Source organism: Ascaphus truei, chromosome 11 (assembly GCF_040206685.1).
Source record: "Ascaphus truei isolate aAscTru1 chromosome 11, aAscTru1.hap1, whole genome shotgun sequence".
Classification (NCBI taxonomy): domain Eukaryota; kingdom Metazoa; phylum Chordata; class Amphibia; order Anura; family Ascaphidae; genus Ascaphus; species Ascaphus truei.
In genome coordinates this window covers 12187524-12292262 of record NC_134493.1, presented here as the reverse complement: position 1 = coordinate 12292262, position 104739 = coordinate 12187524, and the positions used below count along the sequence as shown (strand labels likewise).

Here is a 104739-nt window from a genome sequence, read left to right as displayed (position 1 = left end):
CTCTCTCTCCCACTCCCCCACCTTCTCTCTCCCCCACCTTCTCTCTCTCCCCCACCCTCTCTCTCCCCCACCCTCTCTCTCTCTCCCATCCTCTCTCTCTCTCCCACCCTCTCTCTCTATCTCCCACCCTCTCTCTCTCCCTCTCCCCCACCTTCTCTCTCTCTCTCTCCCCCACCCTCTCTCTCTCTCCCACTCTCTCTCCCACCCTCTCTCCCACCCTCTCTCTCTCTCTCTCCCACCCTCTCTCTCTCCCACCCTCTCTCTCTCTCTCTCCCATCCTCTCTCTCTCTCTCTCTCTCTCCCACCCTCTCTCTCCCACCCTCTCTCTCTCTCCCACCCTCTCTCTCTCTCCCACCCTCTCATTCTCTCCCACCCTCTCTCTCCCACCCTCTGTTTGTCACCCTCACCCACTCTCTCTGTTTTATCTTAGCTGCACTATACCTACACCGAAATAACCTATTCTGCTTTCTTCCAGATCTGACTCAAGTTTCACACGGGAGACATCGGAAGACAGGTAGAGAACACCTCCCCTCCAGTATAGTACCTTGAGGGACTGCAGATCAGGTAAGATCCAGGTGGGATTGCTGCTTTGGAAATTGTTAAGAGGGGGCATCCTGACACTGGTTAATGTGTTCAGAAATCATTCATGTCTGGCTTTTTTTTTTGGTTCGGTTAGTGAGGTCAACACACACACACACACACACACACACACACACACACAGTACTTTTCTAAATAAACCTACGTTTTTATGAAAATGTAAGTTTTTTTTTGCGGCCCACCTAGACTTAAACCTTGTTTATTTGGCCCTTGTTAGCATATTTCGGGAATCCAGAGCCTAACAGCAAACCTCTCCCAATACGTTGATTATTTTCTCCAACCCTATGTGGCTAAACTCCCCTCCCATCTTAGGGACTCCACTTCTGTGTTAAATCTATTAGAAGGGTTGGAGTGGAGAAATTCGTATAGGTGGGTTACCTGTGATGTACAGGCCCTCTATACAAATATACCTCATATGGAGGGTTTGGCAGCTGTTGATTTCTTTTTAACAGGCGATCTGGATTTACATCCCCTGAACAGGAAATTTATTTTGGATTCCATTAAATACATATTAAAGCACAACTATTTTATGTTTTTGGATGAGTTCTTCCTACAGGTTTGCGGAACTGCGATGGGTACAAGATTTGCCCCCAGTTTCGCAAACCTGTACATGGGAGGATGGGAAAATGAATTCATTTATAATGATAAAAATCCTTTTAGAAACAATATTATTATATGGCGTTGCTTTATAGACGACATCTTATGTATATGGGATGGGGATCAATGTTCTGTGGGCCACTTCCTACAATATATAAATAATAATAATAAAAACCTAACTTTTACTATTGAGAATAATGTAAGGGAAATAAGCTTCCTGGACTTGAAGCTGATGGCTTCAGAAGAAGGGAAACTTATAACAAAAACTCATTTTAAGGATGTGGATTCCAATAACCTGTTACTAGCCACGAGTAACCACAAGAAAACGTGGATCAGGAATATACCTAGTGGCCAGTTTTACAGGTTAAGGAAAAATTGTAGTTTGGATAGGGACTTTGAAGAACAGGCCAAACAATTAACCTCCAGATTCCTAGAAAGGGGTTATCCTCTGGAAAAACTTAAGAATGATCTTGATAAAGTGAGGTAACTATGCTAATACCGAAGGTAAAAGAAAAAGAACATAGACAAAAAGAAGATGGTAAATGTAATGTGTCTTTCATCACCAACTTTAACTCAATGACAGTACAGATAGAAGATATTGTGAAAAAACATTGGTCCATTCTCTCTAATGACCCGATACTAGGCACCCACATTTCTAAATTTCCCAAATTCATTTACAGGAGAGCAAAAAATCTAAAAAATATGTTATCACCCAGTGATATAAAAATTAAGGAAAACCTGACTGGGGAGAAACGATGGTTGCATACTAAACCTGTAGGGAATTTTAAGTGTGGAAAGTGCTCGGTATGTAAACACATGCACTCTGTCAAGAAAATAGTTAAGTGTAATTCGACTGGAGAAGAACATGAGATTACAGATTTTATTTTATGCAGTTCTGACCATATTGTTTATGTAATTGAATGCCCATGTGCATTGCAATATGTGGGGCGCACAAAACGTCCACTAAAAGTGAGGATCCAAGAACATCTGCGAAACATCAAAATTGGATATATGCAACATAGTTTGTCTAAACATTATGCAATACACCACAATAAGGATCCCTCCACTTTATTGATTAAAGGCATTAAACATATACAGAAAAACAGAAGGGGAGGGGATCGGGTTAAAGATTTGTCAGCACAAGAAACCTTCTGGATACATAAATTAAATACATTGCATCCAGGGGGTTTAAATGAAGATGTCGATATCTGGTCCCTCTACTGAATAAATATTTAGTTCTAAATTGGTCACCTTTTACTCACTATATTCTCTTGACCTTAATAAATAAATTAAACATTTCTTATGAAAATAATAGTAAAATATTTTAATTTAGTGTTTTTATACACACTCTTTTAAGCTAGTTATTTAATGTAATTTCCTAATGTATCCTATGTGGTAAAATTATTAATATTTATATATATATATATTTATATATTTTTTAATTTTTAAATAAATTAGTTTTTAAACAATTTTTTACTGGATCTAAGGAAGGGAAGGTTCCTGAAAAATATGTTCCCTTGCCTAGGTATGTTTTAATTTCGTGCTTCCTCCGATTTTATATATATAATTTTATATATATATTTGATCTAACTTCATGCCACCCTGATTCTGGTTGTGCTAATTTGCACTTACTCATGGATGTTTTTATTTAGATTAATTCTAATATTAAGTTGATGCACTAATACCTTTTTCTCTTTTGTTTTAGAATCGTGCCTCTATTTAAATGTATTCTTTGTGTACTTGATTAATAAAGTTGTTGTTGAAACCATTTTTTATGTAAGCACTGACCTCCCCTTGCTGCTATCCCATTGGCTAAGACGTCCGTTCAGAGGACCAATGGGCTACCAGCATGGGGTATTTCAATGTAGGCAGCTAGACCATTCTTCATTCCCTGATGAAGAAACCTTGACGGTTTCGAAACGCGTTGGAAGGACGAGAGTTCTAAGACTTAGTATACCCCGTTTATGCGGTTGTTCTGTGCCACCGGAGAGAGACTATCACGCGAGCAGCGCTGCATCAGAGTGATGACGTCATAACCCGGAAGTGCCGCGACGGAGTACAGAGAAAGCATCGTGTGTAACAGTGAGACAGATCCGGTTTTCTCCATTGTGAGCTGCGGACGCTGGACAATATCTAAACCACTGTATATACTGCTTATCCAAGGAGACCCTCCCATCCGACCAGTTTGGAACCTGGAGTCACGAAACAGCTTCCCATCCTGCTGATGACATCTGATCCGGTCAACTGAGTTGGTGTATGGGTAACTTACCCCTCACATGCCTATTTTAAAATACATTGATGTATGCACAATACTTACCCTATTGATTTAATGTTATAATATCATTTTTAATGCACTATGAGCGTTGTGCGCTGTGTTTCTTTCTTCTTATTACTGAAACATGATGGGATGAAACTCATGACTGGACAGTTAATTTAGAGGGTTATTCTCTTTTTCGGAAGGATCGAACAAATAGAAGGGGAGGTGGAGAAAGTTTATATGTTAAACCGGATCTAAAACCTATTATAAGGGATGATGTCTATGAAGGGAATTATGAAAATGTAGAGACTTTGTGGATGGAAATTAGCAGTGCAGATAAAAGTATAAAGAAAATGTTTGTGGGAATATGCTATAAACCACCAAATATCTGTGAGACTGAGGAAGCTAAAATACTTTTGCAAATGGAGAAGGCATCAAAACTGGGTCATGTTTGCATAATGGGGGATTTTAATTATCCAGACATAGGCTGGGGCAATGAGATTAGCGTTACAACAAAAGGAAACAGGTTTTTGGGGGTGCTTAAAGACAATTATATGACCCAAATTATTGAGGAACCAACCAGAAGACGGGCAGTTCTGGATTTGGTCATATCAAACAATGTAGAAGTAATAACAAATATTCAAGTCCTGGAACATTTGGGTAACAGTGATCTTAACATGGTCTCATTTGAAATAAATCATCAAAAAACAGATTACTTGGGATCAACAAAGACCTTAAACTTTAGAAAGGCAGATTTTAATAAACTGAGGTCTAATCTAGTAGTAATACAATGGGATGATGTTTTTGCAGGGAAAAATGTAGAAGATAAATGGGCAGTCTTTAAAACATTGTTAGAAAAGCACACTTACCAGAGTATACCCTTGGGTAATAAGTATAAAAGAAATAAGTCAAAACCAATGTGGCTAAATAAACAGGTAGGGGAGGAAATGGACAAGAAGAGGAAGGTGTTTAGATTCTTTAAGTCAGAAGGGACAGAGATATCGTATCAGAATTATAAGGAATGTAACAAAAATTGCAAAAGGCCAATCAAATTAGCAAAAACGGATAATGAAAAAAGGATTGCAATAGAAAGTAAGCAACCCTAAAAAGTTCTTTAAGTACCTTATTAACAAAAAAATGAGAAAAAAATATATAGGACCCTTTCAGGCTGAGATGGGTAGGCAGATTATTGGAGATAAGGAAAAAGCTGAGGTATTAAACAAATTCTTTGCCTCTGTGTTTACCAGGGAAGAATCAAGTTCAATAGTAGTGCCACAGGAGGAAGCCACAAACTCCATAAGAAAGAACAATTGGTTAACTGAGGAAGAAGTTCATAAGCGACTTGAAAAAATTAAAGTAAATAAGGCACCTGGCCCCGATGGCATACATCCAAGAGTTCTCAAGGAGTTAAGCTCAGTAATAGCAAAACCATTATATTTAATATTCAAGGACTCCCTTTCCACAGGCTCAGTACCACAAGATTGGCATAAAGCAGATGTGGTGCCTATATTTAAAAAGGGAGCTAGATCAGAAACGGGAAATTACAGACCTGTAAGCCTGACTTCAATAGTAGGGAAACTACTTGAAGGTTCAATACGTGATAATATTCAGGAATACCTAATGTAAAACATAATTATTAGTAATAGTCAGCATGGATTTATGAAAGATAGATCTTGCCAAACTAACCTTATTTGTTTCTTTGAGGACGTAAGTAGGCATTTAGACCAGGGTAATGCAGTTGATGTGGTCTACTTAGATTTTGCAAAGGCTTTTGATACGGTTTCACACAAGAGGTTGGTGTACAAAATAAAGAAAATTGGACTCAGTAATAATATATGCACCTGGATTGAAAACTGGTTAAAGGACAGACAACAGAGGGTTGTTATAAATGGAACTTTTTCAAGTTGGGCTAAAGTTGTGAGTGGAGTACCTCAGGGATCGGTACTGGGACCCCTGCTTTTTAACTTGTTTATTAATGACCTTGAGGTTGGGATCGAGAGCAAAGTCTACATCTTTGCTGATGATACTAAATTGTGTAAGGTAATAGAATCAGAGCAGGATGTAATTTCTCTTCAAGAGGACTTGGAGAGACTGGAAACGTGGGCAGGTAAATGGCAGATGAGGTTTAATACAGATAAATGTAAGGTTATGCATTTGGGATGCAAGAATAAAAAGGCGACTTACAAATTAAATGGAGATATATTGGGGGAATCCTTGATGGAGAAGGATTTAGGAGTGCTTGTAGACAGCAGGCTTAGCAATAGTGCCCAATGTCATGCAGTAGCTGCAAAGGCAAACAAGATCTTATCTTGCATCAAACGAGCAATGGATGGAAGGGAAGTAAACATAATTATGCCCCTTTACAAAGCATTAGTAAGACCACACCTTGAATATGGAGTACAATTTTGGGCACCAATCCTAAGAAAAGACATTATGGAACTAGAGAGAGTGCAGAGAAGAGCCACCAAATTAATAAAGGGGATGGACATTCTAACTTATGAGGAGAGGCTGGCTAAATTATATTTATTTACATTAGAAAAGAGGCATCTAAGAGGGGATATGATAACTACAGTATACACAAATATATTCAGGAACAATACAAGGAGCTTTCAAAAGAACTATTCATCCCACGGGCAGTACAGAGGACTCGGGGCCAGCAACAAAGGAAAGGGTTCTTTACAGTAAGGGCAGTTAAAATGTGGAATTCATGACCCATGGAGACTGTGATGACAGATACAATAGATTTGTTAAAAAAAAGGTTGGACATCTTTTTAGATGGGAAAGGTATACAGGGATATACCAAATAAGTATACATGGGAAGGATGTTGATCCAGGGATTAATCCGATTGCCAATTCTTGGAGTCAGGAAGGAATTCATTTTTCCCCTTAATGGGGTTTTTTGTTTGCCTTCCTCTGGATCAACAAGTAAGTATAGATATAGGATAAATACTCTGTTGTCTAAATTTAGCATAGGTTGAACTTGATGGACCTACGTCTTTTTTCAACCTCATCTACTACAGTATGTAACTATGTAACTATGTAATGGTTTTGTTTTAGGAAATGAATAGTTATTTGTGTTATTGATTTTGATTGGATAGTAATTGATTTGTGATTAGATTAATTGATTTATGGTAAATATGTTTATGCTTACTTGCTTAGTTTTTGTATCTTGTTGGTAATTGTTTATTTTATTTTTTACATTGATTTGGAATAGTGTTACATGATGCACAGATTAATTGCATCATGTACACACTAAAATGCAATTGTTGGATTTAAATTTGGTATGAATTTGTGTAGGTGCTGTTTTTTGATGGTACATGAGAGATTATTTCTTTTGCAATGAGCTGCTGATTTCAGTTTGGATTTCAATGTGCTGGTTTGGAGATTGAGATGTAATGTTTTAATTTCAGCATTTTTCTGTAATCCTTAACCATTTATTTGTATATTGGTGTGTACATATTGTGACATAGTTCAAAGATGTTAGGCAGCTTTCTGCCCCGTTTTAGGTCAGAAAGTGCAGGAATAGTTAAAACTGATCCATTCCACAGCTTCACATTAACTCAGGCTGGTGGATGGAAAATCCAGACCACAGATTATCATGTGTCTAGTTCTCCCTCACCTGTGTTATGGATTACAGGTATTTTCTGGCATATAACGCATAATGAATACAGGTCACAGGTACATATATACGTAGTATCATAGTAAGGCCTAGTATAGCTTAGAGTATATTGTTAAATTCCTGGTTTTCTTGTCTTAGAAATAATAGCTTGTTTTGCTCAGAAGTGGCAGGATATTGGGACAGGTTACAAAGACATTAAAGGGGAACTTATAACGGTAAACACGCCGTGGTTTGAACAGTAACTTATGAAATATCCTAGGTTACTAAATGCAAGTCCTAAGATCGTAAACATCATACGTCACAAACCACAGAGTATGGACACATGACACGTGACACACGTACGCAGTAACTAATACACTCTATATTAGGTTGGCCCGACTCCATGTTAGATCAGAGAGAGAGAAAGAGAACCGAACTTAAGTGTGAAGTCACACAGATGAGACTGGGACTGGCTGACCTGACATAATATCTTTTGGTTTGTGAGTATTGACAATGCATATCTAGTTATAATCTCTGCATAGTTAGGAATGGATTGGTAACATACTGTAACTGTTAGCCATTGGCTTATAAGAAGCTTGTTCTGATATTTCTGATATTTCTGAATATTGTTGTAATACAATAAATGATAAACCTTTTCTTATACAAACTCTGAGTACCCTTTCTTTATAAATAATAATCTCACAATACCCTCCATATATCATAATATGTGAGGGTGTGGCCGAGACTTTTTCAAGTGCAACATTTTGGTTTGTGTTCTCTGCTTAGAGCAGGATATAACTCACCATAAGGCGACACTTGATAAAGGAAGGTAGGATTGAACCCAGATTATGGCGCTCCAACGTGGTTAATTACTCATGAGTTGTATAATAAATCTTACGTTACCCATTTAATCTTGAAAGTACACGTGTATGCTATATTTCCTCTTTATAAAAGAGAAGGTACAATTTTCATTATATATATATATATATAGTATATCATGGCTGTTACGGATTTTGCACGAGTTGCAGATCTGAATGTTTTAATGAGGAATCAGTATCAGAGAAATCTGATTGACGGTGAAACTCTGGCATTTGAAATTCAATTTGGCCCGTGGGGACCTGGGGCAAGATACTGCTATCTAACAATAGACACCACAGCTGATCCAAACACATATCAGTACGTACAACAGGCATATGATCCGTTAATACACACGATCATTAATTTGACACAATGCAGCGACTGTCATTTTGGGACAACAGCCTGTGATTGCTACAGGCGTGGACAGACATGGTCCTATTAATTCTGGTGCGAAATATGGGGAGAATCGCACACACTTATTTACACCAGTTACATTACCTGAGTTAACACCAGCAGCACGCGACGTTCTGACAGAGCGCGGAAATGCAACTGCAGAAATCACGCTGTTAAGAGAAATTGTTAATGCCCTCTTCGCAATTAGAGGAGCTGCTCCAGCGTTAATTGATGTACCAGCTCGGGTACAAGTTTGTATTCCCATGGCGAACATTAAGGCTACTATTGGAAAGTTGCCAACTAATCCAAAAGACATTGCATTGTGGCTTAATGAGAGAACGCATTGTTTAGATGGGGTGTATCCTACACCGACCGCAAATCAAAAACTTGCTTTGGTAAATTCCCTGCTACCAGCGGGTTTGTCAATCACATTAGCTGAAGCACGAGACTGGGATTCAGTCATCAGCAATGTGTATGAGAAAACCCATGGAAAAGTTACTATCTCATCACTGGCAGATACGCTAGGACAAGTTAATAAGACTAGTGGGATTGTAGCAGCTTATATTCTAGGGTTACGCTTTACACAAGGCAACCATGAGATTGTGTGGGGTTGTCTGAAGGCTTTGATTAAGGGACAGGGTTTGCTGTTAGACCTTGAAAGACAAATTCAAGGTGTACCAGTGGAACAAAAACCAGTTATGGTTCCTGAGATTTTGAAAAATACTTACACTCTTGTTGGCAGATCACTCACTGGGCATCCGATTGGATTAACTAAGCCACAAGCCAGTGACAGGAAACCTGAGAGATCGAACGCAGAAAAGAGGGGAAATTTTCTTGTCCAAGAGAGAAAGTGGAGACCTCCGTTCACCCAGTATCAGACTCCAGTTTATCCTAGAGACGAGCAGTGGGACAGAAGAGGTAATTTTCAAAGAGATAATAGAAGTTTTCAGACTCCTACACAGAGACAAAACACTCCTACACCACAGACTACACAACAAAATACACGCTTTGAACAGCAAGCTCGTAATGAGGGTGCAGTGTCCAGATATAATCTGAGACAATACATTAAAACTCCTGACAGATATGGGCAAGGCAAGGCTAGCGAAATTAAATTTCGTGACAAGCGTACAGGTTTTGCTACACAGACTTCAGGATTAACGAACAGCCAACGTGAGGTTAAACAGGCTGCAGCAGCGACGACACCGGCGAGCACAGAGAAATTTGTTGGGAAGATAACTCACTTCCCTACAGACCTCCTCTTTGAGGAATGACAAACTTAACGTTACAAATTCACTACAAGGGAAAAAATTATACTGGCCTATTAGACACACAAGCCGACATATCCTTTGTAAGAACTGATATTTTAATAGATGAAAATTATGTACACGACATCACGATACAAACAATTGAAGGAAATGGCACTTATCCTTCATATTATTTAGACTTAAAAATTAATGACAGGCGAGTTTCTATTGAATTAGTTGAACATGACAGATTAGGTTGTGACTTTCTTATAGCATACAAAGATGTGGCTTCCTTCTTTACAATAAAAGAGGAAGTTACAGAAAACCGCAAGCAGACGGAATTGACTGTGAAATTTGACTTGGAAAAAATTATCACAGATCAATGCAATGAAAGTGCTTTTAATGATAAAACAAAATTGTATAATTGGTTAATGACACACAAATATATTTTTCAACAATGGGAAAATCAGGTCGGATTTAGAAACAAATAGTACACAATATTAATACATGTTCTACACTTCCAAAGAAACAGGCACAATATAAAATTAATCATGCCGCCTTACCAAGCATACAAATTGTAATCAATGATTTGCTTAAACAAGGAGTACTGCTTGAACAGTATAGCCAAATGAATACTGCAGTATATCCAGTGCCTAAAAAAGATGGTTCATGGCGAATGGTGTTAGATTATAGGGAAGTGAACAGAGTCACACCTTCAGTGGCAGCACAGAACACACATTCACCTTCAATCTTAAGCGGATTACAGCGTAAACGCTTTAAAACTACATATGATCTAAGCAACGGGTATTTTTCCCATCCAATCACGCCTGAGAGTTATTGGCTAACCGCATTTACCTGGCAAGGTAAACAATTGGTTTTTACACGCTTACCACAAGGTTTTGTAAATAGTCCAGCTTTATTCACTGCAGACGTAGTCTCACTATTGTCTAAATTTGACAACACAGAAATTTATGTTGATGACGTTTATCTATCACATGACACAGAAGAAGAGCATTTTAAAGCTATGACAGAAGTGTTAATTACATTGACAGAAGCAGGTTACCTTGTTTCCCTAAAGAAATCTCAGCTTGCAAGAGAAACTGTGACATTTTTAGGCTTTGAAATAGCTGAAAATGGCAGAGGCCTCTCTAGTAATTACAGAGAAAAAGTTTCCAACATCAGTGTTCCTAAATCACTAAAACAGTTAAGAAGCATTATTGGGTTACTGAATTTTTCAATGACGTTTATCCCAGATTTTAATGTACTGATTGAACCATTACATCACGCAACATCACGCGAGATTAAGTCAGAGCAGACTAGACCGAAAACACCTTTTAAATAGTTAACAGTTGAGGAAGAGGCATTGCGAAAGTTATTAGCAGCAGTAAATGATGCTTCCTACTTAGCGCAGCGCGACCCAACAAAACCATTGTCAGCATATGTCAACATTTCACCACTAGCTGCATACATTAGAATTTACAATGCTATGGAAACAGTACCAATTACATTATTATCTTATGTATTTACAAATACAGAGAAGAGATATTTGCCGCTTGGAAAACTATTATCAGCGATTACACTCACAGTGCTGAAATCACGTGATTTGGCACAGGGACAGGATATCTATATATACACTTCAGTAGCTTCACTAGCAACATTGCAGAAACAGACCATTCCGGATAGGAAGGCGTTAAGAAGCCGCTGGTTAAAATGGTATACAATTATAGAAGATCCCCAAATACATTTTGTGCATGATAAAACTTTAACTACATTAGATGACCTCCCGTCACCTTTTGAAGGGGTGACATGGGAAAATCAAACACACCCAAATGACTTTTACACATGCATTTTCTACACAGATGGTTCAGCTGTAGACTCCAGCAAAGAAGGAGTGAATAAATCTGCAGGTTCAGGAATTGCAAAATATGACGCACATATGAATTTGTTGCATAGTTGGCAATTACCTGTTGGAGACCACTCTGCACAGTTTGCAGAGATTCATGCATTAGCTTTTGCTATGAAAGAAGCACTTACAGTTAAGGGACATGTACTTATAGTTACAGATTCCGCTTATTTAGCACGTTCAGCATTGCAGGACCTACCAATTTGGAGATCAAATGGATTTTTAAATGCCAAAAGGAAACCACTAACACATATAGCTAAGTGGAAGGCCATTGCGGCCTATCTTGATCAAAAGACTGATATTGAAATTGTACACGAGCCAGCGCACAGAACGCTTGGTTCATCGGTTCATACTATGGGTAACCAGTTTGCAGATAGTCTCGCGCAAACTGTAAGTCAGAAATTTGCCGTTAACAAAGTGTTAACAAGGGCACAGTCAAAGTCAGCCAGTCTCGATGCAGAGTTGTATGCTTGTCTGGATGCTACCAGGCCTAATCCACCTGGGTATCCTAAGAAATACTCATTTAAACAAGTCAACAATAATTGCATGGTTGTAATTGATGCTAATGAATTCATTGTTCCCCCTGTAGCAAGCAGGATGCAGATTGCTACGCAAGCACACGACAGTGTGGGACACCCTCACCTAGGGAGAGAAAATGTTTTGTTGACACTGAAACACAAATACTGGTGGCCGAACATGAGGAAAACAGTTAAGACAGTTCTAAGCAACTGTAAACCATGTCGGTTGGTAAACGCTCCTAATCATCAGACCCCACCATTTATTATTAATGCAATACCGAACAAACCGTTTGATTTAATATATTTAGACCATATTGGACCTTTGCCAGCATCACATTCCTACAAACATGTTTTGGTTTGTGTTGATGCTTGTACAAGGTTTACGTGGTTATACCCCGTTCGTAGTACGACATCTAGCTCTACGCTTAATTGTCTCAACACCTTAGTAAGTGTGGCTAAGCCCAAGGCCTTTCATTCCGATGGTGGACCTGCTTTCACAGCAGCAGAAACCAAGGAATGGGCCGCAACATTAGGTGTTGATTGGGCCTTCAGCTCACCGTGGCATCCGGAAAGCACTGGAATCGCTGAGCGTAGAAATTACGAGGTAAAACGACTTTTAACCAAAATGCTATCTAATCGTCCTACACAGTGGTATCCACTCTTAGTTACGGTTCAAATTGGCCTAAATAATATTCCTAACTCAGTAACTGGTAAAACACCCCATGAACTGTTATATGGTACTCCTATGAATACACAATTTACTAATGATTCTATTTCTGTCCCAGGGAGACTTGAACAAATATTAATTTTACAGGAATTGAGGGATTCTTTTTCCCATACAGCCCACACACCACGTAATCCTGCAGCTTGGACGCCACAGATTGGACATTCGGTCCAGGAGAGGGTTGCTAAGGTAAAGCCGTTGCGGCCTAAATGGAAGAAACCTACCACGATACTGAAAAAGATAAATGAAAGAACCTTTATCATCCAAAATACAAAAGGAAGAGAAAGAAAAGTGAGTATCGATAATCTTAAGCCTACAGCACATTGCAGTAATGTCACTGTTCAAGATGGAGGAGACACCGTATCTGCGACAGACTTCGATCGAGCTGCAGCCTCTCGAAGCACAGATTGCAAGACAACAGGATGTGGAAAATAATCATGCAGGTGAGGTCCTACAAGCTGAAGCTGACTTCCCTGACAGTGACCAAAGACATATATATGTGTTACCTGCCATACCGGATCAACGCAATATTTACCAGAAGGCCTATCAAACAGTGGCTAAGGTGATCACAAAGAAAAGACTGTTAAAGACTATTTTGTGTCTCTCAATCTGTTTTGCTTTTCTAGCAATATCGGCCAGCGTTATTTTCAGGTTACAATGGCATTTTGTGACTCAGCAAGAAGGAGAGATCATCGACTGGAAACGTACAGCAGCACACGGTATTACCACACCAGACTCCGGCATCGTGAAACGAGGACTACATTATGATTTGAAACCGGTGGACATACAGTCAGTGGGTATACCTCAAGGTGTGTATTGGAAGCCGTTTCCTAAACCTATCATCCAGAAACGAAAGACTTTGGGGATTTCACAGGTTGTGCTGTTTGATTCTACTGTGCTAGCTAAAGAAGCTGGTATAACTACGCCAGAAGGAAGGAAGCTGGTGACACAACATCTGAATGCACAGATGCAACAGCTGCAATCTACAAGCCTGAAATATGATTTACCCCTTCATGACCATTGGAAACAGCAAAGCTACCGTGAACAACGTTGTCATGCTGAATTTGGACATTGTTATTTCATTGACTTTCAAGGAACACGTAAATGGCCAACGAAGGAGCTGAAAGCTGATCATTGCCCTCGGCCTGGTGTGACCATGGACAATATAAGGTATAAGCAATACCCTATTTTCTATCTGAATACAGGTCAAATTACTCAGAACGGATTCGTTCCCAATGGACAGACTGATCCAAGAGTGGCATTCTGGGAAGGTGCTGAAGAAGAAGAGTACAGAATACCTGGGGGGGTAAGACCTTATACATCTGCTGTTTTTTGTACTGACAGTATTTACTCAGGATGGTGGAACTCATCAATAACCGCTGAGGACCTGTTACACAAACTTCAAGATGTGATGGAAGATGCTAAAACTGGACAGCTAAAGACAGCAGCACTTCCGAAAGAATGGAATACAAAAGGTGATGGTATGTTGTTTCGTGAACCTACAGCATGGGACACTTGCACTCAACCACGCTTTGCTACATTTACCAATACGACATACTACAGCCATTCATGTAAAGGTTTCAAGAATGCGTGTGGTATCACATTGGAGAAATTGATTAATGAAGGAATCTGTGATAAGGACAATACAGTATTCAAATACGGTTGTAAACCGTGTTCCTTTCATTACAATCTCACGCAAGGCTATTTTAACTGGCAACCGAAAATGATTGATCAAGGATTTTTACATTTTTCTGGGTTACGAGGTTTTTGGTGTGTGGAGCGAATAGTGATTATGAAACCTAATTACAAAGTCTACTCCCTGTTCCAGAAATGTCTCAATGATAGTTTGCATATGAATGTTGACACGGTAATCAGGGCGATGAGCGATTTGATGAATGTTCAAATAGCTCCAGATGATAAACCCTGTGAGTATGACACGTGCACCACACGTAATATTGTTAACATGCCCTACTCAGAGGCAATGTGGGGTACGAATGCAACGATTAATGCCATAGTGTATTATGAAAATGACACAGAGTTCATGAATGAATGTAAAGTTTCAAGTAAAACATCTGCAAGAAAATTGCTTACTAACGATGATATTCTTATAACCACAGGACACCTGCTGAGTGATTCTGTTTCTGTTATAAGTCAAATCTCTGACTCAAATGATGAAGAATTAAGGAGAGGTATTTTGGTGTTAAGAGATCACATGATAAAATTTGCTTCCTACACAATTTCAGATATAACAGTGTTATCTGAAGAAATTAAAGCTTTGGTTATTCTTAATCACATTACTTCTATCAGGTTAACATTGCAAAGTAAAAAGGTTGACATATCACTTTTAAATCTCACTTTGATCACACAGACTCTCAATTTAAGTCCGAAAGAATCTGAAATCCTGGCATATGTTTCACAAACCACAGTTTATGACATACGAGAAAGAAACCACAGACGGGTTCATAACTCTGATGACTCATTATGGGAAGTTTTTATATACTATGAATTATTTATTCCAGGAGACGTGTATGCAACAAATTGGGAACTGCTTAATTTTGGACACATAACACACACAGGTTCTTATTTCGCAAGGGTACAGGTTGCGCAACCATTTCAATACATGTCTGTGAAATGTGATCGTAAATTTTTCATCAGCACTATAAGATGTGTTGATAGAGGTTACTTGATTTGTGATGACATTATACAGCACATGCCTTGCAATGATCAAATGCAAGGTAGCAACTGCCCGATAACTGTAATGCCTATTCAAACCCCTTTTACATTAATTCACAGCCTAGATAATGGGAGTTACATAGTGTTATCTACAGAAAAGGATTGCGATATTCCTCCTTTTCAGGCATCACTTGTCACGGTTAATGGGAGTATACAGTGTTATGGTACTACACTTATTCCACCTCTGTTACATCAGAAATTCACATCTGGAGTATATTTCCAGGTACCAGCTATCACACTGATCCTTCCTCACATGACGGCCTATTTGGCACATTTAAAGAAAATGAAGGTTACTATAGGGTTCACACATGATATAGTACATACCCTTTTACAGAGAGTTCACAGTGAATTACTACGTGTTGATTTGCACCCAGGTGATTTTCCCCAGTGGTTAACTACACTAGGTGAGTCATTGAAAACTTTTTGGCCAATGACAGGTAATTTTTTGACAAAGATAGGCACTAGCCTACAATCTACTGGTAAAAGTATCTTTAGTGGACTGGGAAATGCGTTTGGAATCCTAGGTTATTTAAAACCAATATTGTTTTTTATTTTAGGGATAATAATCCTTGTTATTTTGCTTCGTATTTTCTCATTTCTTCCGAAGATGAAGATGAAGAGGCGTTCAGCTTAATCACATTTTGCTTTATAGCATATATTCTTATATTTTTACCTAGATACTAATATACTGTTTTAAGCACACAGGTCAAATCTAACCTGCTGCAGTATGCTTTGTTGCAAGGACACAGACGAAAAGAAAGATACTTCACAAATCTTGCGTCTACCACGTTCCTATCAAACCTCCATGAGGATGTACTTAGATGAACTGGTTTTGCCACATCGGAAACCCCGCAAAGTGCATGCAGTTCACGATACGATGAGAGACTTTATGTGTCAGGACTCTCTTGCTTCCTCTGGACCGTTTTCTGTTTTAACACCTAATGGGACATTGCTACCGCGTAGCTTGCTAATGTTATGTAATTTTTGGCAAGTGAAATCTTTGCTATCTCTTGGTGATCAACCCAACTTCAAGTGTAGAGACATTCACCGTCAAATATTTCAAATGTCTTTTTATACAATTGAAGAAGGTCATATTAGCATTGTCAGCCACGGGTCATATAATTGTACCACTTTGTTTGCATGTTCAGGTAATAAACATCAACATTGTTTTGGTGCCCGTTGGAATACTACGCTCTTGAGTGTGTATGAAAGCCAACATCAACCCGCTTTACAATTGGGTGATTTTTACAAATTGATACCTTCCCATCGTGGAATAACTTGTGCACATATGCGCAGTTGTGGGTGTTTTGGCGATCAATCACATACTCCTGTGAGTTCAAGCTCATCAACATCAGAGAGCTGTGACACTGTCTTCCAATAGTACACATAATGAATATTTTCTGCTTTGATAGTTTTTTCCTGCATTTGCAAAAATATAATAATTATGTGTAGGAGAGGGTGTTATGGATTACAGGTATTTTCTGGCATATAACGCATAATGAATACAGGTCACAGGTACATATATACGTAGTATCATAGTAAGGCCTAATATAGCTTAGAGTATATTGTTAAATTCCTGGTTTTCTTGTCTTAGAAATAATAGCTTGTTTTGCTCAGAAGTGGCAGGATATTGGGACAGGTTACAAAGACATAAAAGGGGAACTTATAACGGTAAACACGCCGTGGTTTGAACAGTAACTTATGAAATATCCTAGGTTACTAAATGCAAGTCCTAAGATCGTAAACATCATACGTCACAAACCACAGAGTATGGACACATGACACGTGACACACGTACGCAGTAACTAATACACTCTATATTAGGTTGGCCCGACTCCATGTTAGATCAGAGAGAGAGAAAGAGAACCGAACTTAAGTGTGAAGTCACACAGATGAGACTGGGACTGGCTGACCTGACATAATATCTTTTGGTTTGTGAGTATTGACAATGCATATCTAGTTATAATCTCTGCATAGTTAGGAATGGATTGGTAACATACTGTAACTGTTAGCCATTGGCTTATAAGAAGCTTGTTCTGATATTTCTGATATTTCTGAATATTGTTGTAATACAATAAATGATAAACCTTTTCTTATACAAACTCTGAGTACTGCACCGACACACTTTATTCGAGCAAATACCCGGTATGTACCTGGCAGATACCTGGAATAAGCCACTACTAACCTCTGACAAGCCCCGTTGCATTTGCCTTCCCAGCCTGGGTTCATGCCTGGCTGATGGGCGGCTGATCTGTTAAATGATAATGATTAGGATTTAATAGGCTGCAATGCTTCGCGTGTCTACCAGATGGCATAAATTCATGAATTGTAATGCAGTTTATATATATATACTGTGCAGTATTGCAGCCAGCGGGAATAAAATGCTTCAATCCCTGCTTGGAAAATAACTCAATGTACTCGGGCAGAAAACAGTCACAAACCTCAATACACCCGGGTATACCCGAATTCGTGGGACTAGCCAAGCTCGAATAAAGTGTGTCGCCAGTGTACCCTTTCTTTATAAATAATAATCTCACAATACCCTCCATATATCATAATATGTGAGGGTGTGGCCGAGACTTTTTCAAGTGCAACATTTTGGTTTGTGTTCTCTGCTTAGAGCAGGATATAACTCACCATAAGGCGTCACTTGATAAAGGAAGGTAGGATTGAACCCAGATTACCTGCTCTCCTAATCACTAGCACAGGTATTTAGAGCAGAGAGGTTTGCGTTTCGGTCTCTCTTTTTGGAGCCTGGAGACTGGGGCTTTCGCTGCTCCCCTGCATCCATTTCGGGGTGGACGGCCCCTTCAAGTAACACAGAACCAGAGGATTTGCCTGGACACTTGGGACCGAGTTCCCACCACGAACAGATAAGACAAACAAATCTTTATTGCTGTATCTAAAAGACTATATGCTTTATCTAGTGACCCTAAATGAGAGGGCATTCTTTTAAACTGGGGAACCAGGTTAGTTGGCCCAGCAGCAGTTAGAGAGGCTGATGCTGCTGTGTAGTTAGATCCCTGAATGGGTTAGGATTTTGTTTATTTGATTTGGTTTGGTTCTGAAAAATGACACTGTGTGAAATGCTATAACACTGATATGAGTAACCCGCTGAAGGTTAATGTCTGAGTTCCTCCTGCCTACACATGTTAAAGCTGCAGTCCCTTATTTGGATGAAAATAAAGCAGGCAGAAGCCTGAGTTAAGCAACGTAATACTTTGCATGATCCTGTTTGTTGTATAATTAACCCTAGAAGACTGTGTCGGGAAGAACCCAGACAGACGTCAGCGCTACAAAAGAGGGGCGTTTGTCACATATGGTGGAGAATGCGGGTTGACACTAAAAGGTCTGTGGTTTGCAAATAAATGCGGGGGTTTAAAATGGCCGCCCAGCCAAAGTAAAAGTACAGATGCTATGAGTGAAGTCTGTCCTACTGTGTATAACCAGTTGTGCTTCCAGAAATATGGAGATACAGCTGAAAACTACATTTACAGCTACCATCCGTGTGAGAACATTCCCATATTGGACAATCTTTTTCCACCATTGGACTATAGTGGCGCCGGTCTGTATTGTATATTTCTTGTATATATAGAGCCAAAGAAGTTCCAGTTCCAGTTTAGCAGAGCCCAGCTGTATTCACCGTTGGGGAGCTGTTGTACTGCTGTTTCCACGGAGGCAGAGCTGCGGACCGGCGTCCCTCCTACTCCCCGTTCTACTCGCGCCTACCGGAAGTCGTCACCGCCAGGCCAGGAAGTGACGACAGACGCCAACCATCCGGCACCGGACGAGGGGGCACCCTCGTGGAGGACAAGTGAGCGGAGTGGAGTGAGGGATTTGTTTTCCATCTGCCGAGCCGATATCCAACTGCCTAAAGATACCTTGATGTGAATGTGCTCATTGAATATATTGTGAGTACATGTCCTGCAAGTCTCTATGATAAAACTTTGTGTTATCTGGTAAAGCACTATTGTTTCCATTATCTCTGTATGATTGCATATGACTGATTGGGAGCTGCTGCCAGAGTAAATACACCATCCTGCCTGACACCAACCCTATTGATGTATGCTGCTGTATGCCGTGGTCCAAAGCTGAGGTGTCCAAAGATCCATCACTAATACAAACCTGCTATTTTGAATCTTACATTTTGTAAGTAGGTCACCATAAGAGCCAAGTCTCAGAGTTTGACATATATGTATTTTTCATACCACACTATGATTATTTTTGTATTTTTTTCTGGGTGTTCCTGAGGATACTGCTCCCTTCCTGCCCTGGATCCTAAACTGTTGTAAGGGAATCAGTGCATATTCCCTGGAAGGTTGAGAGAATTCATCAGTTTCACACATTTTTATTTTTTTTGATCACTTTTATAGCTGTTAAGCGCCTTTTCCAAGTCACTGGGTTTCATATCTGTAGTTTGGACCTGATTGACTTTATTTTTCTTATTCCAGGTTCTCTGGCAACCTGTATCGTAATCGGTCTTGTCTCTAAAATGGTCTGTGGCAGTGCTGTAAGTAAGACTCCGGTTTTTACCAACCGGATCCAACGCCTGCGATTTTATTGTGTTTAATAAATCTATTCTTAGTATCAGCCAGCCTTATATGTTTTATGTTATGTGTTTTGTGTAATGTTAGTCTTGTTTGGTGTATATCATATCATTGCATATCTGCACTATGATGTGTTTTTCTTGTTTCTCTTCTCTCTGCATATGTTGATGGAGTTCACACAGTGAAGATACAGCTGAAAACTACATTTACAGCTACCCTCCGTGTGAGAACATTCCCTTATTGGACAATCTTTTTCCACCATTGGACTATAGTGGCGCCGGTCTGTATTGTATATTTGTGTTTTGTATTGCTAACTAGGTCTTGGAGTCAGTGTCACCTGGCAGCCTAATATCATTATTTATATTTATATTATCACTTATTATTACACATATAATTCTTTTAGCGCTATATACACCCATTTTTTTCTTGTCCAGTTGTGCTTCCAGCATACACAGAGAATGTGCGAAGTGTGGAGGCAATAGCACCCTGAACCCAAACAGAAAACCAAAATGTTTTGCTGAAGAAAGTAAAAATTGCAGCTAGCAAGTTGTCCCTGTCGGGTTTCTAAAATGGCCGACGTCAAATGTTTGTTTTGTAACATACATAACCATGAAAAACAGTGTACCTTCAGGCCATACGATGAGGTTGATGACGACTCGTATATGGCCCCTGGAAGAGAGCCGTACCCACAGATGAATTTAGTATATTGGGTCTGTCATGAAGTAGGTCACATGGAAGATGTGTGCCCCCAAATTTTCAAAGACAAACAGCTGCAAAAGCAAGCAACGCCCTGTGAGTGCAAGCAAGCTGTGGAAGCTGATACCAGTGAGTGTGTGCCCAGTACCACTGATATCTCTGGAACTAATAAAGCAAAAAGAAAGAAGAAAAAGAAAACTGTTCCTCAAGTCACAGGGGAAGTGACCGAGCCACTTGAACCTGCGCTGTCAGGACATGCGTTAGAAAGGCGCCGAGATGTGCAGCAGACCGGAATGACCGGCAGAATTGTCACGGGAACAGTGGAAAAGGAAAAGGAGGAGCAAAGGGAAGCTGAATCCTTGATCCAGGATAAAGAGGCTTGGGTTTCTGCACTCCAAACTGCCCGCCATGATAATGAAGTCCTGTGGCAGGGATTGGTGAAGGAGCGAGAATGTTGGAAGAAGGAGCGAGAATCTAACAATAAGGAGCGAGAAGAGAGCGCCGAGTTACAGAGGTGTATACTTCCAGCTTTACAAGAGTACGAGGCTTTGAAGAAAACAGAGTCTCTCTTACGGAGTGAGCTGGAAGAGGTGACGACTAGGCAGGAAAAGGCCGACACCGTAATTGCCACCATGGATGAAAAACAGATTAAGTCTGACAAATTGATTGCTATCCTAAAACAGAAATACGGGAAGGCTCTACAAAAGGTTCACGTGCTCAGCACAGAGGTGCAACACTTACGCCTGGAGGGCCACGGGCTGAACACAGAGCTGGGAATATTGAAGGAAACCTGTGAGAATGCCCTGAGTAATTTAGAGACTGTAAAGAGAGAGAATGTAATTCTGACACAGAAAAATTCAGACTTGACTGACCAGATCAGTGAAGGTGATAAGAAGCTTCACCAAGCAGGAAAAGTGGAGAAGCAATTGATCCAGGAAAAGTTAGAAATGCAGGAAGAGCTGCAGAAGCAGATGGCTGAGTGCGAGATACAGTGCGCCGAAAGCGAGGAGGTGTCCGTCCGTCAGGTGGTCTGCCTGACATTGCGCTATGAAAGCGAGATGGCCGATATCCACAAGCAGCTGGACCACACGGCAAATGAGGGGGCCCGGCTGCTGCTGGAGCTGGACAAGACCCGGGAGGAGAACCTGCAGCTGCAGGTCAAGATTAGAAAAAATGAAACAGAGTTAAACCTTGCTCTGAAACAGATGACAGACATGGAGTCGCAACTCAACTCCAAAGAAGTTGAATTAGCAGCCGCACTGAGTGGAAAAAGAAATAAAGAAGGACAGCAACAAAGACGCTACCAGGACATGGGAGAAGCTGCTAAAGTGGTTCAGTCGGGCTTTCAATCTTACCTCCTAACCAAGCAAGCTGTACGTTCCTATACACGTAAAGTCAATGCCCTCACTGATGACAAAGAGAAAGGAGAAAGAATTGACTTTGATTGTGCTACTGTTATTCCAGAAACAGATAGGCACCCTCCTGAGAATATACTCCCTGATCTGGGATTCAAAAATCCAGATCCTCAATTTCAATTACGTTGTCCAGAAGATTATCAAACTAGTGAACACACCCAGGCCAACACAGGAGATGTTCTAGCCAAGTGGGTGGCAGTTCCTGAAAACACAAACTTGTTGACAGATCCTGATGACGTTGTTAATATGGACTACGTTTGTACAGAGGCAACTAGGTCTCCAAATCCCAAAACTGGTAATGGCCCCAAAAGGGAAATCAAAGATTGAAAAGAAAAAGCAACGAAGGTCAACACGGCACCTGAATAGTTCCAGATCTCGCCACTCTGGACCACACTGTGGAGCCAAGGAGAATCCGGTCCGAGTGTCTCAGCAGTGGCTGAAGAAACAGTCCAGTCATTTGCAGGATGCAGCGGGCTATGAAATAAAGTCAGAGGATGTAATGGACTGGAAGTAAAAAAACGTTTGGGGAACTGACCGATTTTTTTTTTTTACACGTGTGGACTATGTCACGGACACTTAACTATGCAAATAAGCTAGTGTAGTTATGCTATATTAGGCCTCTAGAATAAGCATTTTGTCAAAATTGCAATATTATATTGGTTCTCTGTGTTGAAAAAGTAGCTAAACTACAAATTACTATACAGGGTTGATGGCCCTTTTTGTTGGTAAATATATGAGGTTCATATTCTAGAGAAGAAAAGAAAAAACCCAGGGAGGTAAAAGAAACTGTCTGGTTTTGTGAGTATATTTATCATATCCTGGGTTATAAGAATTTGTGCTAGACATTTATTTTTCAAAATAGTTCCATAATAGAGAGCAACAAAATAGGTTTGCCAAGTATAGTCTCTTATGACGAAACCTATTGTCCATAATTGCCGTCGGAAAAAGTACATATTCGTGTCATGTGATTGCTTAATATTGTACTGGGGAGTTAGCTCAAGTTTTTCAGGTAGGACGCTCACCCCAGTGAGGTCCATGGCCGCTCACCCCAGTAGGTGTGAGCTGGGGAGGGGGATATGTGACATAGTTCAAAGATGTTAGGCAGCTTTCTGCCCCGTTTTAGGTCAGAAAGTGCAGGAATAGTTAAAAAATGATCCATTCCACAGCTTCACATTAACTCAGGCAGCTGGATGGAAAATCCAGACCACAGATTACAATGTGTCTAGTTCTCCCTCACCTGCTCTTCTAATCACATGCACAGGTATTTTGAGCAAAGAGATTTGCGTTTCGGTCTCTCTTCTCTGGGGCTTTCGCTGCGTGCGTGTCACTGATGCGTCTCACCCAAACCGGAAATGACGTCATCCGCTCACAGGGGTTCCGGTCGCTTGTGGATCCTACTGGTCAGCGTCACTCTACGCATTTCACCGCACTCGGTTTCTTCAGGAGTCCTGAAGACACGCACGCTGAGACACAGGGGAGGCAGAGAGATCACTCATTCCACTGCTGAGATCCGTTTCGCGAGATCTAAACGCTTGTAAACATTTTAAACCATGTGAGTGCATTGTACCACATTTACCTTTAATAAATTTTCCATACAGTCTGCACTATGTCCGGTTCTTTTGTTATTTACTAAGGTCACCAGAGTTTATTATTCCACTGAGAGCACCATCTCTGACGGGCTGCCATTCAAAGATACCTTTACGTGAACACTACTCACTCCATGTTTATGAGTATTTTGCACACCGATTTTTGAGTATTATCTCACACATTTATCACATTTATTGCACCATCAGAGTATTTTTTCTGTTTTACATGGCTTGCGCTTCCCGATGACCCCTCCTCATTTATGGGAGGGGAACAGGGGGTGGGTTATGTATTGTTTATTAAATATAGTGATGTTTATTGTGGTTAACGGGGGTGGGGGAAGTGGGTATTGTCCCGATGCCAGGGTGGGTAGGCCTCCCTGTGGGTAGTGGGTGGCTAGGCCTCATGGGGTGGGTAGTGGGGGAGGGTGTATAGGCCTCCCAAGTGGTGGGTGAGGGTGGATTAACCCCTTTATGACAATAGCGGTTAATGACCGCTAAGGTGATTAAGGGTTTAGGGGACATTACATTGGCTATTTTGATTCTTGTGTATGTTTTGCAGCTTTGGAGGGGACATGGGCAGGATGAAGATGAGGATGAAGACATCCTTCATCGTGGGTGCCTGGAAAAGGTAAGTGTAATATGTATTTACTGTATTTATTGTGATTAATATATTTAAAATGGGCAAATGCATTATTATCCATATGTGGATAATAGTCATTTTGCCCATTACTGTATTGTATGTGTTAGGGGGCAGGGGGAGGGCGGTGTAATTTAGTTAGAAATATTGTTTATTTTTTTGAGGCACACCATTGGTACCGCAGGCCCGCGGAGACTCCCGCGGACACCCCGGGGCGGCCGCAGGGACCCTTGGACCCCCGCTTGGTCAGCTGGGGACAGCCACGGGACCCACGGGGAACGCCACGGGTTCAGCCAGGGACCCCGCCGGCCTGTTGTATGGGTGTTGCGCCTGCAAAAATGTAAACAAATACATTTTTCTATTTTTCTAAGTCCTGCTTTTTTTATCACCTGCCTTTAGCTGGTGAGCTTGTTTCAGCGCAACTTTCAAATACGATAAGTTAGCGGAGCTTAGAGAATCGCGTTGAAGGGCAGAAATCAGCGCAAACAGCTGATCGTACGAGCAAAGTTGGACTTAGAAAAATTTCTTGAAAAAAGTCCGTTTTAGATCGCAAAGTGCCCGTTAGCGCTGCTCTGTGAATCGCGCTCAGCAGAACATCACGTTCTAAGAGCCCTTTGCATTCTTAAAACGACTTATCACAGCTTACTGCATAGACCCCTAAGACATCAACAATACCATGTAGAAATGACTACTACAAAATGGCTCAAATGGCAGATTAGTTGACACAAACCAAATCACAATAATTTGGTTTTTATCATACTAGGATCTAACAGTACTGCAATAAACATTTAAAAAAAAACAAAGAAAATACTGAAAAAAAACATTATTTGAAAGCATTTTAAAGCTAAGTTAAAAAAGCAATATGTGATATTTATTTGTCCTCATAATTCAGTATGCTCCAACCCAATATACACAGATGACAGAATGATTTATGAATGGTGGAAGAAGAGGTAATGGGAGGGTGAGGGAGAGGGGCATATTACTGCCTGGCTCATTCCCATTGTTTATCACAATAATACACAATAAATAAAAGATGTTACTGTAGGTGTATCATTTAATGAGTTTCAATGCAAATGATCTCTGAGCACAAAACTTGTTTTCACACCACCACGTGAAAAACTTAATATATGTAGCCTCCTTACCCCATGTATAAGGGAAACTACCTGTGCTACCGTTACCTGAGTGGCGTACAGGAAACAGAAAACCCCACTACGATAGCAATCACTTAGTAAAAATCACAGAGATCTAGGACACAGTCGGTGTGACCTGGTGGAATCAGGTGAGTGGTGAATAGGGTACTGATGTGAACATAAAAGCAATTTAATGGAGAAACATGTTCTCAAGTAAAATAAAGCGCAATAAGCCTAAATGTATAATAGGCTGCGTGTGACAAAGGAGCGAATTAAAATAAGGCAAACTAACAGGGATAGGTGAGCAGTCTAACGTGCTAGTCTCTCATACCTGTCGAGCTGTCCAGTGTATATGTATACATAGGGCGGGAGCCCTGCGAATGGTTAGTGGATACGATGGTGCAGAATGTAAATGTATAGCAGTCCTATAGTGACTGTATCCACTGCCACAGTGGATGGCTAGGGTGTAAACTCTAGGACCCTAATATGGCCAGGCAATTGTGGTATGAAGTCCCATGATGCTCAATGCTTAGTACCCTGTGGGTGTGTACAAAGATACTCAGGGCTGAATGTAGCCTGTAACTACCCTGTGCACAGCTAGCAGTGGGCTCAATAATGTATCAACACAGGACTAAAGCTAGAGTGTGAGTCAGGATAAAAGGATAGCCAGTGTGGGCTACTCCTAAATCCTAAAGTGACCCACATAAACCATAGAAAACAAGTGAATAGCATGCAGTGCATGCTCATATTAGCCACAAAAAGAAGGGGAGGGGTTCCCTCCACACAAGCTATAAACTGAGTAAATGGTTAAATAATCTGTTACACCAAGGTCTGGATTCTGGGGTAGCCTAGTTGTGGCTGGTCCACGAACTCGTCTGACCATATATATCAATAGCTGTATTAGAGCAGTATACAGTCATAAGTATCAGACCAGAGTTTTTGTGGAACAGGTCTGGATTAAGTACTGACCCAGTTTTGTACACACCTTTCTATTCTTATAATTGTATGAACAGAGGAACCTTTATTTTTAACCTTTTGTGTCAGATTTCTCTTTATGGTTCATTCTTATTTTCTTGATATCTTAATAAAAAATGTATTGAAAATTTGAACAAAATGCTGCAAACTATGTACTCTTCCATTTTTAATATACTACTATTACTTATATAATACTTATTAATATATGTACTAATTATCACTGGAGATATTAGCTGTATCTTATTTGAAAAATACGAAATATTTTGAAAACAAAGTAATTGGCAGAGAGGACCACTCTTCTGCATATTACTACGAGACCATAAAGGATCACTCAGTATTATATGTTTTTAATTGCAGATATGGTGCATTTTACTGGCAACAATGATAATATGACAAACCTCAATATGATGTTGAATCTCACAGACCTTCTTGAGGATTCAGTTGTAATGCTTGAACCATTAGCTATATTAAGTGTAGCAAGAAACAACTGCACAACAGACCAACACTGTGTTTTCATGCTGCCTTGTGTTGAGCGACTTATAGTTCATAGAGGTGGAGATCTGTTTATAAGAAGATAACAGGCCAATTCTATGGGGTTTGATCTTTTACCTTCAACCTTAAAGAAAATAGGTCTTAAATAATGCCAATCCACTTCAACTGTATGGAAACAAAAGAAAACAGCGCACAACGCCAAATAGTGAAGCAAATTCAACAATATATTATAGAATTAAAAAGGGGGTAATATATCTGCGTACATGAAAAAAGTTGGTAAAAGGCATGTAGTGTGTATCACACTGTTTACCACTCGGCAGCTGTTAACTGTAGAATCGGGTGCTTGCTTCCCTCTGCTGATGCAGCTCAGTTGATTCTGGGGCAGGACGTCAGTCTTTCACTCCCAAGGTGATTTCCCTTCATGCAGCTAGGTTCAGCAGCTGGTACTGGGGCTCGGTGAAATCGCTCTTGCTTCCTGGCCGATATGAAGCTGCTCCTGTACCTCGGCAGGTGTATCCTCTGCACAGAGGTTGAAACGCAGCTTGCTGGGGTGCCCTCAGCGTGCCACGATGCCGCTCCGTCACGGGACGCTGTGTAATGACGTCACTGTCTACACAGCAGTGGTGGATTCAATAGGGAAGTTTGAACAGTCTTACAAAGTCTCTCACAAGTGTCCAAAACAGCACACAGGATGAAATAAAAACAGGACAGGCCAATACATAGACAAAGGCCAATGTAAGCAGATATAAGGCAATAGAATGTTACATCCAACTAGTTTCGTAGAATTAACTACTTCTTCCCTGAAGTTTCGTAGAATTAACTACTTCTTCCCTGAAGAAGTAGTTAATTCTACGAAACTAGTTGGATGTAACATTCTATTGCCTTATATCTGCTTACATTGGCCTTTGTCTATGTATTGGCCTGTCCTGTTTTTATTTCATCCTGTGTGCTGTTTTGGACACTTGTGAGAGACTTTGTAAGACTGTTCAAACTTCCCTATTGAATCCACCACTGCTGTGTAGACAGTGACGTCATTACACAGCGTCCCGCGACGGAGCGGCATCGTGGCACGCTGAGGGCACCCCAGCAAGCTGCGTTTCAACCTCTGTGCAGAGGATACACCTGCCGAGGTACAGGAGCAGCTTCATATCGGCCAGGAAGCAGGAGCGATGTCACCGAGCCCCAGTACCAGCTGCTGAACCTGGCTGCATGAAGGGAAATCCCCTTGGGAGTGAAAGACTGACGTCCTGCCCCAGAATCAACTGAGCTGCAGCAGCAGAGGGAAGCAAGCACCCGATTCTACAGTTAACAGCTGCCGAGTGGTAAACAGTGTGATACACACTACATGCCTTTTACCAACTTTTTTCATGTACGCAGATATATTACCCCCTTTTTAATTCTATAATATATTGTTGAATTTGCTTCACTATTTGGCGTTGTGCGCTGTTTTCTTTTGTTTCCATTCTCTTAGTGTGTGTGGGGTGCTGAGCCACCCCTGCGTTTACAGCTGCAGACGCCATTATCCCCAACACGGTTATGTGGCACTTATTATTTAATGTATAATTATCTCACTGTGGGAGTTGTGGTTTAATTTTTTATAATTTTTTTATCACTAAATTGATGGTATAGTCACTGCACTGTATATATTTATACATTTAAACTTTATAGGTAGTTAGATAGTAGCGCACAGTTTTGTTTTTTGTTTTTACCACTTCAACTGTATTGTTCTATGTCAGGCCTGCACAACTCCAGTCCTCGAGGGCCGCAAACAGGCCAGGTTTTTAAGATTTCCCTACTTCGGCACAGCTGGTTCAATTAGTGGCTCAGTCATACTGAGCCACTAATTGAGCCAGCTGTGCTGAAATAGGGATATCCTGAAAACCTAGCTTGTTTGTGGCCCTCGAGGACTGGAGTTGTTCAGGCCTGCTCTATGTCCAGTAACAGGGTATGTCCCATTATACCTTTCTTTCCCCCTGTTATTCCTGTTGTGTAAGTCCCGTTAGCTGCAGGCAGTAACAGGTTAAATCTATGGGATCTTGACCCCCCCTTATGCCCCTCTTATGAGTGATAGAAGTAAGGTGGTGACTCATGGCCTGAGTAAGCCTTTAAGGGATAATTATAGACCATGAGCCTGCCCCTTCTTGAGTCTCCTAGGACGGTGTGATCAAGTTAGTGATCAAGCTTGAGCTCTTGAAGAGAGAGGAAGCAGAGAGCTGTGAGTATCTCCTTTGGCAGGATGAGCATGTTCCCCCCCAGCCTTTGGTTGAGGGAACATCTGTAAGGCCGCTACCCACGGCGCCCGCTGCGGCTCTTACCTCCGCTGTCGGGGCGTGCGGCACCCGGTCACGTGGTCCCCCTTCGTTCCTTTCTCCTCCTGCAGCTCCTGCTGCCCATGCACGCCGCCGTGGTAGACTCGCGCGTGTAATTGTTCCGTTCCCACCTGTCCTGCATCCTGCCTCAGCCTATCAGCGCTCTACCTTCATCTGACATCACAGCTGGAGGTTCTCATTGGCTCCTGTCAGTATATAGTGCTACCAGCCCAGAGCTGATTGCTGAGCATAGTCAGTCTCTAGTTGTGCTTGCTACAAGCTACTTCGCAGTTTGCTCTTGTCTTCCGTTACAGACCCTAGCTTGAACCTGGGCTCCCGATCTCTGGCACCCTCGAACCCCGGCTCGCCCAACGGACTTCTACCTTCTCCTTTCCTCGACTTTGGCTTTGGACACCGACTACACTTGATCTCTCCTACCCCGGATCTGGCAAGTACCTCTACCACTCTACACTCTCCTGTCCCGAACCAGGCTATCTACACGACTCTGCTAACCGGACCCGCTCACGCGGCTGTAGGGCGGTGGTTTTCCTGTATCCCCACCTCGGCCTCGCGGTCCAGTCCGGTTTGTGGTGAGCACTCCTATATTCCCGTGACATTATGCTCAGCCCAACAGACCTGGACTCCGCCGAGGTGGGTCGATGCTTAAGCGAACACGATGGCCTGTTTAAGGAAGTAGAGACTTGTCTCTCCCAAAATAACCAGCGTATGGAACTGCTCCAAAACTCACTGGGTACCATTTCAGAGCAACTCAAATCCCTTCTGTCCTCTCCTGAGGCTGCTGCCGCTCCTCCTGCTCCTATCTTCTCCCCGCCGGTACCTCTGACTCATCCTCCTGAACCTCGTCTACCTTCTCCCAATCGCTATTCGGGAGAGCCTTCAGCATGTCGTGGCTTCCTGGGGCAGTGTTCCGTCCAATTTGAACTTCTACCCTCTCACTTTCCTACTCCTCGTTCCAAGGTCGTGTACATTTACTCGCTGCTGACCGATGACGCCCTGGCCTGGGCTACACCCATATGGGAGCATCGCCCGGATCTGACTTCCAGCCTGGACCGGTTCTGTGCTGAATTCCGGAAGGTGTTCGATACACCAGGTAGGAGGGTAACTGCCGCTTCTTCTCTCCTCAATGTTTCGCAGGGAAATCATTCGATGGCTCGCTACGCACTGGAATTTCATACTATTTCGGCAGAAACAAGGTGGAATGATGAAGCACTCGCCGCAGTGTTTTGGCAGGGTTTGAATGACTCCCTCAAGGACGAGCTGGCCGCTCTGGAGCGCCCTACATCATTGGAGGAACTCATCGCGCTCTGTATCCGTATGGACCAGCGGCTCCAGGAGCGAAGAGCAGAGAAGGAAAAGCGCCAAAAAGGTACTCAACCCACTTTCTCCTCACATACAGCTCCAGGGGAGTCTGTCGCCGTATCCTCCGAAGAACCCATGCAGCTGGGTGGAACTCGCCTTTCGTTAACGGAAAGACTACATCGCCGTCGGGCGGGACTCTGTCTTTACTGCGCAAATAGTGGACACCTGGTGAGTACCTGTCCTTCCAAGTCGGGAAACGCCAGCCCCCAGTGAGTACTGGGAGAACTACACTGGGCATGGTAACCTCTCCTTCCTCTCCCAAATTACCATCCAAGATACTTCTTCCTATAACCCTATCACGGGACTTTGGGGACATTACCACGAGGGCCTTCCTTGACTCCGGTTCTGGTGGGAACTTTGTCGATCAATCTTTTGCGGAGAAGAACCAGATTCCTCTGGTAGCCAAGGATTGGCCCGTAGGCCTAGAAGCCATTGACGGTAGGCCTTTGCAACCCGCATTTATTTCTCATCAGACCATTCCCCTCCGTCTTAAGATGACAGGACACCATTCCGAACAAATTCAGTTGGATGCCATCCACACGCCGGCTGTAGACGTGATATTACTGCACCGACACACTTTATTCGAGCAAATACCCAGTATGTACCTGGCAGATACCTGGAATGCGCCGCTCCTCACCTCTGACAAGCCCCGTTGCGTTTGCCTTCCCAGCCTGGGTTCATGCCTGGCTGACGGGCGGCTGATCTGTTAAATGATAATGATTAGAATTTAATAGGCTGCAATGCTTCGCGTGTCTACCAGATGGCATAAATTCATGAATTGTAATGCAGTATATATATATATACTGTGCAGTATTGCAGCCAGCTGGAATAAAATGCTTCAATCCCTGCCAGGAAAATACCTCAATGCACTCGGGCAGAAAACAGTCACAAACCTCAATACACCCGGGTATACCCGAATTCGTGGGACTAGCCGAGCTCGAATAAAGTGTGTCGCCAGTGTAGGTCTTCCCTGGCTCCAGCACCATAATCCCCAGATCGACTGGCTCCAGTCACAACCCCTCACCTGGAGAGATCGGTGTCAAGACATTTGTCTAGTTTCACCTAAAGCCCTAGTAGGTGCCACTCATCCGGAAACCAAGAATCCTCTCCTTCCGGACGCCTACGGGGAGTTCAGAGATGTCTTCGACAAAATTCAGGCAGAGGAGTTACCACCCCATCGCGCCTACGATTGCCCAATCGACCTTCTTCCTGGCATGATTCCCCCCAGAGGTTGTACCTACCCGCTTTCCCCCCCCGAGACCAAGGCGATGAAACTTTACATACAGGAGAACCTCCAGAGAGGCTTCATTCGTAAGTCTTCTTCTCCGGCAGGAGCAGGCTTCTTTTTTGTAAAGAAAAAGGACGGCACACTTCGTCCTTGCATTGATTATCGTAGTCTCAACAAGGTGACTGTCAAGAATCGGTATCCTCTTCCCTTGATTGCCAAGCTTTTCGACAGATTACAAGGCGCCACTATCTTCTCCAAGCTGGATCTCCGTGGAGCCTACAATCTGGTTCGGATTCGTAAGGGAGATGAGTGGAAGACGGCCTTCAACACGCGTGATAGCACTATGAGTACCTCGTGATGCCCTTTGGTCTCTGTAACGCGCCAGCCGTCTTCCAGGATTTCGTTAACGACGTCTTCAGAGATCTGCTGGATCAACACGTGGTGGTCTACCTAGACGACATTCTTATATTCTCGCAGAATCCCCTGGAACATACTCGGCACGTCAAACAAGTACTTCAGAGGTTACGGGAGAACATCACCGCTGGAGGTTCTCATTGGCTCCTGTCAGTATATAGTGCTACCAGCCCAGAGCTGATTGCTGAGCATAGTCAGTCTCTAGTTGTGCTTGCTACAAGCTACTTCGCAGTCTGCTCTTGTCTTCCATTACAGACCCTAGCTTGAACCTGGACTCCCGATCTCTGGCACCCTCGAACCCCGGCTCGCCCAACGGACTTCTACCTTCTCCTCTCCTCAACTTTGGCTTTGGACACCGACTACTCTTGATCTCTCCTACCCCGGATCTGGCAAGTACCTCTACCACTCTACACTCTCCTGTCCCGAACCAGGCTATCTACACGACTCTGCTAACCGGACCCGCTCACGCGGCTGTAGGGCGGTGGTTTTCCTGTATCCCCACCTCGGCCTCGCGGTCCAGTCCGGTTTGTGGTGAGCACTCCTATATTCCCGTGACAACATCAGGTTCAGCCACAGAGGCCTGTAATATCAGGGCCTTCACCATCCAAAGGTCTGGGACCTCTGAGACCATGCACTGCTGTGATGAAGAACTGCAGTGAGTGCCAGTCTGAATAAAGATCCTGTCCTAATATCCCACAGTCTGAGTATCAGTCCTTGGGCTGAGGTTGAAAGAGTGCAATAGTGGGGGCTGACCTCCGAACATCTTGGAGCCCACTGCTGCTGGATGTGCTAAGCACCATGAGAAGCACCAGAGGAAGAACCTAAGCCTGTCCAGATCTCCACAATACTGCAGATCAGAACAGCTCTCCTGACCCTAATAGGTATCGCACCACACTCCAGGTAGCATTGGCTGTGTTATCTCCCGGGGGGGGGGCGGGGCAGTGCTACAGTCCTTTTTCTGGGCAGCTTGCTATTCCATTGTAACACCTCGTTGGCCGCTCTCTTAAAATCTAACTTAACCAATCTGCATCAGACTCAGTAACTTGAAGCAACTACAACTCCAATTCTAAAACTTCAATACTTTGCTTCTATGATTAAACACATTTATATTTAATTCCAAAAAAATTACTTGGGGAAATGGATCTACCCGTCATACAGTGGAAACATCAAAGCCACTAGAACTACACACCTTTCTTACTTGTCTCTTTAGTGGATCTAAAATGCAGCATTCATGCAAGCTGATAAAGATGAGTGAAATATTTAGCTTCAATTCAGAAATTGCTGAGGGCAGAAAAATAAACTATCCAGACTTTCTTGTCATGTAAAAGTAATTGGATAAGTGTTGATGCAGAAAGGCTGTGTCAGTTTGTGAGCAATATATCTCAGTGAAGCAGTGGAGTGTGAGGGATAGGAAAAAGGTACAGATCGACTAAGTTCATATAATTGATTAACAGACCATTGTGTCTGCAAAAGAGCATCCATTTTGTTCTAGTTTTTTATAATAAATTGTAACATGTTTCTAATACTGTATAGACTGACATCAGGAAAGAAACCTGAATGCCGCCTACCCTATTTTTCTTAGAGGGACAAATAACGTTGTTGTTTTTTTATTAAATTACACCAATTATACACACGTCACTGATATAGAAGTAGTAATTGTCTCTGTCTCTCTACATACTTTTTAAGTACAACAAGCAACAGAGAAGCCCAATGCTACATCCAGTATAACAAAAATACACAGTAAAATACTTATATATTCTCTTGAAAAAGGGTCATTTATTTTAACCCTTTGGCCAAAGCTTTGTAAGCCTGTGAGCCACGACAAGGCAGACCCAGTTCACAGGTCCTAACACTACCAGATAAAATACTTATATATCTCTATTAGGATTAAAATTCTCATTTACCTCTATTAGGAGGGAGAAAGACTAACATTGGATCTATATCCAGTAAAATGTAAAATACCTGCTGACTTGGGAAGTGGGGAGGGGTGAGCTTAAACCCTGGGAAGGAGGAACCACTAACCTCCAACAGCTGAGACAGCTGAAAATAAGTTCACAAGCAACACACAGAACCCCAGCAAGCTCTTTTTGGGAACCCCTCAGCCCCACAAAATATACAGTTAGGTCCAGAAATAATTGGACACTGATACAAGTTTTGTTATTTCGGCTGCTTGCCAAAATAAATTCAAGTTACAGTTAAATAATGAATATGGGCTTAAAGTGCAGTCTATCAGCTTTAATTTGAGGGTATTCAAATCCAAATTGGAGAAAGGGTTTAGGAATTACATCTCTTTAATATGTAGCCCCCTCTTTTTCAAGGGACCAAAAGTAATTGGACAATTGACTGATGTTGCATGAGAACCCACAACATGCGGTCAAAGGAGCTCTCAATGCAAGGGAAACAGGGAATCCTTAGGCTACAAAAAAAGAAAGAAAATCCATCAGAGAGATAGCAGGAATATTAGGAGTGGCCAAAACAACAGTTTGGTACATTCTGAGAAAAAAAGAATGCACTGGTGAGCTCTGCAACACAAAAAGGCCTGGACGTCCACGGAAGGCAACAGTGGTGGATGATCGTAGGATCCTGGTAAAGAAGAACCCCTTCACAACATCCAGCCAAGTGAAGAACACTCTCCAGGAGGTAGGCAATCATTATCCAAGTCTACCATAAAGAGAAGACTTCACGAGAGCAAATACAGAGGGTTCACCACAAGGTGCAAACCATTCATAAGCCTCAAGAATAGAAAGGCCAGATTAGATTTTGCCAAACAATATCTAAAAAAAAGCCAGCCCAGTTCTGGAACAGCATTCTTTGGACAGATGAAACTAAGATCAACCTGTACCAGAATGATGGGAAGAAAAAAGTATGGAGAAGGCTTGGAACGCCTCATAAACCGAAGCATACCACATCATCTGTAAAACATGGTGGAGGCAGTGTGATGGCATGGGCATGCATGGCTTACAATGGCACTGGATGAATTCTGAAGTGTATAGGGATATATTGTCTGCTCAGATTCAGCCAAATTCAGTAAAGTTGATTGGCCGGTGCTTCACTTTACAGATGGACAATAACCCAAAACATACTGCGAAAGCAACCCACGAGTTTTTTAAGGCAAAGAAGTGGAATATTCTGCAATGGCCGAGTCAATCACCTGATCTCAACCCGATCGAGCATGCATTTCACTTGCTGAAGACAAAACTTAAGGCAGAAAGACCCACAAACAAACAACAACTGAAGACAGCTGCAGTAAAGGCCTGGCAAAGCATCACAAAGGAGGAAATCCAGCGTTTGGTGATGTCCATGCGTTCCAGACTTCAAGCCATCATTGCCTGCAAAGGATTTTCGACAAAGTATTAAAAATTAACATTTTATTTATGATTGTGTTAATTTGTCCAATTACTTTTGAGCTCCTGAAATAAGAGGACTGTGTATGGAAATGGGTGCAATTCCTAAACGTTTCATACGATATTTTTGTTCAACCCCTTGAATTAAAGCTGAAAGTCTGCACTTCTACTGCATCTCGGTTGTTTCATTTCAAATCCATTGTGGTGGCGTACAGAGCCAAAATTATGAAAATTGTGTCAGTGTCCAATTATTTCCGACACGTTTAATTCTTAGTTGGCTAGTTCCGCAAGCCGGGAGATTTCCCGGCTTGCTAGCCAAATCCCCTCGGCGTGCCGCGCGTCACCGATGCGCGGTCACGCTTCATCGGGTGCCTGCGCTCCATACGCGCGTGCCCAGGGCTCCCCGAGGGAGCCCTGGTGTCCCGCGATGTGGGGGACGGCGGTGGGGGGTTCCGGGGGACCCGGCGGACCGGGAGAGGGGAGGGGGAAGCCCCGATCGGAGGACCGCTCCTCCGAGGCTTCGGATCGCGCACGGGACACCCCGGCGCGCGCCCAGTTACTGTCGCGGCCGAGACCGGGTAAAGGTAAGAATAAACTCGGCCGCGACAGTATGTATATAAGTGTCAAAAAGGAGTGCTATTGAGCGTGGCAAATGTATACAACAAGCAACAGAGAAGCCCAATACTACATCCAATATGACAAAAATACACAGTAAAATACTTATATATTCTCTTGAAAAAGGGTCATTTAGTTTAACCCTTTGGCCAAAGCATTGTAAGCCTGTGAGCCACGACAAGGCAGACCCAGTTCACAGGTCCTAACACTACCAGATAAAATACTAATATACCTCTATTAGTATTAAAAACAGTTTGCTGGGGTTCTGTGTGTTGTTTGTTAACTTATTTTCAGCTGTCTCAGCTGTTGGAGGTTGGTGGCTTCTCCTTCCTAGGGTTTAAGCTCATCCCTCCCCAAGTCAGCAGGTTTTTTACATTCTACTGGATATAGATCCAAAGGTGGTCTTTCTCCCCCCTAATAGAGGTAAATGAGAACGTAGCCGGGTCTGGGTTGGAGAGAGTGGGTTAGTCGATACTTTCCGAGGTCTTGGAGTATAGAGTTCAGAATAGTCAAAGTTCATTAGCCGTGGTCTGGGGTTGGAGAGATCAGAATCGTTGAAGTCCGTATAGCCGTGGTCTGGGGTTGGAGAGGTCAGAATAGTAGATGTCCGTATAGCCGTGCTCTGGGTTGGAGAGATCAGCAGAGTCAAGTGTAAGCCGGGGTCAAAGCCAGAGAGATTCCAAAGACAAGCCGGGTTGGTACACAAAGGCAAAACGGACGTAGGAGCTCAAGGCTACAAGGAGTTATGCTCAGCAAGGTATGACGGGAACTGCAGGGTTTAAGTACAGTAGCACACAGGAACCAGTAGCAAAGGAGGCAGAGCGGAGGTGCGGCCTCCGCAGAGGCAAGGATTGGCTGCAGGAGACAAGTGGGCTAAACAAGTACTTGCCACGCAGCTGGGGAGCGGTGCACGTCAGCACGTGTGCATGCCACGCGTGAGAGAAGCGCGGTGCATCTGAGGGGGCGGCGCTAAACTCCGTGGCACTCTAGAAGAGCTGCGCGTGCTCTGTAAGCAGAGTAGTGGTGCGCGCACGTGTTGGTGCCAGAGCGGAGGTCTGAGATAGGACAGGTAAGGAGGGAACACATCGCAAAGGACGTGTTCCCCTATTCCTTACAGGTGCACGGTAGGTGACAATAACGCCTTTGAAGCACCTGGTCATTGACTATGGACCAGTCACTTTATAATACTGGGGCTCACCATGCCAACAAGTGCTCATTTAATAAAATAACTCCATACATACAGAGATCCCAAATTTGGGCCCATAAGCTGAACCTGGTCAGATCTGTGGCCAGTTCCTATCACCCTAATGCACTTATTTTTCTTTGTGATCAGGTTAGAGGTAGAAGAATAATTTTGTACTAATCAAAACTTTATAACCATATGCTCCTCATGTTAAATATTTGAAATTTTGAAATTCTATAGTAATGCGGCAGTCTCTGCACAATACCTGCATATGAAACATATTTGTATTATTATAATGACTGCATGCACATTGCACATTTCCATTCATGTTTCATTCTCCTCGTTATTGGGAATTTGTTTGTCTCTAATTGTTTTCTGGGGGGTGGTGAAGGGGACTGGAAATCTACTCTATCTGATGCTGTTGTTAAATGTAAAATATTAAAATGCATACATATATATATTAAAGTGTGTGTGTGTGTGTGTGTGTGTGTGTGAATATATATATCAAATGGAAATATTACTGTATATTCATTTGCATGTCTTAGACAGGTCTGCAACCCCGCCTTTCACCATTATCACACAGCACACAGCACACAGCACTTCCAGTGCAGCAAGAGATTCTGGGAAATGACATGCAAATGAGCACACTGCCACTTTTTGCTTCAAAACCATTTTAAACATGGTTCCCTATAGGCTTAAGCTTGCTGCATGGTCACAGCTTTAAGCACAGCCAGGGTTAAGATGCATAGCCAGTAAACCCACCCACAGACAGCCGTTTCGACCTTAATGGGTCTCATCAGTGTGGGGTTGATTACACTGGCCATGCATTTTATATATATAAAATCACATTTTTATTGACAGCATTTTTAGAGGTGATTTCATTCATTTTGTTTGCCTACATGCACATTACAAAAATACACTGGAGCCTTTCACATTACTTGTTCTTTTTTTCCCCTTATTCAATAATTGCATCTTTTTGAACTAATTAATATAAGCGAGCCTCTGATTTGCTTTGAATACGGTGTCACAGCATGTGCTTCATTATTTCATTCTTTTTTTTATATTCCAAATAGGCTATTGCAATTACAATTTTGCAGCCTGCAGGTGTCTCCCATTGGAGGCTTTTCAATCCCCTCAATATCATGTGTTTATGTTAACAGATTTTAACTCAGCATCTCTGCTTTCTGAGAGGCAGACCACAAATGATATTATCTGCACACTACTACATACTGCTCTAGGTAGCTGAACTACCATAATCCATCTTATCTTTAGCTTTCTAAACTATAAAACAATATCAGACTGGCTTTTACATTCTTATCACTTTTTTTTTTTATTACAGGCAGCATAGTTGAAAAGTAGATTGCATATACAGGGTATGTATGGAGGACAGGAATCAGAATTGAGAGGCTTTCAACATCAGTACTCAAAGTACATTTCATTTGGGCATGGGTGAATTATGAGGAAGGCAAACAGAAGACACAGAGCTCTGCTAGCTGTGTGTCTGAACTTGGTAGCCCTCTTGTTTTCAACAACAGCTTTTCTTACAACCTATTGGTGTGAAGGAACACAGAGGGTGCCTAAGCCAAACTGTGGAAAAGGCAAGAAGACCAACTGCATCAATTACAATGGTAATGAGACTTACAATGAAACAAATCAGAATGTGGTTCATTACAGCTGGGAGACAGGGGATGACAGGTTTCTGTTCAGATACTTTCACACTGGAATATGGTACTCATGTGAAGAAAATATCCACGGAGCTGGTAAGTTAATATGTTTTCATGGTTTCCTTGTTTGTTTTGTAGATGACAAAGGTAAATTGTAGGAATATTCATTTATTTGTAAAATAACAGTGCAGTATTATTCTACAAAGGGATTTTTCCCCCATTGAACATAGATAATGGACCATTCATTCCTTAAAACTGCATTACAACTAATATTACTGTGAAATGGAACAATTTGAGATGATTGCATGCAGTATGTACAGTTAGTATAAAACCACGATGATGCATGTTAAATGTTACATTGTGGTTCTGGAAATGAAATGTACAATATGTCAAAATAACAGATTATACTGTACTGCTAATTTTGAGTGACAATACTATTAATAATATAAATTTGGACTAGTAAAATTACACAATACACACAATAAGTCCTACCTTGTGGTTGATAAATGTATACAATACAAAATGTACATAAATGTATACAATTCAATAAAGTATTAACACAATTTATATTTGTATTTATTATTACATGGGTACAGAAATTATGTTGTTTGCAACTGCTACACACAGTATATACATTTTAGTATCTCTATTTGCTGTAAAACGTAAAGAGACTACAAATAAAACAAGGATATACCAAATATTTTGCAAACAAGTGACAAATATATCTTCAACCGCAATAAACAATACTGCCGATTTCAGCAACGTTTCGTTAAACGGGTAGATGATAAACTATTGTAATGTTCTCAATCTTAATTACATTATATTGATTTAGGCTATAAATAGACTAGCGTAAGAACATCATGAGTCTTCTTTAGTAATTAAAAAGTTTTCACATTCAAAGTGAAGTTTGCTCCATAACTCAGCACAATTGTAGGCTCATCATTAAGTCATAAATCTATCGCAGTCCTGTAACAGGCGTTTCATACATTGCTTTAGTCTGTCCTTTAGTCTGCATTGGAGACGTCACTGCACATCACAAGGGCTAGCTGGCCAGTGGCCTTTATTGAGCCCAGTGGATAGTGTTCCTTTTCCCCCCTTGTTCCTGGAAAAGATCATTGGCCGTACTGTATTTACTTAGCAGTCTTCTGCCATAAGGTCCCGGCTCTGGAAGACACCTTAAGGTCCTTTCATGTCAATGGGCTGTAAGGTCTCTTCCAGTGCCAAAAGGTGCCTTATGGCAGAAGTCTGCTAAACAAATATAGGCCGTCCATAGCTCTCAGGCAGACGTAGACGTGATGAGAAAGGAAGCATAGGACTTTGAAGGTCATGACTACATATTATATGTAATTACTACACAAGCAATCACATGTTGCTGGCGTTGGAAGGTTTGTGGCACTTTCATTCTGCGACACTTCTGGCACCCTAAAAATTTAGGATTATGAATTAAAAAATAATAATAATAATAATATGCATCACAAAACATCCATATCTAATTTAGTAAGATATAAGGAGGTTTTGTGCTCCTATTTGTCAGAAACCCAGAGCCCTTTACATTTGTCATGGGAAGGAGGTTCCACACATATCTTATAACTTATTTTTTTAGAAAGTAGTTCAGGGAGGCCGTTTCATTTTATTGTGGGTTACCAAGACCTTAACACTCAACCACCTGCTATTGCATATATTTTTTTTTTAATGTGTACTTTTTGTGTGCACAAAATATTGATTTATTTTAGGAAAAATAGCAATGTTGTTTTGAAATAGCAAGTGTCTCTGAAATTCATTTTTACATTTACATTATAATGCAACCTTGTTTACAAAGACAACATTTATTTATTTGTCTGTAATCCATTAAATATGATTGTCATATAATGCTTTTGTCTTTTTTTTCAGAAATTATTTCATTATTACATTTTATTTTCAGAGTTTTAGCTCTCGTTTTAGTTTTCAAATGAAAAGAAATATGCGGTGACATGTACAGATGCTAGGTTCATAAAGCAGTATTGATTCTGAGGCACACAAATTGTATTCCCTCATTATTGGAAGAATAAAGTGTCTTGTGCACATGGCAGTAAATCTTATTGTACATGTTTGTTAACTGTACCTATTTAGGGTGATCACATTTTCAAAAGTAAAAACCGGAACACATTAAAAATGTATTTATAAAACAAATTACATCATTTAAAAATAAATATTATTATGATATTTGTCTCATAGTGTCCCCATTTATGCTGTATTATTAATTCTCTCTCTGCCCCCAGTCTCTCCTCTCCCCCCAGTCTCAATTCCTCCCCTCAGTGTTTCTCTCTCCCTCCTCTCGGTGTCTCTATATCACCTTCCCCCTGTGTCTCCATCTCTCCCTCCCTCAGAATCTCTCTTCTTCCCCCAGAATATCTCTCCCTCCCTCACAGTCTCTCTTTTCCTCCCCAGAATATCTCTCCCTCCCTCACAGTCTCTCTCTCCCTCCCCAAGTGTCTCCCTCTCCCTCTCCTCCTCCTCCAGTCTCTCCCTCCCTCACAGTCTCTCTACCTCAGTCTCTCCCTCCCCTAGTCTCTCTCACTCTCCCTCCTTCCCAATGTCTCTCCAATCTTTCCAGTCTCTCTCTCCCCTCCCTCCCATGTCTGTTTGTCTCACCCCCCCTCCCCTTCTGTCTTTCTCACCCCTCCAATTTTTATTTTTAACCCCATCCCCTCCCATGTCTGACACACACACACACACACACACACACACACACACACACACACACACACCACCACCACCAAGGACATAGCAACAGATAGTCGGGACAGGGGATATTGTATTGTATTGTATGTCTTTATTTATATAGCGCCATTAATGTACATAGCGCTTCACAGTAGTAATACATGTGGTAATCAAATAAATAACAGATAATATAAATAACAGATCATGGGAATAAGTGCTTTAGACATAAAAGTAACATTAAGGAAGAGGAGTCCCTGCCCCGAGGAGCTTACAGTCTAATTGGTAGGTAGGGAGAACATACTGTCTGTGCAAGTCGGGTATTGAGGGGAAGGGCATTCCAGAGGTGTGGGGCAGTCAGTGAAAAAGGTTTAAGGCGGGAGAGGGCTTTAGATACAAAGGGGGTAGAAAGAAGACATCCTTGAGAAGAACGCAAGAATCTGGATGGTGCATAACGAGAAATTAGGGATGAGATGTAAGGAGGGGCAGAAGAGTGTAAAGTTTTAAAAGTGAGGAGAAAAATGGAGTGTGAGATGCGGGATTTGATCGGAAGCCAGGAGAGTGATTTCATGAGGGGAGATGCTGAGACAGATCTAGGAAAGAGTAGAGTGATTCTGGCAGCAGCGTTTAGGATAGATTGTAGGGGAGACAGGTGAGAGGCAGGAAGGCCGGACAGCAGGAGGTTACAGTAATCAAGATGGGAGAGAATGAGGGCCTGAGTCAGAGTTTTAGCAGTCGAACAACAGAGGAAAGGGCGTATCTTAGTTATATTGCGGAGGAAAAAACGACAGGTTTTAGAAATGTTTTGAATGTGAGGGGCGAATGTGAGAGAGGAGTCGAGAGTGACCCCTAGGCAGCGTGCTTGGGCTACTGGGTGAATGATCGTAGTTCCAACAGTAATGTGGAAGGAGGTAGTAGGGCCAGGTTTGGGAGGAAGCATGATGAGTTCTGTTTTAGGCCATCCAGGATGATATAGCAGAGAGACATTCAGAAACTTTGGTTTGTACAGCAGGTGTAAGGTCGGGTGTTGAAAAGTATATTTGTGTGTCGTCAGCATAGAGGTGATAATTAAACCCAAAAGATGTTATTAGGTCACCTAGAGAGAGTGTGTACAGAGAAAAGAGAAGAGGTCCCAAGACAGAGCCCTGGGGTACCCCCACGGAGAGATCAATAGAGGAGGAGGAGGTGTTATCAGAAGAGACACTGAAAGTACGATGGGAGAGGTAGGATGAGATCCAGGATAGAGCTTTGTTCCGAATACCAAGAGTATGGAGAATGTGAAAGAGAAGAGGGTGGTCCACGGTGTCAAATGCTGCAGAGAGGTTGAGTAATATGAGCAGAGTGTAATGACTTCTGTCTTTGGCAGCATGGAGGTCGTCAGTTATTTTAGTGAGGGCTGTTTCCGTGGAGTGAGCAGTGCGGAAGCCAAATTGTAGAGGGTCTAGGAGAGAATAGGTGTTGAGAAAATGGAGCAAGCGAGAGAATACAAGACGTTCAAGGAGTTTACAGGCAAAAGGCAGGAGGGAGACAGGTCGATAGTTAGAAAGACAGGTAGGGTCAAGCTTGGTGTTTTTGAGTAATGGTATGACTGTTGCATGTTTGAAGGAGGATGGAAAGAGGGCAAGTGGTAGAGGGAGAAGAGGCGATCAACAGTGACCCATCCTCCTCTGAGACAGTGGAAAAAGAGTCAAGGAAGGCAGGAGGAGAGTTAGGAAGAGGTGTAGGATGGGAGGAAGAAACAGAGGGGATGTTCTGCCGTATGGATTCCACCTTTTCCTTATAATAGTCAGTAAAGTCCTGAGCGAAGATGGAGGAAGGAGAGGCAGCTGAGGGTGGTTTGAGTAGAGTATCAAAGACAGAGAACAGTCGGCGTGGGTTAGACTTGTGCATGTTGATTAGTGAAGAAAAGTAGGCTTGTTTAGCTTGCGAGGGCAGAGTTGGAACAGGATAGCATAAATTTGTAGTGAAGGAAGTCTGCGAGAGTATGAGATTTCCTCCAGAGGCATTCAGAGGAACGAGTGGAGGAACGCAGCATGCGCGTGTGGGAATTTAGCCAGGGTCTAGGGTTAGAAGGGCGAGTGCGGCAGAGAGAAAGCGGGGCATGTAGATCAAGAGAGGAGGACACGGCAGAGTTATAGTTCCTGACCAGGTTGTCAGGGTCTGTAGCAGAGCTAAGAGAGGAGAGGGAGGTAAGTGAATAGAGCGCAGGTTTCTGCAGAACCGGGGGGTAGATGGAGGTGGAGAAGGGGAGAAGCGAGATAGAGAATGAGATGAAATTAAAACCTGGAATGTCCGGTCACCCTACTGTATATCTATTAGTAAAGAGAATCTTGATAATTAAAAAAAACATTGAAAAATCTGGTCTAATTTCAGAATTTTGCTCCAAGCCCATTTTTATACTATTATACAATATTATGTTCATGGGGCATATACTACAGGTTCCTTTCTAAACCCTCTAAAGTGTAAGCTCTCAGGAGCAGGGTCCTCATTACGTTCTGTATCTGTTTGCGCTTGTCAGTCCTTACTTGTATGCCATTCTGTTTATGGAATTGATGTCACTCTGTGCCCCCATTGTACCACGCTGCGGAATATGTTGGCGTTTTACAAATATGTAGCTGTTTTCCTTGCAAACCTGAAGAGTACACAATATCCGTTTCTAAATACGATTATTTAGGCTGAAATTATACCAAGTGCTGCAGGGTGGCAACGCTATTCTGTGATGTCACCCAGCGCTGCGGCCGAGCAGTATCTTGATTATACCGGGGAGCGCAGAGGAGGCTTGGAGGTGTGGCTGTGAGCGGTTCCCCCTCATTGGCTGAACCGCTCATGTGACACGGCCATCACGCAAAAAAAACACAAATTCTCAATCTCTTCCCCAGCCGTCTTTCTTGCAGTACAGCGCGCCGCGACCGTCGCTTGCGGTATAAGAAGTTTAATTGGATCTAAGGTAATTGTTTTGGTGCTGCGCGGTGCTGCTACACACGACGCCACGCGCATTTTTGGGTATAATCACGGCCTTAGGTTTGTTCAATAAATCATGGTAGAAAGCAAAATCCCTCACATATGGGGCATTGCAAGTACAGAATAAACAGGGTGGAGTTTGCACAAAACAGGGCCAGTGCAAGGGTAACATGGGAAGACCTTCAGACTTGCATCCATCCCCCACCCCCACCACTTTCAGATTTTTAAATATATATTATACCCCCATTCTCTCTTCCTCACATACCTCATCCTCTCACCCCTCTCCCATCCTCCTCCTGTTACCCTGCTTCTCATCCTCCCCTCATCCCCTCCCCACCCCCTCTTTTGCCCCACCCCCTCTTCATTCTTTCCCCCTCCTCATTCTATCTCCCCTCCCCCCGTCCAAAGCCACCTGGTGGTTGCACCGGCCGTGGCTCTACAGTGCAAGCATAACATCTGGGACACATAACCATATTCAGGATACTTAAACGCTAAGTGTATTTCAGATTAGCTCTAAAACATATTGGCCCATACTGTATTTACTGAGCAGTCCTTTGCAGTCGGACACCTTCCGGCACTGCGTTTTTGATTTTTATAAAATGATGGAAAAAATAAAACAAACATGTTGCTTTGGGCTTCTTTGATTGTTGTTGTTTACATTGTTTGCAACAGTCTTTTTTTTTTGCGCAGGTTTTTTTTCTTCTTAAAGTTTCACAGGTTTATTAAAAAATACACGCACACGCAAAAAGACCCTTTAAAAAAACTCAACGAATTGCAGATGCAGCCACCAGTATCCGATGACTTGCCTGAGAAAATCTGGGGCAATCTCCCCGTAAACTGCAACATTTCTGTGAGATTTCTGCAGCCAGACTAATGGCCCATCGGATTAGCACAGTGGGGTCCCTGCTGTCCCATTCAAACTGAATCAAACTGAATGGGACTGCAGGGATCCCCGCTGTGTTAATCCGATGGGCCATTAGTCTGGCTGCAGAATCTCACAGAAATGTTGCAGCATTTACTGTGAGATAGCAACTTTATTTTCCCAGGCAAGTCATCGGATACTGGTGGCTGCATCTGTAGGAACGGATGCAAAAATGTGTCCAGATGTCCCATTTGAAATTCAAATCCAATGTTGTGTCTGCAATGTTTGTGTTTCGTACATGGCCATCCTTAGTAAATATGGCCCGTTATGGACAAGGTATTTTACATACTGTAGTTTCATAGTTACATAGTAGATGTGTTTGAAAAAAGATATCCCTCAAGCTCAACCTATGCTAAATTTAGATGGCAAATAGGTTATCCTATATTTGTATTTATTGTACATTGATCCAGAAGAAGGCAAACAAAAAAAACCTAGTGACATCATTAGATAATATACCTCATAAGGGGAAAAATAAATTCCTTCCTGACTCCAAGAATTGGCAATCAGATTTCTCCCGGGATCAGCAGCCTTCCCATGTTTACTTACTTGGTATATCCCTGTATACGTTTCCTTTCTAAAAACATGTCCAACCTTTTTTTGAAGATGTCTTTTGTATCTGCCATCACAGTCTCCATGGGTAATGAATTCCACAGTTTTACTATTGTTGTTGTGTGTATCATTATTGTGGTCTTTGACCACATATTAAAATAGTCTCATATTTTAATAGATCCGTGGTGCGCTTTGTGTGCATTTTGTTCTTGTTTCTTGGGAGCTCCCTTGGGAGTTCTCTATTGTAGGAGCGTGTGCGGAGTTGCTCCTAGCATGCACAGCTGCAAACAGATTACTTCAAGCAGTTTTTAAAGGACAGCACGAGCGCAGAAACCTTGCTTTTGACTTACTGTAAAGAACCCTTTCCTTTGTTGCTGGTGAAATTTCCTTTCCTCCAACCTTAAGGGATGGCCCCGAGTCCTTTATACTGCCCATGGGATGAATAGTTCTTTTGAAAGCTCCTTGTACTGTCCCCAAATATATTTGTATATAGTTAAAATATCCCATATAAAAGGACACAAGGGACTTTGGGTCTGTTTGGTATTTGAGGGAGTGATTATGGATGAATTACAACCAAACACACGTTATTATGAAATCCAACAAATTCTGCAGCATTTTCTTCCCATTTTCCACTATATATGATCAAAGCTCTACCGATACATAAATCTGACTTCCTTAAGGATCTGCACCAAATGTTCCTGACATTACAGGCTAAATAAACGTTTTAGTGCTAGGTGACTGGTTTCTCTTTCAATACGTTCAGACATAGTCCTGAAATACTTTTTTGCTAGATACAGACTTCCTATAGTATTACTGAACCAGGTACATTTGATTTTATTCTCCAAAGCTTTTAATAAAATATTTTTTTAATGGCTTTCTAGTGTAACATTTAATTAAAGCAGCATAATGTGAAATCTTATATGGTTTTGTTTTTTGCAAATAAATCAGTTCTTTAGTATTAGATAATAGTATTTTTTTTATAAATTCAACTCTTAATGCCACTTTAAAGAGTTTTAAAGCATCCTTTAATTTCTATAGCAGGTTTTAGCACACTTCCGAGCAGTGCAAGATCTTTGCAACACTTTCCTGTTTGTGATGATTTGTTGCCAATGTTCCCAGAAGTTTGAGCTACAAACTGTAACAATAGATAATGTTACCTTAGTAATATAATGATACATTCTAGCTGCTCAGTTACAGTACACTGACTGAAGGATTGATTGAATCTGAAAGGTGGGCATCACAATCAGGATTTTTACAGCTTTATAACAGGAGCACCATACAATTGCCAGTTTAGATAAGAATGTACAATGATACATTGTCACATGCTTTACATATAGTAAATTGTAGTAATTGATGTGATTACCTTTCTTGGTGCATAATAACAAGTTATTTATTTTTGTTCATTTTCAAAACTTTATGTGATGAAAAGTACTTCTATTTCTAATTTGAGTTCTGCATATTGCTCATTAGTCATTAACAAATAACAACACCTAAGAAGCTTAAACCCAGGGCTGTCAAACACATGGCTAAAGCAACCCCCTCCTGCGGCCCGGAGCTTGTGTTGGCCAGGAAGGAGAGTGAGAATGGGAGGGCGCCTGGTTGGCCAGGAGAGAAAGTGAGAATGGGAGGGAGCCTGGTTGGCCAGGAGGGAAAGTGAGAATGGAAGGGAGCCTGGTTGGCCAGGAGAGAGAGTGAGAATGGGAGGGAGCCTGGTTGGCCAGGAGGGAGAGTGAGAATGGGAGGGCGCCTGGTTGGCAAGGAGAGAGAGTGAGAATGGGAGGGAGCCTGGTTGGCCAGGAGGGAGAGTGAGAATGGGAAGGCGCCTGGTTGGCCAGGAGGGAAAGGGGAGAATGGGACTGAGCCTGGTTGGCCAGGAGGGAGAGTGAGAATGGGAGGGAGCCTGGTTGGCCAGGAGGGAGAGTCAGAATGGGAGGGAGCATGGTTGGCCAGAAGGGAGAGTGAGAATGGGAGGGCGCCTGGTTGGCCAGGAGAGAGAGTGAGAATGGGAGGGAGCCTGGTTGGCCAGGAGGGAGAGTGAGAATTGGAGGGAGCCTGGTTGGCCAGGAGGGAGAGTGAGAATGGGAGGGCGCCTGGTTGGCCAGGAGGGAGAGTGAGAATGGGAGGGAGCCTGGTTGGCCAGGAGGGAGAGTGAGAATGGGAGGGAGCCTGGTTGGCCAGGAGGGAGAGTGAGAATGGGAGGACGCCTGGTTGGCCAGAAGGGAGAGTGAGAATGGGAGGGAGCCTGGTTGGCCAGGAGGGAGAGTGAGAATGGGAGGGAGCCTTGTTGGCCAGGAGGGAGAGTGAGAATGGGAGGGCGCCTGGTTGGCCAGAAGGGAGAGTCAGAATGGGAGGGAGCCTGGTTGGCCAGGAGGGAGAGTGAGAAGGGGAGGGAGCCTGGTTGGCCAGAAGGGAGAGTGAGAATGGGAAGGCGCCTGGTTGGCCAGGAGGGAAAGTGAGAATGGGAGGGAGCCTGGTTGGCCAGGAGGGAGAGTGAGAATGGGAGGGAGTCTGATTGGCCAGGAGGGAGAGTGAGAATGGAAGGGAACGTGGTTGGCCAGGAGGGAGAGTCAGAATGGGAGGGAGCCTGGTTGGCCAGGAGGGAGCCTGGTTGGCCAGGAGGGAGTGTGAGAATGGAAGGGAGACTGGTTGGCCAGGAGGGAGAGTGAGAATGGAAGGGAGACTGGTTGGCTATGAGGGAGAGTGAGAATGGGAGGGAGACTGGTTGGCCAGAAGGGAGAGTGAGAATGGGAAGGTGCCTGGTTGGCCAGGAGGAAGAGTGAGAATGGGAAGGCGCCTAGTTGGCCAGGAGGGAGAGTGAGAATGGGAGGGAGCCTGGTTGGCCAGGAGGGAGAGTGAGAATGGGAGGGAGCCTGGTTGGCCAGGAGGGAGAGTGAGAATGGGAGGGAGCCTGGTTGGCCAGAAGGGAGAGTGAGAATGGGAAGGCGTCTGGTTGGCCAGGAGGGAAAGTGAGAATGGGAGGGAGCCTGGTTGGCCAGGAGGGAGAGTGAGAAGGGGAGGGAGCCTGGTTGGCCAGAAGGGAGAGTGAGAATGGGAAGGCGCCTGGTTGGCCAGGAGGGAAAGTGAGAATGGGAGGGAGCCTGGTTGGCCAGGAGGGAGAGTGAGAATGGGAGGGAGTCTGATTGGCCAGGAGGGAGAGTGAGAATGGAAGGGAACGTGGTTGGCCAGGAGGGAGAGTCAGAATGGGAGGGAGCCTGGTTGGCCAGGAGGGAGCCTGGTTGGCCAGGAGGGAGTGTGAGAATGGAAGGGAGACTGGTTGGCCAGGAGGGAGAGTGAGAATGGGAGGGAGCCTGGTTTGCCAGGAGGGAGAGTGGACAGAGCTTTCACTGTCGTTCAGGAGGGAGATAGGTTGTTTTGGGCAGAGATGGGGTGGAGAGGGATAGGGAGAGGGGAGATTGAGGGGATGGAGGAGGAGGGGGAGGGGATGGAGGGAGATTTGATCGAGGTAAAGAGAGAGGGGATGTTGAAGAGAGAGAGAGAGGGGATTTGGGGGAGAGGTAGAGAGGGGATAGAAGTGGGAGGGGGGATGGAGGGAGGGATAATTACTATATTTACCATAATTCCTAATCCAGACAACGTACATGTCCATGATCAGCCAGAACTTTTTTTTACAGTATCAAGATACCTTTTACTATATATGCACTGTGTGTGTGTTTGTCAGAAAATGATCTGTTTTATTTTAGTTTTAGCTTGGTAAAGAGCATGTACAGTGCCGAGAAAAATGTTTGTGAACCCCTTAGGATTTTCACACCTAAAATGTTATTAGATCTCAATTAAAGTCCTAATAATAGAGAAAGATAACCTGATCAAACAAATGACACAAAAATATGATACTTTTTCAACAAATATTTATCCACAAATGATTCAACATTCAATATCCATGTGTGAAAAGGTACAGTAAGTGAACCTTTAGATTCAGCACCTGGTGGCGCACCCTTGGGCAGCAATGACTTCAACTAAGCGTTTCCTGTAACTGCTGGTCAGTCTCTCGCATCGGGTTTGAGGCATTTTAACCAATTCCTCCTTACAGAACTGCGTCAACTCAGTGACATTTGAGGGCTTTCTTGCAGGGACAGCTCGCTTCAGGTCACAACATTTCGATGGGGTTTAGGTCCAGACTTTGACTAGACCATTCTAAAACACAGAATTTCTTCTTCTGCAGCCATTCTTTTGTAGATCTGCTTATATATTTAGAATCATTGACTTGTTGCCTGATCCACTTTTATTTCAGCTTCAGCTCATGGACAGATGGCCTCTAGTATCATCTGATACAATGCAGAATTCATGCTTGTGTCAATCATGGCAAGCCAGTCAGGTCCTGAGGCAGCAAAGCAGCCCCAAACCATCACACTCCCACCTCCATGTTTGATGGTTGGGGTGAGGATGTTCTGTTCAAACAGTGTTTGGTTTTTGCCAAACATAAAATTTTTCATTGAGGCCAAAAAGTTCTACCTTTGTCTTACCAGAGAATATTGTTTCAGAAGTCTTGTGAATCCTCTATGTGCTCTTTGGTGAACTTCCGATGGGCAACAACGTTCTTTTTGAGAGCAGTGTTTTTCTCCTGGCTATCCTTCCATTAACACCATTCGTGTTCAGTCTTTTTCTGATAGTTGAGTCATGAACATACATTAGCCAAGGTGAAAGTGGCCTGCAGAACCTTGCATGTTTCTCTGGGTTCTTTGTGACTTCCTGGATGATTTGCTAGTTTGTTCTTGGAGAGATTTTGGTAGGGCAACCCGCACATGAGTAGAGTGACTGTGGTTTTGAACTTTCTCCATTTGTCTGACAATGGATTGGTGGAGCCCAAAATCCTAAGAAATGGTTGTCTAACCCCTTTGAGACTGCTGAGTATCAATAACTGCTTTTCTGAGGTTCTCAGAGATTTCTTTGTATCATGGCATGATGTGTTTGCACACTCCTGTATGGTGAAGACCAAACTCTCAAAGTTTCTGGTCTTCGTATAGTATGGGGCCTCCTAAACCCACTCCTGAAGATCTACCGAATTATTTAAACACCTCACTCTTATTATCCTATTTAATTTAGCTAATAAAACCAGGGTTTCACTTACTTTTACACATACCCTGACTCTTAATTACTCATTGTTTTTCTAATTCGTACATTATTTTTTCCCCCAAAAGACAGGGAATTGGTTAATATAAACCCTACTGGATATTTAAGAAAATGCTGGTTTTGATTCAAGAAGGTTATCATGGACAAACTATGGAATTTCCATAATTATAATTGGGGTTCACAAACTTTCTTACGACTGTATATTTGTAATAATGTTATTGAAATTGTCACAAAGTATGTTTGTTAAATGAATTACACCATTGTCCTTGCTCTGACATTTATTGTCCCAGCCTATATTTATGTAATATGTTTATGCTTGTTTTTAAGGTGAAAAATGTCGAAGTTTTATTGATCTTGCCCCTGCATCTGAAAAAGGTAAATATATATACAGTATACTTGTATATTTTAATAACAAACTCTCAACAACTCTATTATTTGCCTCTATCGCTGTAACTTTGGTACACCGGTTTCATTTGTTTGTTAAATTAACATTAACACATATTAAAATATTATAGAAATCATCACAGACTCAGATATAGATTATTAAGCCTAATTATCAATTGGTTTACATGACTTCTATGGTGAATATGTGGCCTTAAGTCATTGTATTCTTGTAACGTGCCTACTTAAAGCATTTTCGTTTTCCGCACGGGGTCTACTAGAACTTGCAAGACACCTTTCAGATGCATAATAAATACAGCAGTAGTGGGAAGGTGTCTTGTGCCACCGGAAGACATGGTCCACATTGCATTGCCTCTAAAATGTCCCCCCAAAAAATGTATCTGATCATTTGTTGCTGTACATGCTTTGTATGGATAACCAAATCATTTATACATTGGTACCCACTAAACATGTGGATACATTTTAATAAAAATGTACCCCATGTCCTACTGTTCCATATGTTGATGTGGTGTTTGCTGACACTTTCCAGTGGAAGTAAAGAAATCCAGATTTAAACAAAAACAGTGCCATGTGATCATTATATATATTCCAAATAACTGAATAAGATGTCTTCCTGTATCAGCATCTTGTCTTGCATTTTACATTCGAAAGACATATAAACAAATAGCTAAACCTTGTCATGCCTTAAGTCTTATTCAAGTAAGATAGACCCAAAGATTCAATAGGCATTTTTCATTAAAGTGGCTTTCACACAAATATTCCAATGCAAGTAGTGTTCAATCGGGAAAATTGAACTTGAATAAATACGTCCCAATGACTTTAAGCTACCCTTTCTGGACAAATAATCATTATGATTTTTCAAGCAGAAGTCCATGTTTGATAGAGCTTACAATCATATATTTTGTGTGCACAAAAAGATGAAAGGAATTGCCCAACAAAGGCTGTCTTTGGTGGCAGCAATGGGTGTCAGCCATTTGCTATCATTAGCTGATGTTACAGCTGCTCTCTACAATCCCAAACACACCAGACTTCTTTTCCCCCTGTCCCCGATGTTTCCACTTACCCTTCCTTTTAGATAATAAGCTCCTTGGCGCAGGCCCCTCCTAACCTACTATATTACAATATATCTTAATGTTTGTTATTTATTGTTTTTCATCTTCCAGCCCCCATTGTACTTCACTGTGGGACATGTTGGCGTGTTATAACAACCCCCATTGTACTTCACTGTGGGACATGTTGGCGTGTTATAACAACCCCCATTGTACTTCACTGTGGGACATGTTGACGTGTTATAACAACCCCCATTGTACTTCACTGTGGGACATGTTGGCGTGTTATAAATAAAGGTTAATGATAAGCCTGTATGTGTTGTGGTAAGCGGCCCAGGTTCATCGCTCACTTCAATACACATCTTTAGGTTTTTTCCACCCATGATTATTATTCCTCAATGTCTTGTGACCGTCAGCCTTTCCAAAAATGGTACCTATTCTCCAAGGTCGTCTGTAATAGGCACCTGCATAGTATGCTCTACTAAAGTTACTTGCTCTATCCTACATTACTTCACTTATATTTGTAAATAATAGTCACTCTTGCTCCCATTTGAACCATTCTTTGTATTAATGGTTGACATAATGTTATTCGAAAAATGCTCATTCAACCATTTGTGTTTCTCTTTAGCTTATTTTCTATAACCTGTGTTTGTCTGTTGTAGTTTGGAAAAGAATTGCCTAGCAATTGGTTACCATGGACACAGTATGCCTTGGCACAGAAAGGATTTTATAGGATTAGGTGATGGGTATTTTTTGGAGGTATTATTCACTGAGCTTGATTTCCTGATGAATGATTCTCTAGGGATCTATTTATCAATGTTGTTTTATATATATTCTAACGAAATATATCAGCTTTAGGTAGAGATGTTTACTGCGTCTCCCTTTAGCCCTTATTTTAAATTAATTTGATTTGAGATCCAATATTAATTTAATACCTACAGTATTACATTGTTCTGTAGTTCTAACAGTAATATTAAAACACCTCATAACTTACCCAGTATAAACAGAATCTTTAAAATAATAATATGTGTATACATTTACCAAATCTGCCAAAGACAGAGGTCATTACACTCTGCTCATATTACTCAACCTCTCTGCAGCATTTGACACCGTGGACCACCCTCTTCTCCTTCACATACTCCATACTCTTGGTATTTGTAACAAAGCTCTATCCTGGATCTCCTCTTACCTCTCCCATCGTACTTTCAGTGTCTCTTCTGCTAACACCATCTCCTCCATAGATCTCTCTGTGGTGGTGCCGCAGGGTTCTGTACCGGGACCTCTTCTCTTTTCTCTGTAGACACTTTCTCTAGGTGACCTAATCACATCCCTTGGGTTTAAATATCACCTCTATGCTGACGACACACAAATTTACTTTTCAACCCCTGACCTTACACTTGCTGTACAGACCAAATCATCCAGACCAAATCCTGCTATCCAGATATCATCCTGGATGGCCCTCCACCGACTTAAACTTGACATGACAAAAACAGAGCTCCTCATACTTCCTCCTAAACTTGGCCTTAATACCTCCTTTCACATTACTGTTGGAAGTACAATCATTCACCCAGTAGCACAGGCACGCTGCCTAGGGGTCACACTTGACTCCTCTCTCACATTCTCCTCTCACATTCAAAATGTCTCTAAAACCTGTCGCATTTCCTCCGAAATATTACAACGATACGCCCTTTCCTCTGTTGCTCGACTGCTAAAACTCTGACTCAGGCCCTCATTCTCTCCCGTCTCAACTACTGTAACCTCCTGCTGTCCGGCCTTCCTGCTTCTCACCTGTCTCCCCTACAATCTATCCTAAACGCTGCTGCCAGAAGCACTGTACTCTTTCCTAAATCTGTCTCAGCGTCTCCTCTGCTGAAATCCCTCTCCTGGCTTCCTATCAAATCCCGTATCTCACACTTCATTCTTCTCCTCACTTTTAAAGCTTTACACTCTTCTGCCCCTCCTTACATCTCATCCCTAATTTCTCGTTATGCACCATCCCGACTCTAGCGTTCTGCTCAAGGATGTCTTCTCTCTACCCCCTTTGTATCTAAAGACGTCTCCCGCCTTAAACCTTTTTCACTGACTGCCCCACATCTCTGGAATGCCCTTCCCCTCAGTACCCGACTAGCACCCTCTCTATCCACCTTTAAGACTCACCTTAAGACACACTTGCTTAAAGAAGCATATGAGTAGCACCGTAGATATTACTAGACACATGATACATAAAGCTTGGCCCCCTGCAGAAGCACTTACCAAAATGCCCTCCTACTGTCTCTGTACATTCCTCCTACATACCAATTAGATTGTAAGCTCCTCGGAGCAGGGACGCCTATTCCTTAATGTTACGTTTATGTCTGAAGCACTTATTCCCATGTTCTGTTATTTATATTATTTGTTATTTACAGTGTTCGACAAATCACCCAAAAATCTACTCGCCCAACCAAAAAATCTACTCGCCACCTAGTCCCGCCCCCAACCCCACCCTAGTCCCGCCCCCAACCCCACCCTAGTCCCGCTCCCAACCCCACCCTAGTCCCGCCCCCAACTCCGCCCTAGTCCCGCCCCCAGGCCCACTTTAAAAAAAAAATCATAGTAAGAACAACATTTGTTTTTGACATTAGTTTATTTATTGTATTACATTATACTACAATTAGTCCTTGTTAGGTGTGTGTGTGTGTGTAAATGTTCCTGAACCCCATAACTAGTGCCTGGACGCCCCCGCGACACAATATCTAAAGCAGCAATCCCACCTGGGATCTTACCTGATCCGCAGTCCCTCTATATCCAGGTACCCTCATTCCCGCAATGTTATACATTGGAGGGGAGGTGTACCCTACCTGTCTTCTGGGTTAGGGGGGGTTCCGATGTCATCCGTGTGAAGCTTGAGTCAGATCTGGAATAAAGCAGTGTAGGTTATTTCAGTGTAGTATAGGGCAGTTAAAGCTGCAGTTCAGTCAATATCCTGCATGTTTGGTTTTTTTAATAAATCAGTTCTGTAGTAAGAAAAAATACTTTTAGCATTTTCTGTTTTTAAAAAAACAACTTTGAAAGACCAATTTTCTTGTATTCTATTTTAACAGCCATTTACTAAGGCACTGCCCCTTCATGTCCTGTCACAAGCTCTGGCACACCCCTTTGTCAGCCCTGCCCTCCCTCTAGCACTTGTCAGTTCAGGATTGCTCATGAATATTCATGAGCTTCCACTGCCAGTCAAGCAGATTATAAACAAATGCCAGCTTTTAATATGTCACCAAATTTCGACCTATCAATACATGGAAAACGAATTGAGCTGCAGCTATACAGTTCTTTAGGTAATTAGAGTTTTAAGATATACAGGGTAAATAAGAGATCCAGAGTGAGGGTGAGAGACACACAGAGAGAGAGAGACAGAGAGAGAGACAGAGAGAGAGACAGAGAGAGAGACAGAGAGACAGAGAGAGACAGAGAGAGAGAGAGAGAGAGAGAGAGAGAGAGAGAGAGAGAGAGAGAGAGAGAGAGAGAGAGAGAGAGAGAGAGAGAGAGAGAGAGAGAGAGAGAAAGCACGAAAGCACCTGGGCTCAACTTGGCTGGAACTGAGATTAAGTCTCTACTATACGCAGACGACCTACTCCTGCTGTGAGGGTGACACAGGGAGAGGGCGAGGGTGACACAGGGAGAGGGTGAGGGTGACACAGGGAGAGGGTGAGGGTGACACAGGGAGAGGGTGACACAGGGAGAGGGTGAGAGGGTGACACACTCCCAGACACACACACAAACAAAAACACAGACACTCACGGACACAGACACTCACAGACACACACACACACACATGCACAAACACTCACACACACTCACACACACACATGCACAAACACTCACGCACAAACACTCACTCACACACACGCACACTCACACTCACACACACACACACGCACAAACACTCACGCACAAACACTCACGCACAAACACTCACGCACAAACACTCACGCACAAACACTCACGCACAAACACTCACGCACAAACACTCACACACAAACACACACGCACACCCACAGACGCAGGCCCACACAGATGCACACCCACACTGACGCACACACTCACAGATGCACACACTCACAGATGCACACACTCACAGATGCACACACTCACAGACACACACACACACAGACACACACACTGACACACACACACACAGACACACACACCCACTCACAGACACACAGACACACACACACACACCCACTCACAGACACACAGACACACAGACACACACACAGACACACACACCCACTCACAGACACACAGACACACACACACACAGACACACACACAGACACACACACTCACCCACTCACAGACACCCACACCCACCCAAACACTCACAGACACACACACACACGCAAACACTCACAGACACACACACCCACACTCACAGACACACACACACACAGACCCACACTCACAGACACACACACACACAGACACACACCCCCTCACAGACACACAGACACACACACACACCCACTCACAGACAAACACTCACACACAAACACTCACACACACTCACAGACACACAAACACCCACACAAACACACACTCACAGACACACACACCCACTCACAGACACTTACAGACTCACACTCACCCACACTCACAGACACACACACCCACTCACAGACACACAGACACACAAACACACACACACACACCCACTGGGTGGGTGACTGGGTTGGTATTTATTGGAAGGGAGGGGGCCCACCTGTTCCTTCAGGGCCTGCTTGTCCTCCACATGCTGCTCCACATGCCAGGCGATCTGGGCAGGAGTTGCGGGAGGATCGGGGGGCCAGCGGCAGGATCGGGGGGCCAGCGGGAGGATCAGGGGGCCAGCGGGAGGATCGGGGAGCCAGCGGGGGGATCGGGGGGCCAGCGGGGAGATCGGGGGGGCCAGCGAGAGGATCGGTGGGCCAGCGGGAGGATCGTTGGGCCAGCAGGGGGATCGGAGGGCCAGCGGGAGGATTGGGAGGATCGGGGGGCCAGCGGGAGGATCGGGAGCCAGCGGAGGGACAGCCGGACAGGCGCACGGCCACCAACCTCCCAGATGGGAAACCCGTCAAGCCGCGCGTGCGCCCAGGTTGCAGCCAGGAGGGGGGTCAGGAGGAGGTCAGGCAGCCATGCTGGGGAGGTCAGGAAGCCAGACAGGAAACAGCCGCACGGCCACACCAACCTCCCCGATGGGAAACGTGGCGGGAACTTGATGGGAACTTTGCAAGAACCCCCCCCCCCAAGCGTGTGCACGCGCGCACCCCCTCCCTCTACCTCCCGCCCAGGCAGCTTCCCTTCTTCCCCACTCCTATTACCCTGCCCGGTGCCAAAAGAGCGTGGGACGGAGGGGAAGCGCCTACCTTGTCCTCCAGCCCTGGGGATTGGGTGCAGGGGGGTTGGGCGCTGACCCAGAGCTGCCAGCCGGCCATCTTCCTCGCGTCAGGCCAATCAGGGAGGGGGATTACTTATTTATTTATTAAAAAAAAAAAAAAAACATTTGGCGCGAGCAGGGGAATTCATAGAGCCGCAGCGGCCTAAATCCACTCGCCAGCGGCCTAAATCCACATGCCACGGGCATGTGGTTATCATTAATTGTCGAACACTGGTTATTTATATGATTACCATGTGTATTAATACTGTGAAGCGCTATGTACATCAATGGCGCTATATAAATAAAAAAACATACAGAACCCCTGTAAGCTCATATTGAACCCTCAAAATAACCACAACATATATATATATATATATGCGTATAAGTGTGAAAGAGGAGTGCTACTGAGCATGGCAATATATATTTAAAACAGACAGAGCCCAGTGCTACATCCATTGACACAAATACACGGTACAGTGCATATATATATATATATATATATATATATATATATATATATATATATATATATATATATATATATATATATATATATATAGATAGATAGATAGATAGATAGATGGATATATAGATAGATATCTTTTGAATAAAATGGTCTTTTAGTTTAACTCTTTGGCCAAAGTGTCGTAAGCCCTTGAGCCCCTCCAAGGCAGACCACGTATCATGGGTCCTAACACTAATATAAAGTCTTAATAACCTGTACATTACCAGGAAGAATGATTTATAATAAATCTGTCAAAATTAGTTGCATAGTTCTAAGTCTGATTGAAGTTCTTATTAACCTGTACAATACCAGGAAAAGCACTCTGTATTAGATTTGCCAACTGCATGCAAGTTCCCATGAGTGTGGAAGGGGAAATGGAGTGAGCTTTAACCATTTAAAAGTGAGAGGGGGTGAGCTTCAAACCTGGGAAGGAGGAGCCACCCTCCAAATCAGCTGGGAACAGCTGAACAGAATTGTAAAACATACAGAACCCCTGTAAGCTCATATTGAACCCCCAAAATAACCACTATATATATATATATATATATATATATATATATATATGCGTATAAGTGTCATTGAGGAGTGCTACTGAGCATGGCAATATATATTTAAAATCAGAGACAAAACATGAAACACAGACAATCAAAAAACATGTTTGAGATATTTTCTAAAATTAGCTTGAGTTGAGCTATACCAATGAACCAATATTATGATCACTGTTTCTCAATTGATTAAATATTTAGTACAATCTCCCCTTAATTTCGTATAACTACATACATTGTGGCCAAATGATTGTCCTAAAATATATCAAGAAATGTGCCTTTACAGAAGTAGCTAGAGACGGGCGAACCTGTCTGAATTCGACCCGTGGACTTCCCTGGGGTTTCTTAAACCAAAATACATACAGTGGCGGCCAGCTTCAAACTAAAGCGGCTGCCTCCGCGGGGAATTTAAAACCCTGTGCAGACACGGGCTTTTTTTTTTTTTCTCGGCGCCGCAGGCGCTTCTATTGTTCAGCGCCATTAGCGCTGATTGAAGAAACGGCCACGCACGGCCACAAGATGCGGCTGGCGCGCAACCAATTTCGGCGCGAAAATTAAAAAGGCAGAGAATTATGCAGTTAAGCTTTAGATTAAGCTTAACCGCAACAGTATATGGATTGAGTACTAAAAACACATTTTTTTACTTGTAGTATCCAGGGCCAGTGGAAGTGTATTTGGTGAACTTGGCAAACCTTCAGCTTGAGTCCCCCTCCTCCCCCCCACACACACACACATACAATTAATTTTCAGATTTAGTTTTTATATCTAACTGAAAAATGTAAATGTTAATCTAATAGATTTTCTAACATTGATACACATTCCCCTCTCTCCTCCCCCCTCATTCTTTCTCCCCCTCCTCATTCTCTCTCATTCTCCCCCCCCTCCCTCTCTCTGTCATTTTCATCCACTATCTCCTTTGTCATTCTCCCACTCTCTCTATCTCTGTAATTTTCTTTCCCCCCTCTAACATTCTCTCCCCCCCTTTCATCCTATTCCCCCCCTCTGACATTCTCCCTCCCCTCTGACATTCTCTTGCCCCCTCTCTGTTATTCCCCCCACCCCCAATCTCTGTCATTCTCTTCCCCCTTCTCTTTATCATTTCTCATATTAACATTTTAAAGGTTTTATTACAGCACAAATGTGAATTGAATTACAAAAGAGTTGGAATAGATCATACAAATAAGATGTAACCAAGTGACATAAAACAGTATGATTCATTCTGTGCTCAGGTTGTTGTTGGGCATCGAGGACTAGTGATTAAAGCCTCACTATGGCTGGAAAATGCATCACCGTCCTGATTATACACATGGCAGCCACTTAGATGTTGATGATTATTATTATCTAAATGTATTTTGGACGCAGAAGGTGGTTGATGCTTTTTATGTCAGTTTATTTGCACCTACATGGGTGATGTCATTGTATTTTGCAGAATGTTGGGTGATGTCATTGTATTTTGCAGAATGTTGGGTGATGTCATTGTATTTTGCAGAATGTTGGGTGATGTCATTGTATTTTGCAGAATGATAATATAGAGAACAGAGTCCTTGGCGCACTATCAAGTGCGTGAACCTGATATAATGTTTCTGGTCCTGTGTCTGGAAGGTACAGTCCTTAGATTTTCACAGGTGATCCTCCTGGTTTTCTCACGATGGTAAGTATATCTGAAATCAAAGAGGACAAGAGACCATTGCGCAGTACCCTCTAGTCATGGGGATCTCATCCATACCGCTGCTAGCTACTTACATCTAGATAGATATAGGCAGACCTTGAAAGGTATCTTTAGTTGGCTGTCTAGATCGCTGAAAGGGTTGGATTGGGGTCTTCAGATATAATTCACCCGCTCCACACAGATCAACCGCAATGCCCGATAGCATATAAAAAATATATAAAATTGCCAATAGTGTAGTACAGTACAATTTATTAAAACAATAAAAAGATCAATTCAGCTAATGCACTCACATGCTCAATGACCTTACTACACGATTTTCAACGTGCCGTCCGCAGGCATGAGGATCTGTGCCGTGGTGTGTATAGAGGCTGGATCCCGCGTGTACCTCTTCCATGCGGCCGCAACTCAGAGCGCCAGGTCCACCTCAGATGACGTCACCGCCCACTGCACCCTCCTCAGCTGGTTCGAGCATGCTGCAATGCGTGCAAACTAAGCTCCACCCTACACGCGTTTCGTGACTCCTGACGTTACTTCCTCAGGGGTAATGGAGCTCCAGTTTGTGAGACGTCTTACTCTTCCTTGTTCTCACTCCTTCTGGTTCTAACTCCACACCAAGGAAGAGTAAGACGTCTCACAAACTGAAGCTCCATTACCCCTGAGGAAGTGACGTCAGGAGTCACGAAACGCGCGTAGGGTGGAGCTTAGTTTGCACGCATTGCAGCGTGCTCGAACCAGCTGAGGAGGGTGCAGTGGGCGGTGACGTCATCTGAGGTGGACCTGGCGCTCTGAGTTGCGGCCGCAAGGAAGAGGTACACGCGGGATCCAGCCTCCATACACACCACAGCACAGCCCCTCATGCCTGCGGACGGCACGTTGAAAATCGTGTAGTAAGGTCATTGAGCATGTGAGTGCATTAGCTGAATTGATTTTTTTATTGTTTTAATAAATTGTACTGTACTACACTATTGGCAATTTTATATATTTTTTATATGCTATCGGGCATTGCGGTTGATCTGTGTGGAGCGGGTGAATTATATCTGAAGACCCCAATCCAACCCTTTCAGCGATCTAGACAGCCAACTAAAGATACCTTTCAAGGTCTGCCTGTATCTATCTAGATGTAAGTAGCTAGCAGCGGTGTGGATGAGATCCCCATGACTAGAGGGTACTGCGCAATGGTCTCTTGTCCTCTTTGATTTCAGATATACTTACCATCGTGAGAAAACCAGGAGGATCACCTGTGAAAATCTAAGGACTGTACCTTTCAGACACAGGACCAGAAACATTATATCAGGTTCACGCACTTGATAGTGCGCCAAGGACTCTGTTCTCTATATTATCAGTTTGTGTATAGCTATATGGAAAGGCTTGATATTTAGTCCTAGGCAGCCTCCTATCTTCCCTCATCTCCTCCCTTATCTTGGTGGTTGTTGGGCTTTTGTGCTAATTGTGTATCCTTGAATAGTTTGGATATATTATTTTGTCACATTTTGTTTTATTATAATTTATTGTATATTATTAAGATACTGTACATATCACTTTAACAATAGGTTGAGCGCTTGATTTGTACTTTACTTTTCTCTATATCACGGGTATTTTGCAGAATGTTGGGTGATGTCATTGTATTTTGCAGAATGTGCCAGAAAAGCATGTTACTGCTAAAGACCTGACCACTGTAAAGGAATTTGGGAGATTATAGAGGATAGGGATTAAAAAAACATTGCGCACTACAGCACTTGAGCCAAAAAATACTAGTAACATGTTTACATTTAGAACCTAAGGCTGTGTAACAAGGAGTCATGTGGTTGCAACTTTTGATCAAACCATGATTCAAGCCGCCAAACTCGTCATGGTAGACCCAGTTTAACAGGTACCTACACTGAATATATGTAATTTCTTATTGTCCTGTGGACTAAACTTTGTAAGAATATGTGAAAAATCCCTGAAGGGGTTAAATAAATTAAGCATATGCTTTTGTGATTTAGTGAAATTAAAATCTGGTCAAAGCCAGTATCAGAGCTCCCTTAATATAAAGGTGAACTGTGGGTGCACAAATACCCTAGTGTGAAATATTAAGACTTACATATATCTCTTCTTTCTGTCAGCCATAGACACTCACCTGCTCTTCAGTGGAGGGTGATGTGAGACTGACAATGAGGTGTATTATACCTTTATGATAATTGGAGAATTGGTAGGGGCTCTGTCCTGAAGAGAGGAGCCACACACCTCCAAGGAACTGCTCAGTAATGCAGAAACCAGGAGAGACAACTATCTCAGGAACCAGGGGATCCCCAAAACTGAAAATAGATCTGGAGAACCCCCCGATTCACATAATGTGCAAAAGAAATGCCTTTGTTTGGCCGGAAATAATACTGACTTTTAAGATGTTTTTTTTTTTAGCCTGCTGGAGGTCTCCAGTGTAACAAATGGTTTCCCTTGAAAGATTTTGTCATATGTTGCCCATGTTGCATGGAATATAGACATACCCATGTTGCACCTGAGCTCCTGCTATGGTGATTGAGAGCAGGGGTTTACTTGCCTATGCAACACAATATTTTAATCTATTTTCCAATTTCTTTTAGAAGTGGTAACTGCTACACTGAGAAAGATATTGTAACATCTGGAATATATCATGATAAGTAAAGTATTAAAACTGACTGCATGGGTAAACAGTCTTATTATCACAGACAGGAAAAATGAGATACTTATGCAGTGGTAGGACCCATGAGACATGAATATGGCGATCTAATTCAGCTAATTATCCTAACACTGGAAGATGTTCATAGTAAACTTTCAGGAAATATATATTTTGCATTATCTTCCTTGATTACTGGCAGATGAAGCTGAATGAAGATTCTGCACACATTTAATGGAGCAGTTGCATATTTCACAGATTTCCCTGCAGGATAATGTGTGCAAGTGACATTTTTCAGCAGAAAGCAATGAACACTTTTGAAACATAAATGGTGTCTTGGTGATTGCGGAGGACTCGGTGATAGCAGGTGCTAGAAAAAAAATACTATGATCACATTGTAAGAAAAAAAGTGTGGGGCGAGCAGAAAAACACTACATTCACAACTTACAAAACCCAATCTATATTTTATTAAATGAGCATTACTTTTTGTGTTGATGGGTTTTACATGATGTTAAAGATCTTAAGACATATGTAGTTTGCATCTTAATGTTAATCCTAATTTGTCATAAAAATGGTCACATACATTAATAAAATCAGTGGGCTATTTGTACTGAGTAAAATGTTTGGGGAAATTAGGGGATGGGTGAAGCCAATTTTGTTATTGGCATTAGTCCTTTGTTATCAATTTATGGCAATTTTTCTGGCACAGTTTGTATTAATTAGAGGTAGGTATCCCTGCACTCTATGTATCAATAATAATACTTGCAGGTGCTATGCTCCTTTTTAATGCAGATTAAATAAAGAATCTTATGGTTATGACCTGGCTCTCTGTTGCTGTGCGCTGGAACTATACATTTTGGCTATGCTCAAAGTCCGAATCTGAGTAAGATGCAATGAAGAGAAGGGAAAGTGTTTAGTGAGGGCATCAAGTAAAGATACTTGTATAACCCTAACCTTTCCCCTAGTAGTCATAGTGACTAGTGATGTCATTATGAAGTATATAAGATGGAAGATTCCAAATCAGATATTTGTGGACCCAGAGTGAGGAGGATCTCATCCGTAAGATTAATTTCAGTAATTAAGGGTAAGCAGCATAATTTATTGTTTTCTATATACTGTACTGTAGGGAAAGTATCCCAGTGTATGGGGCCCTATAGATCTATTCTTAAACTGGTCACCTGCCACAGTAGAATAGTGAGTTCCTTGTTACAGGTTCTCGTCAAGGAGACCTGGAGGAGTAGCTGGGGAATTACTTACGGTAGGTCCATTAGTTCTGTTCCCAGTAATAGGGTAGAATGCTTGCCCCTACTCATATCTCTCATGGTTGAGGAATACCTGTTCATATGTATCTAATCTGCAACAAGAATCTGCCTTTGTATAAAAACCATGCAAGTAAACAAAAAAGAATTAGCAGCGCACAGCCACGGGAGCCAGGTATGAAGGTATATAAAAAATTATTAGCAAAACATCACTAAAAAGGTGTGAAAACCTCCTACATGTATCGCACCGTAAGGTGCCTTATCAAGGAGTATAGTAGTGACCACAATAATCAGCTTTAAATAGCACTCAATGCTTACATTTCGTGCCAAATCCACCCCCCCCCCCCCTTCTCGTGGTGACGTCATGATGCCGGTTGCACATGCGCAATCACGCACGCACAAGCGCCCACACGAGGCCACCATAGAGGGAGTATCTGGGGTTAGCCAACGAATCAAGCTGTGCAGAGCAGGCTCACACAATCCGGCGACGTCAATGAGCCGCGCACATGCACACAAGAACATAGGAGCACGCCAGAGCAGTGAGGACCTGCCAGCACAGCCACATCATTGTTAGGGTAACAAATGTAAACAAAGAAAAAACAATCAATATTGTAGACAGATATAAAGGGACAGGACAAAAAGATCAACTAATAAATCACAACACCCCATCTGGAAAATAACTAATACAGGGAATTCCAGATGGGGTGATAGAAAAAATGAAACAGATAATAAACATATGTAGCCAGGTACCCCCTGGCTACTAATTTCCCTGCCTAAAACATAAGTCCTGGTACCAGCGCAGGCAGTGTTAGGGTTAAATCTTTGCCCTGCTGCAGTAAACAGCTCCTTAGAGTGACGGGGGGGGAGGGGGGTTGCCTAAGGCCTAGGTACTGCCCACACCGGGGCTAAGACCTGGGACCCTTTCCTGGTAATAAAAAGAGGTTGCAGCCCAAATTTAGGTTGTTGTAGACGTGTGGAGCCAGGACTCTGGTTCACCTTCTATCCCCTCCCTAAGGGGAGTGGGAGCATATACCCCATACTCTATCAGGGAGCATGGGAAACAAGGAGAGACTCCTGGTGCCTCAAGCTCCTTGGGTTGGCTCCAGGGACCCAGAAAAAGGCTGGTGTACTATGTCAGTGTGCTGTGATGTATGCTGTACCAGACTAATAAAGACCACCATTATGTTTTACTCCTGCCTGAGGCTGCAGTCTTTCAGGGGGAGGGAACGAGGTTTTCCTGCAGGGACTGCACCTATCTCTGATAGGCCCTGCTGCAATGGAGGCGCTGCACCGAATATAAGAGCTACAGATCCGAAAGCCTGTCCTGTCTATCCCCACTAACACCGGCGGACACTCAGAATCCTGTAAGCCTAACAGGTGAGCAGCACTACACCAGTAACCAGACCCAAATGTCCCTTCGGGTGGGGGAAAAGGGGTTACATTTTGAGGCGCTGCTGAGATCTAAGAAAAAGGCAGGTTTTACAGCAGAATGGATCTTCCACGTGCCAAACTGAGAGGTGTCTGAATAACACTGTATCAGGGCCATATTTTGCGGAATTATGGGTAGTGTACCTGGGGGCTCTTGGGATCCGAGGGACCAGAACCCCCTGAAGGGGAAACTATCACATGAATATCCAAAACTCCATGCGAGGCTGAGAGGTGTTTGATAACCACCGTATCAGGGTGATAACCAGATGGATTATGTGTAGGGTAGTTGGGGCTACTACATGACTTTCCACCTAAAGTTGCTCAACAGTATGTGCGAGTAGCGTGCCAGGGGGGCTCTCGAAATTCGGGAATCCAGAACCTCCGTTAAAGGAGCTGTGGCAATACAATAGTGGTTCCTGCCAAAACGGGAGAACCGCGTGGTAAACTTTGCAAAATTGTGCAGGGCTTGACGCGAAAGCTGAAGCCGCGCCCATCTTTTAGTGCCTTGAATCCTGCATCCACCTGGGGGAGGGGGCTCTGAACTGAACTGATTGCTGTGACAGCACTAGGGGCGTAGCCGAATACTACTATCGCACCCTCAGATGCACGTTGTGAATCAACTGAACAAGACCTATTCGAGACTGCTCCCTGTACTAGTGATATGATGGCTGAGAAATCTGCTACTCAGTAAACACCTCCAGGAGGAATCCTGATAGTGCAGATTAACGGGGAATACTTTCTGCAATGTGTATGCTCATGCTGTGATTACCCTGGTGGGGAATTATCAGTAAAGTCCCGCCGAAAGAGGTGTGGGGCACCTCATCTTCAGCCAGTACTGCCGCCACCACCCACGCCTACCCAGAAGGACGTGTGGGTCTTCTATGATTTGATTTGTGGCCTGCAGAAGCTCATGGAGAATGCCTCTCCCAGAGAGAGCAGGGCTGCCTGTTAGCTCTATACGATATGTGCCAGGTGGACTGGCGTTGCATTAAGAAGGGCCAATGCCATGACTATATGGCCTGGATTGATGAATTGGGAGCGGGTTCCCTAGAAGCGGCTGCTGAGGAGGAATGGTGTGGTCTCAATTCTGAAGCAATTTGTGACTGTGTGCGAAATACCTGTTGAAATGCTCTGGGAGAATGGACCTTTTTCACCATCCCTAGCGGAGCAAGCTTGGGCAAACTACTTGCGAGCTACTACCGGCTCCATGCTGATGACCCCAAGAATGGTCGTGGTACTTGCCATTGTCTAGGGTTGGAGACATCAGATAGTCATAGTGCGGCACCGGGGTCCAGGGGTAGAGAAGGTAGAAGTCCAAATGAGAGCCGAAGTCAAAGGTCAAAGAAGGCGTCCAGATACCTCCATCCAGATACAAGCCAAAGTCAAACAGGAGCAAGGAAGGCAAGGCAAGGGTTAAACAAGGCAATAGCAAGGCAGAAGGGTGCTTGGGGCAAGCACTTCATCATATAAACAGAAGTTGAATATAACAAAGTCATGTCAAGAGGGACCCATATAGACTGCTGACCCCATTGTACTCCACCCAACTAGGTGAGCAGGTCACCGGAATCTAAAATGAAAGAAGGAAGGCTCCTAATATAAGGCTGTGGTAATGCATGTGCTCGCCACAAACCAGGACCGGACCATGGGGCTGAGGTGGGGATAGTGAAACACCGACCTGAAAACGCGAAGCCGGGTCCGGATTGCAGATTCTGTCTTCGTGGGTAGCCAGGTCAGGGTTGGAGATAGCAGGGTAAACGTTATCCAGCCTGGGGTCAAGGCAGGTGGCACAGGAGCGATTGTATTGTATTGTATGTCTTTATTTATATAGCGCCATTAATGTACATAGCGCTTCGCAGCAGTAATACACATAGTAATCATATAAATAACAAATAATATACATAACAGGTCATGAGAATAAGTGCTTTAGACATAAAAGTAACATTAAGGAAGAGGAGTCCCTGCTCCGAGGAGCTTACAATCTAATTGGTAGGTCGGGAGAACGTACAGAGACAGTAGGAGGGAATTCTGGTAAGTGCGTCTGCAGGGGTCCAAGCTTTATGTATCATGTGTCCAGTATTATCCACAGCGATGGTTGAGGTCACAGGCCGGGGTCGGTACCAGGAATGCTTCAGCGAGAGCTTCAGCATAGGAGCTTCAGCGTAGGAGCCTCAGCACAAGGGAAGGTCTACGGAACAGAGCAGCTATAGCACATGGGATCCAGCACAAACGCTACAGCAAGGATGTTTTAATCGCTAATCTCTCTCGCTTGTTTAAATTATCATGAACAACATGGGAAAATGAGAAACCTTGAGATAATAATCGTAAGTCTCTAATAACCAAGTTTCTAAAAGTGGTCACATAATGACTTTTTCCATATAGAGGTTAAAAGATAGATTTTCCACTTAATTCAGACTTCCAATTGCTGAAATCAGGGATAAGGGAGGCCTGGTAAGCCAGTCCTTCCTCTTACCGGAGCTCATCCATATAATGTAAAAAACATAATTCTTTAAAGGAGTGAGTCCTATCTTCATCAATAATGGGGGTAATAGAAGGGGTATCATCAATGTTATCAGAAGATGTATTAACCAAATAATTTCCTCCTCCATTCCCCTCTTCCTGAGTGTCTGATTGTTGAAAGAAAGATTTGAGAGTTAATTTGCGCACAGATTTTTGTACATCAATAGCTGTATTAAATAGATCACAGTCCATTGTTGGAGCATATTTTAACCCTTTACTCAAGAGAGCAAGCTCTGAAAGGGAAAGGTCGTGACCTGAAATATTGATTACATTAGTGCTATCTTCTAAAAGTCCTTCTTTCTCTGTGGCATCCGACTTCCATCTCCTTTTCTTCCCTCTCCTGGTTCTTTTAGATTTTTTCGACAAAGAGAGAAGTTTTTGTTGTTGTTGTTGTTGTTGTTGATGATGTTGCTGCTGTTTAGAGGATCTAGATTTTTTGGAGGAGGAGTCAGACTGTGCTTTATTTCCCCAGGACGTGTGTCCCTCTTGTATTGATGATTCTGCGGGGTCACGTGAACGATATCTTGAGCGATCCTCTAGGTTAGAAAATGACACAGAGTGTGATAGGTTCTCCACATCAGAAAAGTCTGAATCACCACTTTGGTAATCAGTGTTACTATTTTTCAAAATAGACCTACGAGGGGTGGATTTAGCTCCACTCCTCATAGGTCCATTTTGAAAAATAGTAACACTGATTACCAAAGTGAAGGTAAAGGTGCCATCTTTTCCTGGATTCTTATTGGGACCCTGGTATGGACGATCTTTTATAGGGTGGATCTCCTGCCAGTTGTACACCTGCTTTTTTTATAGTCAATATGATCCCTATCATACTTATTGTGGTTTTTTTTGCCATAATATTAGTTGACAATATTGAATCAAAACCTTTAAAACCCTCTAGGTCCCGGAAATTTTGAAGTTGAGATTGTAGCTCTTTCACCTGTTTTTCCAAATACTCCCTTTCTTTAATTTTTTGTTGTACTATTAGTTCCATAAATTTAAAGGAACATTGATCTAGTGTCATAATCCTCTGTTTTTCAAAATCTGGGTCTGCAAACCCAAAGACGGGTGCTTTTTTTTACCCTTAGTCCCCCGGGAATCCTTTTGTTTTTCAAATAGTTTTCCAGGGTAACTATGTCCCACCAAGCTCTTGTATTTTGAATCAGTAGATTTTCTAGTCTTTGGAAGTATGTTTTTAAATCAGCGATCTCATGCGAACCTGCATCTACAAAATGTTCAAAGATCTGTAAGGCCTTTTTCTTTCCTAGCGAGTCATCAAAACAATTAAATGCGTTCATAGATGGTAAATCCTGAGTAGTGTTAATGTCTGACATGGAACATAAAAATAAAGAATATATAAAAAAGAAGAAAAAAGTATATCCACTCTGATGATGGTGGGTGGAATACAACCTGCTCCCTTGTAATTGAAAAAAATGTGTATATATTGAATAATAATCCTTTATCTATGAGCAAACCCACACAATGTAATAGTCAGTTAAAGGAAGAGATAGTGAGTGCCCCAACAGTAACAGGATATTCCATGGAATAATAACTTCCAATATGTAATACATGGACAAAGAACACGGTAAACTCATTGATTTGGAGTGGTTTACTAAACAGGACTGTGGAAAGTCTTGCAAGTATAATATTCCCTCCTGAAGGTAGCAGCCGGTGCTGGTGTCCCACAGTGCTGCCGCCTCATAGGTGGTGAAACAATGATGGTTCAAATAAGACAAAGGTAACTCACATAATTTTTCTGTCTTGAGAATGTCCTTATGAATAAATGACTTGTAAGTCCTCACCCACTCCTAGAGTTTCCTTGGTGTCCTATGGGGACGTGACCAGCCGCAGGTAAGTAGATCCAAGCAGGTAAACAAAAAAGTATGAGCAGCGCACAGCCAAGGGAGCCAGGTATGAAGGTATATTAAAAATTACTTAATTAGCAAAACATCACTAAGAAGGTGGGAAAACCTCCTACATGTATCGCACCGTAAGGTGCTTTATCAAGGAGTCTGGTAGTGTCCACAATAATCAGCTTTAAATAGCACTCAATGCTTACATTTCGTGCCAAATACTCCCCCCCACCCCCCCACCACCACTTTTCAGACCCTGACAATTAAGGTAAAAGAACCGCTGATCATCATTTACACCTCTATAGAGACATTGGGACACTTTGGGTTGTCCCCTTTTCTGTTGGCCGGGGGAAGAGATGTTACATACTACTGTATAAGATCCTTTACATCACTGGAAGACTTCTCAAAGCCTACTGACTGAATAGGCTGCAAGGCCTGACTCTCTCATTACATATAGGGATTTGTGAATGAATGGTCGCATATGTACATACTGTACGTGAGAAAATAAAGATGTTTGTAGTACTGAAGTTGAATAATACACTGGCATTTCCCACATATAGTACACTATGTACTGCAGATGATATGCATGCCCATACTAAGCAAGTGCCGGTCTCTTAGGGAGTTTACATAGGTACCTGTGATTCTGGTTACTCAGGATGCGTTACCTTGTCAGGGGTGCTGGTCCGTGCAGGCTGGGCATGTATGCAGATACAAATGATGGGCACCAGGAACTTTATAGTTATAAAAACAAGCCGCTTTATTTACAGGCTGTACATGTATAATGTGTTCCTCAGATACATAGAGTGCATGTACTCCTAGGGAGGTGCTTTTCCTTTAACTGGGGTTTCTGTCACTTTCTTGAGTGACTCCCTCTCTCATTGGATCCATGCATCTCAATGTACCTCCAGGGTCCCATCCTGGGCTACCATTACTCACTGTATCTGAGTGGTCCTCATCCCTGCACTCTTTGCTGCAAAGCTCCTCTGCAGCACTCTATTGCTGAGGTAGCAGGGGTGTCTCTTTAGCCATTTACACCTCATTCCCTCGGGATCCTTGTCCAGGTACTGTATAGTTATCCAGGTACTGTATAGTTATCCAGGTACTGTATAGTTGTCCAGGTACTGTATCGTTGTTCAGGTACTGTATAGTTGTCCAGGTACTGTATAGTTGTCCAGGTACTGTATAGTTGTCCAGGTACTGTATAGTTGTCCAGGTACTGTATAGTTGGCTTCTTATCATTGTTGATCCATCTGAGTCCCATGGCTACAGTTGGGATAACCCCTAAGGCAGGGGTGCGCAAACTGGGGGGGGCACAAGATTTTTTTTGGGGGGGGATGCAGTGCTTATAGAGGCTCTTCCCCAAAGCATTTAAATTAAATGCGGGGGGACTACGCAAGGCCTCTGTAAATTCTCTTAACTTGTCTCCAACGGTGCGTCGCAATGACACCAGAGACACGATAAGAGGAGGGGAGAGTAGGTAGGGGGCGCAGGGGAAAACGTTTGCGCATCCCTGCCCTAGGGGACACAGGCGTTCCCTATGGAAATCCTGGAATCTTCAATTGAATCATGGCCAGGGACCTTACTTCATGGGGCACTTCCCTGACTACAAAACTACAAACGGGGATATTGTAATGATATACAGATGCAGCGTTCATTATTTTAACAAATCACGGCGCCGTTTTCGTGTGCGCTGCTGTACTCCGCGCGGCATGAACGCCGCCAATTGCCCCAAGCACGCGTTTATCACGGTTTCTTTGTTTGAATTTCATGGATTGTGTGCAATTAAATGCAATGAAATTAATGAATTGTAATGTGTACAGTACTGTGCTACTGTGTCAATTTCAGGCTTTTAAAAACCAGAATAATAAATTGTCATTTTCTGCACTCGTGTCTTAAGGCGGTACGGTTGGAAGAAATCACGCGCCATGACATGGGTATTCCGAGGTATACACCGCGTGAATTGTTTCAATAAGGGCCGCTGCATCTGTCTTTTAATAAACGCTAAATATACTCGCTTACTGGGAAACTAATCACATCACTTGACTCTGAGGCTGCTCAAACTGTCCCTCCTCCTTGGAAACTAAGTTCCAGAAGCTTCCCCCTTTCTATTTATGGCCCATCAGACAAGCCCAAGCCCAGAAAGGGGGCAGGGCTTACCCTCTGCTGTCTCACCCCAGGACCACGTGAGAGGGATGGGGCATTACCTGTGTGGGCCCACACTGTTAATCCCTTAAAGTCATAGTAATCCCAAAGTGGGGTTACACTAGTATAATAGTAAAAAGGTGGATGGTGGACTCTGGTTTTTCCAGCTGGCAAAGGAGGCTGGAACGTTTTCAATATTTACAAGCAGAGATCAGCTTTGATTGATTAATCAGCCTGCAGACTGAGATTGCTATTCCCCATATAACAAATTGTATTAAACAACAGCATCTTCATCATGATTTTCTCTGTCATACGTTAAGATAATAAAAAACTGATTGATGTAATTGTGGCTTGAATAAGAAGTGTGAAGTTTTCAATCTCTTGCAAAAACTAAAGTGGAATTGAAAATTGGGTCCCTTTTTTTAAACACTTGGCAGGTTTAATTACTTCAGGTGAAAGGAAAAAACATTGTCCATGCAATGCATTATGGGGATTTTGGCCCAGATTCGCTAAGCAGCGTTAAATTTGTGAAAATAATACTACCTTAAGCAAAACAGAAATGGACAGTATTTTTTGCTACACTATGTTTGAATAAGATAATTATATCCAGAAATAACTACAGATGTAGCTGGCCTCATTGTTCCCCGTGATAACGTGGCATATCCTGTGATATTTCACAATATCGGAGATTTGTAAAGGATTCGGTGGCAGTGTTGGTGCAGAATCACTCTGCTCTTCTGCTTCTATGTGATTATTTGTCTTGCACCCTCAGATAAAGTGGCTCATTGTTCAGTAAATATACAGTAAACATACATTTGTAATATATATGTAACGGGTATTCCCCCACCCAATCGCATATAGTGTTACCAGGTGTGGTGCTTTACCTGTTAGGCTCACAGGAGGCCTAAACCTCCGCCACGGGGAGCCTGGGGCACGTATTAATAATAGGAGTAACCTCGTACTCGGTGCAGCGCCTCCACCTGCGATGGCTCCCACCAGAGGGGGAGGGGTTCGTCGCAGGACAATATATATATATTCCACACACAGCATGTAAAACAACCAATGACTTTACTAGTGCAAACGTACTTGTGCAAATGATCAACAGGTGTGCCTCCCTAGAGGAAACACTAACTACTGCGTCTCGCAGGACGCGACCCCCTTTCACCGGGTGATCCCATCCTGTGTCCAGTAACCCCCACATAATATGTCCCTTCACGTGAGATAGATATGACTAGTCCCGTGTGAGTATAATATAGTATAGTTGGTGCACTTGGTGATGGTTACCTGCCGAGCACTCCAGTGCCCGGGCCTGCCAAAGAGCTTCACAAAGGATCAGACGACAGCGGACTACAGGAACTACCGTCCGGGGCGATCCCACCCGGATGGCTGCTGCAGCGACAGCAAAGGTCTGAGCCCAGACCTCTGGATGGACGCGCAGCGTCCGCTGTGTCCCTAACTGACTCTGGATAATAAAAGGAAGGGTCCCTAACTTGGGGCCTGTCCCTGAAACACTCAAAGCTACTGGTGACTCAGGGCTATCTGGGGCCTAGGGGGCTGCTGGCCTAGTGCAGGGAGTCACTGACTCCTGCACTCTACCTCCTTCCCCTAGCTGCTCCTGACGCTGACTGACTAACGTGCTCAGAGCCCGCGAAATGTATATTATCTCCTCTGCAGGGAGATGCTGTAGCCCTATTGGCTCCCTGGGGTCATGTGGGGCGCTCCTTAGGCTCATGGGATATGTAGTCCCTCTCTAGAGCCCTCTGCTGATTGGCTGCCATTGGGCTCGGCGGCCCCCGCGATTGCCAGCAAGGTGAGGGGGGTTGACAGGCAGGGGGAACCTGGCTAGGACCGAAACGTCGGTGTATGTGCCTGCTATTTAATACAATTCTTTTTTGTTACCAAGTGTGCTGTCTCTTCCTTGCTGTGTGTACTTTGGATTCTCTGGACTCTTTGGTCTGACTTGTAAGGAGCCTTTGATTATATTTATTCATATGGGACTAGCACCTGTTTTCATCTGTATTTGTGTGCCATCTGCTCTGTTACACTATATATATATTGTGACAAACGCCCCTCTTTTGTAGTGCTGACGTCTGTCTGGGTTCTTCCCGACATAGTCTTCTAGGGTTATTTAATACAAAAACAGGATCATGCAAAGTATTAAGCTGCTTAACTCAGGCTTCTGCCTGCTTTATTTTCATCCAAGTAAGGTACTGCAGCTTTAACATGTGTAGGTTAGAGGTACTCAGATACTTTCATTCAGTAGTTCACTCATTTCATTGTTACAGTATTTCCCACACTGTTATTTCAAGTAAAAAGAAACCAAATTATATAAACAAAATCCTATCCCTTTCAGGGATCTAACTACACATCAAAATCAGTCTCTCTAACAGCTGCTGGCCAACTAAACTGGTTCCCCAGCTTAAAACAATGCTCTCTCATTTAGGGTCACAAGATACAGCACAGTCTTTTAGCAACAGCAGTAACCATTTGTTTGTCTTATCTGTTTGGGGTGTCCAGGCAAATCCTCTGGTACTGTGATACGTGGAGAGGCCGTCAACCTCGATACTGGATGCAGGAGAGTAGCGACACCCACAGCCCCCAGGCTCCAAGGAGAGAGAGTGAAATGCAAAACCTCTCTGCTCTAAATACCTGTACATGTGATTAGAAGAGCAGGTGAGGGAGAACTAGAGCCATTGTAATCTGTGGTCTGGATTTTCCATCCAGCTGCCTGAGTTAATGTGAAGCTGTGGAACGGATCATTTTTAGCTATTCCTGCACTTTCTGCTCTAAAATGGGGCAGAAAGCTGCCTAACATCTTTGGACTATGTCACATATCCCCCTCCCCAGCTCACACCTACTGGGGTGAGCGGCCATGGACCTCACTGGGGTGAGCGTCCTACCTGAAATACTTGAGCTAACTCCTCAGTACAACATTAAGTATTCACATGATACGAATATGAACTTCATTATAAATTTACCAACCGAAAAGGGCATTTTTTTTTTTTTTTCCATATTGTAAGCTACCAATATTTTTTCTCTTGTACTACAGCCTTTTAATCTTAAGGGCCATCAACCCTGTATATTAATTTGTAGTTTAGCTACATTTTCAACACAGAGAACCAATATAACATTGTAATATTGACAAAATGCTTATTTGCATAGTTAAGTGTCCGTGACATAGTCCACACGTGTAATAAAAAAAATAAATCGGTCAGTTCCCCCAAACTTTTTTTTTTTTTTTTTTTTTTGACTTCCAGTCTATTGCATCCTTTGACTTTATTTCATAGCCCGCTGCAACCTGCAAATGACTGGACTGTTTCTTTAGCTTCTGATGAGACCCTTGGACCAGATTCTCCTTGGCTCCACAGTGTGGTCCAGATTGGTGAGATATGGAACTATTCAGGCGCCGTGTTAACCTTCGTTGTTTTTTCTTTTCAATCTTTGATTTCCCTTTTGTGGCCATTACTAGGCCTTTGGGTTTTGGAGACCTAGTTGCCTCTGTACAAACGTAGTCCATATTAACCATGTCATCAGGATCTGTCAACAAGTTTGTGTTTTCAGGAACTGCCACCCACTTGGCTAAAACATCTTCTGTGTTGTCCTGGGTGTGTCCACTAGTTTGATAATCTTCTGGACAACGTAAATGAAATTGAGGATCTGGATTTTTGAATTCCAGATCAGGGAGTATATTCTCAGGAGTGTGCCTATCTGTTTCTGGAATAACAGCAGCACAATCAAAGTCAATTATTTCTCCTTCCTCTTTGTCATCAGTGAGGGCATTGAGTTTACTTTCCCTGGTCTCCTTTTGTGACCGTGTCTCTTTTAGCCTTGGAATCTCTTTCTCCAACTTCATCTTTATAGCAAATCGTAATATTGCAACAGCATTGAAGATACACGTATAGGAACGTACCGCTTGCTTGGTTAGGAGGTAGGATTGATAGCCCGACTGAACCACTTTAGCCGCTTCTCCCATGTCCGTCATCTGTTTCAGAGCGAGGTTTAACTCTGTTTCATTTTCTCTATTCTTGACCTGCAGCTGCAGGTGCTCCTCCCGGGTCTTGTCCAGCTCCAGCTGCAGCCGGGCCCCCTCATTTGCCGTGTGGTCCAGCTGCTTGTAGATATCGGCCATCTCGCTTTTATAGCGCAGTGTCAGGCAAACCACCTGACGGACGGACACCTCCTCTCTCTTGGCGCACTGTATCTCACGCTCAGCCATCTGCTTCTGCAGCTCTCCAACCTGATCGTGCCAGACCTCCCTCAGGGTCTTCACCTCTTTCTGGTGCTTGCTCTGGGTTTGCATCAGCGCCTCCATTTTTTGGAGCTCTGCAGATTGTGTCGCCTGGATCGCCGCTGATTCTGTATTCTGCAGTGCTTCCTGCATTTCTAACTTTTCCTGGATCAATTGCTTCTCCACTTTTTCTGCTTGGTGAAGTTTCTCATCACCTTCACTGATCTGGTCAGTCAAGTCTGAATTTTTCTGTGTCAGACTTACATTCTCTCTTTTTACAGTCTCTAAATTACTCAGGGTATTCTCATAGGTTTCCTTCAATGTACACAGCTCTGTGCTGCGAGCGTAGACCTCATGGCGTGAGAGTTCCAGCTCTGCTTTAAGCGCGCTAGCCTCTTGCCGAGAAACCCCCAACTCTGTGATGAAGTTTTGCACATCTTTCTGGGACATCTCATAGCATAGTTTCCAGTCAGTTCTTGTTTTCTTTGATTCGCTTGGCTCTCTGCCTATGATGGTAGCAGTAGCCTTTGTCATCTCTAGGCGTGTCGTCATTCCTGGGACGATTGCGCCAGGCCCTATGGGCTGTTGCTCATCTCGGCGCCTTTCTGACGCATGTCCTGACAGTGCAGGTTCAAGTGGCTCGGTCACTTCCCCTGTGACTTGAGGAACAGTTTTCTTTCTTTTTGCTTTATTAGCTCCAGAGATATCAGTGGTCCTGGGCACACACTCACTGTTATCAGCTTCCACATCTTGCTTGCACTCACAGGGCGTTGCTTGCTTTTGCAGCTGTTTGTCTTTGAAAATTTTGGGGCACACATCTTCCATGTGACCTACTTCACGACAGGCCCAGCATACTAAATTCATATGTGGGTACGGCTCTCCTCCAGGGTCGTGATCATAGTATGGCCTGAAGGGACACTGTTTTGTATGGTTACGTACATTACACAACAAACATTTCACGTCGGCCATTTTAGAAACCCGGCAGGGACAATTGCTAGCTGCAATTTCACTCACTTCAGCAACTTACATACAGCACTTGCTAGCTGCAAATTCACTCACTTCAGCAAAAGGCATTAGCTTTACAAACAGCACTTGCTAGATGCAAAAAAAATTTTTTTTCTTCAGCAAAACATTTTGGTTTTCTGTTTGGGTTCAGGGTGCTATTGCATCCACACTTCGCACATTCTCTGTGTATGCTAGAAGCACAACTGATATACACAGTGGAACAGACTTCACTCATAGCATCTGTATTTTACTTCAGCTGGGCGGCCATTTTAAACCCCCGCATTTATTTGCAAACCCACAGACTTTAGTGTCTGCCCGCATTCTCCACCATATGTGACAAACGCCCCTCTTTTGTAGTGCTGACGTCTGTCTGGGTTCTTCCCGACACAGTCTTCTAGGGTTATTTAATACAAAAACAGGATCATGCAAAGTATTAAGCTGCTTAACTCAGGCTTCTGCCTGCTTTATTTTCATCCAAGTAAGGTACTGCAGCTTTAACATGTGTAGGTTAGAGGTACTCAGATACTTTCATTCAGTAGTTCACTCATTTCATTGTTACAGTATTTCCCACACTGTTATTTCAAGTAAAAAGAAACCAAATTATATAAACAAAATCCTATCCCTTTCAGGGATCTAACTACACATCAAAATCAGTCTCTCTAACAGCTGCTGGCCAACTAAACTGGTTCCCCAGCTTAAAACAATGCTCTCTCATTTAGGGTCACAAGATACAGCACAGTCTTTTAGCAACAGCAGTAACCATTTGTTTGTCTTATCTGTTTGGGGTGTCCAGGCAAATCCTCTGGTACTGTGATACGTGGAGAGGCCGTCAACCTCGATACTGGATGCAGGAGAGTAGCGACACCCCCAGCCCCCAGGCTCCAAGGAGAGAGAGTGAAATGCAAAACCTCTCTGCTCTAAATACCTGTACATGTGATTAGAAGAGCGGGTGAGGGAGAACTAGAGCCATTGTAATCTGTGGTCTGGATTTTCCATCCAGCTGCCTGAGTTAATGTGAAGCTGTGGAACGGATCATTTTTAGCTATTCCTGCACTTTCTGCTCTAAAATGGGGCAGAAAGCTGCCTAACATCTTTGGACTATGTCACAATATATATATATATATATATATAGTGCTTCCATAAATTAATGCATTCATTAACATGCAGTTAGAAATTACATCATTAAAATTAAGCATATTTTCTGCTGCAGTTAAACAAGAATAAATAATTCTCTCTTTGACAGCAGAGTATAAGCAGCTTTTTCAGTTGTTTTCTATGACATTTTATATATATGGTTTGATCACTTTTTGCCAGAGGGGCCAGTGACTCATTGAAAAGCAAAGAGGTGAAGATACTGTATGTTATGTGACGGTGAAGGGGTAACCAGGCCATCAATAAAGGTATTATGCCCGGCTGGTTACCTCTCAGCCCTACTTCAGGTTTTAGAGTGTCAGCTCTTCAACCTGTGTATTGTACCTGGAATGAATGTAATTATATGACAATAAAGATTTTGTGTGTGTTTTACCTTTCCAGGAGTGCTAACCAATGGAGATCTCAGGCTATGAGTTTCAGGAAGGGCTTTGCGGTAAAAGTTTTGTCAGAATATGTCTAGGTAAAAGGGGCCCAGAGTTGCTGGTTACCCCAAAAATGTATCCGGTAATCAGGTCATATTCCCGGGGACATATAGGCACATCACTCCGGTCAAAGTCCTCCCTTGAAAACCATTACGCGTCTCACCGCCCGGTTTCCCTGCTTCAGCACAGACCAGAAATTTAAATGGGGGCATAGGGATTTGTATATCCCGGGTACAGTCAAGGTTCCTTAAGTTAGTGAGGGTCCCCCTGTATATGTCCAGGTACCCCAGAATCAGTAAAGAGGTTCTGGGGGGTTTCTCTAACTGTATATTAAGTTGCGAGAGGTTTTATGAAACCTAAGTCCGAGTTTCAGTAAAGGAAAGAGATAAAGCCCTGGGGGTGCGCCTAAGCATTTTTTTGGTTCTAATGAAAATTAGGTTTCCTTAAGGGAAAGAGCTATAGCTCTGAGATTGAAGCTAAGCATCTTTTTCGTTTCACTGTGGGACTTAGAAGAAAAATGGAAACTCTTTTTCATGTTTTATAAAATGTTTAATAGCCAATGTGACTATAAGGTTGACAGTCTAAGTCAGGTTAACAGTGTGTGAGGGATTTGGCTAGTGGGCATAAAAGTATATAGTCCCATTCTATCTCTTATAGCCCAAAAGACTTAGAAAGGTAAAAGTATATTTTTATTAAACTGAGATGTTTGTAAATGTATTATAATTATAAGCTGGGACTTTCAAAGATGATTCTCTGAGGGGGGCTAGTGGGCTACCAATTTGTGGTGCCACCGGGTCTGCCCTAGATTCGTACTTCAAATTCACAGATACTGTCAGAGGTGTTAGAGCCACTTGGGCAGGATGGTTAGGTTGAGTACCCACGTCCAGGAAACAATACAAGCCATCGCGGCTAGCATTTTCCTTTCCAGACTTTGAGGCACCTAACCCAGTGGGTGGCTTCTGAATAACAAGTGGCTAAGGTGGCAAACTCGCGCATGCCCTCGCTACATTCAGAAGAACCACTTGCCCAGCTTTGGAAACTGGCAGCCTTCTGATTGGCTGGTTGTAAAGTTCCCAGGCTCGGATTGGTTGTAGTATTTCATGAATGAATCTGAAATACTATAAGAAACCCAGCAGCCAATCCGGACCTCAGATTCTAACGCCAGGACAGCAGCGGCAAATTTGAACTCACCAAAAGATGCTCTTGGAGAAATAGACGCGAGCCCGCTTCAGAAATTTCAAGGCTGAAAATGTTCTAAGTCCCACTTATCGGGGCCAAGTTCTGAGAACAGAACATAGCAGTCGCGGCTGGAACTACACGCCGAAAAGACTGCCAGGACGTTTGGTACTATCTCCCGGTTAAGGGATTTTGGCCTCTCCGGCAGAGATACAGCGGTGGCGTCTGGTAATTCATGCCAAATTGAGTTCCAGAACTTTGCGGGCTAAGTCCCGGTCAACTTTGTTTTATGGACTATTTCAACTAGGAAAGGTTAGTTTTGTAGCCCAGACCCCCAGTAAGTGTGTTTTCTTCTGTATATTGTAATCCATTTTGTGTACGTCTGTTTCTAAGGAATAAATCGCAATTTGTTTTACTTCTTTGTTTTGCTCAGCGATATGATCCCGGTATAAAGGTGTAAATCCCTGGTCTCCCTGACATTATATGAAATAAATGTTTGCACATTCTTACTTCTTACTGTTCTACTCTCAGATTTTACAGCGGTTCTGCTATCCATCTGCTTTCTATTCAACATTGGTCCTTACGCATTTAGAATACATTTTCTTGCTCTGTTCCCTATAGTTTATTTTATTCAGCAGCATTGCTGCAGCACATCATTTTGTGACGGGTACCATTATATCCTCAGGGATCCTCATCGGGTTGCTGATGCTTTACCCACCACTGAATATAAAGTTACAGACATACGGGCACCAATCTTTATCCTTCTTCCACGGTTTTGAACTAAGAAAATATATTCCCTGCCCCAGTCCTCTAAAAGCACTTTTAAACGTATTTAAGGCAGCAACCCAATGTACTTAAAAACAAAAAACATTTATTTTTAATAGCATTAAAATCAGGGAGCTGCCTGTCGCTGATCCGCGTTATTTTCAGTTCCGGGGTTCATTCGGTGCCTGTGATTCTTACCGGTATTCAGCAGATACCGGTGTCTTTCTCTTGTGGGTACTACGGGTCAATAGAAAGCCACATCATCATCCAGTTTAAACATCGGTAACTGTACCTGTACTGCAAATATCTCGGCAACAAGGGTGTGACGGTAACTTTGCGACAGGCTATTAATAATACACACCAAAAATATAACTGGGTTGAACTGAATGAGGCTCAGATATGATAAAATATAATTTATTCATTGAAAAAGGTGAACACAACAAGATTATACAAATAACAGACAAAATATAGGCACTTACTTAAGATGGAATGATGAAATAGTCAGAAATCGTGACTAGCAGTTCATACAGCAATCTTGAAAATCACGAAAGACACGAAAGACAATAGCCATAGGCTGAGCCTGGTTCTTATACAATTATTTCCCATTGAACACAACCTAAACCCAGCCCCTCTCATAAATCAGTGGTGAGGTTGACAGTTTTCCCCAGAGTAAAACTCCTCCCACCCAAGGACATTTAAAAACTGCTTTTCCTATCTAAATAACTTCATAACTTCAGTTTAGTAGTACTTACTGGCACGCGAGCCATATTAATACATTCCGGCACGCATGACGCTCCCAATAAGACTAAATATTACCGTGTAATATTAAAATTAAGAGAGATATTAATATCTGTCTCTTAGTACCTGCTAGACATCATGTGTCTGTAATCCTTATGTGCGAATCAGTCCCACGAATACACATATGTAGCTTTAAGCACGTTCAGCCGAGGACATCTCATAATATTCTTATATTTAATAAGGTCACTCATTCTGATATCTCCTTGGGTAACCGCACCCCTGGCCCCCATAACCCCTGGTCAATAAATCCTTTGAAGCAGGGACTTGTGTGTAGAGAACATTTGTCACAGGTGCTAGATTTCACACCCAATGCTCCAGACATGGGCCTAGCTGTCTCTACCAGCAATATGTGTTAACATACACCAAACCCCCTCTGTACTTTTCACACCCAACTTCAATCAAGCCTGTTGAAGCCCAGATATTTCTGAAAAGACACCACACATATTTGTATTTTCCTAAACTGCAGCTCATTAACCCCTTAAGCCTCCCGCATCAATCCCAGTGTATGTGTTGGTGGAAATACTGGAACAGAAACAATACATTTTTACAGGGGAATATACATTAGGATGCTGAAGAAAGGTAAAAACACATTACTGGACCACAGTCCAGTTAACCCCTTGCTTCCCAAGTGAGAGTAGGGGGTGGCCAAATGGGGTGTAACCGCTTTTATCCCGGACCAAATCCCCTCTCTCGACAAAGGGGTTCCCAGAACAGAAAATAACTTGGTTCGGCATCGGACGACGTCCTGGTTTCAAGTACAGTATGTAAAAAATGTTGCATTCCTTTTTGGCCGTAATTCTCGTCTTTCAGCCAGATACATAAATAATGCCTCACCTATTGTCAGGGTATGTTCTCCTCTCTATTGCCCCAATATTTACAGTATCTCTTACTGTTTCTGCTTGACCTGGTACTTTTCTTGTCCTGCCCCCTTTACGTCTGCTTACTCTCTCCCTTACTCTTCTATCACATTTTCTCTTCTTCTTACGATTGCTTTATGCTTTTCTTCAGTTCATCAACCCACAGGCGTTTACGCAATTATACCTTATAATGTCCATGCTATTTGGTGTGTCTCTGCCCCAAGACTCACACAAATGATGTTTGACGATTTACAATTATACTTCTTCAAAAACGTGAGCTCCTTCTCAGCTTCGATTTCTTCTTTAATCTAATCATGAATACTTAACATAAAAGTTTGTCTATCAAGTCTAAGCAAAATATAGAATGCAAATATTTTCAACCAGTGTTTAAAGAAGCTAAATAGTAACAGTACTGTGCATGACATAAGAAAAATCCACCTTTGTTAAACATTGATAAATATTACTTTCACCAGATTTAATTTTCATTTGAAGTGCTGTAGGTTTGTAAATTAAAACCAATTGTGATATTCAATATCTCCTAATACAGATAGTCTTCACTATCCAACGTTTCACTTTACAATGAATGGCATATCCATTGCTTTACAATGCCACCCTATGGGCCGTTTTTCGACACCAGTATGCGTTATCCAACACCTGAATGCATTATCCAACACTCACCGCCACCGATTAACATGGGACTCACTTTACAACGGTTTCACTATCCAACGCTACAGAGCGGATTCCGTTGGACAACCGAGGACTGCCTGTATCATCACACTTCAACTACCGATTTTTACAAACACAACAACAACACTTGCAGGAACACACACAGTACTGGACTTTTGCATACTCCTTTTTCCCATCAATTAAATCCAAGGGATAGAAATTGACATTATAGCAATTTATATCTTGCAATGTTGACCTTGTATATGATACACAAAAATGTAACTGAATATAAACTTGTTTGTTGCTTTTCTATGTTCCAGGTGTCCTATGGCTATCCATGGTGTCTGAAGTGTTGTTCATTTTGCTGTTAGTCGTTGGATTCAGTCTTATGTGCCTAGAACTTTTTCAGTCAAGTAACGTCGTAGATGGTCTCAAGCTAAACGCATTTGCTGCTGTCTTCACTGTGCTTTCAGGTAACATAAGCCTTTCTTTGTAAACGCGTAAACAGTACTTTGAATGATTTGTAGAAAAAGCAACAATATAACACAACAGAACTGGTTTCCAATGTCTTGCTCTCATGGTCTAGTTTTGTCTGATTTAAGTGATTTTACTGCTTTAAAACATGTGGTATGAAGTTTGTTTTTGTTGACATTATTACATGATTATTTTAATTTGTGTAGAAATATATATTCCCAGACAAATTAAAGATATTTTGATTGAGTGGTGGAAACTCCCCTTTTCTACAATATTGATCCTTAGACCCAGATATACTGTAACATGGTGTTAACCTGAGTTAACAAAGTGTGTGGGAAGGGGAAGGAGGGGGAAAGTGTGTGGGAAGGGGGAGGAGGGGGAAAGTGTGTGGGAAGGGGGAGGAGGGGGAAAGTGTGTGGGAAGGGGGAGGAGGGGGAAAGTGTGTGGGAAGGGGGAGGAGGGGAAAGTGTGTGGGAAGGGGGATGAGGGGGAAAGTTTGTGGGAAGGGGGAGGAGGGGGAATGTGTGTGGGAAGGGGGAGGAGGGGGAAAGTGTGTGGGAAGGGGGAGGAGGAGAAAGTGTGTGGGAAGGGGGAGGAGGGGGAAAGTGTGTGGGAAGGGGGAGGAGGGGGAATGTGTGTGGGAAGGGGGAGGAGGGGGAAAGTGTGTGGGAAGGGGGAGGACGGAGAAAGTGTGTGGGAAGGGGGAGGAGGGGGAAAGTGTGTGGGAAAGGGGAGGAGGGGGAAAGTGTGTGGGAAAGGGGAGGAGGGGGAATTGTGTGGGAAGGGGGAGAGGGGGAAAATGTGTGGAAAGGGGGAGAGGGGTAATGTATGTGGGAAATTGAGGGGGAAGTATCTGTGGAGTAGGGAAAGTGTGTGGAAAGGGGGAGGAGGGGGAAATTGTGTGGGAAGGGGGAGGAGGGGAAAGTGTGTGGGGAGGGGGAAAGTGTGTGGGAAGTGGGAGAGGGGAAAGTGTGTGGGAAGGGGGAAAATGTGTGGGAAGGGGGAGAGGGGTAAAGTATGTGGGAAATGGAGGAAGGAAAGTGTGTTGGAAGGGGAGGGAGAAGTATCTGGGAAGGGGGGAAAGTATGTGGGAAGCGGGAAGGGGGAAAGTATGTGAGAAGGGAATGAGAGGGGAAAGTATGTGGGAAGGGGGGAACGTATGTGGGAAGGGGGGAGGTAGGGAATGTGTGTGGGACAGGGGTAAGTATGAAGGAAGGTGGTAGGGGGGAAACTGTGTGACAAGGGGGGGAATGTGTGGGAAGGGTGGAGGGGGGAAAGTGTGTGAGATGGTAGGTGAGGGAAAGTGTGTGGGGGAGGGGGAATTGTGTGTGCGGGGAGGGGGAAAGTGTGTGAGGGGGAGATGGAAAGCATGTGGGGGAACGGGAAAGTGTTTTGTGGGGAAGCAGGGAGAAGGAAAGTATGTGGGAGGAGGGTGAATGTATGTGGGGGGAGAGGGGATAGTATGTGGGAAGGGGAGGAGGGGAAATTAGTGGGAATGGGAGGTGGGGGAAGTATATGGGAAGGGGGATGTGGGAAAGTATGTGGGAAGGGGGAGGGGGGCTGTATGTGAAAACAGATGTGGGAAGTATGTGGGAAGGGGGAGGGGGGAGTATGTGGGATGGGAGATATGGGAAAGTATGTGGGAAGGGGGATGGAGGGAATGTGTGTGGCAAAGTATGTTTGAAGGTGGGAGGAGGTAAAGTGTGTGGCAAGGGGGGAAATTTGTAGGAAGGGTGGAGGGGTGGAAGTGTATCAGATGGGGAGGGTGAATTTTTGTGGGGGGAGGTGGAGAAGGGAAAGAATGCGGGAAGGGGAGGGGGAAAGAATGTGGGGAGGGGGAAAGAATGTGGGAAGGGGAGGAGGAGGAAAGAATGTGGGAAGGGGAGGGGGAAGTATGTGGGAAGGGGAGGAGGGGGAAGTATGTGGGAAGGGGAGGGGAGAAAGTATGTGGGAAGGGGAGGGGAGAAAGTATGTGGGAAGGGGAGGAGGGGGAAGTATGTGGGAAGGGGAGGAGGGGAAAGTATGTAGGAAGGGGAGGAGGGGGAAGTATGTGGGAAGGGGAGGAGGGGGAAGTATGTGGGAAGGGGAGGGGAGAAAGTATGTGAGAAGTGGAGGGGAGAAAGTATGTGGGAAGAGAAACCTTTGGTTTCGAAATGCGTTGGAAAGGACTTTTTATGCGCTATTCAGTTTGAATGAATTCATCCTGCCACGGCTGGTCTATTCTCCTCAACTGGTGAGGAAACCGTGACGCGAGCTGCGGTGTCGCCACTGAGTGACATCAGAGATCCGGAAGCGGAGGATCAGAGGGCTGCGAGTGTGCAACGAGCCACCGTGAGAGACTAACCCACACAGCGGTTATCATCCTCATCCATAACGAGTCTGCTGGGACTTCCATCCCCAATAGTGGGACCATCTAGGATCCACCAAATTCGGTGTTGGACTGAAAGACCCAGAGGCTGGAAGCTGCTTAAACAACAAACGATATCCTGGTTGGAGATCCGGTTGGCGCATGGGTAACATTAACCCCTGACATGCTGGTTTTTTTCTCCCTTGATGTACGCATAATACTTACCTGTACTGTTTGATTGGAATAATATTTTTTTTAATGCACTATGAGCGTTGTGTGCTGTGTTTTTGTGTTTTCTGTCTTGCTTTTAGGGGGTGTTTTGAGCCACCCCTGGCTCCCCCATCAGTGTCCATAAGGTCACGTAATTATTTTAATTTCATCATCACCTTATTATCACCCCACATATGTGATTTGATTGTAGTTGCGCACTTTATTTCACTCTATTTCACGTTTTCTCTTGAGCTACTGCACCGACACACTTTATTCGAGCAAATACCCAGTATGTACCTGGCAGATACCTGGAATGCGCCGCTCCTCACCTCTGACAAGCCCCGTTGCATTTGCCTTCCCAGCCTGGGTTCATGCCTGGCTGATGGGCGGCTGATCTGTTAAATGATAATGATTAGGATTTAATAGGCTGCAATGCTTCGCGTGTCTACCAGATGGCATAAATTCATGAATTGTAATGCAGTATATATATATATATACTGTGCAGTATTGCAGCCAGCGGGAATAAAATGCTTCAATCCCTGCTTGGAAAATAACTCAATGCACTCGGGCAGAAAACAGTCACAAACCTCAATACACCCGGGTATACCCGAATTCGTGGGACTAGCCAAGCTCGAATAAAGTGTGTCGCCAGTGTACAGAGGGACCTGTCAGCCGCGGTCGCCAAGTGTGTGTCTATGGAGAAGGCAAAGGCAGCGGTTGCTGTCATGGATAAAAAAAACAGAGCGAGTCTGACAAAATGATTGCTGACTGGAAGCATTACTATGAGGTCTCTCAGAGAGATGTTCATAATCTCACTACAGAGCAGGAAGTCTCCCTGTCCAGGGTTGATCTATGGCTGGAGGGGATCCGAGTGGCAGGAACAGCAGGGAGCGTGGTCCGGTTCACAAGCAGAGGTCGAAGGCTGGCGGCAGATAGCGTGGTCGGGGTCACAAGCAAAGGTCAGCAACACGGAGACAGGAACAGGACTGGGACTCAGGAACAGGACTGGGACTGAGGAACAGGACTGGGGAACAGGGCAACAGCAAATAGCAACAGTAGTAAAAGCTGCCGCAGCAGAAAATACAGGAACCTAACAGGTGCTGTAGGAACCAGTATAAACAGGCAAGGGAGGAACAGGTGTCATGGGGACCAGGTTATTTAATCCTTTTTTACCAGGATCATTCATTGAGCAAAACAAGGTAATGAAATAAATTGTAGTTTATTCTGCATACATTTGCTTACACACAATGATACACAAAATACAGACAAAAAGACACACTTACTTTGAGACTGGGGTCGAAAACCAGACTTTCCTAGGTGCTGGGAACTCTATGGGAGAGTTTTACCCTGACCGGGACTTTGCCCGGAATCTCCTGGAACCCAAATCGGCAGAAAATTCCATACCCCGCCACTACCTTCTCTTCTTAGAACTTGGTCCCTCTTGACCGCAAGTTAGTCCAAATCTCCTGGAACCCAAATCGGCATAAAATCCCAGCCGTGAACGTTATGTACGACTCTGAGAACTTGGGCGCAAAATGCTGGACTTAGACTCTGGCGGGCAGGCTTTTCAGGCTCAAAGTCAAAGCCGGTTGCTCTGGTATACTAACAGAAGCAACTTTGAAAAGCCCGTCCGCGCTCTTACTACCAGAGACTGCGAATCTGATTGGCTCATCGATTCTTATAGTATTTTCAGTTTCATTCACAAAACTGAGCAGCTAATCAACGCGTGGGAACTTTCCCAAGCAGCCAATCAGAGCCAAGCCGGCTAATCGGGATATCTGAAATAGCCAAGAGACATGTGCAAGCCTGCCACCTCTCTCCCTCCCGATCTCAATGCCACCCGCTGGGAGGACTGCCATTGATCTCCAGACCTGGCACTCTGCCTTTCCCCGCTGACCAAAAACTATTCCCTCCTCTGGCTGCTTTGAACTCCGATGTTCAGCAGACTTACAGGCGCCTATTGGTTAGCTCAGGCAGCCTGTTTGGCCATCGGTTCCGAATGTAAAAAGCACATTACATTGCATTAAAGTATATTTTAATACCCTTCTGAGTCTCTGTGTACAGGAGACAGAAAAGGAAGCCTGTTGTAGTTTTATTTCTATCTGCCTTATTCCCCACATACTTTCCCTTGGACTCAGTTTGGACTCTGAGTCCCCCCTCCACCTTATATGTGGTTTGGGCACCCAAAAACCCTACGCTGGTTGTGGCTCACCTTGGCACTAGCTGGGGTCCCCCCCTTAACCTAGGGATTCCCTTAGCTACAGGAATACGTGTTTATCCCTGTGCCTCATTCTCCTTTCTGGGTGTGCTGAAGCAGGGTATCCCAGTGGGGAGCCGCGCTAGCGTTTTCACGGGGAAGTATTGCCAGGACAATGTGCCTACATGTATCCGAGAATCCGGCATGATTCCCGGGTACAATTATGGGGGAATCGACAACTCCGGACCCCAACCTCCTAGGCACATTCTGTCAACGGTTCGTCCACAAACCCCCCCTGGAAACTCATACCCTAGCAATTCCTGCTTGCTGGCATACCCAGAAAGGGAAAAACACAAAAAACGCTTTTCATACATACAGTATAACACAGTGATACAATGTTACTGGGTCCAAGAGCTGACTCTCTGGGATCCTTATACACAAATTAGGGGTAACCAAAACGGGCTTGACCTTTATTAGAGAGTCTGTTTACCCCTTCCCGTCACAACAGGAAAGAGAGGTTTATATAGGTCTAGCTGGAGGCATGGGACAGGTTTCAGAGTCTGGAAGCAAGAGCAGCAGCAGTCCCGGTGGATGTTCATGGGTACTTCAGGCTAGAACCTGAAATTACTTCCCCCTCCCACGAGCGTTCTCTGGACGATCTTTCCTAATCTTGTCCGTACATCTCTGGTGGAAAGCGATGACCAGTCGTTGAGCATGTACGAAGCTTTTTTTGTTCCCATGACCTCTGCTCTGGGCCAATTTAATGGTTGGAACCTTTAATCGTAATTTTTTTGTTGAAAGCCAGACCGTATCCCCAACGTGAAACTGTGGGGAGGGTCTGCGGTGTTGGTTTGCTGCTTTTTTGTACCATACTTGAGCCTCACAAAGTGACTCTGACGTCTCGCAGAGTCTCAAGTTTCTCCGTAATTGCTGGAATGGGACCCGAAGATGGAATAAACGTAGGATGAAATCCCAAATTTGAGAACAATGGGATCTTCTGTGTCGATAAATGATGTGAGTTGTTTAGTTCCCGATAGTAAACATAATCCGAGCAAGCTCAGAACCCCAAAACCCAACACATCATATATCTATATATATACACCCCCTGGACCCTCCCTTACCTCCGGTTGTGTGCGGGAGGTACTGCGGGGGTGGTGGAGTGGCGAGTGGATCGCCGGAGGCTCTGGTGGTTCCCCTTGCAGGGCGCCGCCATGTTGATTATGGTTTCGCATGCGCAGTACAGTGGCGCCTGTGCAGAGTGTGCCTGGCAGCCAACAGGAGGGGGAAACACTCCATGTGGAACTACAGTTCCCAGCAGCACTTGGGACTTCTGATCACATGCTGCAACGCGGCCAATCACACGGCCTGGTTTCCCTGCTCAGGGGATTGATACTTTTGGCACGCTGCGAGCCATGGCAGTCAGAAGAGGGACTGCAAAGGAGCAGATAGTGTCCAGGGAGAAGTGCTCCTCTGGACTAGGCCAGACCTTGTCCCTCTAGGCCCCATTTAGGCCCCGACTCCCTATAGATTGTGATTGCTATAGGGAAAGCCCATAGTCTGGGACCTTTCCCCAGTAGTTCATTCTAGTCAGGTACAGCACTGGTGGGATGCCACGTGGTGACAAGGATCCTGCCAGCTACACGGTGATATTATCCACGCTGGAATTCACCCCACGCGGAGGTGGACACAACGTTGGATCAGACGGATTCCCTTTTGTTATTCTGCTATACCCGGGTGCAGGAGCCCCGGGCAGGTATCTAACCAGTACACAAACACTCCACGGGATAGCGCTATCTCCAACACATTTGGGTGGGCCTTGACGTTGGGACATGGACATCAGGGAATTGGTGCCTGGCACCCAAGGTACTTTGGGACATTCACTGTGATATCAGTTGGGAGATATATGTCTTACTGTGGGGTACAGAGTATCTATGTTATTGCGTTTAAAAAGGTTATTGGTATAATCTGTGTGTTACCATTATTTGTTCCTGCACGGGGTTATCCCACTTAGTTAGGATCCCGTACAGGTGGAGGCGCTGTCACTGTAAGAATTGTTTGAGGATACACCCCAGGTTCCCATCAGCAGAGGCTCAGATCTCCTGTTAGCCTGACAGGTATTGCACCACACCTGGTAATACATATAGATTCCCCACACCTGGTCCCTATCTGCGATTGGGGGGGTAGGGGGGGAAACTGTGTTACAATATATATATATATATATATATATATATGCAAGAGAAAAAGAGAGGACCCCGCATCCACAAGACATGTAAACACAACTAAATACCGACACTGGAAAATTTCAAACTACAGTGAGTTGTCGGTGGTGCTATAAGGGCAGTATAATAGATAGTGAGAGAGAAAAAAGGCCCTAAATAAAGCACTCTAGTATATGTGTCAGTACAAATCACATAAGGTTTATTAATGTATTGTCACAGAACAAAAATGGTTAAAACAAAGCACAGAAATGTTTAAAATACAGCATGGATCCCCTGTACATTACAAGGCTAAACAATTCCCTCAAAGAAAATGCCCAAGATACACTCAGATAGTATTCTGAAACACCTGACAAAATAAACCTGGTGTGACACCCAACAGACTAAATAGTCACAGCTAAGGCTATGTAATAATCTGCAAAGATCAAAGTCACAGCTAAGGCTATGTAATAATCTGCAAAGAAGTCTAATATGCCTGCTGGCCCCTGCAATATGGAGTTTGTCTGAAGCGACAATGAGTGGCAGGTAAGTGACAGCAGAGATACACAGATTAAAGCCTAAGAATACATGTTAGCCTATAGCTAGAGATAGTGATACATCACCTATGGTCAGGTACAGTGTGGTCGGTGCATTCAGGGTGGAACAAGGAGGGATGTTAGAGCATGGTAATGTGACCCAAAGGGGGGACAAACCAGGGGATCCTGCCTGCTGGACCTGCTCCTACGCGTTTCGGCACACAGCCTTCTACTGGGAAGGCACACAGTAGAAGGCTGTGTGCCGAAACGCGTAGGAGCAGGTCCAGCAGGCAGGATCCCCTGGTTTGTCCCCCCTTTGGGTCACATTACCATGCTCTAACATCCCTCCTTGTTCCACCCTGAATGCACCGACCACACTGTACCTGACCATAGGTGATGTATCACTATCTCTAGCTATAGGCTAACATGTATTCTTAGGCTTTAATCTGTGTATCTCTGCTGTCACTTACCTGCCACTCATTGTCGCTTCAGACAAACTCCATATTGCAGGGGCCAGCAGGCATATTAGACTTCTTTGCAGATTATTACATAGCCTTAGCTGTGACTTTGATCTTTGCAGATTATTACATAGCCTTAGCTGTGACTATTTAGTCTGTTGGGTGTCACACCAGGTTTATTTTGTCAGGTGTTTCAGAATACTATCTGAGTGTATCTTGGGCATTTTCTTTGAGGGAATTGTTTAGCCTTGTAATGTACAGGGGATCCATGCTGTATTTTAAACATTTCTGTGCTTTGTTTTAACCATTTTTGTTCTGTGACAATACATTAATAAACCTTATGTGATTTGTACTGACACATATACTAGAGTGCTTTATTTAGGGCCTTTTTTCTCTCTCACTATATATATATATATATATATATATATATATATACTATAATTTTAAGTTGGATTCCGTCTGTTTGTATGTCCGAAGCATCGAAATCTCTGAAACGGCACTGTAAGGAATCCGCTCCTGGCTTTGATTCTAGCCTTGCAGACCTCTGCAGTTACAAAGGCTTCCTCTGGCAATCAATAGCACATGTGCTGCCTCTCATTGCAGCTTCTGCCCTGTGCTCCATCATTGGAGGAATGCTCACACACCCAACCCTCTGATTGGATCTCCGCCCTTTATATGTTGGGCTTTGGCTCTGAATCAGAGCCGAGCATAATCCTTCTCTGGACGTTACTGTCTCTGCCACAAGCCATCTGCCTTGCCTCCTTGTGTACTAACCTCTCTAGTTCTTATCTCTAGTTCCTGAGTATCCAGAGGCCTGCAGCTAGTTCCACGCAGAAGCCTGTTCCTGACTCCTGTGCTGAAGCGTTGTTTAGCCAGCACTGGCTCCTGCTACCTGCTGCATTCTCCCCTGGTAGAGATTACCCTTCGTTTCCTGCGGCCTGCTGCTATTCTCCACGCAAAATGTGCTAAAGCGTTGGTTTCCCCGACGCTGCCCCGCGGTGTACTTCGGTCAGCCTGCTGTCTCCCCCTGCTGACACCGGCGTCATGGACCGAGCCTGCTCCTCACGCAGAGGCTACTCCCACGCTCACGCTCCTAAGCTGAAGCGGGGAACTCCTGACTACCTGTTGCCGAACTCCTGCTTGAATAACGACGATGCTGCCTTCTCCAATCCTGACCCTGCTATGTACGACTATGAACTGCGCACTCCAGATCAGTCTGCGCGGACTAAGGTCGATGATTATATAACCCCACCGCGGTCCGGTCCCAGTTTGTGGCGAGCACAATCATAACAGGCACCAAGTAGCACAACAAAACGTTCACTGTACATTCTGCTGCGGACTTGTAGGTCAACGCAACTATTTTGAGCTTCCAATGTGACACCTCCCAAATTATGGACATTCTAAGTTTCTCTCAGCTGTCCAGCAAATCTGTTACAGCAGGAGCAGGGGTTGGGGTGCGTGGCTACTAAGGGAGGGGGCGTGTCCTTGCCTGGATCGGGGCTGTGTGTGTCTCTGTGTCTCTATGTGTGTGTGATGTGAGATGTGTGGGGGGGGCAGATGTGCCAGCTAGCGGGGATGAGATGTGCCAGCAGGGGGGTGGGAGATGTACCAGCGGGGCAGGGGGCATGTGCCGGCAGTGGGGGGAGATGTACCAACGGTGGGGGGGCTGGGAGATCCATGCTTCAAATTCTCATCTATGTACTCCCGCATAGCCTTCGTCTCTGGCTATGAAAGGGGGTACATGCGCCCACGAGGTGGAATAGCTCCTTTGAGCAAGTCGACTGGACAGTCGAATGCCCGATGAGGTGGTAACATCTCGGCTTGCTTGTTGAAAACATCTCCAAAATCCTGGTAGGCGAGAGCAAGTCCACCGGGAAGAGACACGGATACCAGCAGTGAGTCATAGCTGGAGCAAAGTATAGACAAGCAAGTCCCATGACATCGCTGGCACCAGGCGGTCACTTGTCCCGTTAACCAGTCGATTGTAGGGTCACTTGTCCCGTTAACCAGTCGATTGTAGGTTTGTGGGAATGCAACCAAGGGAGACCTAATACTATAAGTGGGTGAGTTGATTACCATGAAAGAGAGGTTCTCCTTATGAAGAACTCCGATTAGATTTGTGGGTGATGGTACCAGGTACTAGGGGTCTTCCATCGATCGCCACAATCTCTAACGGAATCTCCAATGAGCGAAGTGGAATTGTGTGCTGCTTGTCCAACGATAGATCTAGGAAATTATCGGCTACTCCGGGAATCCATGAAGGCCTGAATGGAGACTGGGGCAGAAGCCCATGAGAAGGAAACCGGCAGAAGAATCCGGGAAGACACAGAGGGAGCAGGGTTGGTAGAAATGTCCAGTGAATGCTCCCCCAACTTCACTGGGCATTGGCGTTTTCCTGATCCCTCAAAAATCGGGCAGTCACAGATCCAGTGGCTCTGGGACCCCCAATACAGGCACAAGCCCGTGGTATGCCTCCTGCTTCTCTCCTGTTCAGACAGTCTGGTGTTACCTAGCTGAAAAGACTCATCATCCGGAGGAGGCAGAGAAATTAAGTTTGAGGCTAATCGAGTCGTCGGACTCTTATCAGCATGGCACTTCTTGGACAGGCATTCCTGCATTCTGTGATCGATCCATACGCAGAGAGAAATCAACTCCTCAAGGTCCTTAGAGATGTCCTGGCAGGTCAACTCATCTTTTAGGGGTTCCGATAGTCCCTGCCAAAAGGCTGCTACTAGGGCTTCCTTATTCCAGACGGTTTTGGCCATGAAACTCAATGGCGTACTGGCGTACTGTGTGAGTTCCCTGGTGGATACGCAGGAGTGAAGCTGAAGCTGAAGGTACACGTCCTGGAATGTCAAACACCAATTTGAAAGTACGGATGAGGCAGGGGAGTCACTGACCAGGGGCAAATCCCTCTCCTAGAGCGTGGAGGCCCAGGCCAGAGCCTCGTCAGTGAGAAGAGAAATGATGTAGACCACCCAGGCTCAGAACGTGGTGAACATGGATGGTTGTAATTCAAATTGGATAGAGCATTGATTAAGAAATTCCCTGCATTCCATAGGGTCCCCACCATACCGTAGAGGAGTCAGGATCCAAGGTTCTCTGATTGCTGGGGATAACGAAAGTGTTATAATAGCTGCATCTGCAGCCTTCAAGTCTGGCTCATGTGTGCCTATGTGGGTGACTAAGTCCTAGACCACATCACACATCCGTGCCAGTTGCTGTACGTGTAGGGCGAGGAGTTGCTCAATATCCCCCAAGTACTGTACTTACAGGGTAATGGCTCATCCTACCTCAGCGGGGTCCATATTTGGGCTGAGTAAAATGTAACGATGCTCGTCTACCCCGAGGGGGGTGAAGACGCCGCACAGCCGCAATGAATGGAAGAAGGCTGATAAGTGACTGAAAAAAGCTTTTATTCACACAAAGTGCAAGCGGATCCTCTTGACGCGTTTCAGCCTATGGGGCCTTTGTCAAAAGAGTGATCCGCTTGCATTAAAACCATCCAGTTATAGGGTGTTTTTAATTGCTACACCTGTTCGTATTTCCCAATCGAATCGTATCGTATCGTATCGTCTCAAGCAGGATGCGGACCTGCAGTACTGAGGTAGGAAGGTGAAAGAACCGACTTGAGACGAGGGACAGAGTCCTTATAGAGTAGTGCGTCGTAGGCCGAAGGTCAGGGCTGGTAGCAGAGTTGCGTAGTCTGTGTGGATGCAGAGGTTGAGGCAGGCTGAAGACAAGGATGGTCGAGGTACGTGAGCTGGGTCTGGTAACGTGGAAGACAATAGGTCCTTTTAAAGGAAGTTGCCAGAGACAAAGATGGACAATTCAGCCACAGAGGGGAAGCAAGAGCAAAATCCTGAACCAGAACCTGAAAACCCGGAAAGGATTTTGCCAAACCTAATACTTTGATCATGCAATCATCGTTTGTTTCAAGACATTTAATAGCTGCTTTTTCTTTACGATTTAGATTTGAATGATTGATTTTTAATTCTTTTGTTGATTTTTCTAAATCTGCAATAACCAATTCTGTGAAGGTTTCGATAAAATTACCTCTCACAGATCTTGGATAAAAAGCAGAGGGTCTTTTCAAAGGTGTTAATGGACAAGAATTAGTTCTTTCATTTCTAGGGGTCACCCTATTTTCTTGGAGGTCTATCCTGCTTACTGTATCATTGCTGAAATATTTCTTTCATGTTATTTTGTGCACAAATGTATGTACATCAATATACAAATTAAACATTTTAGGGCCACAGGTAGGTGGCTGTGAGTACATGTTTACTAATATTAAAGATATTATTAATAGCTAATGACAGTTTTGTTCTTGCTCTGGTCTTTTTCTTTTTCTCTTTCCTCCTCTTTTCCCTTTTCCTTCTCCCTGTAATTATAGTGTTGTGGTTTTCTATCGAACTGTCCTTCCTTTCTTTCGGAAAAGGATCCGCCCTATCCAGACGTCGGTCCAAAAAATAATACTTCCTCCTACCCTTAAAGCCTTGTGCCTTCTGATTAGGTCTAGAGTGTTCTATTTCCTAATTCCTTCTATGTTGATAAGAATTATCTCTGTTCCTAAAATAGCCACCATTCCATTTTTCTTGGGTAGCTCTAGACTTCGATCTTTCCCATTGTCTCAATTGTCATCACAGGGCCTATTGTGACATTTTCTTTTGTTATAAGGCATTACATTACGCCCCATATGTCTACCTCTACTATCATTAGGGTACCTGGTGGAAAGATCTCTAAATGGCTTATTAGATCTTCCATATTATCCTCCTCTATCGCTAGAATGCCCAGTTGAATAATCCCTAACTCGTGTCCTATCATAATCACCTTACGTCTCGTTTGTAATATCCAAGTGTTTTCTTCAAGGGCCTATTGGGCTTCCAATTACGTTGTTTGTTATTTTCATAATCATTTTTGTCTCTAAAACTAATTCTGCTTAATATATATTGTCTTTTTCTCTGCTTTTTCAATTTTATTCTTGAATTTCTGTTCTAAAGTTTTGAATTAATTTAGATTTTTAAATGGTTCCAACTGCTCCTTTAGCCTCAAAATCTCCCCATCCAATTCCTCAATGGACTCCCTCCTACAGTATGTTGAATGAGGAGTGTGATACGCTCAAAGGAGCAGTTGTCTAATATCCTCTTCCACTAGAGGAGAAATACTTTGTTACCCACATCCAAAGTGGATGATTTCAAAGTACGCAGCCCTCTCGGGATCTGTTTTTGTTCAATGTATTTCTCAAATGTGACAGTATCGCATCAGTGTTTCCTTTCAGTTAATAATAATCTCTCTTAATGAGAAAAATGGTGTGTCTAAATCATCTACATCTACATCAAAGTGACTAATGTCATTTAAATTAGTGACAGTGGTTCAGTGAATATTTCGGCTACATTGAAACTTCTTAAGTGCTCTATTATCAAATAAAGGAAAACTCATGCTATTATCAAATAAAGGAAAACTCATCAAATAAAGGAAAACTCATGATATTATCAAATAAAGGAAAACTCAAGCAGCAAGGGTAAGAAAGAGAAAAGCAAGCAAAGAAAAAGGAAATGCAATAACTCTGCACTAATTCTAAACAGCAATGAAAAGTGCAACTCTATTATAATCCCGAAAGATAATGATGCAAGAGACCAGTCCATCCTCCAAGGAGCAGAATCCCTAACAAGGGAAGGCAGCCTAGAGAGCGCTGTAAGGGTCTTCTCTCAAAACCAAAACACACAAAGTACTCAGCAGTAAAGAAGTCCTCCTTGGCGCCAAACAACTTCTCTAAAAGGATTAGGACAATCCCTGATAGTAGCTGTCCTTAGTGCTATAATATAAATTAGCAGCTGTTGCTGCTTCTTAGATGTAGCTGTAGAATAAACACAGAAAAGCACACACAGCGTAGTAACGCTCAAACACCTTCAAATCTAATAGTTCTTAATAGAAATTACTTACACTAAAAATAATGTTGGTTGGGACTTCTTTGTTGCTGAGCAGTTTGTGTGTTTTGGTTTTGAGAGAAGACCCTTACACCGCTCTCTAGGTTGCCTTCCCTTGTTAGGGATTCTGCTCTTTGGCGGATGGACTGGTCTCTTGAATCATTATCTTTCAGTGTTATAATAAGTTAGCACCGTTCATTGTTGTTTAGAATTAGCGCAGAGTGATTGCATTTCCTTTTTCTTTGCTTCTATAATATCTTGTTTAACTACAGATCTTATGTGCATATTATATACTGAAAATTACCTGAATGTTACAATGTTTAAACATAATTGCCCTTTGCATATTCTGTGATTGTTAGTGCTGATGTGGCAGTAGCTGTAGTCCTATCTGTTTCTAGCAATAGGAGTCTTCTTACAGTTGACTAACAACTTTACATATGAAAAAATATGAATATTTAAGAAGGACGATTGATGTGGCACAGATTACAGTAACTTTCATGAAATCAATTTTTTTTAAATATCTTATCTGAATTAAAAACTTCTAGGCTTCCAAGGGTGTTATTCTTTAAACTGTAATATTGCCTATTGGGGTAATATTGCACAGGATCCCTCATCAATGTCCCATGGTCCCCCAATGTCGGGGGTTCCCAAGTAGTTTGTAGTTATATTTATGGTCATACAAATATGAACGCCAGGGCTACAAACCTAGCCAAGGGGTCACAAATAGAAACTCCATCAACACCTGACATTCTGGCTTTCTATTTGCCGCCAGAGTGAGCTTTGACCCTGTGGCCATTTTGTGTTTGATGGGCAAAAATTGTGCCCTGTACTGGAGCTGCTGGAACTGGGGGGAGGAGAAGGGGTTCCCTCAACATCGGGAGGCCATGGAGCAGTTGCAGGAACCCCCTGGTTCAGGTAAAGAAAAAAAGAAAATATTGCTTATATGTTCTTTAAAGTATTAATTTTACTTTGAATGCTGAAATTAGTATTTGTTTCCTAAAATATATGTTCATTTTCCTCAGGTCTTTTAGGTATGGTGGCTCACATGATGTACACACAAGTCCTACAAGTAACTGTGAGTTTAGGTCCGGAAGATTGGAGACCACATTCATGGGATTATGGCTGGTCTTTCTGGTAGGTTGGACTGGAGTAATAATAAGAACATCTTTTAACTTTTCTGAGGAGAAAGAATGATAAAACTATCACTTGTTAGAATCAGCTGCTGTACATCAAGTCTTCTTTTTTTTAAAGGGAATATGATCTTTATAGTACCAATTTTTTAAGATCAACTTTCTGACAATGGTATTTCTTGTCTCAATAGCATTATAAAGACCCCATAAGTTAGTGCACGTCACTTTTCTTTTTCTATATAAACTTATGTACCTCAATGGAACTAAAATGAAAAATATACAACGTTGATTGATGGGATACTTGATATTGGTTCCTAGATCAGTTAGACAGGGATTCAAATCTAATTGTGTTAGATACGGGTCACATTATAGAAAACCGTGTGTGTGTGTGTGTGTGTGTGTGTGTGTGTAGCAGACAATAATATACTGTAATATACTGTAAACTGGACTTAAAGAGTAAATGTCATTATAACGTGTGAAGTTACCCATAGGACCTGGAGAGAAAGAATATACTGTAGCTTCCAAATACCTGATTAAAAAAATACTTGATTTACAGACAAAATGTCTAGGTAGATTTTATTTACTGAATTTTTTTTTATCTGCAACCAGATGCCTTTTTCTGAAACTCAATATCAAATATGAGTGGAATGAAAGAAATATTTTGCGATTATATGATCGTACATAATTGTTTTTCAATTTGGTATGATACTATGTATACTGTATGTGTACACATATCTCTATATGTATTTGTGTATACAGATGCAGCGGCCATTATTCGAACAAATCACAGCGCCGTTTGTGTGCGCTGCTGTACTCCACGCGGCATTAACGCCCTAATCACCCAAGGCACACGTTTATCGCGGTTGCGTTGTTTGAATTTCATGGATTGTGTGCAATTAAATGCAATGAAATGAATGAATTGTAATGTGTACAGTACTGTGCTACTGTGTCACTTTCAGGTGTTTAAAAGCCAGAACATTAAAATGCCATTTTCTGTACTCGCTTGCACTCGCGTTTTAAGGCGGTACAGTTGGAAGAAATCCCGCGCCATTACATGGGTATTCCAAGGTATAGACCGTGTGTTCGAATAACGTCCGCTGCATCTGCATATGTATTTTTATAAAATGTAAGCATTAGGGTTACCAAGTGACATTAGTAAATTTTGGGGGCAATAGGGTGCTTCAAGTTTTTTTTGCATGGATGCACTGCTGGTCCTTTTAGGAGGGTGACAACAACTGTAGTTGTCACTTGACAAGGCCAGGACCCAACACAAAATCACTTGTCACCAACATAGGTTTGTAGTAGACAATGTGTTAGTGTTTATTGAGGGAATTAGGGATTACTAAAATCTCACCTAGATTACTGTGTTTAGTTCTGGAGACCATATCTCCAAAAGGACATCGATAAATACATGCTGTGCAAAGAATGGCTACTAGAATGGTGCATGTCCACACCATAAAAATGATCAGGAAAGACTGTAGTATCTAGATATTGTGACAAAGTACCTTCTTGCTCTGTACCTTTTGTCCAGGGATCAGCACTTTCACACAGCCTTCCAGGTACAGGAGACAGTCTTCTGACACAGAGGTGAAAAGCTTTGGCCTGTTTATTTTGCCATACAAATGCTACAGCAGATAACAGGAGTAAATCAAACAAACAAAACAAAAGTCTTTGCTTTTCCTCAGCATAACACAGCTTTTCAGCACACACTTCTCGAGAGTAAAACAGCCCTGTCTTGTTCTGTTCAGAGCAGCCTTTTAATCATCTCCCTGCTCAATCAGCTGCTGCAGTCCTGTGAAAGTTGGGAGAGCTAGAAGTCCCGGTCTGGATTCCCTTCGGTAAATCTCCAAACCGTGGAGTGGAACAGAAACCCCGCACTAATTGAGGGCCGTAATATCCCCCTTTCACTACCGTTCCCTCATATCTGTCACAATATGTACAGCTTGGAGGAGAGATTTTTTTTATATAACAAAGTGCAGCAGGAAAGCATATTTTAGAGAAGAAGTAGTACTAAAACAAGAGAGGTGATATAGAGCTGAAGGATTACAGGCTCAGGTGAAATGTGAGGAAGACTTAACGTAGAGCGTGGTACATTCATGGAATAGCCACAACATAGGTGGTTAAGGCTAATACAGTAAGGGGATTCACAAATGCTTGGGATAGACAAAAGGATATCCAAAATATAAGAGAAAGACGTGGATCAGATGGGGCGGAGGTTTTACAGAAGATAGGAAAAGGGGCAGACTAGGTGGGTCACTTGGTTCTTTCTGTCATTCTGTGGTTCTAGCCACAACATGAAAGAATGGTAAAGGAAAGACCAAAACACTGATTCAAGTGCACATCTCTAGAAATTGTATCTACTCTTCTAAAAATGTACGGAGTGAAACCATGCAGCTGGAAGAGGATATTATCCGAGTTTGTAAGATGTTCTACATGTTCAACATTACAGTACAGACCTACTAAAAATTTGACTAACAAATACAGTTAATGTAAATATGTCGGTCTGGAAACAAACCTTTTTTGGTAGGTTATTTTTCAAAATCAAAAGTCCTCGTGATGATGTGCAGGTCAAAACCTCCCAAGATTATTGAGTTGGGTATTTATTGATATACATTACTGTTAATGAAGAACTTGTGTACAAGAGGAGATAACGCAAACTAAAACGTTTATGCCTTCTTACAATAGGAATATATTAAATTTGCAAGGAACATTTTAGTTTGCTTTATGTATGTCATGAAGGCTGGCAAGCCAGCAGTCCTTTGGATGTACCCTGTGCATCATGGCACTCTTTTTTAGGGGGTAAATAGCGATCTGCATGTAAGGGGAGGACCCTCTCCTGTCTACTGATAAGGTTGCAGGTGTCCAGTATTGAACCGGACTGTCCTGTATTTGGACACTCTGTCCAGTAAAAAATGAGAGGTAGTAGTGGACATGTATGTGTATACCGGTGTTACCTCTCTGGCCATAGTGACCTGACCAGCTTTGGGGGGGCCGCATGATTTCCCAGAGTAGGGAGAGAGCAGGGCTGTTGCTAGGGGGCTGGGCAGCTTCCTCCATCCTGATTGCTTGCTGCTGGGTAATGCAGCCAATCTGGAGGAAGTGTCAGGAGCCTGGGGGTGGGGCTAAGGAGGAGGAAACAGCATGGAGCGGAAAGAGGTGTGTGTTGAGTGCGTCACACCTTTCATCATTGTGCCCAGTATTTTTGGAGAAGCCACCTGGCAACTCTATCTACAGATGAAGCTAGACTTACTGTCCATCTGACTGCGGAGAGAAATGCGGACACCCGCAGCCAAAACACAAGGACAGCAAGTTTTGCAGCCCAGAAGGATTAACACTGCGGGGGTCCATGCTTTTTAATGGGACCTCACAGCGTCAATCCTTTGCTTGATGGGCCATCCTGAAGGGAGAGAATATTGCAGCAATTTTCAGAAGAGCTGCCCCGTCTTGTGCTTTTTATTATTTTTGAACATAGGTTTCAAGCAGGGGGTCTCCGTAGCTGAACCCCATTAATTTCAGCTCCGGGGACACCCTGCTTCCGGAGACACAGACTTCCATAGGGGGTGCCAGTATCTCTCTGCAGTTTCATTGTCGCAGGCACGTGGGCTATGACCGTGACATTTAAACCCTCTGCTCAAACCTGTGCATAAAGATAATATTACAGAGCGTGAGAATTGCTTTAAGAGCTGCTCAGAAAAGCACGGAATAAGACTACGTCGCTCGCTCACTCTGCACAGGTACAGGCTGGTGGCTGGTCCGGTAGGATTAACGCTGCATTCAGAAACATGGACATTTGCAGCGTTAAGCCTTCTGGACAGCTTAGTGTCCTCGGGCCGCCAGATCTGTAGCCGCCCTGGCACAGTGCAAATCACGGCACCGAGGACAGTAAGTCTGGCTACATCTGTATGTCACCTAAACAGTTTAACCCACCACTCGCACAGATCCAAAAAATGGAGTTGGTCAGAAACGTATATTCAGGAGCATAGAGATAGTATTAGTCTCTGTCATGCAATTGTGTTTTTCTACATCAGTATGTCACCTGAATGTCAAATTCCTGTTATTGCTCAGGACCGATCACATGATCATGAACTGGCTTCGGCCAGGGAGGTGGCAGGCCCCCCCCTTCCCCCCGCAATGAAGTGGGCTGTATAACATTTTACAATGTAGTTATTAGTGCTATTATGGCAAATGTTTGAGTCATGTCTGCTGACCTCAGTAACTTTTTATTTTACCTTGATACATTGCATTTGTTTTTTTTGTTTCCACAGTCTTGCCTGGTGTTCCTTCATCTGCTGCATGGCAGCTTCCGTGACTACTTTGAACTCTTACACTAAAACGGTCATTGAGTTTGGACACAAGCATAAGATTTTTGAGCAAAATTTGCAAGAGGAGCAGACATTCATAGATCACAATGCAACAAAGTACTTAACGGAACAACCAGTTCAGTCTGTTTCTAGCTCACTGGAGAGTGGTGAAGATCCTCCTAGTAAAATGAGAAAATCTGCATTATCATCAGCATCAGTAGACCTTGGAGAAATCCCAGAGACACTTGGAGAAGATCAGTGTTAAATACAAAGGCCTCAAATTGCTCAGTGGACATTTGTAGTACCAATTTTCCATGTGACATATGGCCATATTTACTAAGCAGTGTTATGCTATAAGCACTTTCCGGTACTGGAAGACACCTTACAGCCAGTCAAGTCTATGGGCTGTCCCGTGCCTTCCAGCATTGGAAGTTGTGTAACGGCAGAGGGCTGCTTAGTAAATATGGGTAAATATAGTAAATATTATACTGTAATTAAGAAAAATACAAATAAAGGCAGAAAAACTGCCTGTAATAAGCAAGAATCTAAAAATTGCTCAAGTTTGAGGATGTTCAAATCAATACTTGTTACACTTTGATGACAAAATATTATTATATTATATACATACAATGTTTTCACCATACATATCATTTCTAATGATTGAGGCACTTGTTAATGATTTTAGTAATATTTAGTGATGAGGGGAGTAACTTATTCTTTACCAAAGGATTTGTACTTGCACAGAACAGCATTTTAGCAGAAGTACTATAGTACAAATTTTGTTTGTAGTTCAAAGCACATTCTTAGTTTTTTTTATTCTCCCTAATATGTTCAATGTGCAAAAAGTAGGAAAATGATGTGTAATGAAGGTATATTATACATACAGATGTGACCTAAGTTAATACCCATATTCTTGCTGTAACACTTCCAGCAACTTGTACCAGTAAGTGTGTGTATACATATTTTTTTCAATGTATCATTTGTTTCAATACGAATAAAAACAATTTTAGAGAAAGGACACAACATTTAAAAAAATGCATGCATTCATTTGTGCCTTTGGCATACAGTATGTTCCCACATGGAAACAATGTAGCTAGGTTTTTTTCAATTGAAATGATCTGTCTCGTCTCAGTATCATCACACAATAGGTGTTATTCATTAAACATGCCCTAATTGGCACTATCGCTATTTTGTAGCTTACTACCTAAACTAGAACTAAGGGCACAGTGCTTCTTGTACTGAAACAT

The 104739-nt window shown here is 43.3% G+C and overlaps 1 protein-coding gene across 2 annotated transcripts; it reads left to right on the top strand.

The window, feature by feature from the left end:
* Positions 1–38508: 38508 nt before the first annotated feature.
* GSG1L (GSG1 like) lies at positions 38509–104507 on the top strand. Of its 2 annotated transcripts, XM_075565276.1 has the most exons (5): positions 38509–39134; positions 51583–51630; positions 84038–84190; positions 99084–99195; positions 103457–104507. In XM_075565276.1, exons 1-5 carry the CDS (start codon positions 38831–38833, stop codon positions 103755–103757), a joined length of 918 nt encoding a protein of 305 aa, XP_075421391.1. In that variant the 5' UTR covers positions 38509–38830; the 3' UTR covers positions 103758–104507. The 2 variants fall into 2 exon arrangements, with proteins under 2 accessions (XP_075421391.1, XP_075421392.1); XM_075565277.1 differs by lacking the exon at positions 51583–51630 and having other exon boundaries at positions 38512–39134.
* The last annotated feature ends 232 nt before the right edge of the window (positions 104508–104739 follow it).

Excerpts from the sequence above, each read along its gene's own strand:
- GSG1L (XM_075565276.1), top strand. The coding sequence starts at position 38,831 with ATGAGGAAGGCAAACAGAAGACACAGAGCTCTGCTAGCTGTGTGTCTG. Across the intron at positions 39,135-51,582 it reads AGAAAATATCCACGGAGCTG|GTGAAAAATGTCGAAGTTTT; the intron begins GTAAGTTAATAT and ends CTTGTTTTTAAG. Across the intron at positions 84,191-99,083 it reads TGTCTTCACTGTGCTTTCAG|GTCTTTTAGGTATGGTGGCT; the intron begins GTAACATAAGCC and ends CATTTTCCTCAG.